Consider the following 144,179-nt stretch of genomic DNA (forward strand, 5'->3'; position numbering starts at 1 on the left):
CATGTAATGGGAAGAGAAGATTTGTAGCGTTTACGCTCCAGGGAAGGTGTGATCCTGTATATGCAAAATATTCCCATAACTTGAAGAAAGTGGCCCAGAGGGCTTATTTACACGTTTTATTTTTAGCCTCCCCACTAAAAATCTAGATAGGTTTGGAAATAGCGTGCCCAATCAATGTTGCTCACTCCACTTCAAATAAAGAAACACCACGTTAAATGATTTTATTTGGAGCGCTGTGTGGTCTACAAGTTTCCATTATCCTGCGGGAAGTACAACATAGGACCGACTAAGCGTCGTCCGAATGAAAGATTACGTGAACACAGCTACAACGCGAGAAACAACTTCAAGCGGGAGGGTTTCTAGCAGCGCACTACAAAGGTTGTGTATGCTCTCCTAATCTCTATACTGTTACCGACCATTCTCGGAAACAGCTGACACATGAAATGAAAAAAAATCCGAAGCAACAGTGGTTTAACGAACTTGTGTGTGAGTTCACCACCACTTGTTTTGACGGACAAGGACATGGCGTATCTTGGAACGAGATCATGCACAAAATGAGTTGTTTTTTTTTGCGCATATGTAAGGTGGTTGCGAATATCGGGAAATAAGCAGTACGTTATTAACAATTGTGTCGTCTTTTCTTCCTAAATGTACCGCGCCAATACAAGCAAACCCGATTTCGAAAAACAATTTGCGCGCTTGTTTCCTCCGACAGACCAATCCTCTGTACGAATCGAGACGAAATCTGGGCTGTGGACTACATTACGCACCTTTGAGCTCGTCTATTGGTTTTTGTCCCACAGAGTTTGCTAAAATTAACTGGAAGGGACTCTGGCTCTGCTATCGTTCAGCGATCATGGAAATGATGGTAGCACATAGACTTCCCCATTTATCGTGCTTTTGGTCCTTCAACGTAGTTTAAGTTTTGCTTATTGCTGTAATTTCCTGTTGTTTGGAGTAAAAGAACAAACTGTTTCGAATTTCGAGATTTGATTAATAAAGGGGAGCATAAAACATTATGCTGGTGAACATTTGTTGATTGTCGATTCGTGACAAAGCAACTTCAGGCCTCGCGAAGCCAATTCGAGCCAAAAGAACGAATATTTAGACAAACCCGTGTACTACCCATCGTTTACATGCTCACTAAAGCGCCGCGGATTGCAGCTGCAATCGACATTAGTGCGAGAGTTCTCTCTAGTTGCTTTATAGAAAAGTCTATATATTGTTACTTTTAGTAACTTTTCAGAAAGGCCGCGTTGGCGAATAGGGCTCCAGACCCACACTTCCTCGCCTGGTTGATAAGTGGCGTATCGGTGTCGCAGGATAACGTTGTGCATCGTAACTGTGCTGCCGGGTGACTCGCACGCGCGCTAGCTGCCGCGTCTTTTCAGCTCGTTGGGTAAAGACTTGAGCATCCGTGTCTGTATCGTAGCAGTCGTGCAGCGACATGGCAGCAAGAATGGTCGTCACTTCACGACCGTAAAAGAGACTAAATGGTGTGCTTTGGGTATTTTGTTGCTGCGCCGTATTATAGGCAAACGTCACGTATGATAGAATGTTGTCGGAATTTTTATGGTCCACGTTGATGTACTTATTCGGCATATTGGCAATCGTCTTGTTGAAGTGTTCTGTTAAGCCATTGTTTTGTGGGTGGTAGGAGGTTGTTTTTCGACGCGCTCTTCCACTGAGCTCAAGCACTGACTCAAGGAGCGTGGCCGTTAATGCGGTATATCTGTCCGTTATTATAGTCTTAGGAGCACCGAGCCTCAGAACGATATTTTCAATAAAAAATCGTGCCACCTCTAGAGCGGTTCCACTTGATAAAACCTTTGTTTCTGCGTAGCGTGTAAAATAGTCAGCAGCGACAATTACCCACTTGTTTCCAGTATGCGAATTCAGAAATAGCCCAAGAAGGTCCGTGGCGATTTGTGCAAAAGGCAGGTGGACGCTTGAACTGGTTGCAACAATCCAGCTGGTTTTAAAGGTGGCAATTTTCGTCGTCGACAATCGAGGCACGTGTGGGCATAATGCTTTACCGTGCCTGGAAGCTTCGGCAAGTAGTGCTTCTGATTCTGGCCAATGCGCGCATGTATCCGAGGTGACCGGAGGTCGGCTCATCGTGACAGGCGCTCAGGGTCTCATCACGAGTGTATGTCGGGACGACAAGTAACAGGGCACTTCTGCTGGAGGTAAAGTTCTTCTCATGGACACCACTGCGCAAGCAGAATGATGGCAGGCTGCTCGCAAATATCTTAGGAACGCTTGAAGACTGGCCGTTAAGAAAATCATTAGGAAGAAGCAACTCGCTGTCTTCCTTCTGCTAAGACGAAATGGTGACCGTGTTGACCACTCCTAAAAACGCCATGGCATCGTCTTCTAGGAAATTGTCTTGCTTTATAGGTGACCTGGATAAGCAATCAGCATCGGAGTGTTGCCGTCCCGACTTATAGACGACAGTCATATCGAATTCTTGAAGGCGTAAGCTCCAGTGCGCTAGCTGACCAGATGGGTCCTTCAAGTTGGTCAGCCAGCATAGGGAGTGGTGGTCGCTGACTACGTGGAAGGGACTGCCGTAGAGGTATGAAGAAAACTTCATAACTGCCCATACTGCAGCAAGAAATTCCTTTCCCGTTGTGGAATAATGGGACTCGGCGCGGGAAAGCGTCCTACCTGCATATGCGATCACTCGCTCGGCTGAGTCTTGCCACTGGACAAGTACAGCGCCTAAACCTACTTTGCTGGCATCAGTGTGGATCAGGCTAGGAGCATCCTCGTCAAAGTGAGCAAGCACAGGTGGCGTCTGCAAGCACTGCCGGAGATCGTCAAATGCTGCTTCTTCCTCTTTGCCCCACAAAAACGGAACATCGTCTTTCGTTATGCGTGTTAAAAGCGATGCTTTGTGTGACCAATTGGTGATAAATCGGCGGTAGTAGGTGCAGAGGCCAAGAAAACGTCTCACGGCCTTACACGTTGGCACCGGAAATTTTTGAATGGTATCAATCTTGTCGTGGTCTGGACAAACACCTTCATGGCTCACCACATGTCCTAAGAATCGGAGTTCCTTGAAACCAAACTGACATTTCTCAGGTTTTCGCGTTGGGCCGTTGGACCGCATTGCTCGAAATACTAATAGCAGCCGTTTTAGATGTTCCTGAAATGTTGCTGAAGAAACAATGACGTCGTCGAGGTATACCAGACACGTTAGCCATTTACGGCTTATAGGACGGTATCCATCACTCTCTCAAATGTTGCCGGAGCTGAGCACAATCCGAAGGGCAAGACTTTGAACTGTAAAGCCCGTCAGGTGTAACAAAAGGAGTCTTTTCTCTGTATCGCTCATCGACCTCGATTTGCGAATATCCGCTTTTTCAGGTCCATCGACGAGATGAAGCGTGCATGCCTCAGCCTGTCAAGCTAATCGTCAATATGTGGTAATGGGTATACGTCTTCCTTTGTCATGCAGTTCAGCTTGTGGTAGTCCTCTCGGTAATCTGTGAGGCACTTAAAAGATTTTCTTTCGACTGCGCATACATGACACTCACACAGGATGTAATTAATGGTTTCTGGCATGTTACACAAGTTGCATTTAGGATTTCGCTCTTGTTCAATCATGCAAAACTATCGTCGCGTGTATGCGACGCCCAGCTGCAGTCTCTGTAGTAGCGTTTCTTGTTCTCTTCTTAGTCGAAACGGAAGGCGAAAAACATGACAAGAGTAAAGCCTGTGAATGCGCTTGCGGTGATAATCCAGATCATTCCATAGTCCTTGCATAGATGTCTTGATACCTTTAGACCAAGGCGTCGATGTCATATCGGGAAAAGTGAATACATATAACTTCGCTACTAGTGTGCGCCATTTTCGCTTCTGCATCAGCTTCTTCATTCCCAGCTATGCCACAATGACTGGTAATCCATTGCAACGCAATGGTGCGCCCTTATCGAAATGCCTCATTCAACATATTCATTATGTCACACACCTGAGAACTGTATGCAGTGCCTTGTTTCATGTAGTTTCTCATTAGCTGAAGTGCTGGCTTGGAGTCTCAAAATAATGTCCACTTCGCTGCAATCTGTTGTAAATTGTAGCACGTAGCTTGTCGGATGCCGGTCAGCTAGGTGGCAGTAGATGATGTCCGGTGTGCTATTCGGAAGCCTTGAATGATTCCCTTCAGCCACAGTGAAAGCTGCTGCTGAGGAGGTCTGCGTGATAGAGCCATCTGCAAAAATGTGTACTATATATCCGTACTCAAGTCAATATACGACAAAGTGTAATTAATGCTCACCACACACCCTTTTAACACCCTTTTGCCTTAGAGTGTATGTTGTCTATCCTGGAATGTTCTCGGACCAGGAACTCTCGATATATCTCCAACTTTGGCCCAAAGTTCTCTGCTTACTGGGTTATATTAGTGACCTTGAACTCAAGCTGTAATTTCTTAAGGATCCACCAATCACTGCCCAAGTCACCTCAATTAAAGAAGCCGTGTGCAGTGTATACATACAGTTAGAAATAGTGAAGACAAAGCGGGAAGTCCTAACACATGTTCTTCAAAGCATGAAAGCTGAACTTTTGCTGTGTACGCAAAATGCATCCTTTTTTAACCTTTTACATCCATTGGTATTGCATTGAATAATACCTTGGTAATACCTTGAATCATACCTTGAGGTATCGAATAATATTTTGACTTAGCTACAAGACGACGAAGCTCTGCGAAATCCCTTTGGAAATCAAGAAAATGCCTTCGGTGCTGGTACAACTTCGCTCCAGTTTATACACGCCACGCCTCTTCCTCCATCGCATCAAGCTGCTTTGAGAGATGAACTTCACGTTTACGAAGACATCTTTTGTGTCTGAGGTGGACTTCGTGTTAATTCTGAATGAACGACATCACATTGCCCTCCACAAAACCTTCATTCACAGAACACCGCATCGACGCTCCACAGCGGAAGCGGAAATTGTCAGGCAAGTGAACTTACTTCTGAATCAATTGGTAGTGCGTCACTCTTGTTCACTATGCGCAGCTCTTGCCAATTTTGTAGACAAATAAGTTGAAGGTCGTACTCATTCATTAATTGATTTTTGATAGCTTATTTCTGGCTCTGTGTCCTACTACTATCCCATTCCGCCTAAAGCCGATGTGCTCCACAACCTGGAAATAACGATACATTTTCCAACATTTGGCATTACCTCCATCTAATGGTATGTCTCAATAAATCAATCGGAGATTCCAAAAGTGCTCTTATTACAGCGAGTGGTCATTATGATTGGCTTATTAGGCAATTCGCTTCGAAAAATGCTTCTGCTGCGTTTGAAATAGCTGTACAAGTAGTGATTGAAAAACATGACACGAAAACGTTGTTAAAGATTCTCATGTCAATTTGTCTTCTCTGGCACATATCTGGGCACCAACAGTACCTCCAAGCTCTATTTCAAGTTCTAAAAATGGAGAACATAAAACTGAAATAATATAAGCCACTTTTTCCAACACTGGATATCTGAGTCACAGTGGAATATAGAAGTGGTATTGCGACTCCCAATACCAAAACATCCGGAGGATTGGAAGCAATTTCTTTGGCACTACCAACGTTTACCGCCACTTAGAAGTATGGCAGCTTGGGCTAGTTGGTACAGCATGACGATAGTTATAGCGCGAGAACAAAACGACGACACAGAGACAACGTGTCTTTCGTGTCCTTCTTGTGTGAGTGTCGTCGTTTAGTTCTCGTGCTATAAATATTGCCATCGTTTACCACCAGTTCATACGGTGTTTTAGTGACATAGACAACGAGGTTCTGGCATTCCTAATGCGAGCAAGGTTTTGAGAAAATTGAATATTATCTGACCAATGAGCCATTTTTACCGATAATATCTTGCAAGAATTCAGACATTTTATTCTGCCCCGCCGCGGTGGTCTAGTGGCTAAGGTACTCGGCTGCTGACCCGCAGGTCGCGGGTTCAAATCCCGGCTGCGGCGGCTGCATTTCCGATGGAGGCGGAAATGTTGTAGGCCCGTGTGCTCAGATTTGGGTGCACGTTAAAGAACCCCAGGTGGTCAAAATTTCCGGAGTCCTCCACTACGGCGTCTATCATAATCAAATAGTGGTTTTGGGACGTTAAACCCCACATATCAATCAATCATTTCATTCTGACTCACCTAACGTAGGCACCGCTGCAGACCGTGATGGTAAACAAGACCCTGTCACTTATCAATCGCAAAAGCTATTTACTTAGGAATTGAATGATTCCATCACAGAACTTCAAAGCCTCGCTGTAGCCGACGCTGCTAAGAAGTAGCACTGCTCTCTCTGTGGAGGACCACTCACTGTTTGTCACCGATCCTGCTGCCTTACAATGGCAAATAAAAAAACCCAAAATTCCCTGGAACATTTTTTTTCGATGGCCTTTGGAGTTGTCTATCTATGACGTCAACACTAGTCATCAAAAAGCAGCAAAAACGTTGAAGCGGGTGTATTTTTACGGAGCCCTTGTGATTCAACTTATTTCGTTACCATAACGTCAAGGGTGCTAGGATGACCAGCCCTCGCTGCAAGCGCACATATGAAAACAGGGTAACTATTGTCGCACCTAAATGAATCCTGAAATGTATCTTCTTCAGAAGTGCACTGGGCCTTCTGTAGGAAGCATATTGACATGGCAGTTCGGACATGTCGGAGTAAATACTACTCTGACGACGTTGTCCCTTTACTACTAGTAGCCAGAAACTATCACAGAGGGTCCTTCCTAGATCCGTCCCTGTGATATATGTAAGCGCTGCGACAGTCCTAAAACAAACATATTCGGATCACGATAGTCACTACCACGGGCTGAACAGCCCATCGATCCATTTGGAATTGTTACTGTAGGTGTATTTAAAAATAACACAAACTCTCCAGCGACTTCTAGTTCGTATTTTCCAATGATAAAACTGAAAAAAAATACTGACCTGACGTTTCACGACTGATTCGGTCAATTTCTACGGTGTCACTGTCGGGCAGGCTCCGAAGCCAGCACATTTTTTTAGTGGTGTCCCCTTTTGCATCGCAATTCTTGCCGCCGTTCCGGTTACAGTGGCGTGTTCGGCACCTTTTCTGTAGACCGTGCACTCGTCAAGGTTTCAGTAGAGCCTAGATGTTTACGGGTGGGGCTTGAATATGCCAATACTCGAAGAACCGTCTTTTATGAAGCTACCTTCCGTGTCGATGAACAAGGCAGCGTCAAATTTTGTGCGATGGCTCATATTTGCGATCTGTTACACGAATACAGCAAAAAGATGAACCATTGCCTACAACTTTTATACTTTATATACTTTTGAGCCTTTTCCATTTAGGTGCTTCCTCAGTACTTTCAAATTGTTCGTCTTCATTTCTGAAATGTTCTTGGTGATCTAACAATTGCAGCTTGCTTAAGTATTCATGGTCGATTCTTTTTCTGATTCCACCCAGTACAGTTGTTTATGCACTCTGTGAATATTTTGAGATCAATATTGGCGAGATCGTACCTTAATGTCCCGACCCTTTCTTGCGGAGCAGAAAGACAGTGGTGGACTCTTTGTAGATGCCGGGTGAAATATTTATGTAAGTTGGAAGTACCTTTTAGCCACAAAGCACATTCAATAGGGCTGTCATATTCATGGAGGTCACTTTCATACTTCATGGAAGCTCTGCAGGGAGGTTTCTTGTAGTAATTGCATTCCTGAATTGCCCAATTCACAACGCGGCTGTAATTTATTGCAGAACACCTCTTCTTGAAGTCGCGCCCTCTGGGTTTGTCTGAATCTGTCGTTCCTTTTAATGTTTGAAAACATATAGAAAGTATATTGTGTCATATTGAAGTGAACGAATGTGCATGTGAATAATTATCCAAGATGTTCACATCACCTATTTTGCCTACGTATCACTGGGTGTTGACATTTCTTACATCAATGGAACTTTTGAATACTTCACACGCTTTCAAATGTTGCGGTTTCCATCTCTATTCTTCTCCATATTTTAGTAAATAAACTAGTACTTCACCGTCTGCAAATGCTGTGCAGCGGGGCATATCACGAGTGACTTTTCCATTTTTTGTAGGTAGTGAATATAGAACTTAAATGTCTTACACGATCTTGCTCTGTTGTGAGAATGGATAACGGGATACTGTCCATTTGAAAACACAATCACCCTACTACTTCTATATTTCGTTTATATTGTTTCTAGCGGCACTCTACTCATCACCCAAAGGGTGCATTGTGCTTCTTTATAATATGAGTTTCCTACGCAGTTTTTTTCTGATCACTGTCTTTCTCTAATATCAGGCTAGTCAGCTCATGTACTATCTTAGACCTTAAACTGACGACTACGATATGTTCTTTAGGATTTTTTGGCTTGAGGGAGCTTGCGTTCGCTTACTTCCTACTATGATTTATCTTCAATTTCATTTGCGATTTTATATGCAAGTATAGATGTGCTTTCATTGATTTCCTAAATGTCTTTTTTTCTTGTGCTGCAACACTGCATGACTTTCAGTGGCGAAATAGTGGTACATGTTCAACGAATTGTGGCAATCGGTTCCACGAGAAACAGTCGACGAGCAGCAGTCAATGCTACTGGCTCATTGATTGAGCATTCTTGTGCTAATTGGGTAGTAGGGCATGTAACGAGGGCTTCCCAGGCACCTCGTCTACACTGGTGCCTTTAAGGTAGCTTGTGGTTCGACGTAACGGGAGCGTTCAAAGTAGAGCAGCGATGTTAATTTTATCACAGTGAATCACACGCTATTGAGTATTGCTTTGCACATCTGAAGTAGGGAACAACCACGTAAAATGCAGCAATTCACTGAGCTTAGCAAATACAGTATTTAACCAATTCTTTTAAAACCACCTTTTCTGCACCCTCACGATTTCTAACGCTGCCTCGGTCACCATGCCTGTGACGGTCATTTCTCTAAAGCAGTGTAAGCACTAGCGTGGCTCTGTGATTAAATACTTGTGCCCGCGTTCGAACCGACATTAAGACACGATTTGTCTTTTTCGCACCAATAAGTAGCTTCCTCTCTACGCAGCATTTTCGACACCGGAACCAAATTATCAACTACGTGAACTTGTTAATCCGTCCTCGTTGTGATTTCTGTCAAGCACCTGCTGATGTAAACCGTATACCACAGGTCGTGCAAAGTGGGTGTATCCCCCAGGCAACCGATTGAAAGGGTTGGTTCTATGACGTGAGAGACAACACACGGGATTCATGTCAGGACCTTAGTGTCACATTTGTCATACACAAATGTCCTTTTGTGCCATTCTAGTATATAATTAGGTAACCATGACACCACAGGAGCAGGCGCCTAGACAGACAGACAGACAGACAGACAGACAGACAGACAGATAGACAGACAGACAGGCAGACAGACAGACAGACACAGAATTAATCTAAGTGCTTTTAGTTAACTTAAAAACTCTTCATATTTAAACTGTTACCCATTTGAATGTGTCCGCGTCATTTTGTGGCACCAGTGATCCTTGACACTCAAGCTAGTGCAATTATAGGTTTTGAATAATTACACCTATGCATATTGCTTTATTTGGTCACGTTTTTGGTCGATTGAAGCTGCCTGCAATGTCAGGCTGCCACTTGCGAGCCCTCCTCTTGTCTACCAAGGACACTAGTACCCATATTACACAGACGAGAAAGCTGAGACTTCCAAGAACCCAGAACATCTCGTTGTACGATCCAAGGTTGTCTCTGAAGAACCCTGAAAATATATGAAAAGTTAGATGACTCGGTAAAAAGTAACCTATTTGTCGTACTCACGCTAACATTTCCTGCACGCTATAAAACAAAGCGTATGTGTCATTGCATAGGGGGCGAAATTAGAAGCTTTAGAGTGGCATACGAAAAGCTTTAGTTTATCGCTACTCACCTCTGCTCATGCGCCGTCGCTACCCTTTCAGGCACCGACGGTGAGATGACAGACTTAGCTTCTGGTGCCTAAATGAACGCCATGTCCCTATACTTCATTCCTATTATGCGTATTATTACATAACATATTATTGACAGTTCTCCATGGAATCAATGATGTTGCCCCTAATTTACACGTCTGCACAAAAACTTATATTTCTTGGAATTGAAGTGAAAGACTGTATTGTAGTGTCATCCTGTGGAGTATCACGATACTCTTTGAAACACCAGTTTATGAAAAATACTCAACCCTTGCACACTAAACCTTGTCCAGCTTGAGTGAAGTAACCAAATGCTCAGTCAGCCTCTAATTAATTATCTTTTCTCGTCTCATTATGGGTAATTTTGGAAATAAATTTTTTTTCTGCTCGCAACGCTTGGCTGCAACTCAACAAAGCCCTTCATTATTCCAACATTCATACTTGTTTAGTTAAATTTATTTGGTTTTATTTTTTACAACCCCCCAATATTCGGAACAGGTACTAAGTGTATTGTCCATTATACTATATACCCAAATTTGCATAGTATAAATGTGCCAGAACCACAAGAATGCTTCGTTCTAGCTGTACAGAGCCAATGTAAAAGTGCACTTTGTCGAAAGAATCTTAGAATGTCATGATAGGGAATGGAAACCCTCTTTGCGGCCACATCTGAACACAGCACCTGTAATTTCGCTTATCAGAAAGTAAGGCGAAATTCGGCTGGTACTCAAGAGATACGTTTGCCTTGAGGTCATGCCAGATATCGTAGAATGCAAGAAGAAAGAAGATCGAACAGGCCATTCAGCTTCACTCGAAACAATTTTTCTTGAATGCTGCAACCTAAGTTAAGATTATGATTACGCATCACTTTGACTGCTCTGAAATGAAATGTGCGAATTTCAATTTTTTTCTAAACAGCAGTTGGCCTGTCCGTATATAGTGAAAACGTACAATGGCCTACTCATACATATTGTGCGGCAATGATGTCTGTTAGTGTTCGTATCACCATAATGAAAAAGAAGACTTTAAATACGTCACAAGTTATTAGGCTGTTTCGTGCAGTCTACTCTCGTCGTTGGTTTGCTACTTAAAATCACCGTTCGACAAAGGGGTACCAGAGCTGTTGGTATGCGTGTAACTCTATAAGCTAGCACTACACTTGTGTACATTGCACTATGTTGCCTCTTCTACACAGTAAAACGACATGATCTGCACAACAGATATCGCGTTATAAATAAATTTAAGATAAACTACAGACACCTTAGTAAAAGGAGATTTTCGTATGCCTGCGTTGCAATGTGGTGAAGTGCTTGAACTGTTCAGCCGGCCTCATCAGAAGAAGGTTGTTCAGTCCGGCACTATAACTACATCAGTCGGTGCTAGTTGGCGCACCTCAGTGAGTCTGTCATATATACATGTGTGAGAATGAGAATTTATTAGAAGGCAGAGAGGTCGGCCTGAGCTAGTTCGCTCTAGCCTACTGCTCTACACAGGGGATAAGGGAAAGGGGAAGGAAAGAGGGATGAAAGATGATGATGGGGACAAGAAGAGGTGGTGCGTATGTACAGTAGCCACTTAGCATAGTACCCTATAGTCTAGTTTCTAGTCCAGTGGGTTTTACAAAGTCTAGAACAGCCTTTGTAGCAGTTTTTGACACTGTTTGGTCGTTCATTGCTGACAATATATGGCTTTCACTTAATGGTGTTCGTCCAATGCTTGCCAACGTTGCAGTTAGCATTTTTCTTTGCGCCACGTATAAGGCACAGTCACAAAATATGTGAGTTATCGTTTCGCGTACTTGGCAGCGTTCACAATTTGGACTGTCCGCACGGCCGAATAGGTGGATGTAGTGGCGAGTGAAGGCGACGCCCAGGCGAATTCGGTGCAGTATATTAGCATGTCTTCGGCCTATGTTATCTGGAAGACGAAAAGTCATACCGGGGTCTGTTTCCCGCAGGCGCTTGTTCCGGTGATCTGGTAGCGACCAGTAAGTGGCAGCGCATTCGCGCATGACTGATCTCAACAATGTGTTGACGTCACCTCGCGAGTAGGGTACTTTGACGTACATAGGAGCGTTGTATATTCCCGCTCTTGCTTCGCTATCGGCTGTTTCGTTGCCAACCAGGCCACAGTGTCCAGGAATCCATTGGAGTGTAATCAAGTGACCACTCCTCTGTGTTAGGTGAAATGCTTGGACGATTCCTAACGTTAACTTGTGAAATTGGCCTCTTCTTGAGCAAGAATGGATAGCTTGAAGCGCTGATTTTGAATCAGACAGAATCGTCCATTTACGCGGTGCTTCGTCGTTCACAAATTTTATGGCTTCTTGTATAGCAACAAGTTCTGCAGCTGTAGAAGATGACCTATGATCTAGTTGGTACTGTCGGGAAATACCGAGTTGAGGGATCACGAAGGCTGTAGCTGAGGCGGATGAAGTTACGGATCCATCGATGTAAGTGTGCACAGAGTCACTGTATCGGTCATCTAAATGTGCCAAGGTGAGTTGCTTGAGGGCAATATAAGAAATATGCGACTTATACGAAATTCCACGTATGTGAAGGCACACCAGTGGTTTAGTCAATGTCCATGGAGGCACTGCAGGGATTACGGCAGGTGCATAGCCTGACGGGATCATGGTCAGATATACAGTCTAATGGTATACAGAGCGATATCAATGAATGGATGGATAAATGGATGTATTCGACTGTGTCCTTTAGATCGGGTGGCGGCTCAAGCCCCTTAGGCTTAAAGTACTATCACTAAGTGTTGAAGGATTCAGTTTTACTTGCGCCTTCATTGTAGCCACCAATTATTTGGCCTCCTTCCTGTTATTTCTACCCGTTTAAAGCGTAACTATGTGACACTATGATGAATGGAAGACGTGGCCTGGCTCATACGTCATGTCTATTCCACTGTCACTTCTTCCTCTGCCTTCCTACGTTACAGAATTCCCTCTCCCCTGAGAGAATACGCGAGCTACACACATTAACGCGTCAACAAGTGGAGTGTCAGAATAATAAAAAAAATCTCAGAAAATTGAGTAGCTTCATGTAACACAGTGGTTCCATGCACTTGAAATAATACATTCACAGGCAGGGAAGTCTGGTTATGTCTAGGAGACCTCAGGTGGGCGAGGTTGGCTGTTGCGTTCTGGAGAGCATAACCATGCGTTCGACGTGAAAAATGATCACGACACAGCCCGGATAGTAGTGAGGAACGAACAAAGTTGGGAGTTCTTGTAGCGTCGGAAGGTAGGGTGTCTCATGCGTTGGATCAGTCAAGGCTGCGACTGATGCTTTGCACCTAGAATACGTGCTTCTTGACAGATCGTGACGGCGTGATGCCTGAGTTTTGGCGGTGTTCAAGCCGTGCTTCCGCGTATTTCTCGGCGTTTTCTGTGGTGTCACAGTTGGTGTAAAAGCAGGCGCAGGGAGCGTCTCTGCCGACTTTCCTTTGTGCGAGAAAGTCTGGGGTCTTGGAATGGTCTTTCAGTTGGAGATCTTATTTTTCGATGTTCTTTAATCGGCAAGTGTGCTTCCGTTATATTTCGCGTTTGTTAATGCCTTTGTTGAAGTCTCTCTTGTTGTCGCTGGTGTTTGTGGGCTTGGCTTTGCTTTCGTTGCTGATATTGCTCAGGAGATGGCTGTAAAAGAGCCCCTTCCAGAATTGGGCGTTCATTTCTTTCGCAAGTTCACGTGTCCTATAGACAGCTAGTGCATTGTGAGTCGGTTTCTTGCTTATCGGGCGTAGTTGGTGGTGCGTCATTATAGCTAGGATGCTCTTCAGAGACTTCAGTGACGTGGTTCATTACGGACGCTTTTAAAAGACAACTGCGTACGAGGTTTGATCTATGATGTACTTCTGAATTGGTTCGATTCTTGAATTGGTGAGCAGTGCATGAGGGTACCACAGGTGACGTGGCATGGCAAGGTTTGAACTGCAGATTTTGGCAAGTCTGCGGTGCCGTAGAAATGAGAGTAAGCTCTTTATAGGCTCTTGCAACACTTTTCCTAATGAATGCTTCCGGCACACGGATGTGCTTTAGAGTTGATCCTTCCAAGCCTCCTGTGTTGGTTGGACTCTCAGGTGGCTGGGAACTCAAAGGAGACACCATCAAAGCTTGACTTGGTCGGATTTCGCTTGGAACTGTTTCTCTGTGTCCGCCACTTTGGAAATGAGCTGTTTTAATGCATGAATATGAACGGTAGGCTCTGGGTTTGGCTGAGGATCTTCGGAGTTCCGCAGCTCTATCCCTACCGTAGTGGGTGTGTGAGAGACGAACGAGCCAAGTGATGGAAAACCAGGAGGTGGGCCAAGTTTTGGAGATGGGGAGTAAACTGCTCCAATGCCTGAAGACTGATTTTCACTCTTCAAGTCCTCATGGCGTTGTTTCGTATTTTCCCCGTGCGTCAGCTGGTCTACCGTAAACAAGGTGTCCTTACACACGAATAGTGACAGTTAGGATTTTTTGAAGAGCTGCGTGGCAGAAAACCAGGTGGTGGACCATGTATATGAGGATAAGCATGCAGAAGAGCAGTAGGGTGAGCAACGTCTCGAGTGATATGTTGAAGCGCCGATTTTAAAAATGCTCACTTTCGTACAGAAGAGAAACCTGGTGGGAAGCTTTGTATTTTAAGTACAGAGAGTGAACTGCAGCGGCTGAGTGTGATTGTCTCCAGATGATTGGTAATATGGAAGCCTTTGTCATAGTCGTTAAAACGGTTGATCCTCTCTTCTTTCATTTTTTGCTACGCTTCGCCGTTCTCGAAGATGTGGGTGAGTTAAAATTTAAATGCCTCACCGGTGACGTAGTCGCTGAAGTAAGTGACCATTTGCCGTTGCGACCATGGTGCAACCTTAACGTGGAGCTCGCACAGGTCGAAGCAGCTCTGTACAAATCAATCGTCTTCTGCTCCGGTGTACTTGGGAATGGGAAGGTCAGTCGATGGTTCTGTCAGAATGCCGGTCACTGCGCGCACCTTAGGTGACCTATTCTGTGGTTGATATTCAGTTGAGGCGTGTTGCCGGTCCCTTCGTGAATGATGTGAGGCTGATGAGCGGCGGCCAGGTCTTCATCTCTTCGACTTGTATCACGCTATGATGAATTGGAGGTGAGGCCTAGATCATACGCCATGTTTATAATGACGACGATGATGATAATGCCTCAAATATGACTCTTGCCCACTTAGAGGGATTGGCTAAGAATTGAGAATATGAAATTTAAGGCATTTCAATTCATACGTAACCGTACAAAAAAGAGGATAAAGTACACTTAAATACAGAAAGAATGCAATAATTCCTGTTTGCCATTTCTACCAGAGAGAATAATATATATCCTGAATGGCAATTGCAGTAATTTCTAACACGTTCAAAATTTATGTTTAGAATTTGCCTATTACTATAATAACAAATATACAAATAGGAATTTTTAGGCACATTCATTTTGTTTCATGAAGGTAATTTTAAATGGCATCAAAGACATTTCTGTGGCTGTAGCCCAAAATTCCACTGTCACTTCTTCCTCTGTTTCTACTATTAGTATTCTTCGTGACATCTTCCCACATGATATCTATCTATCTATCTATCTATCTATCTATCTATCCGCCCACGACTTTTAACTCTCCGGGTCATTTCGAAAATGGTATCAATACGAAAACTTGTATGGTACAGCATAACTGTATGACGAGCATATGTGGCTATTCACAACATAAACATGATGATATTTATGTCATACAAGTCATGATTTAAATTTGATGGTCGTGCTGCTAATGCGGTGATTTTGTTCACATGACCTATTGTAAAATTGGTAGGGTATCAAATGACTGCATGACAAAATTTGGTATCACGGGACGTGAATGGGTGACGAAGGTGTACGGCTGCAGATGCAAACATGATAATCATGCGATGCGTGTCATGTAAGAACATGACTCTATGCTACGTTCATAATTCACTCGCGGTCGTTTCGCTAGCTTCGCATACGCGAAATTTGCTAACAGTTGACGCGAACGAACTAGGAAGGTAAATGACACGTCCAAGCATGATAATCCTAATAGTCTCGTCCTTTAAAACGTGACTACAGGCTACGCTTATGGTGCGCTCGTTGCCGTTCCGCTAGCTCCACATTTATCAAATTTGGTATCACTTGACGTCAATAGGAGACGAAGGTAAATGACACGTTCAAACATGACAATTATGATATGGAAGTCATGTACGGTATGATTTACGTTCGCCTTTTGAGGTGCTGATTTCAATGACATATCAAGCTTCCTCTCTTGCTTTTCGCATGTCATCGATTCACACTGTACGTGGGATATGCCAATGTTTTTAGTGACGCCTCTTAGTTCCGGCTCATGAATATGCATCTCCAGAATGATGATCTCACAAGTAGGTGCGGAGGCATGCAACCGGAAGTCTACTAGCGTACTGATGACACGTGACGTAGATGTCAATAAAGACTCGTAGGAGAGTAGGGGAAACAGTGTGGGGATAGTGCTGCGTGCTGTGCATTTCGCCGTCACGTAATTTTGCGCTGCTCTACCATGATGTTCATGCACCAACTAAACTACCTAATAAGCCCTAGTGTTGCCGCATAAGAAAGGGGCACGGAAAAAGTGAATGGAATATGGCGTCTGCTTCGTAGCAGTGCTAGTAGGTTGGATGAAGTGAAAACAACATCATGTGAAGTAGTGGCTGTCGGGTGCTCGGCAGCGGTAGCGGCATAGTCATGGAAGGCGAGTTGACCGCAACAGCCCCTGTGTATGAAAGCTGCATCTCGTTGTGTAGACAGCCCATAGATGCACACTGCTTAGCTTCTGTGGTAAGCTGCCCCTATATTATCGTGGAGGTCTCGTGAGTTTATTTTCTTTGTTGCGAGCTGTTTGACCCACTGCTTTCAGGATGCAATTGATAGCTTTATTGAAAATGTGTAATAGCACTGACTTATAATGCGGCTTTCCAACCAGAGGCTATTTGCACCTGAACGGTTTCTTGACTGATTAAGGTATCGGCCCAGTTTTCAATAGGTAGAACATGACGCGTAGGTAGAACATGACAAAGATATGCCAGTAATCCGTGAAGTTGATAATATACTAACAGGAATACGTGGTGCAGAATGCAAATATGGTCTTAATGGGTGTATTGTTGCTGTAGATTGTCCGGATGCGTACCTACGCGCCTAATCACGAGTGCATGAACCTCGGGAGAACGTGCAGTAATCGCCACTGGTGTCATTTGGTCGCCAGCGGTGTGTGGTCAAGGGCACTGTTCTAGCGCATTCGTAGCCGTAGTAAAGTTCTTGACATTATAAACATTGCACTAAACAGCGCTAATGAAACTTTAGGCATGCGCCCCCATTCTACGTGTACTTATGCTAACGGGTGTGCTACGACAATATAAGATACAGTTGTATTAGCTCCAGCAATCGGCATTATCTTAAGTAAATTGCTGTAAGGTTTCTATTTAGTTACTTAATCTAGCGAATGGATCGATAGACCACTATATTCTGCTCGAAGACACAACCCTTTATAAACAGTTGCTGGCACTGAATACATAAGAAATCTCACACGTTCTCTTGTGAGTAACGCACAGCACATCTGCTCCCCAAAAGAAATAAAAATTATGCTCACCTACGAAAGGGGCCTTCCCTAAAAGTGCTGGACCGCAGAATGCACCGAGAACCGTATAGCCCACGGCAAGTTTTTCTAGTCCCAAATACTGGGCCATCAGAACACTTTGCATGGTGATGGCACACCCCAAAAATAAAGCAACACCGAGACAAGCCGCCAACAGTGTCCAGTGCGACTCACAGAAAGGCAGTGACAGAGCACATAAACAGAGGAGAAAATAATCCAATGCCATTAACGTTGACCGCTCCAAGAAGCCGCGATCTGTCAGAATGGGCAGTATAACCCGGCCAACGAGGTCGGTGATGGAGGTGTACGTGATGAAAGACACAGCGTCCTCCAGAGATACTCCTTTGTCCATTGCAAAGTCTACTACCGTGGAGAAGAAGATATCGTAGTTGTAACAGAACACTAGCCACGTGATCACAAGAACGTATATCATGGCGCACTGCAGCACTGAGCGAATGTTTCGCAGCACGGCCTCAATGGCAGACACTTTAGTCCCGTCGTCCGCCTTCACAGTGGAAAGTGAGAGACGCTGTGTTCTCTCTACGCCTTTTCTGCTGTTGATTCTTTGTAGTCGCACCCAAGGCGGCTCCCTGAAGGCAATACTCACAGCAACCATGTTCATGAGGACGGCCCCAAACAGGAGAAGGCTACCTCGGAACCCGTATGTGTTTCCAAAGAAGAGAAGCAAATGCGGAAAGATGAATGCAGAGGCGGTGGAGCCGGCAAACATGATGCCGTTGGCGGCACCGCGGTATCGCTCGAAGTACATGCTGATGAGGACTTGCAGCATGGTTATCACGATGCCGAGACCCAGACCTGCACATAGTATGGACGACACTATGTGAGGAAATCTCTGAGGCACACTTCAATAAAGAAATTAGACATCAGCGGGCAGACTCCACGTAGTTTTCTTTCTGTGTACAACCAGCAGGTGCCATTGACGGGTAGTTCTGTTATTTTTACATTTTAGCAAGTACTGAATGCTTCACAGACCTTAGTTTTGTTTATAATATGTGATTAATTGAATACCACGTCCAATATATGGTATACCACTTGGTCTTCACTTTTGTAACTTTCACATAGCCTCTTTTGATGTTTTTTACGTACACACTTGCAAAGCTATAAACAACACGCAACTGATATTTTTGACTACAACGCACTTCAGCAATGATGCGTATTGTAAGACGAAAATTTTGGGCTGTCTCGTGAGAGACTACCTGTTTTCTAATTTTGCATTGCCTTTTTTCACCTTGCACTGACTTCTGTTTTTCTTAGTCATGTATCTTAACATCTTAACTCTTTCTATGATAAATTTTGCTTGAAAGACAGCGCAAATACATGCTTTTTGTTGTACACACACTTTCAAAAGTTTACAGTACATTGACTTCACTGAAAACGCGAATAGTTGCTTTGTTAGCGCACATTGTTTTCAAGCTAACAGGCAGCTGTATAGGTTGCATGCTGTAACGTTCATTTGTAGGCGATATTCTAAGACAAAGCTGGAATATATCTTTCTGAGAACTTCCGCATTTCTCAAACTTATGGGGGCATGGGTACCTGTTCTTTTCTTCACACAGTTCACACCTCAAAGTGTTTTACCAAGCAGCAATGAGTGCCACTTGTCTCAGTTATTTAAGGCTGACAAATCCCTACTGATGATCTAGTCAATAATTGTAAACGTTGTTCAACTACACGTAGTTTGCGGTGGTTTCTTTTTCGAGTTATATGAACTTACGGCGCCGGTACATTTTCTATTATTTTCTATTTAATTTTCCTCCATGAACTCGCCCACAACGGTATTCACTACGTACACATACATCGATGCCCACGCCTAACTTAGACTTACAATTTGATAAGTTCAACTCATAAAGCATAGTCACACTACATATCGTGCATCTATAATTCACGGGACTTGTCTAGCAACGCGTCAGTATTAAAATGACACCAATAGCTCATTCTCAGATATTTTCTACTTTTCTTGGTATTGCGGTTTTACACTCACACATTTTCCTGCTCTTCCTTAACGAGTGGGGCTCGAACCCGGTTCACTGCATGCCAGTTCAGTATTCTTCCATTGAGGTACACTGGTGCTTGGGACATTTTCTGCAAGGTTTCTTAAGGCAGCCTTGATGTCGCGAAAGGAATCGTGTTAATACGAGTAATTCAGCATTTTAGAACAGCGAAAGAACAACGAGGCGTCACATATTGTGATTAGAGTAATGAGTTGGTCGTACAATGAGTCATCGCAAATGGTTGTTTTTCTTCAGCTTATAACCATTGCGCAGACTCACTTCAGGCATAGCCCCGCCATGGTGGTCTTGTGGCTAAGGTACTCGGCTGCTGACCCGCAGGTCGCGGGTTCAAATCCTGGCTGCGGCTGCTGCATTTCCGACGGAGGCAGAAATGTTGAGGGCCCAGGTGCTCAGATTTGGGTGCACGTTAAAGAACCCCAGGTGGTCGAAATTTCCAGAGCCCTCCACTACGGCGTCTCTCATAATCAAATGGTGGTTTTGGAACGTTAAACCCCCCATATCAATCAACCAGTTCAGGCATGATACTTCGTTGTCAGCTACTGCATGATCAATTAGCACCAAATTTCTTGCAAGTGTTTAGCGAATACAACGCTTCTCAGACTATAGACGAAAAATGGCATAGTGAATGCTAGTCTACTACTCCGAATATATTATTACTATTGCCATAGTGGGTAGGTACCCAGCAATTGTGCTTGCAGCAGTTACCGCATAAGTGTTTAGAACAGGCTCTGTAAAGCCGCTCTTCTAGCTTTCGCTGTGACTGTGATGTGCCTTCTGTGCAGGCCTGACGTTTATTACCTTTTTAAGTAACTAGTACAAGCAGAGTTGCAAAGTAACCACTATACCATTAATCATCATAACATTTGCGAAGTATAGAGAGGCATTTCATATGCCATCCTCAGTCATTCTTCGGAAAAGCTTGGTACCCACCCCACACATTCATATCATTTTGCGCATTTTTTTATCCTTTTGGTGACGATGCCTAAGAATTATGCGTGAAGCTTTTGTAATGGGTTGGGGCATTTTAAGAGCCTTTTTGTTATGCAAGTCGCAGTGTGTGACGCCTGTTTTTTTTTTGGTTCTTAAACGCTTCATTATTCATATTAACATGATTTCTTTGACGGCTTCAAGCCTGCCTAAGGCCAGTTTGCTACGTACTATCCTGAACTGGCCTTTCGCAGTTCAATGAAAGAAAAGCTGGTGTGGCTCAGTGGTAAAATACTGATCTTGCACAAAGCGAACCTTGGTTAGAATCCAACTGAGTCCTTGGCGCTTTCATTTACTTGTTTTTTGTTCTTACTTTGCAAGATAGTGCTTACAGACAGCAGCGGTCACGGACAACTACGGCGCCGCATGCGGCCTTGTGGTGATCTATGGCAGCTTTTTCTGTAAAAAGCATAAAAGCAGAGCACAAGCTGAGATGTGCTATACTGGTTTAAACAAATACCGTGCATTGCCCCTAGCGTAATCGTGAGCCATGTGATATTCGGGGCGAAGGCTGATGCTATGATGCCGGTCGCTGCAAGAACACATCCTCCGACCAGTACGGGAACAGTGGTGAAGAGTTCACTGAGAGGTCCAGAGAGTAGGCCTGCAAAAAACAAAGGAAGAATTGCTTGCGTAAAGAATTTTTATTGATTTAATACGGGTATTGTGCATACTCATACATAACTCGCATTGTTCTAATTTTATATATTTGCACTTTTTCAAGTTTTCTAGGAAGCCCACGTATTTGTGTAGCTTGAGCATACAGAGAACTTGCAGTCCACTAAGCTATGCTTGCAATCCTATAGTTACAAATGAATGCGCAGGCTGATAAATAATGCTTAGCATCCATGATTGCGCTAGTAATGCACATGAATTTCTCCTAATGACATACAATAACGCATACAAAGCGGTTGCGAGATCACAAGCACGGTCAACGAAAAGAAAAATTACCGCCATTTTCACCAACGGACTAGTGATGATCGGGCGAAGCTGCAATGTTTATTGGCAAAACAGTGAAACGTTCACCCACATACCATATAAAAACTCGACACGTTATAGGGGTGATTGTATATTCACTTATATACACAATGTTTATTATATTCATATCAATGCAATTCTATAAACTTACATACACCCGAGATTTCAACAAATATTTATTGATTAATTTACGTACAAAAAATAAATAAATGGTTACTAAGCCGTGGGACACATTCTCCTTTCAAGATTAGGAACTTGTGATTGGTGTATTATGTGGTGAGATAATATTGCATAAAGGGTTGTAGCGTTAACACGTGACTGCTCGTTGCAGATTGATATGATCTTGATGAGGATGTTGTCAAGCCACTAGCAGCTGTGGCCCAACAAGGAATTGAGGAAGTCTCACTAGAAGCGCACCTCGGTACCACCAAGCGCTGGTAACAACCCGCTTTCGGCGTTTTACCACTGTTTCCCGCGTCCGCTCCGAATCGAGGTTCTCTTGCTGCCGCTTGCGTGCCGCCAACAGCTTGCAGGCTCCCACTTCGGGATTCACTTGTTGGTGATCCCGCTCAAATTCGGTTGGCTAGGGCCCTCACTGCCGTCGTCACCTTCGGGTCAATGCTGCAGTGCTAGCTAGCGACTGTGGACGGCACTAGTGTCTTTGGTCTTGCGAGCTCTCACTGCAGGACTTGGCGGTAAGTCTACATTGTAGCCGCGTTGCGAGCTCTCCAAAGTGTTCAAGATGAGTAGGTGCGTGGAAATCCGCACTCACTGACCTCTTGGCAATGAGAAAGCAAGCGTGCCAAAAGCACTCGCTTCGACAACTAGTAGGCACGACGCAGTGAGGAACTTGTCCCGAGCCAGCGACGCTTCGCCCCTCAAAAGAGAAAGAAAGGTGAATATCTTGATGCGTCCACCAGAAACCGTCGTAATGCCATATTTGTCAAGTGTTGTACTATTAGTAAGCATTAATTATGAAGGTTCGGGTTAAATAACGCTCACTTATGCAGCAACATGCTCTAACCTGCACTCATGTTTGCTTTTATAACTGAGAACTACCTCTTTTTTTATTATCGTGATAATGAACTTTCACTTATTTCTTCACATACATGCACAGATGCATTCACTTGCTGTTGCAATGCTATCGCTTCCTTCAACGCCAGTAACCAGAGCCACGGGTACACAGTTTTTCTTTTTCCCTCTCTAAGATGCCAGCGCCACTCCAGAGAGTATTGCCACGACATAACCTACACCCTGTGATGGTCAATTTACTTTTCTTGGGTACCTCCTGCTTTTAAACAAATGGCCGCTATTGCGATCTGCCTTCTTTTGATAAAGAGAAAAAACTGCCGGCCTATCTGCGTGTTCGGCTGGCAAAAGTCGTCGAAAGACGACAGCCTTCTGTCTGGAGAGAGAGAATATAAGGTTTATTTGATGTTCAGCGCCAGGAAATGCGCGAGTAGGCACTGAGTGAGATATGAACTTCCTCTAGCGGTCATTGCAAGAAATGAAGTTTCTCCGCAACGCAAAGCCACTGATAGGTGGCAGTACTACGTGCATTTAGCGAAGCGTAGTAAACACCCGTTTTTTTTTCGATCATATCATCGCATTGACAACCCCGCCCAATAAGCAGTGTAGTATTTAGAATTAGGTGTGTACGCATTTTAGGAATAAAATAACACACTACCTAATTACCCCATACTTATGTTGCGCCAAATAATAATGCTACTTGTTTTTCTATTGATAATGTTAGCACGTATGAAAGCGGAAACTAGATAAGATGGCTGGTCATTGAGAAGCAGAGTTTTTTAAAAGTACCAAGAGGGGACATTCCCGCTGCAATCGTTTAGCGACCACGGGAATGATGAGTAGTACACGTATTCACCTAGTCTTCATATTCGTGGGCGTCGAATTGCACTTGTGGCAACGTTTTTGCTGTGCTTTGGTTTTCTAATGAAGGAAAGAACGAATCCTTTTGTACTTCATGAACCAATTTGAAATGGCAGGCCAAAATGGTTAAGGTAATCGATTGTAATTGCTTAACTATGGCTGATTTTTGTTTCGTAACATTGCAGCTTTAAGCTACGTGAAGCCAACCTGAGCCAAAAGTGCTAAAATTAGACAAATCCGTGTACTGCCCATTATTCCCATGCTCCTTGAAGCAACGCGCGTTGCATCTCGTATAGACATTAGCGCCAGAGTAACCTCTTGTGTATTGATAGGAAACTATGATGAGGACGGGTTTAAACATTCGTCATTCTAATGAATTGGTGGCAGACAGAAAAGCAGAAAACTAGATATAGACTAAAATTTCTGCTTCTTAGTATCCGAAGAAAAACTATCATCTTTATATTGGCCTTAAAAATACAGATTTGAAGTACTGACTGAGAACGTTTTGTTCTCTTGGTCACGCAAGCAGTTTACGCGTATCTAGGATTCTTAGAGCAACGGATCTTTACCAGGCTCAAGGTGGTAAAAGAATAAGATGTAAGCGTGAGAAGAGGAAACCTCTACCACTCGGCGCGTGCTTAGAAAGCTCTTTAATGTTGTTTTTCATTCGTTGAGCTACGTGGCGCATGGGCGCGATTTCACGAGTAATGCGAGTTTTTTTTTTGTACACGAGTGCGGCTTTTTTACGTGTGACGTTTTTCCAATTTCCAAGCAATTCGGGTACATCACCCATCACTACGAGCAGGTATAATGACGCCAATATCAGAAAAATCTTTTCATAAAGTGAGCGTAGCTTTTCAGCTGATTTCAGCAGGCTGTGAACGTTTGGCTGTTTACATCTGTATGCCAAGCCACCAACAGTTTTTTTCGCATATATTTCTACGGCCATGTACAATTCACAACCATTACATGCAGTCCTAGCTTGTTGCAACAATGAGTTCTTTCTTACCGGTGACTTTAACTGCAACCTTATTTCATGGGAATTCAAAAGAACATTTTGCGGTACTTTTTTCTGGGATAGGATCATTCATAAAAATTTTAGCGGTCTAAATTTCAGGCAGCCTACATTTGTTCGCGGTCGCAGTCACGGTGAGTATTAGATCTTATTTTTGCACCTCAAGTGTTTCAGTGAAGTCTAGGAGAGAACTTGACTTCGCGTGTTATAGTCGCCCTTGGTCGGCGTACTCAAAATTACATCTCCTATAAGATCACAAGAAAGAAAAAAAGCATTGGCTGATTGAAAAACCTGTATAGTCTGTTTGCAATTTAATAATGAAGCGGTGTCCAGTGGCCGAAATGAGGACATCGGTCGGAATGTTCGTTCAGCTTAAGAAAGCTTTTAAAACACATGGTGATTTTTTATTGCTTCGGCGTTAGTCAAAAGTGCCCCACCCAGCTAACGGTGAAATATTGAGTGCACACGCGACAACAGAAGAAAGAAAGCAGCATGAAAAAACCTATACATGATACGAGTCCACAATATTGTAAGGACTATCAATTCATTGCAGCTACGTTCAAACGTACAGTTTCGCGCACGAAAGAGCAATTTCACAAAAAAAGCACATTGAGATTACTTGTGCAAATCAAATAACAACCGTTCTCTATTAAATTTCCTTTGTACTAGAAACAGGAGTCCAATGCCAGAAAATATATCTTTAGTGGTTCTCTCCGCACAAGAACTACATTAATCGTTCTAACATCAATTGGCTCGATGACTACTTAACAAGTTCACAACTCGACTTCCGAATTCTGTGTCTACACCCTCTTTTTCAGACTACACACATATATCGACGTTCGTATAGGATCAGGCCAGGGAAACATTTTCAAATGCAGCACTAGGTCCCGACAGAATAACAAATACATTGCTACATATACTGTACAAAGAATATCCGAATGATCTTTTAGGCCTTGTGAATTATTTCTTTAGGAAGTTATACTGTTGCTTAGGAGGCAGGAGGCAGGCAATAATTTTGACAACATAAGATCGATTGCTTTAACACCCGTTGTACTAAAACTTATCCAAAAAGTTCGTCGTGGCCACATAATGAAATTCATTATTAACAAAAAGAGCTGACCTCTTTCAACTTGGTCTTGTATTCTGGTATTCATAGTGGCACGCGAATATCGACCTAAAAAGATGAATCCGTATTTTGTGGCACAAAAAGTAGTACGCAGCTTTGTTGGAAGACCAATATATTGTTTTCGAGATGGCTTATTTTCTTGCAAGCTTAAGATCTCTGCGGTGAACATCAGGGCTCAGTATTTTCCTCCGTATTCTTTACCGCCCTGATGAGTACTATTCCTGTTCAGCGAAACTGAAAACGTTTTATTCAGGAACATTGCTTTCTTTGTTATGGCCAACGCCATTTATAGCTTATATTGTCTCTCATGCATACTCAACGGGACTGGCTGAACCGTATGCAGTTGAACTTCAATACTAGTCAACCTGCTATTCCATTCTCCGTACAAAATCGTGAGCACAAATCTATTACTTATAGGCTCTGCGATATTCCTCAAGTCGAATCAATATGATATCTTGAAGTTATTTCTATGAACATATGAATTGGCGCCCTGACATTGAAGACGTTGCGTCTATAGTAGTGCGCACCATGGGCGTTCAGCGCAGATTTAACAAACGCTCATCTGGGGAGCTATTCTTGCGGTATCCAATTTGTGGCCATGCCTAATTCAGCCTCCGTTGATTGGCTGAAACTGGCTAACTGCACGCCACCTGCTTCCGGTCTTTATTCCGCAACGTCAATTTGACACCAAGCAGCGTACGCAACTCTGAACACAAATGGGAAAGGTGAAATGCGTTTTGCCACAACAAATGCTACCCCCGAGAGCCGCCTTTCGACGCACATTCCTCAGGCTATGAGTGAACTGTAATCAAGTTAGCCCTTAGAGAGCCAGTGAACAGGCTTCGGTTTATTTGCACCACCCAAACAAGCTCGCGCATCTTTTATACGATTGACCGAATTCCTTGCATATTCGTCGTATCGTACACTTAGGACAGGTAATACGTGATTGAAGTAGCCAGAAAAATAAGAATTTGATGGAGCACATTCGGAAAGCACTCTGAAATCATGACTGGTAGTTTGACACAATCCCTCAAAAAGAAGGTATATAACAGCTGTATCTTGCCGGTACTTAGCTAAGGGGCAAAAACCTGGAGGTTACATGGCGGGTTCAGCTTGAATTGAGGACGACGCAGTGAGCGATAGAAAAAAATGGTATGTAGACAAGAAGAGAGCCGAGTGGATCGGGGAACCAAGCGGGGTTAAGGATACTATAGTTGAAATCAAGAAGAAGAAATTCACATGGGCCCGGCACGTAGCGTATAGGCAGGATAAGAGCAGGTCAGTGAGGATTACTTACTGGTTCCCAGAGAAGTCAAGCGGGTTAGTGGCATACAGAAATTTAGGTGGGCCGATGAGATTAGGAAAATTGCGGGTATAAAGTGGCAGCAGCAAACACAGGACCGAGTTTAGTGGTGGAATATGGGAGAGGTATTTGGCCTGCAGTGTATCTAGTCAGGCTGATGAGGATGAAGGTGATGATAATCAGCATATAGGTAAAATTATTATCTAGTGGGCCAAAGCATAAAGTAATACTGTTATTATGAGAAACATTTACCTTTTACGCGGCTAATTCCCTCCAGTGGGTGTGTACGTCGTGCGAAGGACAAGAGGAAGATGGAGAGCACCGTAAATCCCTTAGATTTGGCAGCTCAAGTGTGAGCCCAAATATTTTTGTCAAATCCAGTCACCTTCTGTTTCTTAAACAGAGTTCTGCTTTTAACCCTCTCCTTTACAAGGAATCTCGCCTGAACCATTGCAATGTTTTGACTTCGTTCACAGTGCTCAGAAGCTGTTGAGTAATGTTATACCTCAACAGAGCTGTGAGTACGTCGTGTTAACTTAACTGGAACGTGGCGCCTCTGTTTTTGTGTACTGTAAACGTGAATCGAAAGCACTTCTCAATATCTACCGGGAGTTCAGTGGAAATAAGGAACTAATTAAGGTGGCCCGGAAACTTTGTTGCAAGTAACCATGCAGTCGCTTTGTGAAAGGAGCTCATTGCATCATGAGTCATCCACCGCAAGAAGTTTTTGAACCTGTGCAGTATGAGTGGACTTAAACAAAATTTTCCCAAGCTGTAATTACTTTCCTTGTGGTCTCGTCAGCACAAAATCATTATAAGTTAAGCTCCGGGAATCGAAGTACGCAGTGACCGTGAACACTTTTTTTTTGCCCCGAACGTGTTGTTGCGTTTGGGGGGCCACCCTTTTGCCACGGCCTTCAAACCGGAATAAAGGCAGCCACCTCATTTTGTGAAGGTAAGGAGCAGCGCCAAGACCCCCTGCTGTTTCCACGCGCTGAGCGCTGCATGGCCGAAATCACTCTACAGAGCAACGCTGTCCTTCGGGTCCGTGTAGAGATGTGACACGTGGCATCTTTGTGCCCTGGTAAAAGCCACAATGCCGAGTTTCCGCCAATTACGGACGTCGAAGCATCACGTTGTGCGTCTCTGATTGAGGAGCCGCCGAAGCTTTAACTGTACCCGATGTCCAGGCAAGGCCTCTCGGAGGCACCTAGACCGCGACTACCGTTCAACAAAGCATGGGTGGTAGGCCCGAGCGGCGAAATGACAGACTCGTTTCACCCCGCTCGCTGGAAGCAATACTCACCGGATGAGGCAGCATCTCCGGGACCATACACGTGTTCGGTATGTTTATTTTTGTATGTGTAAGATGGGGGCGGTGCCGGCATAATGACACTCGTGTGTACTGCGGGACATACTATTGGACGGTGCCGTATGAACCTGTTCCCCGATCTATGAATCTGGGGAGATGAGACTGTTTTTAATCAGCTCTCACGGGCTGCTTAGTGTGGTTCACGGAGCTTGTTCAAGAGACAGCCTTTTTCAATGTAGAGCTCCCAATATAGAGCTTTGGGCCTGAGAGCCCACGCCATGTAAATATTGTAAATAAACCCTCTCTACGAAGTTCAACCTCCTGCTGCCTCGACATCTTGAACCCGGATCTCTGGTGCCGCAAACTCCGGTCGCAACACTGTAGATTTTCCGTGCGGTTTCAGAGTGGCTTTTCACTTGCGGCTTCCCAGGGCAGCCGCAGTAACTACCAAGTACGCCATGATCAAATAAGCGAATGGCGCAATACTTGGGCCGGTGACGCATTGATTCTAGAGTATAAAGCGGCATTACTGGTAAAAAAAAAGAGAAAGCGATTCTGAGCAGACGGCAATTTTGATGTAAATTCCAGGGCGCGTGGCTTGGATACTTGGCTCGAGTTTTCTCGGGAGTCATGGCTACCGATCGGGATCACCTTCTGACCATGCTCAAAAAGTGTTGCACAGTCCATCTAAGCTTACAGAGTCCACAGGTTGCGGGAACATCTCATGTTCGTGGTGGCGGTCGCATTTTCGATGCACGCGAAAATGCTTGAGACCTTCGTAAGCTTGTGTCCCACTTAAGAGAAATGTGGTAGCACGCGGTCTCGCGATGCGGCCATGATGTGGTCAGCATGGCATTCGTGCCCCTACAGCAGCTCGTGCGCGCGCAGACGCTTCAGAGGTGCAGCATTGAACGGCTGAACTACCTCGTCAGCTATACATCGTCAAGCGCTGGCGAATTTTATCGCTGCTGCGAGAACTGGGTCGATATAATTCATTGCGTCACTGTGCGCCTCGCTTACGTCCAAAATAGGTGAAGTTGGAAGCTTCACACAGGCGCACTTTGTCGCCGGCGAGTGAGTGCTGCTTCAAATAATGAAATACCATCGACAAGAAGAATGTTCAGGTTGATAAGGTAACCTACAGAATTTCTGAACTCGTTCTAGTTTATCTTATTGTGTTGTTCCCTCACAGCTGCACGGCAGTCGCTGTTGAGCGCTTTGTTTTTAAATGCGAAGCATTTCTTAGCAAACTTCGGCGACTTTGAGTGTATCTATCTATCTATCTATCTATCTATCTATCTATCTATCTATCTAGCCGCTTACGTTTGGGTGCTCTCGTGGTCCCTCCTTTAGCATGATTTGAACCAAAATTAGCCTGGGAGAGTAAGACGGTTTGAAGACTATGACGTGCTGGACAAGAACCGAATAATGTCGCAATCCCGTCACGTACGTCATCGTACACCTCCTGCCAGACACTGGCACATACCCACGGGCGGGTATGTGCCACTGGTATGCGGGTATGTGTCACAGGTGATTTACACTTAGTATCCATCCAGGAACGATGAGTACACACACAGGCAATTTGAACGCGTGGGCCTTAAGAAATACCCGACATCGGTAGCTTCGACCCGGCGAATAGAAAGAATAAAGGCCAGGGTCGTAGCTGGAATCGAACCCAAGCATTCCGCGTGGCAATCAAGCATTTTACCACTGATCTACGCCAGGTCTTGTAATTGCTTTTCAAATAGACGCTTTTCTCTGTAAAACGTCAATAGTGGTTGCAGTGCTGCCTACCCTATTTTATAAACATTACATACGTACTCCTTTGATACAGCCATGCGCTGAAGTTGATTTATGTAGCCGTGTCCAGCGCCAGCATCCTCACGAGCATCAGCGCTTCATATCAGCTTTTAGTGTTGCTAATACGCGTGTCGCAGTGGGCATCGTTGCGCAAGTGCAAACAACTGGTTGTATAAACATCTGCAAGTCTGCAACATATGTCTGTGCGTGCAAAGTTTGTACATATATTTAGCGTCATTTCATAACGTGTCCCTCAATAAATGAATTGCAGTACGGTCACCTTGTCTCTGTATGCGAAGCATGCTTCGCATAATGTCGATTTCTAGGCACGTGGGATCTGCCGAATTTATTCTTTGGCGTGAATCAAATACGACGCGCAGAATGTGCTTATGATGATCTTCCCCGTTGCAGCGTAGATGTGGTGCACATACAAAGAAGAAATCTTCGTGAATGCACTCAGTTTCACGGGGTTTAGAAAGAGCAAACAACGTATGCTGTCGAGTACTGTAACCTTATTATCGCCAATGAAGGCGAATAATTGGCATCCCACAACGTTTAGTACAGAGTATCGGCGTAGTTCCCACAGCACAAAAGCAATCAGAAGGCCGGCGGAGAATGTGGTCAACCCGCACTGTCGTTGCATACGATGTGGTTCAATGCCACGCTCCTCGAGCGTATGTGCATGTGTGAAGTACTCCCGAAGCGCGACTGCAGCGCTGGCCCCATCGCAATGCCGCGCGCTCCGAGATTTCGCATAATTGCCAAAACAGACAATGCTTAAAGTTAAGTACACGTTAAAGAGGTTGTCAAAATGATTGACTGGGCGAGTTGGTGATTCAAGATTGTTTGTAAGAAGAGCGTGATACGTAAACGTGGAAAGGGCAGACTGAGAAAAGACCTGTCCGCGTGTACGTATGACACGGTTATTTCAAACAATCACGTTAAAGAACCCCAGGTGGTCTAAATCGCCGCAGCCCTCCACCACACTTCTCTGATAATGATATGATTGTTCTGAGAAGTCCCACTCCAACAACATTTATTGACATTATTACTAATGATATATTATTATTATTATTATTATTATTATTATTATTATTATTATTATTATTATTATTATTATTATTATTTGTCAAGGTTAAATGTCGTCTATGTGTTTCTTTTTGAAGCCATACAGGAACTGCATTGCCGGAGTTGCCGGCCCATCATATTTCCCAGGGCTGCAATTTAGGCTGAGAATAATTTACTGCCACAGGGTTGTTAACTTGCTGCGATACTGAAGAGAACCTTCGTAAACGTGATAAAATGTTTCGAATACAGATGGCGAATTTTCTATGGTGTGATGCACGCGAATCGAGCGTTTGTCTGACCCCTACAAGCAAATAAAATTATCCTTGGTCATAGCCGCTCATTGCCACGTTCTGCAGTTCTGCGAGTGCTGTCATTTATTGTGTTAATCTGTACAGCGCAACACGACACGCACGAGATCCTGCATCTAACACTATGAAGATGCGAGTATATATATATATATATATATATATATATATATATATATATATATATATATATATATATATATATATATATATAATGAGATATAACAGACAGTAATGCCAAGGACAAGAAGACAAGAAGAGAGCAGAGTGGATTAGGAAACAAACGGGGGTTAAGGATATGATAACTGAAATCAAGAAGAAGAAATGGACATGGGCAGGGCATGTAGCGCGTAGGCAGGATAACCGCTGGTCATTAAGGGTAACTGACTGGATTCCCAGAGAAGGGAAGCGGGTTAGGGGGAGACAGAAGGTTAGGTGGGCAGATGAGATTAAGAAGTTTGCGGGTATAAATTGGCAGCAGCAAGCACAGGACCGGGTTAACTGGCGGGACATGGGAGAGGCCTCTGTCCTGCAGTGGGCGTAGTCAGGCTGATGAGGATGATGATGATAATGATGATGATGAATGCCAAGGAATGTACAGGGGAAGTTATTAGAACCAATTAAATGTAAATAAGAAAGAAAAGTGAGTGAAAAATAACTAGCCGTGAGCAGGAATCGAACCTACGACCTTCGAATAACGCGTTCGATGCTATAACCACTGAGCTATCACAGTGGCCTTCCCCCCATCCACTTTTTGGGGTTTATAGTGAATTACTGTCTGTTAGATCTCATTAATATTGTGTCAAAACACGGAACAACGAGGCCTTAGGAATACAATTCTTTCCCTTATTCATTAACGAGGGTCTCGTACTGGCAGACTTGGTGTCATTAGGTTGTATATGAGGGACTATTAATCAGCTGCCCGCTCGTAATAGGTTCACGTGCTACGTGACACCAGACATGTGCATAAAAGAGTATTTCACACTCGTCGTTTGGCTTATAAATGGCGCTCACCGACACTACTACTTTTAATTCACCTATAAACCCAAAAAAAGTGGATCGAGGGAAGACCGCTGTGATAGCTCAGTGGTTAGAGCATCGAACGCGTTATTCGAAGGTCGTAGGTTCGAGTCCTGCTCACGGCTGGTTATCTTTTCACCCGCTTTTCTTACTTCTTATTTACACTCCATTGGTTCTAATAACTTCTCCTGTACATTCCTTGGCATTACTGTCTGTTAGATCTCATTAATATTGTGTCAAAACACGGAAAAACGAGCCCTTAGGTATACACTTCTTTCCCTTATTCACAAACGAGGGTCTCGTACTGGCAGACTTGGTGTCATTAGGTTGTATACGAGGGACTATTAATCAGCTGCCCGCTCGTAATGAGTTCACGTGCTACGTGACACCAGACATGCGGATAAAAGAGTGCTTCACACTCGTCGCTTGGCTTACAGATGGCGCTGACTGACACTCCTACTTCTAAATTCACATATAAACCCAAAAAAGTGGACAGAGGGAAGGCCGCTGTGATAGCTCAGTGGTTAGAGCACCGAACCCGTTATTCGAGGGTCGTAGGTTTGATTCCTGCTCACGGCACTTTTTTTCTTCACCCACTTTTCTTTCTTCCTATTTAAATTCCATTGGTGCTAATAACTTCTCCTTTACATTCCTTGGCATTACAGACTGTTAGATCTCAATATTATTGTGTCAAAACACTGAAAAACGAGCCCGTAGGTATACACTTCTTTTCCCTATATATATATATATATATATATATATATATATATATATATATATATATATGTGTGTGTGTGTGTGTGTGTGTGTGTGTGTGTGTAGTGTGTGTGTGTATTACAGGCAGTAATGCCAAGCATAGTATAGTAGTAGTTATGAGACAAAAACGTGGTAGATCCCACGTACAGTGCGAAGCACGAATGAGGACTGTTGATATGTCACTTTAAAATAATCACAACGTTATGAGGTGGAAGTAAATGATGCTGTACATGACTAATGTGTCATGAATGTCATGTTTGGATGTATCGCTTACTTTCGTCATATATTCGCGTCATGTGATACCAAACTTAGTATATGAGGGTGCGAGTAAATCGGCCACGAGCGCACCATGAGCGTGATATATTTTTTTGTTCTTACATAACTGGCATGCCGTGACTATCATGTTTGCACCAGTCATATACCTTCGTCATCCATTCACGTCCCGTAATACAAATTCGATATATGCATAGCTAGCGAAACGACTGCGAGCGCACCATGAACGTCATGCATTTCGTATTTTCACGTTAGGGTTTCGCACTAGTCTTTGCTCTGCAGTCATGCCATACCATACGAGTTTTGCACCGCAAGAGCAGCAAGACCATGAAATGTAAATGCTGACATTATTGACATAGGCGTCCAGATTTTCGTGTTACGACTAGTCACTTATGCTCGTCACACAGTCATGTTATGCCATACCCGTTTTTGTTATGGATATTCTTATCGAAACGGCCAGGGGAGCGAAAAATCGTAGATAGATAGATAGATAGATAGATAGATAGATAGAAAGATATATATATATATAGATAGATAGATAGATAGATAGATAGATAGATAGATAGATAGATAGATAGATAGATAGATAGATAGATAGATAGATAGATAGATAGATGTACTCAATTTTGCCACAGTTCTCCAAGAAATGCTTTGCATTTAAAACAATGCTATTTTTGTGCTTCATTGCAGATGTGGCCTGTTTATACACATACTAAGAACCTACTGACAACTTATGTCTGCACTGTCTCATAATAAAGTGTGAGGATGACAAAGACTTTGCAACACAAAAACTTGGTTTCACGAGTTGTTGGTTCTTAAGATGTGTAGGCAAACTGGTGTAAGAGGAAGCTGTACGGCATGCTAGCGAAGCGTTGGATAAACGTTCAATCTGGGAAGGTCAGGTCTGGCAAAAATAGAGGAGGCGACGGAAGCATCAGGTAACGAAAATTGCTTGAACACGTGGTATCGCTGCAACCAACTTATCAACTACAGTAGTAAAATTCAAGGTGAAATCCTACGACACCCTGTGTTCAAAACATTTTATCAGAGTCAGGTGAGAAAGAGGTTTGACAGCTCAATGTAAACTTATTAGGCATGTCAGATCAAGTTTCACTTGTTTTAGTAAATAGGTACTTTTATTCACCAATAGTTCTTTTTGGCTACGTATTTTTTGAGCTCAATTTCTGCAGCTGCATAAATAAACTATGATCCACATTCTTGCCTTGGGATGACGTACTTATGTCTTAATATGCAAGATGACTTGTTCTGTCGCATGTAACGGTAACATTTGAGGCATTTATTCTAAGCGCTAACTTATACAACGGGTTCTTCTACCAACTTCCGTTTCTGTTTTGTGTTGTGCAACGCTTTATCATATAGATGTTTCGTAAAGTTAGTCAACTTGTGCGCACAGATGGCGTGCGTATGTACCCGTATTTGTGAAGTATGTGCCTTCAATGATAGTTATTGAGTCTACTAAAACATCAAACTGGAAGTGATATAAATGACAGTGAGATAGAACTGTTTTGCAGCTAACCTCCGCAATCAATCAGAGAGCCGATGAGGCTTACAGGCCAGGAGGCGAGACCCCTTTCCACGTTCATCTGCTCCATGATTCCCACCATGAGAAAGCCGGAGCAACGGCTGGACGATGACTCCATCGTCGTCATGACGAAGGCCAACACTGCTACCCACCAGCATTTGTCGACGCCTGTCGTGTCACACTGGGCTTTCTGCGTGGCTTGTACCTCGGGAGAGCGATGATCATAACCACCCAAGGAAGCTCTTCCAGACACGGGCAAGACACTTGGGATGGACGATGTACGACTGTGTGACTCCGGCTCGAACCTAATTAGAAATATGACTGCGTGTATTTGATAGGAAGCTTTTTTGCACGAGTGAGATCATAAAATGAAGACAAATAAATAATCGTGAGACTACTTTTAGTTAAAATTCTTTCATAAAGCAAATAGATATTATAGCCAATGAACCACAGCAAGCATCGAGTTTACTTTTTAAGAGTAGTAATGATCGCATGAATGGATGTAGAAGTAGACAAAAACACACGGCAGCAGTATTTTAAATCATTGCTTCACAAATAAATGCTTCGTGAGTAAGATGACAAGCAAATGACATGTACATACCTTTGTAGTGTAAGGTGATGAGTTTACAATAAAATTCTGCACATTCCGTTTCTAGAATAATAGGTAGGAGTGTAGAAAGAACTTTTGCTATAAATGACGCAACCCACCAGCATTTGTCGATGCCTGTCGTGTCGCACTTGGCCTTCTGCGTGGCTTGTAACTCGGGAGAGCGATGATCATAGCCACCCAAGGAAGCTCTTCCGGACACGGGCAAGCAGCTTGGGATGGACGATGTACGACTGTGCGACTCCGGCTTGAACTTGTTAGAAAGATGACTGCGTGTATTTGATAGGAAGCTTTTTTGCACTAGTGAGATCATGAAATGAAGACAAAAAAATAATGGTGAGTCTACTCTTCGTTAAAAATATAATCATAAAGCAAATAAACAATATAGCCAATGAACCACAGCAAGCATCGTGTTTACTTGTTAAGCGTAGTAATGATCGCATGAATGGATGTAGAAGTAGACAAAAACAAACAGAAGCAGTATTTTAAATCACTGCTTCACAAATAAATGCTTCGTGAGTAAGATGACAAGCAAATAGCATGTACATACCTTTGTAGTGTAAGGTGATGAGTTTACAATAAAATTCTGCACATTCCGTTTCTAGAATAATAGGTAGGAGTGCAGTAAGAACGTTTGCTATAGATGACGCTACCCACCAGCATTTGTCGATGCCTGTCGTGTCGCACTTGGCTTTCTGCGTGGCTTGTAACTCGGAAGAGCGATGATCATAGCCACCCAAGGAAGCTCTTCCAGACACGGGCAAGCAGCTTGGGATAGACGATGTACGACTGTGCGACTCCGGCTTGAACCTGGTTAGAAAGATGACTGCGTGTATTTGATAGGAAGCTTTTTTGCACTAGTGAGATCATGAAATGAAGACATAAAAATAACCGTGAGTCAACTATTTGTTAAAACTATAATCATAAAGCAAAAAAACAATATAGCCAATGAACCACAGCAAGCATCGAGTTTACTTGTTAAGCGTTGTAATGATCGCATGAATGGATGTAGAAGTAGACAAAAACACAAGGCGGCAGTATTTTAAATCATTGCATCGCAAATAAATGCTTCGTGAGTAAGATGACAAGCGAAGGGCATGTACGTACTTTGTAGTGTAAGGTGTTGAGTTTACAATAAAACTTTGCACATTCAGTTTCTAGAATAATAGGTAGGATTGTAGTAAGAACTTTTGCTATAAATGACGCATTTTCGGCATTTACTGACCTGCTCTTCTTTTATGCGTAAACTTGGGCTCTTTGGAATGTCAGTTTGAATGACAAATAAGATATCTAAGTTTACCTTGTACCTCAGTCGATCGTAACCAGGTTGTATTCAAACAACACAGCGTATCTTGTACGATTTTGTGCTTTGCGTATGCGTTTGGACATGAGTCAGAAGTAAACGTTGCGCGTAGCAGTGCTCCTAATAGAAGATTATCCAGCGGGTAGACATAGAGAGAGACGCGCTGAGTTGTAATCCAACCTCGCATATGACACAGTCATGTGTCATATACAGCTTAATAATAGATAGGTTGACTGACTTTATTTTTAGTTCATTTTTCACCTATTTTTGGTGCTTATAAGTCTAATTTATCGGTTGTGCGAATTGCCTTGTTCACTTTCCGTTCTTTCGACATGCACGTCAAATTGAGGTACTATTTCATTCGCATAAAAAATTGCTCAGATACCTGCCTTGCTGTTGACAACTCAGTTATAGAGAATGAAATTCAACACCAAATGTTTTTAAGGAAGTTAACATCTTATATCACTGCAGGCTCCTTCTTCAGGGAGTTCATGTGTCTATTACAGTAGCACTCTCTCATTGTCAATCTTCGTGCCTTGTCGTCAAATAGAACTGCTTTAATAAGGCAGGTATATTGTCGTCACCAACGCTAGTAAGCTTAGATGGTTAGAACATATTCATAATGTGGTTGCTGAAACTAACAAATCCATAAGTCTCATAAGATGGCCACTATCATGATTATACGCTGAGACCCATCAGCTGACAAATAAGACATTTAAGGTTATCGGCAATATAGAATCCCCATCCAGCCTATTGTAACTTTTTGAGGTGCTTCATGCGGAGCAAAACCGTGAGGCTTGGTTTATTACCTGCCAGTACAACAGTCAGCTGAGTATTGTAAATATAAAATCGTCTTTGGAAAATAAACTATTACTGATTCAACGAAAAGTATTTAACATATGCATCTTTGAAAAGCTGTATTATAAGGGTCCGCACTTACCTCACACGCCTCTTCTTTTGCCAAACCACCCTTCAGGTGGCAGACACACTCAGTGTTCTAAAATTGACGGCTCTACAAAATCCTCCAATAGCTCTGTCTTGCCAGTAGCCATTGCGAAATACTCCCTGCCCTCTCTCTCCATTATTCTTAGTAGCGTTCTCTGCTGACATCGCTTTTGGTAGCAATGTGTTGGTAAAAAAATCTCGCTATACTTTCACTGCCATTTGTTTCTCGTTTAGCTGGCTAATTCATTTTTGTGCTAACTCATGCCAGGAGGGCAAATTATTCCTTTTAAGTTAGCCTATGCAACATAAAAGGATCCAAAAGATGGCACAAAACAGTATATTTTTCTCAGCGCAGATTTGCACCAGTTATTAAAGAATACTGAAACAAAAAGTTAAGAATGGTGACTCAAGTCTATCAAGTACAAGGAAATCAGCCACAATGTCAAGGCACGTCTCTATAACGCCGTGGTTTTTGTTTCTTTTTCAGTTGTGATGCACATCTGTGCTGTGCACTGCTGCCTCTTTTAGATGTAAAGTGCGAAATCATCATTGTTTTGTGCTGCTGTGTCACTTCGGTCCTTTTTTTGCTTCGTATAGAATTTCAAAGAACCAATACACGGGTCGCATGAGAGTGTTTTCAGAAGCGCTATAACCACTGGAACAGTATATCTTTTGTTTTATTTTTTCTTCGTGTGGTTTGAACAGCTCGGTCAGTGTAGCTTACGTAGGTGCTACCTATACTCTAAAGCATATGCAAATTACATAAATTTACTAAACCGATATTGCTTGATATTGGTCCTTGGTTCGCTAGTTTAAAGACGTTTTATGTAAAAGTACTCATTGGCTTTTATGTACTAATACTGCCACCAAGAGCTCTTGATGACTGGTGAATATGCACCGAAGAATAACGCTGCAACGTTTTAACAATGTTTGACGTTAAAACTCTGCAGAGCAAGACCCGCAGTCATTAACCTCTTCAGGGTTGCTCGTGTGCGAAAAGTGGTACACACTTTTTGTTGATGTCACTGGAGAAACTCCCCCGAAAATTGTTTTCATCTGATTCAAAGAAGAGTACTACATATGAGAAGAGAAATAATTCTGAGTATTTACTTGGAAATGGTGAAAATACCACTGGATGCATGTCGTCTAGCCGTGCCATCTTCCATTGTTTGGAACAGCCGTCCTTGTTTTGTGTATTCTGTTTGTGTGTCCTGCAAGTTTACAGAAAGTACACGAAGCAGAAAGGCCAACATAACTTACAAAGTTATTACTAAAAGAGAAAGCGTGATTGATCCCGCAAGTTTAGCTGCATGTGACATGCTAAAGGAATCAAACAAGAACATGATATTGCGCCTGAGAGAGGACAGAAAGTGCAAAGACCATTTGTTATATTTTATTCAGTATGCAGAATAACACATGCGTATGATGACTGGTGTAGGCAAAACATAACGGTAGCGTTATTTCATCTATATACCTTCTGTAGAGCTGCTGTTGAGTGCACTCCTTTTGAAGAACTTCAACGTTGGCTGACGCTTAGCGGTCACCATAAAAGTCCCCATTGATCGAAGGATCTGCCAACTCGCAACTTTTTAGAGTCCTTCGCGTATCAGAAAACGAATGTCAAGGGAAGTAACATAATGTGACAATAAATGTATCTAATCAGCAATATAACAAAGTATTTCAACTTAAGTAACAATTTCGGTCAGACTAATAATTTCTCTCTGATACGTCATATCAAACGCTTTACTATAACCTATGAATATGGCATCAACCTGACAAAAATTATTCAGAGCCAACACCTCTTCGTTAGTAAATCTATTTTACTAAGTAGTGGTAGCAAATTCAGAGTGGATGATAGTTACGTATGACATTCACATCATCGCAACCTAAAGTAGACTTATTTTGGTCGATACTTACCTGTGTACTCTAACGTGAGCTCTGACCTTACGCACGCCATAAGCTACTCTGTAAACACCAGAGTAGCCTGTAAGGTTATGATGTGCACACAGGTACCACTTGTACGAAAGGACGTCACTCCTCTTCCTTACGCTTCGTTAAAACCCTGTAAGTTCAGGCTAAACTGTCACTGACCCGCTGCTTAGCATCAAATCAATTCTCGCAAGGTGTGAAATTTTCCGAAATTTTCTTGATTCATCTTGGTTCTTTGACCGAAATATACTTTACGCTACCACAGTTGCTGGAAGCAAAAGAGGGAACAGTGTACACCAATTTGTATACTGTCCAGAGAAGTATAAACCCATATTTGATTGAAAGCATATCTGGAATCAAACAAGTACTCTTTGCATGTGCCACACTGCTATTTAGTATTAGCGGGGATTAGAAAAGAGGTGCGAAAATTCTACGTACACTTTTATATACACAGAAAACAAAGTTTGAAACCTTGTCCCACAGCACGAATATTTGACAGGATGAGTTTTATCAGGAGTCACTGAGAGGAACTTCGGTACTAAAGCGGCGTGGACGTTATATATAGGCACTGCATAGATAAAGATGGCCTGCATTAACACACAGAAAAGGCAGTGAGACAGAAAGATATTTATAATTGTCCAGTCCTCGGCACAGTTACAGTGCCGCGATGTTTTGACGTGCATTTATTATTATTATTGCTTTAGACCACTTTATTGCTGCAAGTTCACCGCAACTTTCATTCATGCCTCTCCCGACGATGTTAAATCAGTGTATGAGGTGTGACTCTCTCTGAAATATCAGAAACTCTGAAAGACAATATTTTTAAATGATTTTTCATGTACCTTACTAACCGATCAATGGTTTCAAAGGTGACATGTCTAACAGCTTCCACATACACAACTAAGAGCTCCTAAAGGCAGATTCTCATAGCAACTTGATATTCAATTTAAACGCAATTTTTTTTCTGTCGACACTAAGCGCAGCGCCTTCGATGTGAGACACCTCTTTGAAAATCTTTTGTGCCCGCACCACCTCCCAGGAGCACCGGGAGGCCGTCTCACACTCCAGAAAGCTTAGGAGAAAGATGTCAACCATCAGTCCCATTACAGCCCAAGCCACCAAGTAGTGACGGTCAGAAAAAGTTTTCGCGAAACGCGAGACCTTTCTTCAGCCACCCACCATCTAAACTAAAGGGAACACCATAAAAGCACACTGAAGGCGATGCTTCTAAAAAACAAACACTCACGACGCCACTCGAATAGCGCAATGACTCTTGGAAATTTCTCCACCCTGTTCTCCCTCCTCTGTCTCTTCCTTCTTTTTTTCACCTTCTCCTCGCTGTTTCGCCGTTCTTTCTAGTTCATTTTTCTCGCCCAAAATATCATAGTTTTGAAGCGAACAACATGTATGCTCATACCTGATGGTCAGACTTTGGCCGAAACCGTCGAAAGAAACGTTCCGTTCACTCTAAGTCGAAATTAGACAAAGTTGGACAAACTGCAGTCATTAAACTAACGAACGAACCGTTCGTCGAACAGAGACTAAATGCAGTGACAGTGCATGTCTCGCGCAAACGCCCGGCATTGAAAGGACCAACGCGAAGGGTAATGGCTCCGCGATCGCCTTCTCAGGCCCCAGAAACTCTCAAGTTCTCGCGATGGCCGTAGAAGGCGAAAAAATCGACTACGGCGAGTTTCGTGATGTGCGCGTATAGTGGAACTACTAAGTCCTCTTTAAGCGGTAGGATAAGATAGTGTGTATTTCCCTGTTAGGGGCGCTCAATGCGGCTAAAATATTTATTCCAGAATGTATGAGAACACCACTACCAGATTAATTACCACGTCGTTTTCCATAAAAATTGAGGAGAATATTTTTGTATTACATTTACTATTATTAGAAGAGCGGTGACTGTTTAAGCTTCAAGTATTGAGATTATCTTGATTCTTGAAAAGCAGCAGCCCATCGGCATCGATTGCGTTTATGTCAGTAAATTTGTTCTAATTGTGACCACGGTTGGGCGCGACTGTTTTTATCAATCGGAATTATGAAGCTCCATTTTATTTCAGCCTCGATATAATATTACGAGCTTGTGTGTCAGGTTTACGAGCCACTACAACGAAGCGAACGTGTCTACAGCCTTTTGAACCTTGGCAGCTGATGTGCTTCACTGACGTCCGGCTGCGCAGCTTCCAGCATGAAAATTCAACGCTGGCAAATCGCCCAAAGACTACCTACGAAAACGGAATAATCACGCACAGTGTAGGCGTGCTCGCTGGTGAGTGAAAATGCGCTGATTTACTCCTAAACATGGCCCCTTTCTCTTGCATGCGCTACAGTTTCTAACAATTCGTAATGTTTTCAACTTGTACAGCTGATGAGATGCACACCTCGTGAATGTTTGAGACTGTTTGCCAGGTTGCCACATTCGCTCTATCTATCTTTACTGCTAACCCTTGTAACACAGATCACATCATTACAGCATTAGTTTCACCTATTCCTGCTCTAAATGAGTCTGCTGCAGTGCATGCTCATTAACTTAATGCGTGGTAGAGTCAAGTGAACTTTTTGTACATACACGCATTCGTACGTTTCTCGTACGTTTACAATCCAGCATATACATTTGCACGAACCGTATAGCTTATACAGTTGGGCAAACAGCTAGCTTTTTTCCTCTGAAGAACGTCATTAAAACAAATTTATTAAAATGTCACACACAAGATAAATTCACAAAAATACCGATCAGATATGTCCACGTTACTTTTATTATACGCAATACGTGTCTTCATACACATTTTTTTTAGTCATGCATCGAAAGTCAATTGACACTTCTGTTGAGTAACAGCGACTGTTGTTTACCCTTACAACCCAAAGGGAGCCTCCAAGAAACTGCTCATATCAGTGTACACTTAGCTGCTTCTTCGTTGAACCTACCTCAAGTCAGCGGAGAATGTGTCATCTCTGAAAGAAAGCTTATGGGCCAAAATCCTCGCAAGGTATGGTTGAAAACACTTTATTTATTCAACCTATTTTGTTCAGTCATTTCTGTCTTACACTCCTTATGACTCTGTCTTTTTTTTCGTCTTTTCAGAAAACTGCACATATGAGAGACCATTGATTTCCAAGCTACCCACGTCCAGTCGTAAGAAGTTCAATAGTTGCCATAGTGACAACCCTATTCGCCACCAATATACCAGGCGGACAAACGAAAGCTTTATACTGAAACGCAGTGATAGTCTATGTTCAAGCTGTACGAATTAGGCTGCACAGATTGTTGTTGCCTGCTTTATAAATTACTGAGTTTATAGGAAATGCGCAGGATTCAAACTTCTTGGACAGTACATAGGATAGGGTGGACATAACGTGCTTCACTTTATGAGTCAAACTTTGCATAGAATGTCCCATACATCTGGGTAAAAAGTAGGCTTGTAGTAGTGTATATTAAGCAGAACTTCTTTTTCAGATTGAGTATGCATTACTGTGAATGTAAGGACAGCTGCATTAAAACGGTAGGTACAGCTACAGTAGTGCTGAACAAAGTTACTGATTCCACGTGCGTGTTGGGAGTGACACTCTCAAAGTTCTAAAAGAAGAAACTGCGCAAGAACTCATCCCTTCATTAGGCGAGACATGTATTGAAGAGTCGGCGACCATGGAGTCGAACCGTGAGAGTGAAATAACTTGAAGAATGAGGATGGGTGGATCACATTCGGCAAGAATTCTCAAATCATGAATGATAGTACATCACTAACCCTCAAGAGGAAGGTATATAACAGCTGCCTTTTACAAGTACTTACACACAGAGCAGAAACCTGGGGGCTTACAAGCAGGGTTCACATTAAATTGAGGACGACACAGCGACCAATAAAAAGGAAAATGGTAGGTTTAACTTTAAGAGACAAGAAGAAAGCATTGTGAGTCAGGAAACAAACCGGGGTTAAGGGTATCATAAATCAAATCAAGAAGAAGAAACGGACATGAGCCGGGCAAGTAGCACAGGCAGGGTAAGCGCTGGTCATTAGGGATAACTGGCTGAATTCGCAGAGAAGTCAAATGAACGAAGGCAAATTTCAAAGATAGGTGGGCCGATGAGATTAAAAAGTTCGCATGTATAACGTGGTGGCAGAAAGCGCAAGACGAAGTTGATTGGTGGATTATGGAAGAGGGCATCGCCTCGCAGTGGGTGTAATCAGGCTGATGATGGTGATACGCCATAAACAAGCACCGACATGCGCGCAAGCAGTAAGCCTAATGTTGAAACATATGTCAACATTTAGGTTCGAAAACATGTTTGTTCACATGACACTGTTACGTGATGAAATCGAAATAAAAATTAATCAGTAATTTGGATTCGCTTGCATTTCTTTCACTTCGACTCCATGACCATCATTCGTAGCTTGTCTAGGAGCTCTAGTTCAGAATCAGAAATCTCATCTGCTCAGAAATGCTGCTGTTCGGTTGTTTTCCACCTCTCCTAACTGAAGTTTAGTTTGATTTTTCCAAGTGTTGTGATCCTTCTGAACAGACTTCTGCGAGCAGCAACGAAAACAAGGGGCTTCCAGCTTTAATTCGTTGTTGTAGATACCAATGTGTTCATATTATCGGAGATTTGTACGTCAGCTGTAACTGTGTACCAGATTTTATGAAATTAAAACCTAATAATGCCCTTTCCGACTTGAAAAATGATATCCATCGTTTTCTAACTGGAGTAGGCTAATTACTTGAATTTTTTTCGGTTTTTGTGAAAGGGTTTGGAGGCACCACTGTGTTGTTTTTGCAATTGCATGCACTATTGGGCGTAATCACCTGTGCAACACTGTGCGAAAATAAATCGTTTCTTTCTTATTAGTAGCAGTCCCAAAACGCTCGTCCACTTGACGTTCTTTGGTGTTTAAGTTGGTCAGTAAGCATTTTTGGAACCGAGCTTGAACAAGCTTTGTGATGTCTGGGCATATCAGCTACAATTGTGCAAATTGTAGTGAGGCCGACAAGGGGAACTTTGTCTTACGAAACACTATCTGTTATTCGTCGACCTTTTGCAATATCCAGCCCACATGAACAATTCGGTTCGTCTGGATGCTTAGCGTGGCACTTTACTCTTTGTCGTACACGTTCGTTCAGCCATATCAGTAGTCGCAACTCAATGTTCTGACACATGTTTTAGTCGTCCCAGTGGGTCCATAAACAATACACAACTCCCCGTGAATTCGAAAAGCTAGGGATTATTTTGCATGCAAAAGTGTATATAGTGTGCATCTCACAGCAGGTGGGAACAACAATATTCACAAACAGTGTTGTCTGCATTCGCCGACAACGGGACGACTACTGAGCCAGAACAATCACTTCTGAACTTTTGTTGAGAAGTAGCTGACTGTGCTGTGCATATAACTCTTCAGTCTGACGTGAAAATATCGAAATATTAAGAAATGGCCCTTACTTTATGAATGACCATCGTAGAAAATTTCATTATACAGATTTACCTGAAATGATTCCTCAATGCTGTTTTTTCAACATGATTGCTGCTGTGGCTTCCAGCACGTCTCAGCTGTCTAGTGTTACTAGTGTTCCATATGTTCTTAATGTATACGTATATGTCTTGAGTAGTGTATTGTGAGTGCTGTCCACTGGTGCATAATTTCTTTTTTTTACAAATGAGTGTTTTTTTTGGAAAATAAAAACAAGCATCTATTATCTAGTGGGTCAGCTTATCAACACTGGGCGAGAAAGGGCAAGAGTAGCTCATTCTCTGAGTTTGTCATTCGTGAAACTTTCACAATAATGTTTGAATGTTTGACTCAGGCTTTCATTATTCGCCAACTGTTACACAAACAAAGTTTCTGTCACTGCAATAATTTTACCTCTTTTGAAACGTAAACTAGGTTTCTTTTTTAACATGATCCTGTAAATGATGTTTTGCCAGAATTGACGTGCTTAGCACTACTATAAGTTGACCAAGTTAATCGTAAAAAAATTGAATGCGTAGGCAAGACCACAGAAATTATGCACAATATCGAGAACAATGTTATATGCAGTGATTTCTAGCAGGACCGCGTCGGGTCATTTCATTGTATTCAACGTGATGGGCCACTCGCCAGTGTGGTGTCAAATAACAAATTACGGCTCAGGCTGATCGTACTGACACTGCACATCTTGAAGGCATCTGTGGTGAGAAAGACAACGGGCAGCCCGGTAGCATGTAGTGTGCAAGCGGTGTCCAGTGCAAATATTGTTGTCAGAATGAACAAGACAAGAGGGAAAGTTGCACAGTTTAAGTGGGTGATTTTATCAAACAGATAGTTATTACTTTGTTTTGTATGTATGGTTTATCTCTGTAAAAAACAGTGTTTCTTGTTTACATGTATACTGCTACACTCACGATTGTCAATAAACAACGTAAGCTTACTTGCTTGGCGTGTTTTTTTTTGCAAGTTGGGGCCTTTTGATCATCTGGTGACATAGCGAAAATATTTAAAGTAAAGTTAGGCTGCGCAGAGCACGAATACCACCCCGCAACAGCAACAAACGAACTCCCAAAACCTGCGGGCATGCACCGCTACCACCTGTACCCGCCACCAGAGCACCCGCAATATTGCCCCAACGCAATTGATATGATAGTCTTAGCAGCACGATCTATAGGTTGGATAAGTTAGTTCACAACGCCACCGCTACCCTTATTTTTGTTTCATTGTCAAAGGTACAGTTTCCTTTCTCTAAATGGTGGTACATAGGTGTTCTGTGGCCTTCTGTCAATGTTGCACTGCAATTCTCGGCGCGGTAGGCCATCATGAAAACAAGTTATATTGGTTACACGCCACAGTGAAAACAAAGCATTATGAATCGAATAGAAGATTTTATGTGAGGCAAGTAAAACACGTCAGTGTGCACAGCAAGTGCCCTCGCGTTTCCACCATACCTGGACGGGTGGGCCGAAACCAAGTGAATGTCTCCGCAAACACAGGCAATGCGGATAACTCGCTTCAATGTGCTGAACTGCGAATAACACTGACAACGCTAATAAAAGTAAGCTCTTCATCAGTGGTCATGTACCCCCGCACTCACTGGCCACATTTTCAAAACGATATATAAAAAGTACGCTTCTCGCGTCATCGGTTTCAAGCTGGCTACCTATGTGAGTGCCTCGCCGGCACACGCGAAGGAAACGTCGCATGAAGGTTAAGGTTAACGATGCTGTAGGTGACCGGTGGATCTAGCCCTGCATAATTCGCCGGCCATTACCTCGCCCGGTTTTCTCTTTGCTAATTGTTGCTAATGTCCTTTGTTTTTTAACTAAGCATGAGTAGGCTCTTAAAATAAATATCCTGCATAGTGCGACGTAAGCCTGCATACGACGGCGGCCTCTGTGCTATTCCGCGTGCAGTATTGTGCCGGTGCTCATCTCGCTGCACTAAACCCCAAACATAATTATCCCTTATCACCAGTCACATATCAGGTCTGTTGCATTCAAGAACTTCAAGAGAAGTCGCGACACCTGTTTCCTGAAGATCGAGTGACCACGCGAAAACACAATATCAGTCACGCTCTCACATGGCGAGCCTATGCGTTGCAGTGCCCCAAACAAACATTGCCTTTCCTTCTTAAGCTCACGACACTTAAGCAAATAGTGTTCTATATCACCGTTTTCCTTGCACTTCGGGCACAAGGGCGTCGCGGAGAGTCTTATCTTGTAGATCCATGCTGGTGCACGTGCTGATCCCGTTCGGATGCGATGGACAAGCAGGCTTCTTCCCTTGATAGCCCTTTTGTCACACATGGCTGGTGAGGCGTCAGCCATAACGAGTGAAAATACTTATTGACAGTTTTTCATAAAATACGCTGATTGTCTTTGGGACCCTTCTTTGTTGATGCAAGCTCCATAGCACTCCGGGCAAGTGTGACAGCTACCTCATTACCCGCCATACCCACATGGGATGGAATCCATTAAAACTTAATGGTTATACCAACGCCATGCAGGTCTTGAATGATTCGCAGTGATCTTTTAATGCATAGATCCAAATCCAATTCAAGTTTAGGCCACTGCAAAGCGAACTTACTGTTCGAAAAAAGCACGACTTGTTGCTGCCTACAAAACTTCAGTTTCTTCAGGGCTGCCTGAATTGCCAGGCTTTCACATGCTTTCGATGAAACAACGCACTTGAGTCGCGCTGCCCAGGATGCCTTTAGAGACGGGATCATAAACACTGCAGCGCTTGCTCCGCGCACTATGTCGACTGATCTATCAGTGAAAACATTCAAATGGTCGGCGTACTTTTCTTCAATATATTCAACTACAAAAGAACGTACTTGTGCTATGGGTGTGGAATGCTTGCTGTGCATTCGTGGACTCGTCACCTGACTGTCGACATCTTCTTGTGACGAAGGTGGGTCCTGTCGAAGTTGTCCTTGTTTAGGAAAAACAATAAGATGGTGAAGGTAGTTGAGGACCATGAGAGCTCACGAATCCGTGTGTCGCCGAAGGCGACTGAGTACTGCTCGTCCTGGGCTTTATTCGCCAAGTCGGCAAAGCAGTGCCAGCAGTCGTTGAGAGGCGAGAAGACATAATGGCGGAAGACGAGCTTCATGAAGCACCTGTATGCTCGCTGCAAAGTTTGGCACTTCAAAAGTGACTCTGAGGACTTCACGATGAAGCTTTTCCAGCCGCTCGTAAAATGACTCACTCGGAGAGATCAGAGGCAATTGGAAAACACACAATTGACAATTACTGTCACGTCTAAGGTTTGAAAGAAGTCTAAGGGTTGGAAGTTTTTGTGGACCGATAACCGTACTATTAACGCCAGAAAGTCGGAAGATACCCGTGTTTATCGCATATCGAGTCTGAAAGATCTATCAGTATTCAAGTAGGGAAATAATTACGTTCCGTGCTTGAAATAATAACTTCTTAATCATCATGGATAACCCTGTCTTTACTCTCAATTAGGCGAAAACTCTGCTTAAGAAAAAAGCAACCCACATTACCCCTATTGCATTTAAACATACGAAGTGTTCGTAAGCATCATGACGATCTCATCGCATTTTTTTGTGTTCTGGATTATGCCTGTTTTTTGTATGCCTATGTTAAACGTGGTTAACATCCCATGACGAACATTTATACGGTCTTTCTGGTTACACGCCTGAATATTCTCACCGCGAAGGTTATCGTAGTAGTGGTTCAGCCATTTTAGTAAAATCATCATTATCATATAAACGCCTTCGTCATCTTGTTTTTCATCACTGTCTGTGAATCAGTATGGTTAGAAGTTGACAGTAGTAGCCTGCAGCTTCCTTCTAAACGTAACAACAGAATTGCGTGCATCTGTCGTTCACGCTCATATTCATACATTGAGTTTTGTAAATAATTTGAGCAGTTATTGAACAAACTAGTTGATGAAAACAAAGATATGGTTATATGTGGTGATTTTAACATCAACATCATCGACCCTAACAACCAATCATGTTCCGAATATTTACGCACTCACCTTAACTGCCGTCTCTCATCCCTAATTTTTGTTCCAACTAGATGTCAGATAGGTGACCCCAATACTTCAATTGACCATCTGCTTTCTAGCTTTCCTGCAGATATTAGCGCCGCTGGAATAGGCGAATATGCCACAACAGACCATTACTCTACTCTTTTTTGCATAGGTCACTCATCACGCTTTCGGTCAGAAATATATGTAAGAACCATATCGACTGGACTAATGTGTTTGAAGAACAATGCGGCGTTAAAGCTTTTGAATGTTTTTTTGAAAAACTATCAGAATGCTCAATTTGGCACAAGTAAAACTTGGATCGCCAAGAAAGCCTTGGATCAGTGAATCTTTATTGTAATATATTAAAAGGAGAGATAATCTTCGTAAGAAGCTTAAAGCCCAGCCCTTTATTAATGCTTTGCAGTCGCGCTTTAATACGTAATCAATCATTCTAATGGCCATTTTAAAAGATGCCAAGCGATTGTACTAAGAAAATAGAATAAAAAGAAACGGAAGCGACACTAGACGTGAAACTTTATTTGGGTGGCTCCCCCAGCTTGATCTTCCCACCCTTCGACGATTGTTTACTCGGGGTGACAGCGCTGACATTGTCTTGTCTACTGCCCGTCACCAATTCATCCTGGAGTCCAGTGTGACTCCAAGGACTCTCATATACTTAAGTTGCTTAATTATTGCATCAAGAAATAATACTTTCATCCTTGTTTCTCGTCTTCGCATACCTGGAATTAGCATGAATTGAGACTTTTCAGCGAATTTTGTTAGTCCAATAGATTCAAGATAGGTTTGTGCGGAGAGTATAACTCTTTGGCCAATCATTTCTAATCGCTTGTGCTGATATCCAGACAGCCGGATGCATATGTCGTCGGCACAAATGGATATTTGTACTACGTTGCTCACAGTCTTGAGAGCATTAGGTGAACCAGCCATGGCCGCATTGAACATCATGTTAGACAGGACACTGCCCTGTGGCACTCCTCTGGTGATTTTTTTAGAGCTACTGAGCCCTGTCCCTAACTTCGCCTGCATGAAGCGATCACTAAGAAACGCCTGAACAAAGCGTGAAAAGTGCCCTGTTATTCCCATTGACGCAAGATCACAAACCAACGTACCTCTAAACACGTAGTCGTACGCTTTTTAAACGTCCAGGAATATTGACAGAATTGAAAAGCTCGTAGGTGTTCTATGTCACCAACCAAGTCCAAGATGTTGTCCTGTGCACTCAACCATTGCCGAAACACAGCCATACAAGCTGGAAGGGCCTTGTGATTCTCCATTCACCATGTCAGCTGAACACAAGCCAGCTTCTCCATCAGCTTCGCTGCTCACGAAGTTAGTGATACTGGTCTGTATGATTCCAGTTCTCTTCCGTCTTTACCTGGCTTCAGTACTGGCATGACCCAGGCCATTTTCTATGCTTGAAGAATGTTTCCCGACTCCCAAACATAGTTCAAATGCATCAGAAGCCTTCTGTTTACTTCTGCAGGTAGATTTGAGATTATTTGGTTTGTAATTCTGTCAGGTTCAGAAGCACAGCGTCAACGGAGACGTAAGCTCCCGTAGCAGGAAAGGTGCGTCCATGCGAGGTATAGAATGAGGCAGAAGTGGGTAAGGTGGTTCACTTCCTCCTCCACTTACATGCACGTCAGCAAACTCTTTGGCTAGAGACGGCATTGATGTATTCTTGAATAACGCGAGGGCAATAAATGGTCTCCAAGGCTCGGGCGTGATTCCGACACTATTTACTACTCGTCATATCCTTCAAAGTGGAGTAAACATACTTAAACTCTCATAAAATGTTGCCCATTGTTTCCTCTGAAATTTGTTGCTGTGTCGCCGTATTACTACAATAAGTCTGTTGAACTGAGTTTTGCTAGCAGGTTCACCACCTCTTCGCATAAGCCTTTTCTCTACCCTTCTTCTAGCTGCACACAAATTACGGAGATTTAAGTTCGGGGCTGGGAAATGCACAGGTAGCTTAAATATAGTGGTTGCTACCGCTTTTTTCGCCAGCATATTGTGAAACATAACCCCTGATTGGTGATCTAGATGCTCTCCGGAGCAATACCAATCGGCTGCTTTGCAGGAATAAGCTACCATCAATTGGTAGCCAGCAACATTAATATATATGGGGAAATTATCACTGCCCATTCTGTCCGGAGCTGTGCAACACGTGTGCTGAACGTCACTTGTATGCAACGTCAAATCAATAATACTTGTACAAGCTGGGGGCCCAAAAGGATGTTACACTACCATCATTCGCAATGCATAAGTCTAGCTGATGAATAGCATTTTCCAGACAACGTCCACGTGCATCCGAACTCTCGTTCCCCAATGAACTCTGATCCCCCAATGCGCATCACATGGAATTGTTTCCATGTGATGCGCATTAAAATCACCAAAAATCGTGTGTGGAGTTGGGCAACCATGACACACATCTCCAAAACCTTTTCGATGGAAATTTTCTTGTGAGGTGACGCATGCACCAATGCAATGCTGACTTTGCGGTTTCCTATCTGTACCCAGATCGCACAAACTTCTGTAACATCTGTGCACAAGTCCGCCACATTGAGTGCTACGTGTGGTGTATCTGTTCGTATATACACAGCAGCGCTTCCAATAGGAAAAGTCATCATGGCGGGGTTCTTATGAGTGACGGATCCAGTAATTGATCTTTGTTCGTTAATCTGACTACCGAAAGAGGCAAGATCGGAATTTGATATCCTCTCAAAAACAGGTGTAGTTCATTAATGCGAACAACAATACCGGCACAATTCCACTGCATTATGAATGGCACTTTTCGGCAATTTAACGTCTACTGAGGCTTGGCCTTTGGAATGCTACTGCTGGTTGTTCCCGAAAAAACCAAGCTGCACTGATTCTAGAGCCAGCACGACCTGCAGCATGGTCTTCGAGTACCTGAGGTTATTGTCGCTACGTGAGAACTTAGAGCGGCAAACAGAACACGAACAACCTCCGCAGTGTCGCAGAGAGAGAGAGAGAGCTCTTAATTGAAAAGCAGAGACTTTTGCCGGCGTGTGCATGTCACTGACTTGCTACTCTGCGTAAGGAAGGTAATTAGGGACTGAAAGGCAAGAAGAGAGAGAGAAAAGGTATTGAGAAATAAAATGAAAAGAAGAAAAAGTAAATATACAGACATTTTTTTTTCTCTCGGGCGGAGACGTGTGCTGACAGCACGACTTTAGTTTTCAAGGTGCCCCTACAGTTTGTCTAGCTGACCAAATTTTCAAAATACGTGAATGAAAGTTTCATCGCTTGGCTCTGTTGCATGAAGCTGTGGAAAGGGCCCAGGACACAACGAACTGATAAAGTTTTTTGGGTTAACAGATGCATGCAGTGCTCATAGAGCGCACGCTCAACGGCATACGCTCAGCACTTAAACAACATAGGTTTTACAGTTTATATGGAGGCACAGTTATTGCAGTATGGACTGTCTACTTGACCGAAGTGATACCGCGACTTGTTTCCATAAGCACTGTTCAGCCGGAGATGGTGGTAGAGAGTTTCCAGGTGTCGAAGAATTCAGGATGGGAGTCTAGTCCTTAGATGTGGGTCGATAGAGTGGAGGAAAGCATAATGATGTGTCGGGAGGTTCCATAGCCTCTTGTTTTCTCCGGAAGCAAGCCGCTTAGCTAGCTGCGAAGCATCTGATTTAGTGAAATAGGTTCACCTGTAATTTTGCTTTTGAAGTCCTTTGCAGGCCGCATTGCGATATACTGGCTTTATCATTGGCCAGTATATCGCAATGAGCAGCTACCCATTGAAATGCGATAGCCTGAACCGTGATAATAGCCAAGTGGTGTAAGGATGCTATATCAAAATAAATCAGGTGAAAATTTGTTTTCTTTAAGAGGCTGAATAATATTTGTAGAGCTCCCTTAGAGTCGGTGAAGATCACCCATCGGTTCGGCGTTTGACGAATGATCTAGAGGACTGCCTTTTTTTTATTTCTATGAAGTTCTGCTGTCATTCATGATGTCCTGAGATGTAGCCAATAGGATAGACTTTGTCCTGTAGAGGGAACATAGGGGCCCTTTGACGAGATCTCCTGAGTAGTTGAGACGTCATATAAATATGAGAATGCTGAGTTTAATGCTGGGCTAAGTAGACGAGAGTAGTCTACAGCAGTGCGGTCTGTGCAATACGTCTTTTTGCTTCGTCAATTCCTGGGACGCACTGTTTAATATCAAGAGGTGAAAGCATCCACGGAGGAAATCTTGGAGGCATCAGCTTCTTCGGCTGTCTAAGTGTCGCGGATATTTTACTCATGTTTCTTCGTCTTCTGCTTGAATTCTTGTTTCAGTACTCTGGCATAGGTAACTTGCATAGAAAAGTTATGAGTAGGCTCAGTTGGCATGGTTCCTTGGTTTGCTTGACTCGCATTGCCCGGTGTTTTCAAGAAGCAATCTTCTGATTGCACCTCACGTACAATTTTTGGACTAGTTGTTATTCTGTCTTTCATCAGTGGAAAATCCTCAGGTGATTGAGCAACTGACCGGGCAGTAGTTAGTTTAGTTGATTTAGGCTCCATAAGAAAGGCTTTTCGTTTATGCGGCGCACTCACTCGAAATGGGCACCCACTATAACTGGCCAGATGGTCCCTATCGCAGTTCGCGCATTTAGAGTCTGCTTTGCAAATTTTAAAGTCATGTGGACCTCCACAGCGCTTGTATCGAAGCTCTCCTTTGCATAATTGCCACGCGACCAAAAACGTTGTCATTTAAAGCCCCTCGGTGGTGGCTCTGTGTATTCAGCGGTTTCATGTCGAGTGCAGCCAAGGTTAATAGTCAGAGGTCACTCGGTGTTTGGAGTAAACGCAAGTACCACCGCGTCCGTGGGTCTAACTTTCCACTAATTCGTAGAAAACTCTTCTCTTCTAACAATTCTCCTGACGTGAAATATGCCTTGGGGTTTCATGTATCCGAGAAAATCCGCTTCTGTGTATCATTTCGAAATACCTTGGATCAAGCAGGGGTTTCGCAGGTAAGCATTAGGAAGACGAGCACTAACTGCTACACCACGCAGCTTGCCACACCTGAAAAGCGCTTTCACTTGCTACTCAGCTACTGATAGCAGTAGCGAACTTTGAGCAGTGAAATAACTCCTAACTGGCTCAGCGTCAATGACTGATTTCTCCGCAGAATGCAAAGCAATAGGGTTCACCTGTCTTAAGTCTTTTTCGCTCTCTGCAGGTCATATAATCACCGGAATACCCACAGCTTGGCTTTTGCGGTGGCTTACCATATTGAAGTTGTCGTCTTCTATGTGCGACCAATCGACTACCTTCTCGTCGGGTCCCACTATTGTGAATGCATCGTCAAGAGTTATAGGTTCATTGGCGTCGCCGAAGTTACGTTCGCCAGCTCCTTGGTCTGGTCGTTTTGATGGCGTATGGGATGAATCAGACATCTGTCCTGGTCACTAGCATAGCCGGCCATGGTTGAAGTCCCGGAATCGCACCCTTCTTCCAGTCAACTCTTCTTTCCCGTCGCCAATTCTCGGAGAGGGCCCGGTAAGGGCTAAATTTTCTTGATGCCGCAGACGTCTTCAGGAGAATGACGGGAAATAACACAAAACAAAGAAAAATAGAAGATCGAGGCTAGGTTTTGCTGCACTTTCAACATTGTCGTCTTCCTCTCTCGCATACAATTTCTTTCACAGAAAATATTTTCTCCTGCACTACAGCTCAGATAAACTTACATCATTTTTTCTATGCAACAATTGTTGTCAAACATCAAGTGTGAACGCGATCGCAGATACGATGAATCATGTGGCCGGCGGTACACAGCGAACTACTTACCGGAACGATGGAAGAACCGTGCCTGCGAACGGTCTCGTCGCTGTAGTTAGACCGATATCTTCATCACTCCGTAAGATACCGCGAACATTGGGCACCTATACCTATTGTTCATTTGTGACTATAAAATAACGATGACGAAAATTCCACGTGAGACGCGTGTTGCGATCTCCCGTGGCCGTTTAGCCGTACTCCTCGAAGGCCTAGCGACGCCATCGGCAAGCCGACCCGGTATGACATCGGTGGGGCACCTGGCTGCTTCACCGGCTTTCCTGCAAGAACGAAGCTGGTATGTTTGTGTTTGCAAGCTCGTGCACCAGCACTGTGAGCGCTCGTTCAGGCGACATGATCGAATGCCAGTTGATAATTTGTACTAGAGGGATGTTGAAGATTAGATGGATCTATATTGAAAGATTGGTGCGCTGTTAGTGCTGAAAATTAGCCCATGTAAATTTTCATGTTACGGTGTCAATGCTTATTGTGTTTAAGCCAAATAAAATTCGCCCACAGGCACTACATGGTAGGTCAAAATACTGTACTATATATATAAATATATATATGAGATCTAACAGACAATAATGCCAAGGAATGTATAAGGAAAGTATTGGAACAAATCGAATGTAAATAAGAAGAAAGAAAGGTGAGCGAAGAAATAACCAGCCGTGAGCAGGAATCGAACCTACGACCTTTGAATAACGCGTTAGATGCTCTAACCACTGAGCTATCACAGCGGCCTTTCCTCCAGCCACTTTTTTGGGTTTATATGTAAGTTTAGAAGTGGGAGTGTCAGTCAGCGCGATCTGTAGGCCAAGCGGCGAGTGTGAGACACCCTTTTATGCGCCTGTGTGGCGTCACGTAGCACGTGAACTTATTACGAGCGGGCAGCTGACCAATCGTTCCTCATGATGATGATGATGATGTTTGATGTTTTATGGCGCAAGGGCCATTTCACGGCCAAAGAGCGCCAGTTCATCTTACTAAAAATATGGACAATGATTGTGATAAGCGGCTGTATAATGGACATAAAATTCCTCGCAGTAAGGCGGGTAAAAACATACAAGTAATAAAATCATGACCATGCCGTGAAAGGTGTGTGTGGTGTGAATAGATGACAAAAGTTGGTGATAATAAAAGACGATGGTGGATATGTATGACATTAGCACAAGTGCCTCACTCGTTCATACCCTTGCGTCCAAGGGCCGTGAGGCATGTGCTTTCTTGTGTAGCCACCGCAGCAAAAACCTCTCTGGAGAGGTCATGCTACGGTATGCCCGGGTATATGACATGAAAGCTATGAATTTCTTTTAAAAACGCTAACAATGATTTATGACTAAAAAGCGGTTCCCTACCGACAAAAATTGCAGGGTGTAAAGGTATATGTTGTCGATAGGGTAATGGAAAGTGTTGTTTTCTTACAGTGTCCAATTGTTTGCACTGAATTAAAATGTGAAGGACTGTCAATGCTTCACCACATCTGTCACACAATGGTGGATCGCCACCGAACAAAAGGTGTGTGTGTGTCGTGTATGTGTGTCCTATCCTGAGTCTCGTTAGTATTACCTCTGTATGACGCGATTTCGATACAGGCAGCCAATGACCAAGTTGTGGCTTAATAACGTGTAGTTTGTTTTGTGTGTGTGTATCCCACTTGCTCTGCCAGTAGTCCCGGAGGTTTCGTTTGAGAGACGGCTTAAGATCAAGGGCAGGGATTGATATGGATGTAAAGGCGGTGCTCTCATGGACGGATGCAGCGAGCTGATCCGCCCTCACGTTGCCTTGAATTTCACGGTGCCCTGGCACCCAGCACACTACAACATGTTGTTTGAGTGTGTAGAGTGTGCACAAAATGGAGTAAAGTGAGACAAGGACCGGGTTTTTTTGTTTTTTAAGACTGTGCAGAGCCGTTACCACACTGAGAGAGTCTGTACAAATTACTGCTTTTTGTATTTGTAATTGTTTGATGTGTTTAGCTGCCACAAGTATCGCGTAAGCTTCCGCTGTGAAGATACTTGTGCGAGGATGTAGAGGGCCAGCATCCGAAAATGAAGGGCCGACAGCAGCGTAGGACACAGAGGAGTTAGTCTTGGAGGCATCTGTGAAGAACTCAGGACGTGTGTATTTGTGTTGAAGTTCCAAAAGGTATGTTCGGATATGGGCAATAGGTGCATGTTTTGTAACTTATAGAAAAGACACATCGCAGTCTATAGTCTGCCATTGCCACGGTGGCGGGTATGCTACAGGAGCCATTAAACTGTGTTCTAGTGAGACTCCAGTTTCCTCAGCTAGACTCTTCAGGCGAACTGAGAAGGGCTGCCTCATCGAAGGCTTGTTTTGAAACAGAGTTGAGCTCGACAAATCATTAAATGTAGAGTATGAGGGGTGCTCCTTGTCTGCTTTCACCTCAAGGAAATAAACAAAGGACATGTAAGTTCTCTGCAGATGAAGCGACCAATCATTTGACTCAGCATAAAGGCTTTCTACGGGGCTGGTGCGAAAAGCACCCGTAGAAAGGCGGATGCCTAAATGGTGCACGGGGTCCAGCATTTTCAAGGCACTTTGAGTAGCAGACTGATAGGCAACGGCCCCATAATCTAAGCGGGTGCGAATGAGGCTTCTATAGAGGTTCCTGCGGCATTGCCTATCAATACCCCACCTAGTACGTGACAACACTTTTAAAATATTCATGGCTTTTAAACATTTTTTTAGATACTTAATGTGCGCCACGAAGGTCAACTTGTTGTCCAAGATTATTCCTAAGAATTTATGCTCTGTATTAACAGACAGACGTTGACCGTTCAGTTCAATGTCGGGTTCTGAGTGCATGCCTCTCTTTCTGGAGAACAGGACACACGTGCTTTTTTGTGGGTTCAGTCGGAATCCGTTTTCCTCTGCCCATTTGGAGAGCTTGTTTAAACCTAACTTAACCTGCCGCTCACACATTGCCAGATTGCAAGACCTAAAGCCAAGCTGGACGTCTTCGACATATGTACAATAAAACATATTGCGAGGGATGGTCAAGCGCAAGGAATTCATTTTTATGAGAAAAAGTGTGCAGCTAAGTACACCACCTTTTGGCACGCCTGTTTCCTGGACAAATGTTTGGGAAAGAACCGTGCCAACTCGGACACGGAATGTCCGGTTTGACAGGTAACTTTTGATTATGTGAAACATTCTTCCGCGCACGCCAAGGTGGGATAGGTCTCTTAGAATTCCAAAACGCCATGTTGTATCATAAGCCTTTTCGATATCGAGGAATACAGAGAGAAAATATTGTTTATGGACGAAGGCGTCTCTGATCTGTGCCTCGATACGAACAAGGTGGTCTGTCGTAGATCTACTCTCTCGAAACCCGCACTGAAATGGGTCGAGCAAATTGTTTGTTTCAAGAAAGTGTACAAGTCGGCCGTTTATCATTTTTTCGAAGACTTTGCACAAGCAGCTTGTAAGTGCAATCGGCCTGTAACTCGAAGCTAAAGAAGGGTCCTTGCCCTCTTTCAAAATGGGAATAACAATCGCCTCTTTCCAGGAGGTAGGAATAGTGCCAGAAGACCAAATAGCATTGTACTAGCAAAGTAAGGTTTTTCGGGTTTCGTTTGGTAGGTTTTTTAACATTTCATACATCACACGGTCTGAACCTGGGGCGGAAGTACTGCAGGAGTTTAGAGATGTTTGGAGCTCAGCTAGACTGAAAGCTTGGTTATATGCCTCGTATCTAGTAAATTTGTGTTCGAGTTTCTGCTTTTCTATTCTTGTTCTGTATTTTTGGAAAGTGTCAGTATAGTGGCACGAGCTGGATACCTGTTCGAAGTGTGCACCGAGGAAGTTTGCCTGATCTTCCAAGGTATCACCCTGAGTGTTTACGAGGGGAAGTGTGTGTACTTGTTTTCCTGCTATCCTACTGACCATGTTCCAGACTTTAGCCTCCTGTGTGTATGAATTAACCTCTGATAAAACCTTCTGCCAGCTTTCTCTTCTGGCCTGCCGACGCGTTCTCCTGCCTTGAGACTTTATTTTCTTGAAGGTTTCAATATTTTCGGCTGTCGGTGAGTTCCGAAGCAGCCTCCAAGCTCTGTTTTGCTGTTTGCGCGCGTTTCGGCATTCAGAGTTCCACCAAGGCACACGTCGTTTTCCAGGGTGTACATTTGTTTGTGGGATGCATTTTGTTGCAGCATCAATCAAAAAAGCTGTGAAGTAGTCGACAGCAACATCAATGCTTAAAGTACATATGTCACTCCAATCTATACGAGCGATGGTATGAAACCGTTCCCAGTCGGCTCTGTTTATGAGCCATTTGGGAACACGGGGTGTACACTCAGTTGCTGTAGTTGTGCTCAAAACTACGGGAAAGTGGTCACTTCCGTACAGATTACTGACGACTTTCCACTGGAGTAGAGGCACAAGAGATGGAGACACTATGCTTAGGTCTATGGAGGAGTAGGTGTTGCGTGCGAGATTATAATAGGTTGGTTCTTTTCTATTTAGGAGACATGCGTTCGACGTGAGAAGGAATTGTTCAATCAGTGGACCTCGCGCGTCGCAACGGGAGTCTCCCCATAGCCTGCTATGCGCATTGAAGTCTCCAAGGAGAACATAAGGCTCCGGGAGTTCATCAATTAAAGAGTGTAAATCACGTTTTTGCAGCTGATAGCTAGGAGGGATGCAAATAGTGCAGATTGTGATTAGTTTATCAAAAAGAACCGCTCGAACAGCCACTGCCTCAAGGGATGTTTGGAGTTGTAAGTGTGTGCATGCAATTCCTTGATTCACTATGATGGCAACCCCTCCGGATGATGTCATGGCATCATCACGGTCCTTTCGAAAAATAACGTATTTGCGAAGAAAAGTTGTGTGTTTTGAATTAAGGTGTGTTTCTTGTACACACAGCACTTTTGGTGAGTGTTCGTGTAGGAGTTCTTGGATGTCGTCAAGGTTTCTGAGAAGGCCCCTGACGTTCCATTGTATAATTTGAGTGTTCATGGTGAATGTAAAATAATGCTGTGTGTACGAAAAGCGAGTGGCTGTTTATACGGGGAGTTTGAGTTCACTTAACCGGGCCGTCACCAGGCCCTGTTATTTGCTTTTTTGTTTTCTTGGCGCGCTCCAAGGAGCCACGCCGCTCTTTCGGCACCAAGGGTGCCGACGTATCCATTGCCTCCTCGGAGGCACTGGATGCCCACGCGTGCGGGCTGTTAATTTGGATTTTGGGCCTCGTCTGGTGAGGGGAGGCCTTGAGACCCGAAGACTCTGGAGTCTCCGGTCTCTGTTTGGGAGTAGGCGGTGTAGCCTGGGCTACAGCCGCCTTAGGGGCAGGTGCCGCAGCCGACGACTCGCTCTGCGCAGGCCGAAGGGGTGGCGAGGGCCGGTGCGGCGTTGCCCCCTGACGCGCCGCATCAGCATATGTTGCGCCGTAAAATGGCGACACTCTTCGTCTTGCTTCCTTAAATGTAATGTTCTCCTTCACCTTCAATGTAATTATTTCTTTTTCTTTTTTCCAGTATGTACAGGAGCGTGAATATGCGGCATGGTTTCCTTCACAGTTTACACAGTGTGGCGGTTGTTTGCAGTTCTCAGACACGTGGCCTAGGACTCCACATTGTGCGCAAGTCTGGCGACCACGACAGGTTTTAGAGCCATGGCCATACCTCTGGCATTGGAAGCAACGACGGGGGTTTGGTATGTACGGCCTGATAGATGTCTTCGTGTACCCTGTTTGAATAGATTCCGGAAGTTTACTGGATGCAAACGTGAGTATTAAGTGTTTCGTCGGTGTTTCCTTATTGTCTCTTCTGATGATGATTCTCTGTACATTAGTGACATTTTGGCTCTTCCACCCCTCCAAAAGTTCAGTCTCAGACAAGTCAATTAAGTCCATGTCAGATACCACTCCGCGAGTTGTGTTCATTGACCTATGTGGTGTTATAGTTATTGGTATGCCACTGAAATCTGAAAGACGGTCTAGCTTTTCAAATTGTTCTTTGTCGCGGATTTCGAGGAGAAGGTCTCCACTAGCCATTTCGGTTACCTTGTATCCTGTGCCAAGAGTTTCGGTGAGACACCTAGAAACTAGGAAAGGAGAGACGGTCCTGGCTTGCTTTTCAGTTTTTTCACAATGGATAACATGAAAGTGAGGATATGTTTCTTTTGGCTGGTTGAAAAAATTTATAGCATCGGTGCGTACCCGCTTTAAGCCGGTACGATCAGACATTAGGGGTAATGCTCCATGCATGCCTTTCTTATGTTTGTTCAGCAGCGTTGGCGGCCACCTACCACGGAGCCCAACGAGGGTACGCTACTAGTTTACAGATGCTGAAAACTGCAGACGCCAGCCGTACAACGCCACTATAACCCAATGCGCCTAGACCTAGGTAGGCTATTTGCACAGGGTTAACCCTTGCCGCCAGGAAAATTGGAAGTAAACAGAAGAGAGAAGTAGACAGGAAAGCTAAAAAAGTAAGAAAGACGAAGATGTAGGGAGAGAGAGATAGGAAAAGGCGACTGCCGATTTCCCCTGGGTGGGTCAGCCCAGGGGTGCCGTCTACGTGAAGCCGGGGTCAAAGAGGTGTGTTGCCTCTGCCGGGGGGCCTTAAAGGTCCAATCACCCAGCGTCGGCTCAACCCCCGGGATCCCCTTTTCCCCGGACACGGCAAAGCCACGCACGGCTAGGCGTGGGAGGGAGTAGAAACTCCCCCGTTAGCTCGGGTCCGTGGTGTCGCTACACACCAAACGCCTACTTGCGCAGGCGCCCCTGCGGGGGACCAATCGTCCCTCGTGTACATCCTAATGACACCACGTCTGCCAGTACGAGACCTTCGTTAATGAATAAGGAAAATAGGTGTATACCTAAGGGCTCGTTTTTACCTGTTTCGACACAATAATAATGAGATCTAACAGACAATAATGCAAAGGAATGTATAGGAGAAGTTATTGGAACAAATGGAATATAAATAAGAAGAAAGAAAACTGGGTAAAAAAATAACCAGCCGTGAGCAGAAATCGAACTGACGACCTTCGAATAACGCGTTCGATGCTCTAACCACTGAGCTATCACAGCGGCTTGCTCTGTAACAGAAGAGAGCAGACTGTGGCTGCTGTGGTCGATGTCAATGCGTCAGTTTCCGTATAACAATTTAAATAATCCACGCCCACTATAATATATCAGTGGCCGGCTGTCGTCTTAGGAAAAACTACATGCTAGTTGATGACGACATTTTCCAAAGTGGATGTCGGTGGTAAGAAAGACTGCAAATTACTAGCCGGAGCAGTGGTGAATTGCTTGTGGCGCTGACATTTAGCTCAGCTATCGACGTACTGTTTTGTGGTCTTCTAGAGCTTCAGCCAGTGAAACTTCTTATGCAGTCGATGTAGCGTACGTGTGAAACCGAGATTACTGGATGTTATGTCATCGTGCACAGAACGAAGGACGACCTGGTGCAGGCTTTTCAGCACCACTAGAAGCAACGGGAGGGTGTCAGGTGAGTTTCTCTTGTACAAAAAGCCAGTTGAAATTGCGAAACGCTTGTCAACGGAGTTATGTGCAGCTTTGAGCAAGGGTTTCAGGATAGAGCCGCGTTGTTGCTTACGTTTCAAGCTGCTGGTATCTGGGAAGTCGGACGAGACAGAAACTAAGTGGTCTTAAATGTCATCGTCGTCAGCATTGGTGTGTACTGAAGGAAGGCGGGATAAGCAATCGGCATTCGTGTGACATCGTCCGCTTTTATAGGCCACAGAAAAACTGTGCTCTCGGAAGCGCAACGCACAACGAGACAGCCGGCCAGACGGGTCGCGAAGTCCCAAGAGCCAGCACAGTGAGCAATGATCGTTCACTTGTGAGGTTGTGCGCAGTACTATCGTGTGAGGCGCCATGGTTGTGCATCGATGAAAACAACAAAAAGACAGGACGGATGACAAAAACAGTGATCGGAAGCCAAGCCGGACTGACAGAGAGAGAAGTGAAAAAGCAAGGCAATTTTTGCAGAAAGTGACTGGGAGGAAGTCACAGGCTGAGGCACTCATCGGGTCTTGGTTTACAAGAAGACCGCTGCCTGCAGCCCGCCCGTAGGTCGTTCGCCTCAACTGGTGTACCGGTACCCGGCGCTGGTCTCTTGTGCTGGTACCCGGGCGCATTCAAAACCTGGGCATACCGTTGGCCCTGAGCCGAGTTTTCCCCTCGACAGAGATTCCGCTGGATTGCAACCACGTCTGGCCTGTTTCTGCTGTCGGCGTGAGCCTCCCCGCTGCGACTGTCGACAAAGCAGCCTTGACCCGCATATGATGAAACTTTGCTAGCCTTGTTTAGTGTAGCCGGGAACTGCGTTCACTGACTTGAGGGCAGTGCTCGTCATTGTCGTCTTTTTGCATTGCTTCATTACCGCTAGCTCTTACGTCATCTGTCGCGTCATAAACATCTTTTCATCCTCGTGCGAATGCCTTCGTCAATGTCGGCAAGAAGTATTCAAGTTGGCGTAATTAATCGAACCTGCCAGCACAAATGGCGTTCGCGACAGCAGGGCGAAGCCGTTTGCACTGAGATGAAATCTGTGTGGAGATGGTGAGCGAGCAAGAGGTGGTAAAAGTAGCAGAATGCATGGGGCTTGAAGGAGTCGAGTTAAAGACGTGGGTAGATGCACGGTTAGAGCACGCTCGTGAGGAATCGCTATAGTTACGTGAGGAACGTGCCGCTGAAAGACAAGCAGTGAAAGAAGGCCTAGAGGTCAAAGAGATAACTCTTCAGTTTCTTATTTGATTAGCTGAAGCTGAAGGTAGTCAAGAACAAGTAACACGTGACCGAGAACCAGAGAGCAGTCAAAACCACCCCTGCTTGATCAATCCGCACAATCTGATTTCAGTGTTGGACGAGAGGGAGGACGATCTGAATGCATATCTTTTGAGGTTTGAACGCGTAGCTCTTGGTGAAGAATGGCCGGAGGAGAAGTGAGCTACAGCAGTAAGCCTATGTCTCAGCGGGGAAGCCTTAAAAATCTTCGGTCGTCTGTGCCAGAAGAGTCGATGAATTACCAGAGCACGAAATTGACCTAGCTCCAGAGACTGATTTTGTTTCACAGCCGAAGGCTATCGTGAAAGCTTTCGAGAAAGCAAGCCGAAAGGCGGCGAAATTTGTAAGCAGTAGGTGACAGGATTACAGAGCTTCTTTGGTCGATGGCTAGAAATGCCGAAAGTGGACAAAGACATTGAATCCGCGCGCACCCTCATGGTGGCCGAGCTATTTCTAAATAACTGTCACAGCCGCTTGGCTCTGTTCCTACGATAGGAGAAATGCAAGACAGGTCAAGGGATTTCAAAAGTGGCTGATAACTTTATGAAGGCCCAAGGACAAAGAAACTTGTCGGTATTTCGTCCCTGGCCAGGAAACAATAACTCCAGGGAGCACGAGGGGGGTTGTTCCACCATTCCACAAATTCGGTGGTTCCTCTGTGATTGCCTTTGACACAGAGTTTCTGAATTCCGGATGAAACCGAAACGAGTCTTCTGTGGGTATTGTCGGAAGTAAGATCACGATGCAAAAGCATGTCCACACACTTATCGGTCAAAGAACTCGACATTTTGCATTGTGTCATCAGACCAGAAGTCGGACCCACCTGAATCTGCAGGTTACTTACCCGTAGACGAAGGGCATGAACACGTTGCCACTATGTTCAGAACACGCTCCACCACGGTTACCTGGAATTTGTCGCTATTACAGGGGAAGGTGTTGGGCCACGCTGTTTGTGTCTTGATGGACACACTGTAAGGAACACCCTAATGGTGCGCCGTCCCTTGTTCCACAAAATGTGTTGACTGGTACCTCCGCCACTTTGGCTGATGGTAGTTGCATTGAGGTACTGGAAGCAGAAGTACGAATTCTGTCATCCCATTTCTCAGGAAAAGCGATAGCAAAATTAACGACATCACCTCTATACGGTGTGATTGTTGGATATGTACCGGGCGCCCGTGACTCTAAGGACCCTGACTTGACCTGGAACGAGTCAGCGAGCAAGAAGCCCGTGGCTGAGGAGACACTGACATCTGAAAAGAGCGCCAAAGAAGAAGGCGGGACGAGCTGAAAGTCGGTGTGTCAGGCAGAGGATTTCGTGGCAACCAGACGACTATTAAATTTGGCAGCTTAGACGTAACGCAGGAGTCCTTTCGCCGAAAACAAGAGGAAGACCGGTCACTGCATTGTTGTAGGGTGGAAGTTCGACGGTGAACCTTATAAATTCACCGGCTTGGTCCTGCAGCTCCAGTGGGCAAGGTGGCAGCGCGTCTGCAACTATGCGCTACAAGCATTTTCTGTTTCTTATACAGGTTAGTTATTTACCTGGAGATAAATCATTTAAAAGTAATGTTTTTCTCGTGCTGCTACCTTGCCCACATTGTCTAGAGCGTATTGTTGTGATTTGTCTGCACTTACTGGATTTATTATCCCTCTGTGGTGACGTTGAGTCGAATCCTGGACCCAAGGGATTTAGTGAGTCTGTGTGTGGCAAAGAATCATCATCAGAAAACTTAAGTGATCGCAGCCTACTTCTCGAGGTACTCGCGGGCCAAAAAGAAATGATGAAGCGAATGAACAAATTTGACAGTTCACAGAAAGACATAACAAACACATTAGCTCAATTTAAAGATCGACTAGAATCTTCGGAATGCGGTTTAGAAAATCTATCAGTATGCCAAACCAAGGTTGCTTCTGTTGAGTTGCACGTAAGCACGATTAAAAGCGCCATTACTTCCATAGTAGAAAAAGTGGATGACCTTGAAAATCGAAGTTGGAGGAACAACATTATCATTCATGGTGTCTCTGAACCTCAAGATGAAACACTTCCATCGCTTACTTCATGCATAACAGATGACTTTTTTAAGGGCAAGTTAGACTTAACAGTAACCGGAATCGAAAAATGCCATCGGCTTGGCTCAAAGCGGCCTTATAAAACAAGACCTGTAATCGTCAAATTAATAGATTATCGCAAAAAAACTGGAAATTTTGAGGAACTGTGTGAAACCTAAAGGCTCGGGCTTATATGTAACTGAGGACTTTTCACAAAAGGTGCGTCAGGCCAGGAAGAATTTATACGACAGCACAGTTGTAAACAGGGAACGAAATGAACGTGTTAAACTACTCTTCGATAAGGTGTCTGTGAATGGAAAGCTGTTCGTTTGGGACGAGGCCAAGAATGATATGGTTGCCCTTCCCAGGTACGTGCCGAAGTGACAGGAAATCCCGCGTTCATTGAAGCTGTAAATGTGAAATGCCGTAGCATTCTGAACAAAGAGCTCGATCTTGAACACCTGATAGCACTTCATGACCCCGACGTAGTCGCACTCACAGAAACATGGCTTCATGGCGGTGTCTATGACAACGAAATTGCGCCTTCGGGGTTCAACGTGTACAGAAGGGTTCGTGGTTCCAGAGGGGGCGGAGTTGCGTTGCTGGTTAAAAATATTTGTAGGATAGCACGCATGCCTGATGCCCCTGGCACTGAGGCTTTATTTTGTAAGCTTATCAATAGAAAAGAAAGCCTTGTTATTGGAGTTGTGTATAGGCCCCTGCCTCAATTCCTGAGGTTTTAGAACAATTACAGCTGTATATTTCGTCTAAAACAAATGAAACTACCAAGCTTATTTTATGTGGAGACTTCAACCTTCCAGCCATCAACTGGTCTTCGTTTACCGCAGGAAGTTCTGATCCCATTAACGATGAAGCACTTATTGACATTGCCTTCCGTTTTGATTTACCGCAACTAGTTAGTGATTGCACTCGTGTGCAAGATAACAGTAAATCTATTCTTGATCTTGTCTTTGTGAATGGTAATATTTCCGGAAAAATTGACTGCGAAGTGGTTACAGGTATTTCAGATCACATGGCAGTCTTGGTTGAGCTTCAATCGCTGAAGTACAAAAATGATGTCAAACACACACGTGTGCCAGTATTTCATTCTTCCGACGATGCATCCATCATAGACAGACTGGAGATAGCCTACGACGAACTTTGCGAAAGTGTTAATCTGGGTTTGAGTGATGTTAACGCTCTCTAGTTAAAGTATAAGAACACTGCGCATGCGTGCATACAGCTTTTTGTTCCTTTCAAGAAAAAGAAGGTACTTATGTCGAAACCCTGGATTACACGAGTTATAATTCACATTAAGAGAAAAATTAATCGTCTTCGGAAATCACTAAAAAAGCACACGAGTATCACAACACGTTCTCTGATCCGCGATCTGTCTCGACAACTAAAAGATAAGATGAAGATCGAACAACGCAGTTTTTACGATATAAAGTTAACTAAAATGATGAAGGAATCACCGTCTCATTTCTGGCATTTTATAAGGCCAAAGTGATCCATTGAAGACACGTTTGTTATAAATAACGTTTGCACATCAGATGAAACAGGAATAGCCAATGCAATTAACGAACACTTCGCATCTGTTTTCACTTGTGATGACAAAACCACCCCCACTTTTAGCAAGTTTAAAGACCTGCCTCCCATTGAAAATCTGGAAGTCACAGAAGCTGGTGTATTTGAATTATTACTAAATTTGAATGTAAGAAAGTCTTGTGGCCCAGATGACTTACCAAATGCCTTTTGAAAGAGATATGCTGAATGGTCCTCAAAATTTTTGACAATTATTTTTAGTGAATCGTTATCCAGAGGTGTCCTGCCTGAGGATTGAAAATTCTCTAAAATTAAGCCTTTATTCAAACATGGAGATAAACAGTTGGTTTGTAATTATCGCCCAATAGCTTTGACTTGCATGCTGCGAGTTATTGGAACACATAATACATAAACACATTTCCTCCTTTTTGGAGTCGCACTCAGTACTTTCACCAGCTCAGCATGATTTTAGGCGTGGGTTTTCCACAGTAACACAATTGGTTGAAGTTGTCCATGACTTCGCACTAGCCATAAATAACCAGTCACAGATAGATGCTTTTTTTTAGACTTCGCGAAGGCCTTCGACAAAATCTCTCATTCCAGACTACTTATGAAACTTTGGGCAGTATTAAAAAACCCACAGCTTTGTCAATGGATACAAGCATACCTGGGATCTCGAAAACAGTATGTTGTTTTTAATGAACATTTCTCAAGAAAGCTGCCTGTAGATTCGGGTGTCCCCCAGGGATCAGTCTTAGGACCGTTATTGTTTCTTCTTTTTGTAAATGACATGGTGGATGATTGTGGCGTTAAAATAAGACTATATGCCGACGATTGTGTTTTGTATAGTGAGGTAAATTCCACTTCAGATCAAAATGCACTGAATTTTGAATTAGATAAAGCGATGCGTGGGTGCAGGACGTGGCAGATGGCTGTGAATTACGACAAATGCGCTGTAATGACCATAAGTAACAAGAAAAATCCTCTTTTATATACGTATACAGTTGATCGTAAATCATTAAATCGTGTCAATGAGTTCAAATATATAGGTCTTAATATAACTGATAACATTCACTGGGATAGTCATATCACAGCTATTTCTAATAAGGCATTGTTTAAACTTCATTTTTAAGGAGGTCTCTCAAGAGGGCATCTACCATCTATAAGCTCGCCACTTTCAAAGCATTAATCCTGCCAGTATTAGAATATGCAAATATTATTTGGGACTTGTTTACGCAGACGAACACACGTAAGTTGGATAGAGTTCAGAGTAAGGCTGTACGATTTATTTTTAACAGTTGCGGTGCATCATCTATTACAGAGTTTTTTCGCCAAGCAGACTTAAAAAGCATTGCAGTTAGAAATAGAATCGCTCGCCTTAAGTTCATCTTTAAAATTGTCAAGGGTAAGTTACAGAGCCGAACGTGTGACTACATTTCTTTTTCCAGCGGTTATTCTACAAGGCTACGACATCCATACTCATTAGTGCCATTTAAATGCAGGAACAATGTTTTTAAATATTCTTTTTTTCCCCGAACTGTAACAGAATGCAATGAACTCGATAAAGACGTAGTAACGGTATTTGACTGTGATACATTTCAGGCTCTCCTTCAATTGTAACCCTGATGTGTTTTGTATTACGAAAGGCTTGTCTGCATGTAAATTTTGACATTTCGCGTTGATATTGTCAGTTGAATTTTGTATCGTCTGAATTTGTTGTATTTGTTAAGAAACCTTGTTGTATGTTTTGTACCACCCCGCTAGAGCCCCTATCATTGGGGTTAGCAGTATTGGAAATAAATAAATAAATAAATAAATATATATTCGCCAGGAGCTTTGGACATGGAAGACCTAAAGAAGGATGTCAAAACTACATATGGTTATGTGTTCGATCTGACAGAGCGGCTCGAAAAAACCTTAAAGTTGGCGCAAGAGAACCTCTCCCGAGTGCAAATCTCGCTGAAGTATTATGACCGAACTTCGAAAGCACGACAACCTGAAGTTGGTGACCGGGCACTGATACTACTTCCAAACAGTGGAAATGAGTTTCTCATGCACTGAAATGGGTCATTTATTGTTACTTCAAAAGAAAAGTGACCACAACTATTCGTTGGACCTCGGGCACCCCAGAAAGTTGTTTCACATGAATATGGTCAAATGGTACGAAGAACGTGAACGAAAAGTAGTCGGTCAGGCTTCATCTTTCATTGTAGTAAAAGAAAGTGAATTAGATTCACCTCTCCCTAGTTTTAAAGTAAATAAGGGAAAAAGTACTGATTCGGTCACCCTCGGAAGAGTTTGGACGAAGTGCAACGTGCTGAATTCGGTAACCTTTTATACAAATTCCGAAACCTATTTTCCAAAGTTCCTGGGAAACGCATCTTCCAGAGTGTTGAGTAGACCCTAATACTTCAGAGCCAATCAGCACGACTCACTATCGGCTGCCGTTCGCAGTAAAGAAGATAGTTGAAAAGTAGGTACAAGATATGTTGAAGCTGGGCGTTAATGAGTGATCACACTCGCCGCATAACTCATCCTTGATCCTCGTGAAGAAACCAGACAGCAGCTTTCGCACGTGCAGTGACTTTCTACGCATCAATGATGTTTTGGTGTCTAATGCTCAGCCCATTCTTAGAACGGACACTCTGTTTGCTGAAGTCGGCACCAAGTTAATTTTTTATAGGTTGAATCTTACAAAATCTTATTGGCAAGTGCCTTTAGAAGAGAGTTCCCGTCCGAAAACGACCTTTTCAGCGCTATCGGGGCGCTACCATAATCTGTATATGCCTTTTCGGATTGAGGCTGCATCCGCGATATTTACACGACTAAAGAGGACGTTACTACACAGTATTCCAAACAAAGTACATAACGTACAATGTTCTATTTGCCACAGTTACGTGGGCGGTGCATCTAGCTGCATTGAGACAGTTGTTTCTAAGATAACGAAATGCAGGCCTAAAGATCAAGCCTCAAAAATGTGAGATTTGTATCGCTTCAATCAATTTTCTCGGTCATCGACTCAGTGTTGGAAAGATCTGTCCAGTAGAAAACACAATAGCAAAGATTGCTATAGCTCCAAGAGTGGAAACGAAAAAGCATCTTCGTTCTTTCGTTGGCCTGGCGAGATTTTACCCAGACATTACCCAGGTCTGGGTAATGTCTGGGTAATACCCAGGCCAGGTATTACCCAGACATTACCCAGATATTACCCAGGTCATTTCTGTCACTTGACATAAATGACCCGAACGAAGGAAAAGAACAAGTTCGCCTGGAATGCAGAAAGAGAAGAGGCATTCGAAGCCTTAAAGCAAGCTCTGGCATATGGTCTAGGGGTTAAGGCACTTGACATACGAAAGCCCTTCGTATTGCTAAAAGATGACTCTGATAAGTGCATAGCGCGGTGCTTATGCAGAAACATGGGAATCTTCTTCACCCCATATATTATGCCAGTCGCAAGCTTATGCCCTGAGAAGTGCTCTGCCACTGAAATAGGGTGTTTGGCATTACTTTGGGCGATCGCAAAGTTCATTTTCTTTTAGAGAACTTCTTTTATTGTTCAGACTGACCACCAGCCGTAACAATACCTCTCGAATGGAAAACATTTGAACACTAAGATTTTACGTTGGAGTCTTGCTTTGCAAAAATACACCTTTCGGGTGCAGCACATGAAAGCTTCAGACAATGCCGGTGCTGATTTTAAGAGCAGGCTGAAGATGTAGGAGCTCGCGAAATGACATGTTATCAAGCATAATATGCCTCCAGACTACCACGAAGAGAGTGTTGTTTTGCTCTATTAGGTTTTGTACGGGTGTCTATTTTAACACTTGTCTCCCGCGCACTTTGGAAAGTTTAAAAAAACTTTTAAAAATCAGGACTTTTGACATGTTGTGCGCGGTACTCTTCTTTGGGGCGCGGTGGTTATGCATCGATTAAAACAACAAAAACACAGACCAGAGGATAAAAGCAGTGGTCGGAAGCCAAGGCGGACAGGCAGAGAGAGAAGTGAAGAAAGAAAACGGTTGTTGGAGAACGTGACTGGGAGGCGGTCGCAGGCCGAGGCGGTCGTCAGGTTTGGGTTCTCAAGCAAACCGCTACCTGCAGTCCAACCGTGGGTCTTTCGGTTCGACTGGTTTTCCGGTAGCCAGCACTAGTTCCTTGTGCTGGGGTCCGGCCGTTTTCAAGACCTGGGCCTACCATTAGCCATGAGACGAATTCTTTCCACGACAGCGATTTTGCTGGATTTCAACCAAGCCTAGCTTGTCCCTGCTGTCGGCGTAAGACTCCACGCAGTGACTTGTCGATCGAGTAGCCTTGACCCGCATATGGTGAAACCTGGTCAGCCTTATTTAGTGTAGTGGGGAACTGTGTTATGACTCGAGAACAGTGCTCGTCATTGTCGTATATTTTAATTGCTTTATTACCACTAACTCCTACCTCTTCTCTGGCGTCATAAACATTCTTTCATCGTCATCATCATCATCAGCCTGACTACGTTCACTGCAGCACAAAGGCCTCTCCCATGTTCCGCCAGTTAACCTGGTCCTGTGCTTGCGGCTGCCAATTTATATGCGCAAAATTCTTAATCTCATCGGCCCACCTAACCTTCTGTCTCCCCCTAACCCACTTCCCTTCTCTGGGAATCCAGTTAGTTACCCTTAACGACCAGTGGTTATGCTGTCTACGCGCTACAAGCCCGGCCCATGTACATTTCCTCTTCTTTACTTCAACTATAATATTCTTAACCCCCGTTTGTCCCCTAAGCCACTCTGCTCTCTTCTTGTCTCTTAAGGTTACACCTACCATTTTTCTTTTGTTGCTCGCTGCGTCGTCCTCAATTTAAGCTAAATCCTGTTTGTAAGTCTCCAGGTTTCTGCTCCGTAGCTTAGTACCAGTAAGATACAGCTGTTATATACCTTCCTCTTGAGGAATAGTGGCAATCTACCTGTCATAATTAGAAAGTGCTTGCCGAATTTGAGAGTACTTGTATTCGGCAAGCACTCTCAAACATTCTTTCATCCTTGTGCAAATGCTTTCGTCACTCTCGGCAACAAGCATTTGTCTTCACACACTATTGTGAACTCGAGGCCATGTAGATATGTTCGGCACTTCTGAATGGCGAACACGACCGCTAAGCACTCGAGCTCATGATTGTCTAGTTCTTGCCCCGCCGCGGTGGTCTAGTGGCTAAGGTACTCGGCTGCTGACCCGCAGGTCGCGGGTTCGATTGCCGGCTGCGGCGGCTGCATTTCCGATGGAGGCGGAAATGTTGTAGGCCCGTGTACTAAGATTTGGGTGCACGTTAAAGAACCCCAGGTGGTCAAAATTTCCGGAGCCCTCCACTACGGCGTCTCTCATAATCAAATGGAGGTTTTGGGACGTTAAACCCCACAAATCAATCAATCATGATTGTCTAGTTCTTCTCTGCTTTAGTCAGTGTCTGACTGGCTTATGCTGCGACATGATGGCGGCTGTTGCAGTGTTGTACAAGCACGGCACCAACAAAAAATCCACTGGCATCAGTATGAAGTTCAGTGAAAGCGTCAGGATCAAAATGCTTCAGGACGGGTCCTGAAGTGATGAAAACTTCAGCTGTTGAAATGCCGCCACACATTTATTATCACACAAGTACGGTGTCTTTATGAAGAAGAGACGGCAGAGGTGAGGCAAGTGGTGCAGAGGTCTTAATAAATTGGCCTAAATAGGGGTACAAACCCAGAAAACTTCGCATGTCTTTCACTGTTCGTGGTTGCTCAGAGTGGCGAACTACTGCGGTCTTCTGTGGGTCTGGTCGTACGCCTTCTCTGTCCACAAGAAAGCCTAACATGAGGTCTTGACGTTCTCCAAAAAGGCCCTTGTTTAGTTTAAAACAAAGCCAGCTTCGCGTAAGCATTCAAACACAAGTGACAAATGGCGGTTGTGCATGCAAGTTCCCGTTTTAGTCTACGGAGTACTGTATGTATAAATCTTTTAAATGTCGCTGGAGCATTGCAGAAACCAAAGGGCATAACGCTAAACTCAAAAAGGCCGTCAGATGTTCCAAAGACCATGTTATCTTTCTCTGAGAGATGCACAGGAATTTCCTAATACCCAGAACGCAAGTCAACAGCTGAAAAATGGGAAACAGAATGCAGGAAGTAAACGGTGCCATTTATATGTGGCGAAGAGCAAACGTCTTTTTGTAATGGCACTTAGGCGGCGATAATCTGCAAAGAATCTCTATGAATTATTCTTCTTGCTGACTGGAATGCGAGGAGCTGCCCATGGACTACAAGATTCTTGCATGACGCCCTTCTTTAGCATGTCTTCAACTTGCTCGGCGATGACTTTCTCTTCAGAAAGCGATACGCGATAGGGCTTCTGGCGTATTGGTGGTGCTGGGCCTATATATATGTGGTGTTGCATTCTTGAAGACGGTGACCTAACGGTATCCGTCTCGTCTTGGACAAAGGGAAAGACTAAGGCGTAGCCTGCGAGGACCTCCTGCAGCAGAGTACGTTCAGTTGAAGAACGTTACTTGTTGATTATGAGCTCAATGCTGGTGGAATAGCCGGGGTAAGAGTAAGCGTGGGTTTTTTTTACAACTGCCGACAGTTCAAGTGACTGTATCGTAAGAGTATTTTGCTCTTGAAAGCTTGTCGATTCAAGCTTTGCAAGCAGAGATATGGGCTGGGGGGAAACAATCACAGTCCACAAATTGGCAAAACCATCGACGGCGAGCATGAGATAACGAAGCACGATAACGTTTTTCCTAAATGCGTTACTAAAGTTTAGCTCGGATAAACCATAGCAAGAACCCACACCGGAACGTGAAGAGTTTGCACGCATAAACATTACGGTATTCGGGGCGAAACAGACGTCTTGAGCCAAAAAAACGCGTCCGAGCTGTCATCAGTGGTATTTTTTGTCAATGGAGAGGGCAACACGGTACGAAAACAAATCACGCCGCTAACCCAATCACGTGCAAGCACCGTTAGTTCAGCTTTTTACTTATGATATCTTACAAAAATTAAAACAGAACAAACACCAACCGGGCTTAATGTTTCTCCCCCTACACCACGAAACGTAGCACTCCGATTTGAAGCAAACATTACTTTCCTCCCAATGCGTTTTTTTTAAAAAACAGCGTACTATAGAAACCGCAACACTAGTATCAACTAAAGCAAGAGTATTAACATTGCCTACAAAAACACTCACTTTGTTCTCAACCATTACATCACAAGGGGTTATAGCGGAAGATCTTGCTGCATCGCCCCCACCGGTCACACCATTTGGTTTACCAGTGATGGTGGCGTCCACAAGCGGTGACGCGGGGACAGGATTCGCTGTTGGCGCGTGGGTTGGGGTAACGCTGTGGTCGGAGCAAGGCGAGTAAGCACGTGCTGCATGTTGCCGTTAGAAAGGGCTCGGAAATGATCGAGACTCGCCAGCAGGCACATAGGGCGTTTAGCAAGTTCTTCTTAACCACTAGTCTTATAACCAAAGCGATGTCGTCCTGCAATGGAAGGTTGACACTTGTAATCATGGGCACATTGTCAAGACGTCCGAATTCGAGGCAGCATTCTCCTCCTCTTTAGCGTTTGAAATGTTGGGCAGTGGTTCTTTAGGTTGGAAGGTGTGTGTAGGTCTTCCTTAGTCCGTACTGCTCCCTATAACGGGTAAAAAAGCACCACTGTCTTTTACTTACCAGCTTGGTTCTTCGCCACTTAGGCAAGTCGATAGCTATAAATACTTAGGTGTTACAATAACAACTACTTTATCGTGGAATAAACATATAAATATTATTTCCTTCTCTGCATTCAGAAAACTTTGCTTTCTAAAACACAAGCTTCATAATACCCCAAGCAATGTTATATTATTGGCCTATTATTATTTAATAAGACCTAAATTAGAATACGCGAGTGCAGTATGGGACCCATACACTCAAACTAACATCAAGTGCCTGGAAAGGTTAGAAAGGAAAGCCGTCCGGTTCATTTTTCAGAAGTTCGCGCGAGTCGACTCTCCTTCTGAAATAATGAATGCCAAGGGCATTCCCCTTCTTAGCACACGTCGAAAACAGATAAGAATTGACCTTCTTTCTCTTCTTCTGAACCAAAACTTGTGATTGACCCATCGCCGTACCTGAGATTGTTATCAACCAGACCCACAAGGCATCATCACGCCGAATCTCTAACACCCTATTTATGCAGGACAGACGCCTATAGGTTCTCATATTTTCCACGCACGGTCTCCGATTGGAAAGGAACAACTCGGGCACCCTCAGAGAATCTATTTCTTCTTCGCTCCAAAAAGTATTGTTCTGAAAATTCAGGTTTTCGATCTTTAAAACAGTCTTTCCTTTTCTTTTCGTTTTCTTTTTGTTTTGAATGTGCTGTACTTATTGTATAGTTATGTTTTCATTACTTTCTTGGCTTGAACGGTGAAAATAATTGTTTATTGTTTTGTGTTTATTAAGTATTTATTTTTACTTTTATCGCACAACATATGAAATATGAATTTGTGGTGTTTTTTCCTCTTTTGTCCGGTACACACGTTATAATGAAATAGTTTGCTATGTCGCTCCTTGTGTTCACTATGAGTGTATGAAACACTCACACCAAGAAAATCTTTAAGCCACTTATTGTTTCGACTCTGTCCCCTTGTAACTGCCCACCTACTTGAACCTAAGGGTCTGCAGTATGTAATAAATAAATAAAAAAATAAAAAAACTAGTATGCGTCTTTTGCAATTCTTTTGAGGAGATGACCTACTTTATCGTCGACATGGTCACACTCATGATTCCGCAAAGCTTCAAAACAACTTAGATATAGGTAGTGCATGTTTCGCCAGGTAACTGAGCTCTGCGTGAAAGCGTTTTCTACGCCTGTTTGATCTTAACAGTCGAGTCATCAGATACCTCGTCAGCTTGTCCACAAATATGTCTCATGTGGTCAATGCACTCTCGTGGTTGTCGAAACAAAGAGACACGAAGCCAACAAGAAAAAAAAACAGCCCGTTCTCGAGCTGCTTAGCAGTTTTGCAGTGGTTGCTGCGAATCACTCTTTGGCAGTGCTTGTACCAATCATCGACATCGTCATCCGGACTACCCGAGAAGGTCCGTGCTTGACGTTCCGGCGTTCCGAAGCCACCTTGTCCTGTCGGATGTGCGTATTGCTGATCAGTGGCGAGGTTCTTATGGCCTGCTCCTGCGTCCTCCATGTCTTGTAGTTGCAGTGGCAGGGCTGCCAAGCGTCTGCTCCGTCGCAAAATTGGTAGAGCTGGGTCGGCCAGAACGGTGTACTTGGCACTTTACACCAAACTGTTACGAGTGAATGTGTTTATTACAGATGAGGTGAAATAACGTTGGGAAAGACCGGCACACTTCTCAGACAGGCCTATTCCGGTGCACCCAACCACGCAGTCGAAGCGACGGCTCCCCCACACTACTTCCGCGTCCCGTACGTTCACGCATCTTCCTTTATATATATATATATATATATATATATATATATATATATATATATATATATATATCATAAATTATGACAGGTAGATTGCCACTGTCCCTCAAGAGGAAGGTATATAACAGCTGTATCTTGCCGGTACTTAGCTACGGAGCAGAAACCTGGAGACTCACAAAGAGGGTTCAACTTAAATTGAGGACGACGCAGCGAGCAATGAAAAGAAAAATGGTAGGTGTAACCTTAAGAGACAAGAAGAGAGCAGAGTGGATTAGGGGACAAACGGGAGTTAAGGATATCATAGCTGCAATAAAGAAGAGGAAATGGACATGGGCCGGGCATGTAGCACGTAGACAGGATAACCGCTGGTCATTAAGGGTCACCAACTGGATTCCCAGAGAAGGGAAGCGGGGTAGGGGGAGACAGAAGGTTAGGTGGGCAGATGAGATTAAGAAGTTTGCGGCTATAAATTGGCAACAGCAAGCACAGGACCGGGTTAACTGGCGGAACATGGGAGAGGCCTTTGTCCTGCAGTGGACATAGACAGGCTGATGATGATTATGATGATATATATATATATATATATATATATATATATATATATATATATATATATATATAGAGAGAGAGAGAGAGAGAGAGAGAGAGAGGTTGACAAAAAGAGGTTGACAAACGTGCGAAAACAAAAATTTTACTAACGTTTTGGCAGGTGGGCCTGCCTTCGTCCTGCAATGACTATATTTTCCTGCTATGGATATCCGGAAAACAACGTAAAAAAGCACCACCTGGAAGTGCTGACGAAGGCAGGCCCAGCTGCCGAAACGTTAGTAAAACTTGTGTTTTCGCATGTTTGTCGCCCTCTTTGTCTACCGCATTTTCCACCGGATCCATTGAATTGAACTTCACCCCATCATATATATATATATATATATATATATATATATATATATATATATATATATATATATATATATATATATATATATATATATATATATATATATATATATATATATGTGTGTGTGTGTGTGTGTGTGTGTGTGTGTGTGTGTGTGTGGGTGGGTGGGTGGGTGGGTGGGTGTGTGACGTAAACGGTATGCAGGGATGGAGGGAGGGTAAAATCAGAATAGAATAAACACATGTCGTGTGAGCTAGGTCACGTCTTCCTCATCTAGCGCCACTCAAATCGGCATGATGAAGACCTGGCCGCCGCTCATGAGAGCCTCCCATCATTCACGAAGCCATAGGCAAGACACGTCAACTGCATATCGACCACAGAAGAAGTGATGTGAGATGTATGCAGTTACCAGCATCATAATAGAACCACCGATTAATTTTTCAATATCCAAGTGCACTGGAGCAGCGGACGATGGATCTGTACAAGACTGGTTCGACCTGTTCGAGCTCCACGCGGCCGCTGCATCGTGGTCAGAAGAAGAGATGGTCATCAACTTTACCGAGTACTTCTCCAGTGAGGCTTTCATATTCCACCTTACCCACATATTTGATAACAACGCATCATGAAAAAATTCAATGAGGAAAGGATCGTCCGATTTAACGAATACAGTTACAACTACGACAGAGACTCTCTTATAATCCACCACCTGCAGACAATCATATTCAGTCGTCAACTGCACAAGCACTTTTGAAGAATTTGAACGGCCAGCATAAATTGACCGCTGCCACAAATAAAAGTGACACTGAGCTTAATAACAGAAAACCTTGCTTATTTCGAGGAAAAACGAGACCTTCAAGTGCGCTTCTCTTGTGCTCGAAAGCCAAAATTTTCAGTCATCGCTTCAGCATAAGACACAAGGCGTTACTCAGCCACCCTACGCCCCCAATTCTTCTGTTCGCATACGCGGCCCACCGATTGTTTTTGAGGGGTACTGTATATTTAGGAGGTCGTTAATTTTCCCGCACACCTTGCGAGAATACTACGTCCGAGTAAGACAAGCTGATGCATCAGGAGAATACCCAACCACGTCACGGTGAGCTCAAGAGGTGTCTTTCATCACAGGACCTAATTCCAAAAGTCCCGCAGACTTGCCGTAATCCGCAATGAGGACCTAATCATGTTGCGACCACTTCCGTATCAATATTCAATGATTGTAGATACAAGAATTCAAACATTACTTCATTATCGGACTTATTAGACCTCGCATGCTGTTGGATGTCAGACGTGTCCGTGTTGAACGAGGTCACAGAAACTTCTGAAGAGTTTTCTAGCAATCGTGGCTTACTTCAAGCAATCCCTACAGAGCAAGACAAGCCCAATATACACCATGTACCTACTGAACACATCAACTAGAGGAGATATTGAGGGTTATGTTCCAAAAGCTTCTCTCCTTACGCAATTTCCTGAGAAACATACACAAGGTAAGCACAGGCGAATCGACCAGCTTTCGCCATTACAACCGATCATTCGTGAAGCACGACAAACAACTAAAACTTCCTCGGAAACACATTCACCGCTGAAAGAACGGCTTAACAAAGCGAGCCCATTGAAACAAAGGTGATCAGAAGACGGATGGCATCTTCGCATAACGGTCCATCGCCAGAAATGCATTCAGCACAAGAGGCAAGAGCTGCGCTTACAATTACAGCACCAGCACCTCAGCAAACACTAAAAAAGACAAGTCACCACTTCCTCCCCACAAAGATTAAGGCACCATCTAATCAGCATGCGACAACGAGAAAGTGTGCACGAAAGATAGCGACGCCTACGAAGACCAAGCCACCGAACCTGCAAGGCCTTCAACATCGTCCATTCCTCACAAACATGCAAGCGCTTTAATTAGAAGTTAGAACGCTCAGAACACGCTGTTCCGAACGCAACAGCCAGCCTCCTCCACCAGAGTTCTTGTTCATTATGACACCACCGGACTGCTACCCACTCGTTCAAATTGTTTGTGTGTAGACCAGTTTACAGAACTGCCTTGTCCTTTAAAACTACCGCGTGTTTTAACAATTTTCGCCTATAAGACTCCACTTCTAAACAACTAAAATAACGGCAATATACTGCGACACACACACACACACACACACACACACACACACACACACACACACACACACATATATATATATATATAATTGTATCAGGACTGCAGAAGCTCCACTGCTCGGCAACAGGAAAATTGAAATGAGGCCCTACAAGAACGCCAGGGACCACCCGTACCACAACCTAAATTTGAGAAGAAAACGGGAACTCGAAATTACAGTGTAATCCTAATCAAAACAGCCTTACTCTCGAATATGACGCTGACACTCCCGCGCTACTTGATAGCCAAGAGCAGCCAAAAACTTATGTGAAAAAATGTCCTCGATCTGTCCAACACAACGGTCACACCCACTCAGCTACAACTTTTGCCGAGAGGCTTAACCTTTTGTCCATCATCCGGTAGATTCAATGAATTTGAACTGTGCTAAGACCTCGATACCTTTTCGCGTAATCTCCGCCTCCGTGAATACTTTCATGATTGCAAGGACTGTACGGACGAGAATAGATTGATTGGCGGTGGCAAATGATGGTGTCCAGGTGAGCAGAGGGCCAAACACCTTGATATGCATATATCAGCAGTTCAAAAAGATATCATCAGAGCGTATGAAAAAAATCAGCCATCTCGAAACAACATATCAAAGTCAGAACGAAGGGCACTCGATGAACTACGAAAAAACGCTGAAATTACCATCAAACCGGCTGATAAAGGGAGCTGCATAGTAATTCTAAACACGTCGGACTACTTAAAGGAAGGGGAACGACAACTATCAGACACAAAATTCTACAAAGAACTTCCAACAGACCCAACTCCCGAATTTGAAAGGGAGATAAAAGGAACCCTAAAAATATCCGCCGGGACGAGGAAATTACCGGCAAAATGTTAAAAGCGATGTTACCGGCCCATTCTGTTTCCGGTCGATTCTATTTGCTCCCCAGAATTCACAAGACAGGCAATCCAGGACGTCCGATAGTATCCAGTAACAGGACATCAACAGAAAGTATATCAGAATTCATCAATTCCTTAATAAAAAACATCCCCTCAAATTTTCCTTATTACCTAAAGGACACAAACCACTTCATCTGCGAAACTTCAAGTTTCAACATCCCAGGCGGTAGTTTTCTGGTGACCATAGACGTCTGCTCACTGTACACCAACATACCCCACCATGACGGAATAGCGGCTATTGTCTCTGAATATGTAAAATCTGACTCATCAACTGGTGTAAGTGGCAAGATACTGTTTACGCTTCTTGAACTTGTACTAAATTATAACCATTTTGAGTTAAATGGCAAGCATTTCCTTCAGGTAAGTAGCACTGCAATGGGCACGAAAATGGCCCCAAACTTCGCGAGCACCTTTATGGCCTCACTTGAAATCCCATTAATGGAGGGACGCACCTTGAAACCTTTTTACTACACTGGATACTAAGACGATATTTTTATGTTATAGAACCACGATGAGGGAAGTTTTTTCCGCTTCATAGAGGATTTTAACACGTGCCAACCGTCAGATCAGTTCACGCACAAAATTTCCAAAACTAGCATTAACTTCTTGGACGTCACTGTCACGGTGAAAAATGATTGCTTGTCAACAAACGTTTACAAAAAGCCTACAGATCGTCAAATGTACCTACATTTCAACAGCTGCCACCCAAAGCATTATAAAATGGGTATTTCTTATTCTCAGGCCAACCGGTACCGAAGAATATGCACCGATATGCGGGAAGTAGACAAACACGAAGAACACCGAAAGCATTCCCTATTGAAACAAAATTATCCGGAAGACATTATTGACGATGCCATATTACGTGCTCGCAACGTGAACCGGAATGATATAATTAAGGGACCAAACTTAGTATCTAAAACGACTTCCCAAACAAACCTTGTAATAACTCACTCCTCATCAGCGCCACAAATCGACAACATACTTTCCCGCAATGTCAACATAATCAGGCAAAGCAAACGACTAACTTTCATTTTCGCGAAGCCGCCTCACGTGGTGTACCGCAGGGATAAAAACCTGAAGGACATTCTTGTAAGAGCAAAAACAACCCCCCCCCCCAAAATTCAATCAAGGTGCCATCTCTGCGGAAAAGCTCGATGCAAGGTATGCCCACAAATGGTCACAACACGTGAATCCAAAGCGAACTTCTCGGATTTCAAATTCTGAATAACTGAAAGCCCTAATTGTGACTCCAGTAACGTAATATACATGCTACATTGCAGCATCTGTGGACAAGAATATATCGGCCAAACAGATACGCCATTTCGGCTGCGGTTCAATATTCACCGGTACCACGCCACTTCACTGCCGAAGCTACCTTTACCTAGACATCTACGCCTGCCAAACCACAGCTTTGAAAATATCAGCGTAACTCTTTTGCAGTCCGGTTTCTCAAACAGACGCGAGCGCGAACAGCGTGAGGCATATTTTATTTTCAAATTTAGAACTTTAGTAGCCGGCATCAACGAGGACCCCGGAAGACTCTCCTGCCTCCGAGAAGTAAGCCAGGAGGAAATTGGTGACAAAGATTGATAGCTGTAGACCATGCTTGTTTTTTTCTGACTGACTCGTACGTGTGCACGGTCTTTTTTCTTTTTTCCATGTGCACATACAGAATGTTTATTCTCGCCTACCACTTGATGGCCATTGAAGGGAAACGGACGAAGATGAAAGGCAAAGAGCCTACCAACCCATTAAGGGGAAACCCTTTCCTTACGCACGCCGTTGCGGACCCTTCCCGCCACCACGGCGACAATCTTGGGTGGCCCGACACACGTCCAGAACTGGCCAGCTCGGGATAAGAACCAGATGTGGACGTACACCGACAATTGGTTTCGTGCTCAGTGTTCACAGTGGTATTTTCTTTCTCTTTTTTCTTTTTTTTCATTTTTCTTTTCTCCATTCTTCTGTTTTTTTCTTCTTTCTTTTTTTTTGTTTTCTCTCAATCTCGCAAGCATTTTTCATGGCGAGAGGGACGTGGCAGCAACGAAGTTTGGAAGTTCATGTTAGTATAACTCATCCCATAATGAAGGGAGGACCACTCCCGAAACTGTTGGGAAATAAATATATTTATCCTTGTTGACAACGCTCCCGTTGTGCCATATCCCTTACCTTCACGCTTCACGAGGACTAACTGGCCCATTGGAATATTACTCTCACTATATATATATATATATATATATATATATAACTATATGTATATATATATATATATATATATATATGTATATATATATATTTATATATATCCTCATTTATTGTACTTTATCGTTCTGACTTGTACATAACCATCATCATCGCGGTTGGGCTCCGTCGTTGCGATTTTGAGCCGAGGCAGTCATCGCTGAATAAACGCTCCTGCTGGTTCTGCCTGGTGAAGTCTTCCCGCGTGTTTCATAGTGATGGAGGTGCTGGGTACAGATCCCGACGTCCTCCTACGTTCGTGTCCCACCTATAGCTACGATCCGGTCACCGATTGCACCTGGCCACACCCCCCTTCACCCCAGTTATGTAGCTAACATAACCAACACCTAGCCCTAACCCTTTCGCATAAAGCCTGTGGTCGCCCTCACTTCGTCCGTTTTTACCAGTCCTCAGCGCGAACCAGGCATGTTCGGAGGTCCTGCCGTGACAACGTCGAGAACTGGCTCAAGCTTTAGAAAAGTGTGAGTTCAGCCAATTGGTGGACCGAAACGTAGAAATTGAGTTAGCTCTACCTCCCATTCTATATGACTGGCGTAGCCAAAACTTCGTATTCCAACCATGAAACTGACTTCGTTGATTGGTTGACCTTTGCCACTAAGCTGCGACAACTCTTCGAAAGCTCGTCAGGTGTTTCCAAAGCCACAAAACAGAAACTGGCCACACGAGTTGAACAACCACATGAGACATACACTTCGTATATCGAGGATGTTTTGGCCATCTGTCACCGCGCAAAAAGCGATATGACGGAAGCCTAGCGTGTTCACCACATCCTTAAAGAAATCAGCATGATTGCATTCGACGCCTTGGCTATTTACAATCCCACTACGGCTGAAAACATAATTTCGACATGCCAACGCCTTGATCAGCTGCAGTCACTCCGCATTAAACAAGGCAATGGTGCTCGCCTTGTGCCTCCGTCTGATTTGAAAGCACTGATCCGCGTGATCGTCCGCGAAGAACTTCAAGACCTGGAACAGCAGCGGTATATTGCCGTCTCAACTCCATCCACACCGTTCGACCTGCGGAATCTTGTAAAGCAGAAGTTGCCGGCCATGACCACAGTGACAGCTCCAGTTGCTTCACCAGCACGCCCGCTGCCCGCATACGCTGATGTGGCCTCCATGACGACACCAGCAGCATCGATTGATCAACCACTGATGCCCACCTATGCGAACATTGCTGCAATTCTGCCTGCTGCGGTAATATCTCGGCCCGCTGATCTTACTTGTAGTCATTTGGCTTCTGTCCGAGATGGAGTACCTGCTCCACCCTCTTATCCTCAGTGGCGTTCGTACCGTCCTGTTTTTCTACTATGGTATCCGAGACCACATATCTCGTTACTGCCGTAAGCGCCAGCAAGATGAACGACGACACCATGCTGAGTTCGAGTGGGACCGCTACCGACGAACCCATTATTACTGTCCAGACTCCTAGCCATTTTCGCAGGAACCTGTCTACGTCTCCCACAGCGTCCCTGCGTCAACATCAGGACTACCGCTACTTCAGACGACGCTCTCCACCAACCTACAGACGCTCAGCATCGCTGCATCAGCCCCTCTCACGTACTGTTGAACGACACTTGGAACGACACTTGAAACGACACTTGGATTGCAGTTTTTGAAGGTAAAACTGCGTCATATCAGTCATCACAAGTACCTCTTGGTTCCCCGGCCAACATGTTGTCACTTACTATTGAAGGTGTTCCTGTGCAAGCGCTTGTTGAGACCGGTGCCACTACTTCTGTTCTACGTATTGACTTGTGCTCGCGGCTCCGTAAAGTCAGAACCCTTTATGTAAGACTTGTGTTACGTGGCGCAAAGAACGTACTCATCCGACCTGACCGAAAGGCATGGCTTGTGTTTTTATCGACGGCTTACGTCACCACATAAAAATAATGGTGCTACGCACGCGCGTTCAAAAACTTAGCCTAGGCTGGTACTTCCTACATCCCGCCTCCACTGTACTATCGTGTAAAGAACACGTCGTTCACATTGTGAATATATTCGATGCATCTCGGTCAGATCCGCCTTCATTCGTGTTTAATTTGGCTGTCGCTAAAGACTGTGCTCTGCGTCCTGGTTTTGAACACGTAGAAGCTGTTGCATCTAGCCAAGTAGCCGATGATGACGCCTTACACTCTAAGGCAAAATTACCCGAAAAAGGAGCAACGAAGCCCAATAGGCACGCGCGATGAGCGGATAGACCATTGAGGAGCAACCACAGAGGGAAGCGTGCCGCGTGCAAACCACTTAGTCTCAAAACACGCTCCAAAGAGATGAACCGCTCGAGAGTTGCAGGCAGTGCGAAAAGCGTTGCCAAGGTTACTATCTGTCCTCCTCCTCTCCAGGCTCCTTCTTACCCTGTATTTCGCTGGCGACGGTTCACGTTGCGTCGCGCTCGGTGTGCTCGACCACGGCCGTCTGGATTCGACGATCTAGGAATTACGACGTGGTGCTAGTGTGTACGCTTGGGTGATCGTGCGCTGCTGCTTTTATGTTTCGCCACGCCCATAAAGTGTGGAGCAGGTCTCGACACGTCACCACGCCATGCTGTATATCTCTGGCTTCACGACAGTCATGACCAGCACACGACAGCAACAGTTGGGAAGCCCAACATGGCGGCGGGAAGACAGCAGGCCTATCCGATACATTACTTCAGTCTGACTCAGGGCAGAAATCAGTGCTGAAGTCTTCAGCAGTAGGTGATCATTCTATATTCTACTCTACTTGTCGCGCGTGCGATACGGATCAAGCTTGCCGGCAACGGGCTCGGTGGTGTTGTATATCGCTCACACAAAATGCAACGCGAAGGTCAGCTTGGGTGTCTGCAGCTCGCCTGTGCTTTGCGACCACCTGGAAATTGGCCGACGTTGCCGTTGGCCTCCCGTGCGCTCGCACATCGAGTGCTCACCTGTCTTCGCCGCCACAATGATCTCCGGGCTCAAGATATTTGGCTGATACTTTGTCACTGTGTTGGGAGTCGTCGAAAACAGGTTGCGGGTTCTCGTAACGAGCTTTGTTGTGTAGTATGTAGCGCGCTGCAAGTGCACCAGCACGGGCTGGCGGGGCTTTTACTAGCGTCGGAACGTAGGTAAAATTGATTGCCATTTCAGTTGGCTTTCCCGTCAGTCTGCCGCAAGCAGCTCGGCACCGTCCGTTGGCCGCGGCAACGGACTCGCGTTTGCGCTCTGCACTCGCTCAAGTCTGTGGAAAAGGGCCGTATTTCCATCGAATTCTTCGGCGCTAGGTCCATACCAGCTCGGCGCTGTTCGTGGCGGCGCCAAAGCGTGCGCTCGCTCTCCTGTTCGAAATTCGCTGGCAGCAGACACTCCGCGTGCAGCGCCGTCTTTGGTCTCGTGTTCGCTTGCTCGAGCTGAACGACGTCGCTCGCTTAGAACGCGCCGACTTGGCGGCACGGTGGTGGCTGCGGCCGCCGCTCCTAAGCTGTTGTGCTACGGGGATCGAAATGAGTCTGTGACGATGTGTGACATCACCGTGAAATTATCAGCATGTAATATCTCACGTGGGTTTTTACTTCACTCCACACGTATTTCTGATATGCATTCCTGTTCATCCTCTGTCACGTGTGACTCATTATTTTACATACTTATTGTGCAGCCGTGGGCTGCGCAATAAGCTTCAGCACAAAACTGTGCTGAATGCTCTGTGCGCTGGCGTCTACGATGCCTCTAATCCATCTCTTTTGTAAGAGCAGCTTCAGTAGGATTGTGCGAGATGTGAAGGTAAAGTTATTTGTGTGACATAGTTTACACAGATGTTTTATACTAACTTGCACGTACTTTCATATGCAGGCATTTTCATCTTCTGTCACGTGTGTCTAACTATTTTTACAATCTTATTGTACCTACAGCCGTGGGAACATAACAGGCATGCTCTGGCATCATCTGCAATGCTTGTCATCGCTTTCACCGGAGGAGCTCCACAAGGAGTGAACAAGATGTGACAATGAGTCTGGACTCGTACACTTCACCGTGAATTCATTTAAAAGAATGGATAAACTTCATGTGTATGTAGAAAAATAAAAGATTGCGATGTCTCACTTTTGTCTTTTGCGTTTGCCACGACTGCGAAAGTAGTTACACATACGTGGCTAACTACTTTTTTGCGTGTTCTTTTCTGCGCCATTTTTTGCCCACTGCGCCGAAAAACAGGGGAGAAATGTATTAGGCCTGGCGCAAATTAAATTAAAAAACTTTGTTTGAACTGCGGATAAAACGTTCATCCCATTGGAGCATTTGAGTGGTGCAACCGTTCGTTCGGTGAGGTGCAACTGTAAAGACTAACGGTTGCCCGGTAAAGTGTAAATGTGGGGATTATTATTTGCCCTATAAGTTGCAAATGTGAGGACTAAATGTTAGTTCTTTGAGGTCAATTGTAAGACTAGCGGTTACTCACTAAGGAGTAAATGTGAGGACTTAATGTTAGTGCCTTGAGCCTGTCTGTGGGCACTAACTGTTAGACCCGGTGCCATTAGTCCTTAAAGAGAATAATGGTTGTGGCAGCCCCATTAGTCTCCAAAAGGATGAACTACACACCCTTTCACCACCATTTTGCCTTAGAGTGTAGTTGCGCCTGGTCATCGTTGCACTTCTCATGGCATTCCTGTCACCTCCTGTCTGCTCCGTTTGTTCCATGACCACGCGCATCTGATTATTTCCAATACAACTGCAGAACCGTGATGTTACCCAAAAGGATGACTGGAAGGACGATAGATACCTCTTTAGGGACCTCATCACAGTACTTTGGCCATCTTTATCGTCACTGCCCACGTAAGGTGCGAGTTCTTCCTCTCTCCCTGCAATCATCGGTTCTGATCTAACATCTACCCAGTAAGCAGCGTTATTGGCTCTCTGAGCTAAGCATAAGGCCTGTTTTGATAGCTGTGCTATGCCACTTAGTCGAACTCCCGTGGCTGTAAATTGAAACCAATGGATCTACTGTTATACGCCGTCAGCCTATTCGTGTCTCGCAACAGGTAAGAAAACTCATTGAAGAGCAAGTTGATGTGCTATCACGCAAGATAATACGGCCATCTTCCACTTACTTGGCTTCTACGGTCGTCTTAGTGAAAAAAAGATGACTCCGTTCGTTTCTGCGGTAATTATCATGCGATAAGAATCATCGCGCGCAAGAATATATATCTTATACTTCGAATAGATTACGCTTTGGACACGCTAAGAGGAGATAATTATGCTTCCGGCCTTGGCCCAAGATCGGGGTATTGGCTAATCCCTATGAATGAGACTGACAAAGATAAAACCGCCTTGGCTACGCCAGATGGCCTCTACAAATTTAACGTATTGCTATTCGGCCTGTGCAACGCCCCAGCGAGTTTTGAGTGCATGAGATATACTGTTCTTCATGAGACCGCCTTTGTTATTTAGATAATATTGTTGTGTTTTCATCTGCTTTTACCCAACACCTTCAACAAATAAACGAAGTACTTAAGTGCCTTCTAGGCACTGGTCTTCGGATAAATACCAAAAAGTGTGCGTTTGCGAGTAAAAGTATAAAATCCTCGATCACGTCATTTCCAAAGAAGGATTCCAGCCAGATACTGACAAAATAGCCGCTGTATTGCAGTTTCCTCAGCCTTCCACCCAAAAGGCGTTGTGCAGTTGTCTAGGCCTGGCTTCCTACTGTCGTCGTTTTTACGCAACTTCGCGACAATAGCAGCTTCCATAAATAAGCTATTAGTCAATAGTGCTGCTTTCGCTTGCCCTGACGAGTTCGAGTTCGCATTTGAAGTCCTTAAATATTGCCTGACTTCCAGACTAGTGCTTCGCCACTGTGCCGAAAGAGCGCCTACTACTCTTCACACTGACGCAAGCGCGCAAGGTATCGAAGCTGTTCTTTTGCAACATGATGCCGCCTCTAAAGAGCAGATTGTAGCATACGCCAGTCGGACTCTATCGACAGTGAAGATGAACTTCACAATCACGAAGCAAGAGTGTCTGGCTATTGTCTGGTCGATACAGCAATTCTGCTCGTACTTCTACGGTCAGTACTTCACTATCGTCACAGACCATCTAGCACTGTGTTGGCTGTCTTTAATACAGAATATATCAGGGCATCTAGGGCGCAGGGTGCTGCGCTTCCAAGAGTATGAATTTACCATCACATATAGGTCTCGCAAATGTCATCAAGATGCCAACGCGCTGTCCCGATACCAAATTTCACTTTCTCTCAACAATACGTCCTCGGCATCACATCCTGGCAGCTCCAACATCTTGCCTGCCTCACGAAACCTCTCGATCACCTCCCTGGACCAATACAACCTTCCTCGCAATCTGAATTCTGTTTTCAGCGGACCGACTCATACTGTCGAACTTTCATTGACTGCATTCAAGGCATCACTAAATCACCCAACAGCCACTTCAGACGCCAGCTTTGACAATTTCGCCTCAACGACGGTGTGCTCGAGCGCTATATTCATCATCCCACGGGTCACAAGTGGATGCCAGTTCTTCCCCGGCAACTTAATCCTCACGTTTATGGAAGAATTTCATGATGACCATGCTGCTGGTCATGTAGGTTTTTGAAAGACCTAAGACCGCATCAAAACCCGCTATTTTTGGCCTGGCTTGTCCACGTCCGTAGCCAAATACAGACAGTTATAGCATACCGGGCTTACTGGGATACCGGGCGAACCGTGATACTGAAATGGAAGTGCGCATGCACAGATACGTACGTTACCCGTAGCGCTTACCGTACGTGCGGTATTTTTCAGATTTAAGGTTACTATGGTAGCGTAAGTGTACGTAGCGTACGTAAACATGGCGGCGCTCTGAGACGCCCGCTTCGAAGTGATTTTGGCGTAATTGTTGAAAGATTCACCTTGTTCGCAGCAAATGACTGTTTGAAATGGCTTCGCTTGCCTTCAGTTAGCTTCGATGACTGAGTATTACCAATAACTTGGCGTAGTTTTTGATATGGCTTCCCATTTCGAACGCCTTTTCGCCGAACAACAAGATCGATGTAAATGAATCGGCAGCATAAATGTTTTCGCATTTGGTGCGTGGTTCATATTTGTTTACGTTTATTATTACTAAAATGAACTTCTAAGAATGCTTCGCGTGGTGGTATTGGCAAACATTCTCGTTTTTTTCCATTTTCACTGTTCCTCAACCTATTAACTATCCAATAGTTGACGCCACTACCCCAGCTGGGGTTCGTAAACCACGTAAACGTTATCCCGCTTAACTATAACACGCTGTCCACAACGCACGTTTACTGCACGATATTACCATTCCCTTAACCTCTGCCATCACGTTAACCATAAACTATAACTGTCTTACGTCGGCTTGTGCGCATCATGTGAGCACCGTAAGCGATCCACGTCCCCGTTCGCCCGCTTCCTACAGTTTTTTTTTTCTCTGTTCAACAACACCGTTTCGATTTGTCGGAATTCACTTTTATGGTTCCTTGCAATTGACGTCTAAAAGTCACCGTTGGATCGTCAGTGCAGTAGATCATTTGACAAGATACACCGAGACTGCGTCTCTTCGGTCCAGTACTGCTACAGAAGTCGCCGACTTCTTGCAGTCCATCGTGCTGTGCTATGAAGCTCCCCGCGTTCTTCTGAGCAATCGGGGCAAAGCCTTTGTTTCGCAATCCCTTCAGGAAGTCCTACGAGCCTGTAGAACGACGCATAAAACAAATTATATGCACCACCCACAGAAGAATGGCCTTACTTAGTGCTTTCCCCGAACGCTAACATCGTCTTTATGTGCCTACGTCCGGATGAAAAGAAAGTTCGACAATACTTTACCGTTTGTCACCTTCGCGTATATTACCGCAGCACAAAAATGTACTGGCCATAGTCATTTCTTTATTGTGTATGGATGATTTGAATGCTCAGTCTTCGACACGGCATTCTTTTTTGCCCCAGATTCGTCCAGTACTTCCTTATTAGAAGAGTTCGCAACTCGAGTCGCACATTGTCGTGAAATTGCTCGGCGCAAGACGGAAGCCACTCAAGAAGAACGAAAACGTCGCTGCGATAGCAAAAATTGTGACGTGACATTTGGTTCCTAAGATGAGGTCTCACAATGGAAACCGACTCGAGCGGGCGTCAGGGCTCTGTGAGAAGTTTCTTCACCGGCAAGTTGGTCCATAAACCGCTCTGCGACAAACTTTCCCAGTGAACTATATTGTGACCCCCTCCAGTCTGTCACTGACCACCGTAGTCGCAGCACGGCAATTGTTCACGTGTCACGCATAATGTCTTTCATTACTCGTTCAGCTGATCTTTGAGTTGCAACCAGGTTGGCCGCTTCGAAAGAGGTGGGAAAGTACTGTAAGCACATTTATCGTACTTCATCGTCCTCCCCTGTACAAAACCCCCATCATCGCGGTTCGGCTCCATGGTTACTGGTCTGAGCCGAGGCAATCGTTGCAGAATAAACGCTCCTGCTGGTCCTGCCTAGTGCAACCTGCTTGCGTCTTCCAATATATATATATATATATATATATATATATATATATATATATATATATATGTGTGTGTGTGTGTGTGTGTGTGTGTCCTCCGGGGGCACCTACAACCTAGCTTAGAACATGAGTTGTGACCTTTTAGATCAACGTAAAAAGAGAGGAGTATTAGGTGCCACACAAACAGCGCTATTTCTCGATGCGAAACATTAACCAGACACATAATGTTGAGTTTTACAGATTTTGTCAAATTTTGAACTTTTCGAATCGTGTGTCCTAAAACAAAGGTCCTGGATGATTACCTCATTAAACGTCGAATTCTTTATACTGTAGATACGTCTCCTCAAACGGAATGTCCAAGTGCGACTACGTAGTTTGCTGACACTAAGTGAGTCTCATTGTTCGCTGGACAATCAAGAGCTCCAGAGTATTAGCCGAAGTTCTTCAAACAGCTGGCACGTCCTCTCACCTCTGTGGTTTCCGTGCAGTCGTCACTGGAAGATGGTGGCATCTCTTGACGGATGAATTTCTTTCCCGCTGCACCATAACTCCATGTGTATGAGCTGTTTCCAATCAAACTTTCTCGCTCACGCTGTGTAGTGGTCTGCGCTTTTGCAGCCTTCATTGCGTTTCATAACGTCCGCAAGTGGTCAGTGATGTGCCTCCGACTGACGTGCCTATCCGGTGCGGTGTGCGTAGAGAGAGGCGCTAAATTTTGTGGCAATCTGGGCCGATGAAGACAGACTCTGCTCGCACTATCGCATTTTCTCTTTTCGCGCAGGTGGTCCTGTCGCATTTTTACGCTGCGTCTGTCAGGAAAACAGGGCAGGGACGGGTTCGCTTTGACAAATGCACTTCGTCAGTTGTATGGATGTTGTATGGATTCTGAATGGAAATGACGTATTTGTTTTTATTCCCGGAGTGCGGTGAAATAAATGTGAAGCATGTCCATAGTGGTGCGTATTTTCATAATTTTGTTAAGGTTCAAAAATATTCAATGCTATAGACCAATCAATATAGCTGAAACAAAACATCCTGCTGCTCTGTTTCACAGTTCTATGTCGCATAATCAGAAGAATTTGGCATAATCTGGTTGAATGAACGCTATTACGTACGTGCGCTCATATAAAAAAATTGGCCCCTTATCTGAATGTTAATCTGCAAATGTCGTCAAAATATTATGCAGCGCTGTGTGTGGTTCTCTTCTTTGTCTTCGTCTTTTTGTGCGCCGCTATTCTTTTAATATGGATAGACACCAACTCGCCCAACTTTCTATTCTGTTACAAAATATTATAGTCTTGCGTGTGGATAGAGTGAAGAAAACATTTATTTGATGTTCTGCGCAAGAAAATTGGTGAATGGTATTCTGAAGGCGCTGCGTTGAAGTCCCTCGATCGTGCAGCGGAGGCGAGCGAGCGCATCAAGTCCCGTCACATGTGAGACGTGAGCGCCATCTGGCAGTTTTCTTGGAAAACGAAGCGCGTGGCTCTGAGACGGGTGTACGCGCCCCTCTCAGAGGTAATAAGGTGTAGAAAGCAAACCGACGGGTAGGTGCCAACACCATCTCGTCTTAGCAAAGCGTTCGAAACACTCGCCATTTCGTGCAGGCGTTGTACGGTCAGCGCAGCGCGATAAGCGCTACGGTCCTTAATATTACTTATATATGCTTTTCTAGTAAAAGACGCACATGCAGAATGTATACGTGTTTGTATGGTGCCCCAGACGTGCGCTAAAATTGCTTTTTAATAGACAATTGCACAAGTATGAACGCTAAACCTTGAGCAATATTGGAGGGCGCTGCAGATGGCGTTGGCCGTTTCAAGTTCCCGGTGCCGTTAAGAGTGGACAAACAGACAAATGTACAGACACGCAGACAGACAGACAGACAGATTAACCGAAATTTGTTGCGTCGAAGGTCCCGAAAAAGATCTTAAAAAACGAAAGAGACCTGTTGCTAACGATGTTTGGGCTAGTAATTCACTACTCCGTTGATTGATTGAATGCCTGATGTTCAAGATTAAGTAGGGCTGGTCCCGTCGTAATGAGCTGGAAGCATTTAACGAACTGCTCACAACGTAATTCAGATTGTTGACAGCTGGTTACACAAATCGCATTGCATGACTCCACGTCGTTATTAGACGCGGAACACCTCTTGCTCGCGGGTATATCACGCTCAATTGTTCGAACTCATACTACGCATGCGCCACTCTCCTCTTTCCCCCTCACCAATATCTGCGCATTACTCTCAAAACTTGTCGTATACCAACTGCTTGCGCTGGCATTGCGCATGCCTGTCCTTTCCCCTCTATCTCCTCTTCTACGCTCCCTCTGCTGCTTCGCAACGCGAAGCAGGCAGCGTCTGCCAACCTACGCTTGCTCCGCCCTCTTCTATCGGCATTCCTCTCCGTGGCGTCTCGAAACGCCGCTGCAAGCAACGTCTGCTAGCGAGTCAGTTGATCGAAAAAAAAAGGCCTGCTTGCGCTGCACATCGGTTGTACCACCACCCCGTATGTGGAGATACTAGATCTTGACCTCCAACGTAGTGCCTGTGGTCAATTTCCCCTGTGCGTAATTGAGCAATAAAACTTTGCACTGTGCGTGTTAACCTAACGATTACACCATGTCCGTGAAAAGTAGCAACGGCAAAAGCACAAAGAACAGAGCGCTGAAAATTCATTGTCATTTTGTCTTTCAAACTCTATTGCTAGAACTATTGTGTTTTTTTAGTGAAGCTCCTTAAGCCGTGGGCTGAGCGTCCCGTCGTAGTCGTATGTAATCTCTCCTTAGTTCTTAAACCGGCCGTAGATGGCGGAACTTGTACATGTAACGAAATACATGTACGCAGAAAAATGCAAACGGTACGATGCTAAAGGACGTTACTTGCATGATAAGTAACGAAAATCAGAATATCCATGGAGTGAATGATGATGAGTGGGGCGAAGCATCCGTCATTTCATCTGTGCATCCGGCCGTCCGCTCGTTCTTGCTTGTGGCCATCCGTGCATCCATTCTTAAGTCCGTGTGTCCATTCATTTATGTATCCGTCATTGAGCCCATCCAGGCGTCCGTCCGTGTGTCCATCCTTGCGTCGGACGCAACGGATGTACGACGGAACCCCGATGTGCGAGCGCGCGAGGCAGAAGCTGCGCGGCCGCGCCGACAAGATCCCGGTGTAGAAGAAGGGAAGGCCGAAGCGCGCCGCGGCAGCGGCGTGCAGACCGAGCTTCGCTCCGCTCTTCATAATTCAACCAGTGAATATGCTGTCATTTTTTGTTTTGTCGTCGCCAGTTTTGATGGTTGACTTGGATTGTTACACCTGGTTGTGCAATGCATCGCGCTGTGGAAGTGGCGTGCACCATCACCTGTTCATGGATTCGCCCCTATCCGCTGCGTCATGTCATCAGGGAAGGACGTTATAAATACTCAGTGGTTTCAAGAGCCTTTCAGTGGCCAAGGCAAAAGCACAAAAAACACAGCACTCAAAATGCCTCATATTTGCGTCTTTCAGGTTAGTTATGACTCTCTCACAGAAATAAACAGCCTTTTTTATTGTATTGTGACACCCACAGCGACTAATGTTTATAGTGAGTGATTGCTTCAATATTTCTAAGCTGTTTTGTGGAGATCTTGAAGGTGATCCTGTTGTGCCTGTTGAAGATTTGTTAGAAAACATTTTATTGGGTCAAATGAATAAAAAAGGTGAATTGTCAGGAGTAAAGAAAATGCTTGACGAAACCGAGAAATCTACCAGGGCCTACATTGCGAGGATGAAGGTGATTGAAAAAAGAGTAAAAGAAACATCAGTGAAGCTGATTCTATATTGACCTTCTATTGCTTGCGTATTGAACATTGAGAAATCAGTAAAGTCTCATAAAGAAAAGCTTGTGGTATTAGAATAGCGAGGCCGAGAGAATTATATCATCGTTTTCGGCATCGAAGAAAACGAGTACCTAACACAACCCGAGTTGTGACATAAAGCCCTAATTGATGTCTTCGAAAAAGAACTTTTGGAGCAAAATGTTGCCTTGTGGCCAGAATACACCACCTTGGTATTGTTCATAGGAATCGTCCCAATCTACTTTATTTTCAAGATTACTTTAAAAAGAAGGCAGTGTTATATAAATATGGAAAACCTAAAGGTACGTGCCTAGTTCTGCAAAATGATTGCTCTCGTGATACCCTAAGAAGGTGCAAGCTACTCTGGAAGAGTTCAGATGCCAAAAAAAAGTCAGGAAAATGGGTGCCATCGATACACGGAAGACTGTGCATTGATAACTGGTACTATATGTGGGATGGTGCGACTAATATGCACTGGGTCTGCAATGATCTTGATAACGTTGCAAAAGTTGCATAGGTTAAGGAAAACATGAGTGCCCCAGTTGTGCATCTCTTCTTTTTTTGCCAAAAGTGTTGTAAATCAGATAGGTAATATTAAAAAGTTGCATTTGTCCTATAGTCCCAACTTAATAATCATAAAAGAAACTTGGTTGCCTGACGGCACTAGGGATGGCGAGATAATTCCTCCAGGATGTAAGATATGTAGGCGCGATCGTTCATCACGTGAAATAGGTGTGGCAACGATTGCCAAAGCAGGTTTTACTGATTTGTCAATTATACTCATACCTACATTAAGTGATGAACATTCTACTATTAGAGTTATGTCTCATATTACCGAGCAAGAAAGTTTGTACGGTTTTTCTTGAAGGGTTTTTCACTTATAGCGGGAACTGTATATCCAGCCCCTCATTCTGGTCTGTTTTTTATTTCGACGTTGCACGACGAATTGCTCTCACTCGATCATAAGAGTGCAAGTATGATGAGTGATTTGAACCTACTTATCATAAACAGGAGTAAGATTATACTCAGTCAGTGCGATCGTGTTGATGCTGTGTTTAGAGCAGCTGGTTAGCCAGTCTGGAGAAGGTTCCCTGCGAGTGCACTCGTGTAAATGCTGCTCTAGACTTGATATTTATCGGTCACCACTTTTCATCAGGAGTTATAGGAGTTGAATGTGGTATTTCAGATCACAGTTTATTTTTTTTTCTCTTGCACTGTTAACTCTGGTAATGATGCAACAGTTAAGAGAGTAGTTTATGATAAGGCCTACATACGTTGCAGTGATTCTGATATTATTCGTTGCCTTAGCAATAGACTTGAAGACCATACACATAACATATATACTACGGTTAAACATATGTGGACCCGCTTTAAACATTCTGTCAGATACTGCATTGAGCATTTTCTACCATCTTGATTTATGCGCACACGGCGAAAAAATCCCTAGATTAGGAGAAAAGTTACGCACTTGAAACGGAAGCTTAAGCACCTCCACAAACAGACACACGTCTCTTGAACAAAGGAAATATAAAAACTGAAAATTGGCAGATCCCACGTAGAGTGTGAATCGATGATTCACACTCTACGAATGAATGAGGAAGGTTGATATGTCACTTTAAAATCACCACAACGTTACGAGGTGGATGTACATTACACTATACACGAACCCTGCGTTATGAGTTCTAAGTTTCCATATGTCGTTTAACTTTGTCATATATGCAAGTCACCTGATTCCAAATTTAGTATACGCGAAGCTAGCAAAACGGCCGCGAGCAATCTATGAATGCGGTATGTTGTCATGTTCTTACATGACATGCGTGTCATGATTATCTTGTTTGCACCATTTGTATACCTTCGTCATCCATTGATGTCACGTCACACCGAATTTCCTAAATGTGGAGCGAGCGAAACGGCCGCGAGTGCATCATGAAGGGCCCAAGATACTCCAACGTAACGTTGACGCTAGGTTAGTAAAAGACGAGCACTCTACAGTCTGATGCCAGGCGCGACCAGCGTCTGTAGGCCCAGCCCGACGGCAACCGGTGCGAAATTCGACACGCTGCATTTCGCGCCGATGCGTTACCCAGACAACGCTGCGTCTACCTATTTTTGTAGCGGAGGGACGCTAGACGCGCTGAAGCGCGCATGCGCCAAAGCAACGCAGCGCGGCGCGTACCTGCGAGTTTATGGCAAGGTCAGCGCCTGGCGTGGCAACGCCGGCGTGACGCGACGAAATGAACTACGGCGAGCACGCGCACCGCGTCACGTTGAAGTGTATTGGCACCTTGACTGTGACATGTAGTCATGTTCCTGCATGACATGCATCTTAAGATTATCATGTCTGCACCAGTCACATATTTTCATCATTCATTGATGTCACATAATACCAAATTTGGCATATGTCAAGCTAGCGAGACGGCCGCGAGCGCATCATGAGTGCGGCATGTAGTCATGTTGTTACATGGCACGCATGTCTTGACTATCATGTCTGGATAGGTCATTTATCTATGTCGTCCGTTCACGTCACATAATAGTAAATTTAGAACATGTGAACCTAGCGAAACGGCCGCGAGCGCAACATGAGCGTAGCATGTAGTCATGTTGTTACATGACACGCATGTCATGTTAATCATGTTCGCACCAGTATCATACTTTCGCCATCCAATGATGTCCCGTAATACCAAATTTGGTATAAATAGAGCTAATGAAAAGGCCACCCGCACATCATGAGCATGGCATGTTGTCCTGTTGTTACATGACACGCATCTCAAGATTATCATGTTTGCACCAGTCACATACCTTCGTAATTCATTCCCGTATCGTATTACCAAACTTAGTGTATGTGACGCTATCGTGACGGCCACGAGTGCATCATAAGCGTGGCATATAGTCATGTTTTGACATGGCAAGCATGTCATAATTTTCGTATTAGGGCCTGTCGCTTATGTTCACCATGCAATCATGTCATTTTTTTACCAGATTTGCAACTTGTCATGTGAATAAAATCACCGCAAAAGCAGCAAGACCACAAAACGTAAATCATGACATTCATGACATAAATATTGTGATTTTTATGTTAAGATTAGTCAAATATGCTCGTCATACAGTCGTGCTATGCCACACCAAGTTTAGTATCGATACCATTATCGAAATGACCAGGAGTGCTAAAAGTCATGAGCGGATAGATAGATAGATAGATAGATAGATAGATAGATAGATAGATAGATAGATAGATACGTCCAAAGTTGGCAAAGTTCAATAAAAAATGTTTCGCATTTTTATTGAAGGAAAGTTGCGGCAACTATGACCCATTACCATAATGTTACACTGCCAAAATCCATTAAATGTGGTGCTGATAAATATTGGATTGATTTGATTGATTGATATGTGGGGTTTAACGTCCCAAAACCACTCTATGATTATGAGAGACGCCGTAGTGGAGGGCTCCGGAAATTTAGACCACCTGGGGTTCTTTAACGTGCACCCAAATCTGAGCACACGGGCCTACAACATTTCCGCCTCCATCGGAAATGCAGCCGCCGCAGCCGGGATTCGAACCCGCGCCCTGCGGGTCAGCAGCCGAGTGCCTTAGCCACTAGACCACCGCGGCGGGGCCTGATAAATATTGGAGACATTTGGGTAAACCTAAAGATAAGACATAAAATGTTTTGTCACGTAACCAGAATGTCCCAGAGCCACAAACCATTCCCGACTGCTTCAACAACTTCGTTTACAGAGTGTTTACTGCTGATTCTGTGTACGCCAAATTCATGTGTGTCACATATGATGCCAGTGTGCCTATTATTACAACGGATGGTGCTTTTTTCCTACTAGTTCAACTGAGCGATAAACAAAGCCCTGGCCCATATGGCCTGCCTGATGGCTTCAGAAACCGTCTTGCAGGCGAGCTACGCTCAGTTTTAGGAAAAAATATCCCAACTTTCTTTGAATTTTGAAGAAGCGTCAAATGATTGGAATAAAGAGCGAGTTGTTCTACTAAATATGACAAGGTATAAATTAATAAATACAAATTACAGGCCCGCGTCTATTACTTCATCCTGTTATAAGCCGTTAGAGCCTAATGTTGCATTATAATTTAGAGCATATCTCAGTGAGAAAAGCATTTTGTCATTTATTCAGGATGTGTTCCCAGCACGCACGTCAACAATAACGCAGTTAGTATTAGGCACACATGAAATATCTGTGGTTTTAGATAAGTATGCGCAAGTTAATATAGTATTTCCTGACTGTTCTAAGAATTTCGACAAAGTGTCACATTAAACTTTTGTATAAACTTGAACTCATTGGTCTGCCAGGTTATCTCATAAGGTGGACGGCTTCATACTTGAGCAACAGACAAGAATTTGTAGATAATAATGGTTTCCATTCTCGGGTGCTTCCTGTTAGCACAGGTGTACTGCAAGATACTGTATTGGGGAGGTTGTTGTTTTTATTTTATATAAATGATCTACCGTAGGGTGTTTCATCACCATTGTCAATAAAGCTGTTAGGAGGTGACTGCACTATTTTTGAAGCATATACTTTTACAACAGACCCAGATTTGCTCCAACAAGCAATTGATGTCATTAGTTCTTGGTGACACTCTTGGGAAATGCAACTAATTGTGCAGAAAGCAGTTTTAATAGAAGTCACTAGAAAAAGTACCCATTAATATTTGAGTACAATTCAGCAGCGTTTCCATTCAAATGGATGACAGTTACAGGTACCTTGGAGTCACTTTTACTGATAAGTTATTTTTCACTTAAAATATTACAGAGATATGCACGCAGGCATTTAGAAAGTTGTGTTTCCTGCGCCCAAGGCTCCGCGACGCTTCTCGTCGGGTTCATTTGCTTGCCGTCAACACTTTTGTGCGATCAAAATCGAAATATATTGACATTCGATTCCAATCAAAATCGGAATCGGTCATACATTTGGGACTCGCATATGTTAAAAGGCTAATCAGCTCGAAATGATTCAACGAAAGGCTGTTGGATTTATTTTTAATAAATGTAAGTGAACATATCCTCCTAGTCCCGGCATGATCAAAAAGAAAACATTTTCTTTACAGTCCAAAAGGCAGTTTAACCGCATAAAGGTCCTACATAACGTATTGACTAGTTCCCTTAATGTATGGGAAGTGCCATACATTGGTCCACTTACACGACGATGACGAATAGGTCACACTGTACCTCATTCTGTGAAACAAATTTTCGCTAAAACTAACTCACTTTAAGATAGCTTCTTTTCTAAAACTATGCAGGCCTCGAACAGGCTTCCAGATTCAGTCATTACGTCGCCAAACTTCGTCAAAGCTCTAGAAGAGTATATTTTTTTAGAATATATGTTTATTTATTGCTGTTGTTTACATCCTCTACATATGAGCCTTACTATATCATATGCACCCATCGTTATATGAACTCAGTTTATGAACCCATATTCTCAATTGAACCATTGCATGTATTTTGTCATCCTTGTGTTTTGTTTCTTTTATATGTACTGCCTCTTCTGCTACGGCTGATTTGGCTTGCGTTATATTGAAATAAATAATCAATATGGGGAATCATGGGCTGATGCGGAGCATCGTGGTAGTTTCCAACACAACGTTCACATAATTCGTGGTAAACAACCAAGTTAACAACGTATTAACACGCAAGGCTCACCGCACAGGTAACATCACAAACTGGTAATTACCGCCGTTAAAAAAACACTGTTGAAACTCGTCGAGATGCTCTCTATGACGTTATGGTCTAATTCTGAAAAATGGTGTAATTTTTCACTCTTATACCACGTTATTTTGCGCACTATAACACAGTTCCTTCGCTATATAACACTTGTATAGGGTTTTTGTAACGCAGCAGTTTCAAGCACTACAGCATTACTCGTAAGTGATTTACTGGTCTGGCACAAAGATGCTGGCATTTTTTTCCTATTTAGTCCTTGTTCCTTATTTTGCGCACTAGGGGCTAAGTTCCCCTGCTGGGGCGGACAACTGCAGCACGCTTGCTGCTATCTCATAAGAGCAATTGCTGTAAAAAAAAGGCTTGTGTGGCACTCGCAGCACACATATAGCGAAAGCTAAAGAAGCGCGCTTTCAAGAGCCTGATTTAAACTCTTGTAGTCCGACTGGTACTTCCTAACTTGAAACGTATTCACCACATCACAAATTATGGTAAGCTTGAGGAGTAGGTTGGTGCGCACTGTGCCGTTATTGATTTATCTGTGTACAAGCGAGGGGCCCGTTCCACACTTCTGAGCCATCATGTACCCTCAACCGATACTCTGCATTACAGCGTTGAGGAATTATGACGTTAAAACCATGTGAGAAAAGCTCTCATTCACACACTCGATACCGTTACGTCGTTCACTTTGCGTGATACCTGGTTGTCATTTCACCGTTTTACCACGTCATATAACAAGGGTTAACATGGTTCCGTGCCAGGAAGAAACGTGCATGGCGTATTTTTGCGAAGGACTTGCACACAGCTAGTGCACTAATATAATTTGCAGCTTTGGAACCTTCGTAATCAGCTGTAGCAAAGTACTCCGCGAGCTCGCTATGTGCAGCATATGCACAGTGAAATGATAGGAGGCTTTCATTCAGACTGTTTACATGTTCGCTTAATAAATCGGCATCCGTTATAGCGATCGTATAGCGTCATAATATGAAAAAAAAGAACTCATTTTTATTGTTTGGTTCTTGTATCAGTTTGCTCTTACATCAAAAAGCACCCCACTGGACCAACAGTATATTATTCAGAAGATAGCCTATAGCTTACGTACACAAGCACCCATGTCCTTTCATTACGGAAGCAGGCCTGCAGGCCACATCAAAGAGCACCAATAAATATCAGGGTTTGGTGCAGGATTTCATTCGGTGTTCACTGTAGCTGAAGCCATCTCCAAATGCTGACAAATGATGGGCGCCTTGTAAAGCTCAATGGATAAAGGTAGTCATTCAGTTTGGCAAGCACAGTGGCTGTTTTTACCGATTAACGGCACAAGTACACCAATCATTATCTACCCGTAATCTGCCCGTGACGCGTACATCTGTCTGCACCTGTCGATTACCTAATATTCACCCGTACTCTGCGCATTTCCGTGAATCACCATTATGATGGGACATGGTTCCATCAATTTCACTATCCGGCAAATTTCAAATAGAAAACCCTGGGAGTGAAGACGAGAAAGTGAGTGTTCCAATTTATTAGCTAAATGAACGATGCTATGTGGAAGCAGGGTTGCCAAGTTGGGCTACTTTCCTACTTGTTTACTTTATTGGGTTGGTCAAAGGAGAAAAAAGGGCTTAGCTACTTGGGTACATTTTAGCTAGTTCTGTGTGGCCTCGATTTGAACTCAGTTATTTCTATCTCTGCACGTCGTAACCACTGGTATTCGTGCATGCGGTGCTAAAACATATCACGAAGGTGTCTTTCCAGCTCCCAAAAGTTAAACTTAATGCTTAGATTGAACAAAAAGAACTACTTTTGAACAAGTATCTGGGACTCGGTATAAAAATGTTGCATGGTGCCTCATTTCGCAGACTATGTATTGCTGAAGTGGACTTCTAACTTTAATTGAAAATGAAGAGAGCTACAAAAAGCACTACGCATCTAGGATGCTCTCCACTCATCGACATTAAAAAAACCACACCATATCCCCAGAGTGAATGATGAAGAGGGGGGGGGGGAAGCTTCGAAGGGTTTTGTCGGCAAACAGTGAATCATAAGCCATTTGTCTGTCTGTCTGTCTTTCTGTCTGTCTGTCTGTCTGTCTGTCTGTCTGTCTGTCTGTCTGTCTGTCTGCCTGTCTGTCTGTCTGTCTGTCTGTCTGTCTGTCCGTCTGTGTGTCTGTCTGTCTGTCTGTCTGTCTGTCAGTCCACCCGTTCAACCACCTATTTGATGTCCATATCTCTGTCCATCCGCCCGTTTTTCCGTGCGTTTATTTACACCCTAAGTACCACCATCTCGCATCTTTTCATCATACATTTATCACATGCAAGCACCGCCATCCAGCGCACATTCCAAGGACTAAAACTAAAGGTGGCTACTACATACAGAAGACGCGCGACCCACACCTTAAAGAGCTTTGTCCCTCAAATCGGTTCTGTGACGAACACTTTATGTCATTTATTTGAAAAACGCCAGGCCTGCATGTAAAGCGCAGCACAGTCGCAGCGAAAGCTAGATGAGCGCCTTTTCGGAGCCTTTTCTGAACACTCATTACGTAAATACTGCAAGCACGCTTTCTTGATACCAACTACGGCTTTACTAATAAATGTTTTTCGGTAATAGGCCGTCATTTTTTATGCTATTTTGCGTTATTCTTTCCAGAAGTGTGGTATCCGCTAAACACTTGCAAAGAATTTTCTGCCAATTGTTGATGCAGTGGCTGACGACGATGAGGAACTATGCCTGAAGTGGGTAGGCGCCACAGTTAATAGCTCAACAAAAATAAGCTTTTGTTATGGGTTGGAGCATTGGACGACCCACTAGTTACTCCATTCACATTGTGTGACGACTGGTTGTTTTTTCACTGTTTGAAAACACTTTAGAGGTCACATTAACGTGATTGTTTTCTCGACATTAAGCCTGCCGAAGGCAAGTTTGCCAACAAGTTCCACGCACCGGTTAGGCTATTCGCAAGTTTTATCCCCTATAGGTGGGGCACAGGGTGGTTCAATATGGCGCCCAAAGAGAGTATCAGAGTTAGGGTCGGAGTCACTGAGCACATATGTGGCCTGCACTGCAGTGTTTTTTTTTTTGCTTTGCGATGTCTCGACCCTTTTTGCAGTCACATATACTGTGCCACTTAGACACTTAAGAAACTCGGATACGACGCCTTGTTTAAGGCGAAAAGGACCTGAATGCCAAACACATCACTTGTTGTGTCGTGAAAGTCTGTAGCCGATATATTTGACACAATTTTGAAGAAAGTGACAACTTTGCCACCAAGGCGAAGCAACGAACGCGATAGCAACAAATCGGAAGGTCATGCGCCGAATGGCAAGAAGATCAGAGCATACCCCGCATTTCTCACGCACAAAGGACACATGAAACGTACTCACAGATACAAATGATTGTGAATAATCGTCTCAATTGTTACTTCGCTGTGTCTGAAAGCACACCCTTTTCACAAACAGAGACAGTGCAACGACTTCCGTGACTTTGTGCGCCCGATAACTAACACAGAAACGTTCTAGTGAAAGCCCACGCCAGCCAAGACGTGCATGCACATGCAATGAGTGCTGCTGCTACGCCACTACTTTCATACTCATTGAAAAAGTTACGCTGGCGGCCGCGGGGCGGCGTGATAGTCTACGGAACTTGTGAATGTGGTAGAACAATGGGCTGGCACCCAGCGGACTCATGTTTGAGGCCCACTGTGTCATTAGTGCAAGGTTTTTTATTTCATTTCGTGTGATGTGGTTTTGGACACCGGTGGTGATGGTGGTGGCGGTGAACAACGGTGGCGCGTGACCTGATTTGTGATCTCATAACAGCTTTCGCTTTAAAATAATGAAAGACTACTACTCCAGAGAATTAATAGCTCTGATTATTAGTCTTGTGACGTACCCTCGCATCATTGATTACAATTTATACTTCATTAATCACAGCAACTGAGCTCGCATTTCTATTGTCACTGGTCCTTTATATCTTCTCAAAAGTCATGCAAGACATTTTAACAATGTCTTAATTTTAGAACAGGCATAAAACGTCCACTTTGTGCCCAAAAGTATTTCTTTAGAAAAAATTATATTGTTTCCAGAAAAAAATATATTTTGAAGGCTTTATGCTGTACGTACTTATGTTTCGCACTTTGAATTGAGAAAAATATATAACAAAGTAGCACGCGTGGCTACGTTTGGCTACTTTCGCTGCCCGTTGCTGAGAATGGCCCCTTTTGTTGCTCGTTTTTTCTTATTGTGGGCAATTTTTTTCTTTTTTCGACCTGGCCACCCTGTGGCGAAGAATGACAATAATTGCATCTCTTCAAGTACTTTGCATATTCTAGTTGCTGGGACAGAACAGTAAATAATAGATAAGTTCTAGCTCTTTTGACTTGTGGAAATGAATTACAACCTCGATCTCGATTCTTTTCTAGCCTGTCTGCGTGCTTCAAGACACCTGACACTTGGTTCTCACTTGTGCTTGACCTCGATGAATACATTGTCGCTCTTTCTATCTTTAGGTGGTTATTGATTTCAGCAAGCTGACTTTTTCGAAGACTTTGTTTACAGCTATAGCGAACAACCACCAAGTGGTTTGAAATATGTATTGTATGAGAACTCAGGATCATCGTTGACTGCCTCATTGTAGCCATCTTAGATTGATGGCCCATGAGCTGAATGGTTGGTACCTTTTGCTCAAGGAATGCTGCTGAACATGATGAACTACTGCAAGGCGGCGTCGGCATCTCGGATCGATGACGTTAACACGGGTCATGCAAAAACCATCCTTTGATGACAACGTGAGCACATGAAGTCCTCATGACGTCACAGAACATTAAATTTTTGTGATGTCACTAAGACATGATGACGACATCAGATAACATGGCTTAAATGCGTCGCGTCCTCACTTGGTCAAAAAACATCCACACATCTTCACGAAGTGAGTGATGACGAATGGAGTGACATAAAGCGTATATATAATTGTGAATTCATCACACCTTCCAGTTGCCTCAGGCAATTCAAGAAGGTTTTAAAAATTGCTAGAGTTGAGCATATGTGTTTAGAGGAAGTGCTTGCATATGCCTCGAAAGGTAATGTGAGTTCAGAAAAAAATGTTTAACGATTTCGAGTACTTCGTATTCAACTCTGGGATAGCACTGATTCGTCCCACTTTAAAAAGCGACGATAGATATTCGAAAACGAACACCGAATTGTAAGGATTTGTGATATTAGCGTTGGTAATATACCGTTTTAGTATGGGTAATTTATTGGGGCATATAAGGCGCGGCATGCGTATTCGTTTTTCAGGTTTTCTAAGGAGCCTCAACAACTAGAATATTTTAGTAGAGATCAGCTAATAAATATTCTTCTTGATAGGTTATCTTCTTGATAGATTATTTTGGCCGGGAACAGCGATCTTTAACGTTGTACTCAACCTACGTTTACGCTAAAGCCCATTATAAAAAAATCGCAGCATATCCACGGAGTGAATGATGCTGAGTAGAGCAAAGCTCCGTCCGTCCGTTTGTGCTTATGTCCATCTGACTCTCTCTCTCTCTGTCCGTCTGTCCGTCCATCTGGCTCTCTGTCTGTCTGTCTGTCTGTCTGTCTGTCTGTCTGTCTGTCTGTCTGTTTGTCTGTCTGTCTTTTCGTCTATCCGTCCGTCCGTACATCTGATGGTGTCTGTCTTTCTGTCCGTCTGTTCACCTGTATGTCTGTGCGTCCGTGTGTTCGTCTGTTTGTCCATCGGCCTGTGTGTGTCTGTCTGTCTATCCGTCCGTCCGTCAACTATACCAAATCATGAACTATACAAAAACCACGAATGTCCTCTAGTGATATTATATCGAGGGACATTTAGACCCAACGCTATTGATGTATTGACCTATTCATAAACTAGAGTTGGCTACACACATACATACTACTACTTCTGCTACTACTAGTCCTGCTACTACTATTACTGCTACTACTACTACAACTACAATCACTACAACTAATACAACAACTATACTACTACAGAGGAGGAAACGACGCCCAGCCTGAGGAACTTGGCCCCTAAATCTTTTTTTGTGTCTGACATACGTTTGCGCCTCTAGGAACGTTGCTATATCGATACCACATGCAACGGAATGCAAGCTTGGTTATAGGAAGCTCTGCCCTTGAAGTTGACCAATCAACGAGGCACGGGAAAGCAAAGTGAGATGCAAAAGCGATGCCTTTGATCACAGAGGTTCTGCAAAGCTTTCGCAGGGATGCGGGCGATGATTAACACTTTCATAGCCAAAATACTTAAATTCAATACAAACAACTGCTTTCAACATTTTGGGAGGCGCATTGTTATGTTTTTCTTTCCAAAAATTGAAAAAACTTTGTTTACACTTTTCACTAAAGAGCACATAAGAGTGCCAATTGGTTCATTAAAACTAATATACATGAATAATTTCATAGCTTATGCTAGACTAAATACTTGAAATGTTGTAGGGTTCAACAGCATAATGCCCAATGGCGAAAATTCACATTTCTTCCAAGGAAATAGAAGGAAATTCGGGCATCCTTAAGCGTCGCCTTGAAGCATTGAACTCGATAGCGATATCCTGTTTGTAGTGCGTACGTCTACCACTTAGTGCATACTTTTCGCTATATGCTGTGGTTCGAGGAGTTCAAAATATGAATTACTGCAATGCAAACCATAAACTCCAAAGTGAATAAATGCTCTGTCTCGGCCCAGTCAAAGATGAACCTGCCTCGGCAAAATGCGAAAAGGGCACGACCACTTCTGAAATTACTTGGTTCGCTAGTGCTTTCACCTCACATTGTATACCATGTTGGAGGCGCGTTTAGGCATATAACGTTTCAATAAGGCAATAGAGTCAAAGAGCTCGTTTAACAGGAATTCTGACGTCAGTTTCGTCGTCATTGGTTGTGAACGAAAGTTTATCTAGTGCGTGAACTAAAAATCAAGATTCATACAACAAAAATAAAAAAATAGTTTTTTTATGATTGCGAATTGAACCCGAGTCATTTGCATGGCAGCTGAGCGTTTTACGACAGGTCTGGTCCAAATATATTTCTACAGTCAAAATAACATTATCTGCTTCTCAATGTAGTGAAATCAACTTTCATGTGTTACAAACAGAGGCATTGCTGTATACATGATTCTAAGCAGAACATGAAACATCGCAGTGATAATGCGTGGTTACAAGTGTGCATTGCATCAAGCGAAAGATCATCTGATTGTCATAACGACTTCATTATTTCATAACGACTTCATAACGACTTCATTATTAAAAAGCTAGTCACCCACTACAAAACCCACACACGTTACTTTCATTAGCAAAGTGTTTGAAGTAAGCAGGGACAGAATATCGCCGTCGCGTTCAACTTCTAAAGGCGAAGCTTAAGGATGCCATAATGTCTTCGCCAGATGTTTGCTGACTGACATACAAAACCTATGACCGGAATCACTGGGCCTGAAAGCGTGAATATTTCGAACAACAAAAAAGGGTGGCTTTGGCATTCGAGATATATATCTTAATAGAATGCACAAGATACCTGTTAGTCATAATATTAATGAAGGACAGTTGACGGTTTTTTGCACAACTGAAGATTACTGAAAAAAGGAAGGAGGTCCAAAAGTGAACTGGCTGTACCGAGAACCTCCCACAAGGAATCAGTAAAAAAGTATAGATAACGCAGCTTAACAATTCTACAAACTAAACGCTGTAACAGAAGAAGCATCATGTTAACATGTTTTGAATATAAAAACAGCTAAAAATCGGTGCTGGTGCATTGATTATGCTGATTGCAAACAAAGTTGGAAATGAAAGAAATAGTCTTAATATGACATGGTAATGAGCTCCGGAGTTGCAGAGCTGAGACATTAGTAGTAAACTTATTGTAAACATTTCTGAGTTTTGCTAACAAGCAGTTGCTGCTGGAAGTGAAACCGGTAGACAAAGAGTGAGATTGCTGGCTTCTAGTAATTATGGGGAACGAAATTTTTTCGTTGAGGAACAGAACCTTTCTGTTGATATCTATACGCTTTCTATGTCTGTATCAAAAGAAGCGCTACCATCTCAATTCAGAATCCGACCTGGCGTTAGAGAACAAAAATCTGGCGCGACATAACGCGGTGGCAGCTGTTGGCGAAGCGACCTTCGTATTCTTTGTAGATTGAACGCAGCCACTACATTGGGTACGCGGCTTGTTCAAATGTGTGAGACCTCTTTTCGTTCATGTCAAGGGAGCGCATGTGTGACCGTGGGTGACAGCGCCTCGTTAATTAGCGCTGTTCGCGACTGCACTCGCAGCAGTAAGAGAGTGATTTGAACTCTTTTCGCGCGAGTAAAAGCCGGTCCCTTGTTTCATTGCCTTTTCAGTGGAGCTGCAAACTCTCTACTGTGCAGAGTACGAACAATCTATCGGCTGAGTTCTGGTACTAAGCTTGAACGAGAGTGAACAAGATTCCTCGCCAGCGTAAGATTTTTTTTCCGTAAAAGAGTAAATATACACTCACTGCTGGCATGAAACAACTGATTGATATTGATTGATATATAAGGTTTAACGTCCCAAAAACACCACATAATTATGAGAGACGCCGTAGTAAAGGGCTCCAGAAGTTTCGACCACCTGGGGTTCTTTAACGTGCACCCAAATCAGAGCACATGGGCTTACATTTCCGCCTCAATCGAAAACGCGACCGCGGCCGGGATTCGATCCCACGACCTGCGGGTCAACAGCCGAGTACCTTAGCCACTAGACCACTACGGCGGAGTATCAGTAACAAAGAAAATGAGAGCTCGGACTACTCAAGTTATATTGCCATGTTGTGTTTTTAACGTGCGCTGGTATCACACAGGTGGTACACGGCCTTCTAGCATTTCGACTCTACTAAAATGCGACCGCAGCAGCAGGTATCAAACCTGCGACCTTCGGGTCAGCATTCGAGCGCAACATCATCTAGACCGCAATCACGGACTATTTCTTTTTCTAAGCTCGGAATCATTAAAGAAAGTTGGTTGCTGCTGGCATCAGCCGCGTGCCATACCCGATTGGAAGCAGTTGGTTTGTGTGTTATGAAAACACAAGCTTTTGTTGGAAAGGAAGAACACGTCTGCATTGAGTGCACCAAGCGTGATAATGAGCCGATATAGCGTGATGATATGTGGGGTTTAACGTCCCAAAACCACTATATGATTATGAGAGACGCCGTAGTGGAGGGCTCCGGAAATTTAGACCACCTGGGGTTCTTTAACGTGTACCCAAATCTGAGCGCACGGGCCTACAACATTTCCGCCTCCATCGGAAATGCAGCCGCCGCAGCCGGGATTCGAACCCGCGCCCTGCGGGTCAGCAGCCGAGTACCTTAGCCACTAGACCACCGCGGCGGGGCCTGATATAGCGTGTTCTTTCTTTAGTGCTTTTTTAGTGAGGTCAGCTTGTTCCGGCCTAGTGGAGTGCGAGAGCGGAATTCGGATCTTTCTCGGATCCGAATCCAGCTCGGATTTGGAAGCTTTTTCTTCGAGGTTCATTCTTTTTGTACAAAGGAGTTTCAGTCTGCATCAATCCAGAGGCATAGACCCTGTCGTAAACTAATCTGCGGCAATGCGGTAAATACCGCCGCTGGCACATAAGAAAGATGGCACATAAGATGTTTTCACTGAAGTTATTCTATTCGCGTGACACCTTAATGCAATATCTGTGGCGTCTACAGTCAGGGGGTTACTCTAACGAAACAGTTGTATCTCTGCGCTGCGTCGACAACCTTCTGGCCCTACAATGCATTCCTTTGGCCAACGATAGAATGCCAAAACCCCTTCACGCTACCTTGCGGAGACAGTTGCGTGGATTGGGAACTCTACCTGAGTATCATAGTTTGCAATTCTTATTACACACCCTTGTAGGAAACAGTAATTTAAACGTGTACTCTGCATGGCTGTCTCACGTAGCTGAACTCTGGCGCGACTAATACATTCCCTGTGCTCTTCCAGTACTATTTTCACATGCATCCATTAAGGCCACGTTGGCTGCCCTCCGGCTTCACCTCTTCCCCTTTTATATCATGAGCATCTATAGCACGACAAAGGCGGCCACGTCTTTTTTGCACCCTTCAGTGGTGATCGTCGGCAGAAATCACACGCGTTCACTCGGACGCCACACGCGTGGGGCAATTTTATTGCCCTTAGATTTTACTGGGAACCTCCAGGCTACGCTGACGGTGATGGCTGCGGAAAAAAATCCACCAAAGTGTGCATATGGGCGAAAGAAATAAACAATCTGCTAATAACAGTTAGGACCACTTGATTCGGTATTTTGTGGCACCGTAGACAGACTTATTATTGTAAATATCTTACAACTATGGCACAAGTACACATCGCTCTGAAATTACAACGTACGTGACCTCGAATCACATCGGTTTCTTATCACGAGTCAAAACTATTTCAGCGCCCCATATAGGAAGCTTTATCTACCCAGTGTCATCTAATAATGCGATACAGCGTCCTGCCCTTGCTCAGGCGTTTTCAACTTGGCCTTATTTTTATTGCAATTTACTGCTACATCAACTCGGCAGCACCAGCTGGGTTTGTGTTTTCCGTACGTCGATTCTTTCAGCCTGATGATTAACATACTTTTAACGCAAAAGTGGCTTGCCAAACCTACTTTATAATTACTGCAGCCTAAAGAGGTAAATTTTGCCCACAAGTGCTACTACTACTATTTGGACTAGGTATATTTCACTCGGAGTCGAGATCACTAAGCACTTACCTGTGCAAATATTATACCTCTTTCCGAGTTGCACTCTCTCGTACAGTCCTGCATATACGCTATTCAATAGACGTGCGTGCATACCAGCTGGGCGTGTAATTCGTTCACTCTTTGCATCGTTTGCGACAGTAAAAATAAATGTTGATAAGCGGAATTCGGATGAGGCGCGGCACTTCCTAAGAATGTGAAGGCGAAGACTAGCTAGACCTTCTGTTCACCTGTTGTTGAACTTTCTGCTCATGCGTCGACCTTTACGACGCACTATCACTACACGGACAGGCGTTTGTACTCGTTTAGCTCTTTAGAACAGAAGATGTGCATAAGCAACACAATATGTTCTTGTCACTTCAAAGGTTATAAGATAACGCCTGCGAGTGTGACTATGGAAAGGCCGCTTATATTTGCTGGGGATGCTGTGTGCCCTTATGGCCTTTATGCTGTTAATGAACTTGACTATTACATAGTTTCGGAAAGGAATGTAGCAGATATTAGAAGTGGACATTGAACTGGATATAGAAATAGTGCCAATAATCAATCAGCTAAACACTTCATAACACGTGCTTTGAGTACATCGCAATGAACTAAATAAAAAGCGGTTGCTTTCGACGCTTTTATTTACTCCATCGTAGGCGAGCACCGTTTTGGCACATTTCTGGCTTATCCAAATATCCACATTACCTGATCTTTTAACGACCGTTTAGTTCACAAATGTCAGACTGTTAATGAGAATTTCTCTCGATGAATAAAGTAAAGTTAAAAAACATTTAAAATACAGCCTCAGTGACGACTGCCATAAATTTTGTCAAGACATTTCTAGTTATTTGAGCATGAACATCAACAATACACAATTAGGGCGTCAATGAAAAAAATAAGCGCAACTGCAGAAGGTCCAAGTACGCTTCCGCGATCGCAGGGCTAGAAAAGGCTCAGCATGCCCGGATTTTTTTTGTCAGTTCGATGAAAATTATCGTAAATGGGAAGACTCGGAGGGGAACAGCGCAAAAAACGGGGCGGAGAAAGAGTGAGTGCACGACATATACACTTTTGCACCTAGATAAACCATTTTTCAAACGAAACTGATACATCTTGGTTGATACGAAATCAAAGAATAAGAAGTGCCTTCAAATTGTAAGAGTGCTCCTGCAAACAAATTTCAAGAATGTAAATGATAAAATAGCATATTCAAGTGATAAAATCGTATTTCCATAACTAATTGCAATGAATCATTACCTGAAAGACTGTCACACTAAACACCGAAAATAAGATAGAACAAGCATGCGTATCAAATTCACGTTGCGTAACAGGCCACGGTGCCAATCAGGGCTCTGGAGCAACTTTCGGTGCAATAAAAAATAAGTTCAAGTTCAGTCTTTCCGCCGTTCAGTCGTAGACTGAAGTTTGATACTTAGTTCTAATCGTTCATGTCCATCGCAGAGTCTTGTGCTCGATATCAACAACACATATATGTAAAATACGCTGATCTGTTCGCAAATGATACTTGTCTGTCCTTTTTTTCATGTTCTGATATTTGTGCTTTAATGTTGACACGACGTTATCATGCTACTTGTTCTTGTTGTTCTCCTAGTGTTTAGTTATATTTCTGCGTATTCTACCATACCCACTCCTGTCATAGCACAAGTAGCGCGACAGTTTGTGTAAATAAACAAATCAACGAACCCTTCTCTACGAACACGCCCAGTGCATCAAATGTGCACAAATTTGTGAAATGCCATATTACGTCAAAAAAGCCGCTCTGAGACAAATCGAATTTATTCGTTGCCCGCTATTTAAAAAAGCGCGAATTGCCTTGACGTATTTTATAGAGGTGTAAATTGTTTGTTCCTAATCTTGTGACCTGATTAGCTTGACACGATGCATAAGCTCAAAAATCCAACAGAAGCTGCAAATTTGTAACAAATGAGTATAAAAGACAAAAACTTAGTAAACTGAGTAATTATTTGCACATGTACAAAATTTCTTGCCGAACTTCAATCCCAGCTTCAGTATTTCCAAAGTTCAGAAAAAAAGCGAGAAAGTGTATGTGAACTGTTCTGAAAGAGCACAACTCAATGTTTACAACTATGAGCACTCACGCCATATTCGTCGAGCGGCCGGCGGTGCAACGTTAGAATACGTGTACACTCCATTTCAGCGAACTGCTTCAGCATGCATCCGCATGAAGCTAAGCGATTTCTGCCAGAACGGATGTGCTTAAGTTTTCGCTCTTCTCGTTGACATGGACGGTTATGGAGTCGAATCAAATAGCGCAAGCACATCGCCGGTGACTGTGACATAGTTTTTTGCTTTGTTTTTATTTTTGTGCTTCCTCCTCACTAATCAGTTTTGCTGAAAGAAGTACTCTTGTTATTTGCAGCAATTTTTACTCCCCCCCCCATGCTCGGATTTCATAACGGCAAGCGGGGCCAGATCTTGAAAAAACACAATTCTATGCCTGCAGTTTTCTAAAGAGCACTAACTTATTAGCTAAAAAAGTAAACAAATAATTTAATAAACAATCCTGACAGTTTACCTGGTTCCTGCCCAGGCCATTTTGAACGGTCGAAATTCTATTCTGTAGGCAAGCATTAACACCATGTCAATTATTCGTGCAACACAGGGGTATCCTATCATTAAGTTCTTCTAATGTTACCTAAATGAGTAACCACAATGAAAGAACCTGAACACTTATAATGCTAAAGCTCAGGGCTGCGAGAAAAACGGTAAAAAAGTAGGGAAAAGCGGAGACTTGCTATACGGAAAAAAAAATTAGCGATGCGTTGTCGGCGGACAGCAATGAATGCACCGACCTCTGAGGAATGTATTTGATAAGGTCTAAGGTTATTAAGCACACTGAGCCTTCGAGTGGAAAGTTCTAGAAGAGACAATAAAAACATAACAACGACAAGACAAAAGACTTTCTCGAGGTATACATTCAGGCTTCGCAGCTGCTCTTTACTTTTGTAATTTTCACGGCTGTTCCTTCAATAACAATAAAAAGAACTATATCCCCAATAGGGCCATGCGTTTGTACGAATCAGTCCCATGGTTGCCTGTAAGACGCGGTGAAATAGGGATCAGCATTCCAAAGTAATTTCTCGCTTTACGGCTTTTCAAGAACAGTTTATTCAAACTTCCTATAAACATGCTTTCGAGGATACCTACTGCAAGTCCGCGTTCCATATATTGTTGTGCACGGCTAGCGTTCAGAATATTTACAACATCTTGAACAACGCAAAGCCTACATATATATAGTTAGGGATCTCGTTCGTGCCTAATAAAAGGTTGCACCTGTAACGTTATCAATGAAATAATAAGAACGCCCTAATCGCGTAATTTTTCGAGTCTAAACAACCGTCACTTAAAGCTCTCACAGTATCAGACTGTAATTATTCCGAAGTTCACTTAAAGTCATTCGGCAAGCCCTATTAACGGTATTGGCTAGTATTTTGTGCCAACGGTCATACAAATCCGGCCAAAAGTTGTTCGGGGCACATACCATGAAGACGTATTCCCTACTTCTTAGTTGTCGAGCAACTGCTGGCTTCTGTGTCTCAGCGTCTTGCTCGGACGGGCAGTCACACTTCTTGTGTCGTCTTCCCGCTGCGCAGCACAGCTCCTAGACTGACAGTGCTTGCGTCAGGGTGAAGCTTAGCAGGAGCTGCTCCGACACTTATCTGGCTTGAGTAGCGGGACTCGTTTTCATACGTCGGTCGCTCCACGCATGTTCAGCTTCACCTCTCGCAGAGGAAATTAACGGCGACTAAATGCGTTCAATTCCAACGCTAACTCACCCACAAAACTCACATGCCCAGCAAGTGCTTGACAGCCTTGACAGCGCTTGACTTTGCGACAGTGGTAACTTTTTGTATTCAGGCGAACGACAGCCTCATTGATGACGTGCCCCGAAATTGCATACTTACATAGGCGCAAGCAAGAAGGGTGTAAGGCAGGGGGATACAATGTCACCACGGCCATTTACCGCGTGTCTACAGGGAATTTCAGCTGCCTAGAATGGGAACAGTTAGACATAAGAGTCAATAGAGATTACCTCAGTAACCTGCGCTTTGCCGATAACACTGCATTGCTGAGTAACTCATGGGACGAATTGCAACTCACGATTACGCAATTAGACAAAAAGAGCAGAAAAGTAGGTCTTAAAATGAACCTGCAGAAAGCGAAGTAATATACAGCAACCTCTGAAGGAAACAGCGTTTTGAGATAAGTAATAGTGCACTTGAAGTTGTAAAAGACTATGTGTACTTAAGACAGGTAATAACCGCGGAGGTGAACCACGAGGCTGAAGTAACTAGAGGAATAAGAATTGGGTGGAGCACACTTGGCAAGCACTCTGAAATCATGACAGGCAGGTTGCCACTATCTTTTAAAAGGAAGGTATATAACAGCTGCATCTTGCCGGTACTTGGCTATAGAGCAGAAACCTGGAAACTAGCAAGATGGTTTAGCTTAAATTAAAGACGACGCAGCGAGCAATAGAACAAGATGGTAGGTGTAACCTGAAGAGACAAGAAAAGAGCAGAGTGAATTAGGGAACAAACCGGGGTTAAGGATATCATAGTTGAAATCAAGAAGAGGAAATGGACATGGGCCGGGCATGTAGCCGTAGACAGGACAACCGCTGGTCATTAAGAGTAACTGATTGGATTCCTAGAGAAGGCAAGCGGGTTAGGGGGAGACAGAAGGTTAGTTGGGCAGATGAGATTAAGAATTTCGCGGGTATAAATTAGCAGCAGCAAGCACAGGACCGAGTTGGCTGGCGAAACGTGGGAGAAGCCTTTGTCCCGCAGTGGACGTAGTCAGGATGATGATGATGATGATGTTGATTATTATTATTATTATTTTTATTATTATTTATTATTTTCATGTTATTATTATTATTATATATTATATTATTATTATTATTATTATTATTATTATTATTATTATTATTATTATTATTATTATTATTATTATTATTATTATTATTATTATTATTATTATTATTATTATTATTATTATTATTATTATTATTATAGGCGCAAGCTTGCGCAGCGTTTATTGAGTATAACCAATTCAAGCAGCTCAAGCTGTTCCCAGTGCTAGGTAACTTTCTTTATGCTTTACCAAGTTGCCGCATTCTCATAATGACGCACACGCAATGTGCACTGCTCCTTGACTTGTAGCGATACATTATCATAAAAATCTAAAGTAATTTGCATATGACACTTCATTTTGTCGAAATGATTCTTCGTTCGTCCCTGCTTATACGTTCTTACCGAGTAAACATATAAATGTACAAGCCAGCCCTACATGATAATGGCAACAAGCGACATACACGACAAACATGTAATGCAGTGGATGCAATACCCCGAAAGGTTATTCTGAAAGAAGTGTCAAGAATACAACGTGCCACACAAATCTTTTCTCACCTGTCTAGCTTCTCTGCCATTGTATTTTTTTATTTTGTTTTCCTTACATATATTATGTATTTGTCGTCGCACGATTCTTGAACAGCAGATCATACACTAGGCCTGCACCATTAGTGTTAAAAGAACAGTGTTTTATATTTTTGAAAATCTAGGTCATGGCCTGAATGAATTTGCTTGACGCTTCTTGTAGGAGCTGCGACATACGCATTTTATGGTAGCTTATACGGTATGAACGTTTGATCATTCTGAAAACGAAAGGAGGTTCGTGCTGCTCAACAAATTTGTTAGACGGGCATAATAATAACCAATTCCAAAAATATCAAGTTCCATAGCCCCGCAGTAATGCTGATGTTTGATGTTTTGTAGAGCAAGGACCATTTCATGCCCAAAGAGCGGCAGTTTATCTTACTAGAGATATGGACAATGATTGTGATAAGCGGCTGTATAAGGGCCGTAAAGTTCCTCGTACTAGGGCGAGTAAAAACATAGAAGTAATAAAATCATGACCGTGCCGTGAAAGGTGTATGGTGTGAATGGATGACAAAACTTTGTCGTAATAAAAACGATGGTGGCCATGTATGGCATTAGCACAAGTGCCTCACTCGTTCACACCCTTGCGTCCAAGGGCCGTGAGGCAATTGCTTTACTGAGTGCAGCCACCGCACGGAGGCCTCTTTGGAGAGGTCGTGCTACGGAATGCACGGGTATATGCTATGAAAGACACGAATTTCTTTTGAAAACGCGAACAATGATTGATGACTAAAAAGTGGTTACCTACAGACGAACATTGCAGGATGGAGTGGTATCTGTTGCCGGTAGGTTAACGGAAAGTGTTGTCTTCTCAGCGCTTCTAGTGCTTTATACTGGATTGAAATGTGTAGTACATTGAGTACTTCACATTTTCACTGAGAGTACCAACTGGCCCGATACAATTGTTTATTGAGTACTTCTCCACATATCTATCACACAAATGTGGATCGCCCTCAGACAAAAGAAATGAATGTGTTGTAGGTGTATGTCCTGTTCTTAACCTTGTAAGGATTACTTCTGTGTGGCGTGACTTTGATACTGGCGGCCAATGACCAAGTTGAGGCTTGATGACAAGCAATTTATTATCTGTGTGTGTGTCGCATGTGCTCAGTCAATAACCCCTGAGCTTTCGCTTTAGAACAGCTTTTGAGTTGAGTGCAGGAATCGGTATCGAAGTGTTGATAGCGGTTTTGTTGGCGGATCCAGCTAGCTGGTCCACCAGAACATTGCCAGGACACCAGAACACTTCGCGGTGTCCTGGCACCCAGTAGACTACGGCATGCTGCTTGAATGAGTAGACTGTGCATAAAAGCGAATAAAGCGAGACAAAGACAGGAATTTTGTGCTTTTTAGGTGTTTTCCGAGCTTTTACTACGCTTAGGGAATCTGTATAAATTATTGCCTTGTGTAATTTTATTTATTTATTATGTTTAACAGCCAATAGTATCGCACAAGCTTCGCCAATAAAAATGCCTGTATCAGGTTGCAGAACGCCGGCTTCCGAAAAGAATGGGCCGATGGCTGCGTTCGAGACAGAAGTGTTAGAATTTGAAGCATCCGTAAAGAACTCAAGACGTGTGTATTTATGATACAGTTCAAGGAAGTACGTCTGAATATGTGCGATTGGTGCATGCTTCGTAACCTCCAGGAAAGACACGTCACAATCTATCGCCTGCCACTGCCACGGTGGCAGGCATACTACGGGAGCCATCAAACGGTGTTCAAGTGGCACACCAGCTTCCTTCGCTAGGCCCCTCACACGGAGTGAGTAGGGCTGTCTCTTTGAAGGCCGTTTCTCAAACACAGCAAGGCCTGTCATGTCATTAATTGTGGAATGTGATAAGTGCTCCTTGTCTGCATTTACAATAGGATAATATATAAAATGACATGTATTATCTTTGTAGGTGGAGCGACCATTCGTTCGATTCCCCATACAGGCTTTCCATGGGACTAGTGCGAAAAGTACCCGTAGAGAGACGGATGCCTAGATGATGTACAGGGTCAAGCATTTTAAGGGCAGTAGGTGTCGCAGACTGATATGATATTGCCTCATAGTCTAGGTGTGTACGTATGAGGCTCTTTATACAAATTCATTAAAAACTTTTTGCACTTTACCACGTAGTACGTGACAACACATTTAGAACGTTCATAGCCTTTATGCACTTGTTTTCTGAATATTCGATGTGTGGTACGTAGGTTAGCTTGGTGTCAAAGATTAGGCCCCGAAGAAATTGTGTTCGGTATTAACGGAAAGACGTTGCCCATGCAGTTGAATATCAGGGTTTGGTATGAATGCCTCTTTACCTGGAGAACAAGAGACACGTGCTTTTCTGTGCATTCAGATGAAACCCGTTTTCTTCAGCCCAATTGAAGACTTTGCTCAAACCAAGCTGAACTTGGCACTCACACATGGCCAGATTGCAAGATCTAAAGCCAAGCTGGACGTCATCGACATATGTACAGTAAAACATATTGCGAGCAATGGGCAAGTGTAAAGAATTCATTTTAATGAGAAAAAGTGTGCAACTAAGTACACCACCTTGCGGCACACCTGTTTCTTGGACAAATGTTCGGGAAAGAACACTGCCTACTCGAACTAGGAAGGTCCAGTTTGACAGGGAGCTTTCGATTATAGTAAACATTCGGCCACGCACGCCAAGGTGGAAAAGGACTCTTAGTATTCCAAAGCGCCATGTTATATCATATGCCTTTTTGATATCAAGGAACACAAAGAAGAATAATTGCTCATGAACAAAAGCGTTTCTAATCTGTGCCTCGATACGAACAAGGAAGTCGGTGGTGGATCTATTCTCTCGAAACCCGCACTGAAATGGGCCAAGCAAATTGTTCTTTTCGAGGAAATGTACAAGTCGGCAGTTTATAATTTTTCGACGAAGTTTGCATAGGCAGCTTGTAAGAGCAATAGGCCTGTAACTCGAAACTAAAGAAGGGTCCTTGCCCTGTTTCAAAATGGGAATAACAATAGCCTCTTTCCAGGAAATAGGGATAGTGCAGAGAACCAGATAGCATTGTATAAAAAAGTAAGCTTTTTTTCAGTTTCGATTGGTAGCTTTTTTTGACATTTCGTAAACAAGACACTCAAAACCTGGAGTGGAATCACTGCAGGAGTTCAGTGATGTTTGGAGCTCAGCTAAGCTGAAAGCTTGGTTGTACGCTTCGTATCTAGTACATTTTTGTTCGAGTTTCTGCTTTTCTATTTTTGTTCTGTATTTTTGAAAAGCGTCAGTATAGTGTGAAGAGCTCGACACCCGCTCGAAGTGTGCACCGAGGAAGTTCGCCTGATCTTCCAAGGTGTCATTCTGCGTGTTTACGAGTGGGAGTGTGCGTGCTTGCCTTCCTGCTGCCCTAGCAACCATGTTCCAGACTTTAGCCTCCTGTGTGTATGAATTGATCCCTGATATAAACTTTTTCCAACCTTCTCTTCTGGCCTGCCGATGCGTTCACCTGGCCTGAGACTTCATTTTCTTAAAGATTTGAAGATTTTCGGCTGTCGGTGAGTTCCGAAGTAACCTCCATGTTCTGTTTTGCTGTTTGCGCGCGTTTCGGCATTCAGAGTTCCACTATGGCACACGCCGTTTTTCATTGTGTCGACTTGTTTATAGAATACATTTTCTTGCAGCCTAAATCAAAAACGCTGTGAAGTAGTTGACAGCTTCATCAATGGTCAAAGTACATATGTCACTCCAACCTATACGAGCGATGGTATAAAACTGTTCCCAGTCGGCTCTGTTTATGAGGCATTTGGGAACACGTGGTGGACACTCAGTTGCTGTGGTTGTGCTCAAAACTACGGGGAAGTGTTCACTTCCGTACGGATTACTAATGACTTTCCACTCGAGTAGAGGTGCAAGAGATAGAGATACTATGCTTAGGTCTATGGAGGAGTAAGTATCATTTGCGAGATTAAAATGGGTTAATTCTTTTCAATTTATGAGACACGCACTCGACGAGAGAAGGAACTGTTCTATCAGTCAACCTCGCCCATCGGAATGAGAGTCACCCCATAGCCTGTTATGCGCAATAAAGTTTCCGAGGAGAACACAAGCCTCTGGAAGTTCATCAAATATATAGTATAAATCACGTTTTTGCAGCTGATAGCTAAGAGGAATGTAAATTGTGCAAATTGTGATCAGTTTATCAAAAAACCACTCAAATAGCCACTGCCTCAAAGGATGTTTGGAGTTGTAGGTGGATGAATGCAATCCCTTGATTCACTATAATGGCAACACCTCCGGATGATGTCGTGGCATCGTCACGGTCCTTATAGAAAATAACGTATTCACGAAGAAAGTTGGTGTGCTTTGAATTAAGGTGTGTTTCTTGTTCACACAGCACTTTTGGTGAGTGTTCGTGTAAAAGTTCTTGGATGTCGTCAAGGTTTCTGAGCAGGCCCATGACGTTCTATTGAATAGTTTGAGTGTTCATGGTTATTGTTAAATAGTGCTGTGTGTACGAAAAGCGAATGGCTGTTTAGACAGGGAGTTTGAGTTCACGTAACGGGGTGTCACAAGGACCTGTTATCTGCTTTTTTTGTTTTCATGGCGCGCTCCAAGGAGCCACACAGCTCTTTCGGCACCAAGGGTACCGACGTATCCATTGCCTCCTTGGAGGCACTGGATGCCCGCATGTGCGAGCTTGTAGTTCGAATTTCGGGTATCGCCTGGTGAGATGACGCCTTGAGACCTGAGGACTCTGGAGCCTCCGGTCTCTGTTTTGGAGTAGGTGGTGTAGCGTGGACTACAGCCGCCTTGGGGGCTGGTGCCACAACCGCCAGCTCACTATGCGCGGGCCGAAGGAGTGACAAGGGCTGGTGCCGTGGTGCCCCTTGACGCGCCACATCAGCGTATGTAGGTCCATAAAATGGTGCGACTCTTCACCGTGCTTCCTTAAATGAAATGTTCTCCTTCACCTTCATTGTAAATGTCTCTTTTTCTTTTTTCCAGTATGGGCAGGAGTGTGAATATGCGGCATGGTTTCCTTCACAGTTTACACAGTGTGGCGGTTGTTTGCAGTTCTCAGATACGTGGCCTAGGACTCCACACTATGCACAAGTCTGGTGACCACAGCAGCTTTTGAAGCCATGGCCATACCTCTGGCATTGGAAGCAACGACGAGGGTTGGGTATGTACGGACTGATAGATGTCTTCGTGTACCCTGTTTGAATAGATTCTGATAGTTTACTGGATGCAAACGTGAGTATTAAGTGTTTCGTCGGTGTTTCCTTATTATCTTTCCTGATCATAATTCTCTGTACATTAGTGACATTAAGCTCTTCCACCCCTCCAAAAGTTCAGTTTTGGTCAGGTCAAGTAAGTCTGCGTCAGATACCACTCCACGAGTTATGTTCACAGATCTGTGTGGTGTTAAGGGGATCGGTACGTCATCAAGCGTTGAGAGGCTGTCTAGCTTTACAAATTGTTCTTTGTCCCGATTTTCGAGGAGGAGGTCTCCGCTAGCCATTTTGGTTACTTTGTATCTAGCCCTGAGAGTTTCAGTAGAACACCTGGAAACTACGAAAGAAGATACAGTCCTGGCTTGCTTTGCAGTTTTTTCACAGTGAATGACGTGGAAGTGTTGAAATGCTTCTATTGCCTGGTTGAAAAAATTTATGTCATCAGTCGGTCGGTCGGTCGGTTGGTTGGTCGGTCGGTCGGTCGGTCGGTCGGTCGGTCGGTCGGTCGGTCGGTCGGTCGGTCGGTCGGTCGGTCGGTCGGTCGGGTTTGACGTCCCAAAACCACACTATGATTATGAGACACGCCGTAGTAGGGGGCTGTGGAAATTTCTACCACCTGGGGTTCTTAAACGTGCACCCAAATGTGAACACACCACCTTGCAACATTTCCGTCTCCATCGGAAATGCAGCCGCCACAGCCCGGATTCGATCTCGTGAACGGTTATGTCATTGGTGCGTACTCGCTTTAAGCCGGTACGATCAGACAGTAGGGGGAACGCTCCATGCATGCCGGTCTTATTTTTGTTCAGCAGCGTTGGTGGCCACCCACCACGGAGCCCAACAAGGGGATGTTGCAAGTTTACAGGTGCTGAAAGCTTGCGGACGTCAACCGTACAACACTGCCATAACCCAATGCGCGTAGGCCAAGGTAGGCGATTTGCACAGAGTTAACCCTTGCCGCCAGGAAAATTGGAAGTAAACAGAAGAGATAAGTAGACAGGACAGTCTAAAAGTGAGAGATAAAGACGAAGTTGTAGGGGAGAGAGATAGGAAAAGGCGACTGCCGATTTCCCCTGGGTGGGTCAGCCCAGAAGTGCCGTCTACGTGAAGCCGGGGCCAAAGGGGTGTGTTGCCTCTCCAGGGGGGGCCTTAAAGGTCCGATCACCCAGCGTCAGCTCAACCCCCAAGATCCCCTTTTTCCCGGACACGGCAAAGCCACATACGGCTAGTCGCGGGAGGGAGTCGAATCCCCCCCCCCGTTATCTCGGATCCGTGGTGTCGCTACACACTAAGCGCCTGCTTGCACAGACGCCCCTGCGGGGCATAGCCCCTCAAGCTGATAGGCAAGCATTCTCTCAAAGGAGCTCCAGGTGGCGCGTTGATATGCGGCACGCTTTATGTTTGAAATTGTTACCTGGATGTCCAAGTTGCAGCTTCTCAAAGGCATAACGGTCAGCGGATATTTCAAAGCTATGGGATGTGTGTGAACTTAGGTGTCGACTTTATCGGGTTTTCCTGCGCAAAATGTGCAGAAAATGCACCGAAGCACAGCTACCGTGGATAGGCTCAGCCGTAAAATGCTGTCAAAATACTCGTGACTACTGCTTAGGAAGTAAAGTGTGACCTCCCTTTCTATTATTTGTATGATTTGCAAAACATGCTCACCTATCCACTAGATACACTAGCGTAGAATAAAAAAGTTGTATACGCACCTTAATAATTGGTATAACACGACAGCCAAGCGTGCTGCAGAAGCACCTAAATGTTTATTGTGTATCAATATACCAGAGCTTACCTAATATTGCCCAATGGCACCAAATGACGTGCATGCACCAACGTTGACGTGTATAGTGCCACATTTTCATCCAAACCACCTATTTTCACGATCATGTAGACACCTTTGTGGTAGCTGAAGCAGTTAGAATACGCCTGGACAGAACATGTGGTGCACACCGCTCAATAATGACGTTACCATGAACGTAACAAACAACGGTGCTCGATATACACTCTTTTGAAGGGCTGTCGTTTGAGGAGAGAAATTTCGAAGTGTACGCTGCCTAGCATTATGGTATCTAGCTAAGTTGACGCGCATGGATTTACCCTACAGCATTTCAAAAATGCGACTGGCAGAGTTCAATGCATTGGCTGCAAACACGCGAAGGTGTTCATCTTCCCTCTAGTGTTTCTCTAGCTACACTAAAACACCCACTTGCACAATATTCACCTCTTGATGTCCTCGCCTTTCTGCAGCCCTTATCACAGTTGTTCGCTTAGTTGTTGCAGCTGAACTGGAAAGCAGTAGGCGGTGGAGAACCGTTGTTTCATTTGAAACCTGCCATATAGGCGGGCGAGGAGGCATCACGCACACAAGCAAAAGCCAATTCGCAGAACGACGTCGTCAACAAATAGAATCACAGCCCGCACCGCATTTCGCCGACCATAGGGTGACCTACAACATTGTAACAAAAACCTCCGCGGCGCTGGCACTACTCAAGTGCTCACAGTTACTTGATTTATTTGATATGTGGGGTTGAACGTCCCAAAACCACCGCATGATTCTGAGACACGCCTTATAGTGAGGGGCTTGCGAAATTTTGACCACCTTTGTTCTTTAATGTGCACCTCAATATGAGCACACGGGCGTACGACAATTTTTCCACCATCGAAAATGCATCCGCTGCAGCCGGGGTTCAATCCTGCGACTTGCGGGTCAGTAGCCGAGTACCTTAGCCACTAGACCACCGTGGTGGGGCCAGATGCTCACACTTGGTGCCATGGCCGGAGTGGAAAGACACGTGGGCGTCTCTTCTTAGAACCTCCGCTATCACTTCAAACACAAATGGAGCCTTTCGCCCGGGGTCTCTGCGGTTATCTACAGTGAAGTGAAGTTATTTCATTCGCACGATGAGGGCGTAATCCGAGGAAGCGGTGTGGTGTTTGCGGCTAACGCAGTGTGGTAGCAAGGTCAAGCATGCGAGAATAGCAGAGCTATCTTGGATATCAGTGAATGCAATAGTGGAGGTCGACTGTCATGCTAAAGTCACCAATTGGCGGAGCGTTACAGCAAGTTTGACAGTATCGGTGCGTAGAAGTTTCGTACATATCTTCAGCGTCATTTCGTATCGTTTTACTGAATAAAAAACTATGACACAGACACATTTCCCCCAAATGCTTCACGTAACATTGATTTCCAAGGTACGTTGGAACTGCTGAATTTTTTATATTCACAAAACAGGAACCCATTTGAGAACCTGAGGGGCACCGCTTCAGAACAATGACCTGGCCAGATTTTCTGCAGTCAGAGAATACTGCCTCCTATCGACGCAGTTACACCACAGGTCAAATTCTCGTCTACCATTATTGAAACAAGATGAAAAAATGTACGCGATACAAAAAAGACACACGTAGACCTGACAAGAAAAATTGTCACCCCTTGAGGGCTAATACACAGCAAGGTTATTCCTGCTTGATTTCTTATTCAAAAGTACTCGTGTATGAGCAACAAAGTTAAGAAATAAAAATGCGGTAACTCGCAAACTTACTGTATCGCGCCGCTTCCACGGCGTGTTCGGTAACACTTAGAAGGCAAGGTGCGTGGAGATACGATCTCTGAGGTGCTAAGGACGACAGAGAATAGATGGGTTGCTCTTCCAGCCAGAGGTGTTCGCACTTTGCTTCAACGACGCACACCTCTTCTGGAATGCAAGCTGCATCTGCAGAAAGCACTTCATCGCGCGAGACACTGCTAAATCGAGGACCCTGGCTGTCAGTTCAAGAGATCAAGCCTATTACGACAGAAAAAAAACATCTAAAACGTTCGTGGCACTTCGCAGGTTCAAAATATATAGGCACATATGCGTCGATGACGCTGGGGGGAAATCAAACAATACGCAAAAAGAAGAAACGTAGAGATGGCACTGATGCAAGGCTGAAGTATCGAAAATGTTTTTCTTTTCTGTTTGTGTTTGACGTTTAGTAGCAGCGCTTGAAGCACGGCTAGCAAAAAATTGATCAAGAAAGAATGGGGGGGGGGGGGGGGGTACTGAACTGAAGGCTAAAATTGTGTTGAACGAAACTGGAAGCGAGAAAACGTAGGCAACGATGTTTACTGTTTATTCGTAATTTGATGTTTTTTGCTCATCAAATCGTCACGGATGTTTAACCTGGCTGAATGTATGCGCAAAGAACTTTTTTGTGAAAACAGTACGTCACATCTCCTAAATTAAGGTACTGCATTACGGAAGGCCAAGTTGTAGAGTAACTATGTTTTCGGCTGGTTCATATTTTAATGCAGCGGTGCTACTCGGCTTATTGTACGGCTGCGCTGTCATCATGAGAAAGGCCTGGCTTCAGCAGACGATATATGTCATCAATGTGAGACCAGCGCACAAATGCGTCATCGTGATTTTGTATATTGCATGGGATTTTGCGTCATAGACGGTTTACCAGATTACAGTAAAGCTAGCTGTGCCTCCTCCGTAGCCGCAGTCTCTGTTTATAGCATTTTCGGAGGCTCGTCCGGACCCACGCAGACAAATGGACTCATGAGACTGCGCACACGTACATATATATACCTTTGTATATATCTTTGTATACATCACGTACGTATATAGCTTTGTATATATCTTTAGCGCCACTTTGTAACGCTTCGCTATATAAAAATTTACGCTCGACACATCTTCTGGCCACACGCTTCGCATACCATCGATTACTACGACACGTGGGATCTGCCAAGTTTCAAAAAATGGGGCAGTTTACGTACCCGGGCTTTTGTATTCTGGCGTACGCTATCGTATGCTGCCGTATGCAGTTGTTGCCTCGCATAACAAAGGCAAAACAACGTATCAGCTAGCTATCTTGTTATATTTCTTGTTTACTTTCTCTTGTAGCTCAAACCCACTGTCGGGGAGTTGCCAAGAATAAAGTGTCGTTGCGTGGTCTTGCCTTTATGCATTTGCTGAGAGTCGACAGGGTCTTTCAACAGAGGCTGACGCTATGCAGTGAGTGATAAAAACAGGTCGTTACTTTCCCATAACTTTCTTGCCTTTTGCCACTCCGTAGAAATAACTTTCTCCTTACTTTTTCATCAGCTACTATACGTTATTAGGCTAGCCCTAGATGTAATTACTTGTACGACTCGCGACGGAGGACCACTGTCTACTATACTGTAAATATTTACCAGAGTATTATTTTCCACTGTAAAATGCCAACGAAATAGGAGACAGCCCTAAAGACAGTGTTAGTGTATTGTTTAGCAATTTGAAATTTTTCGCGTTTACTTTTCACGCACTGCCACCGCCCGAGACGTATACGCTCAACGCAACAATCACATACAAATAGCCGATTAGTTCGCAAGACAGGAGCACGCAACACGTCATTCAACGGGAAACGTCAAAGTTGTTGCGCGACCACTCGAAATCAGCAAAATTCCCACGTTGCGGACACTTTGAAAGCTTGAAGCCAACAATGCTAGAATTGAAAGAGACAAGAAGTTAGGAAGAATAAACGCGTCAGAATGAGGTTCATTGAGAGCACAAAGCTTGGTTAAACACTCAAGGTCAAAAGTTCGAAGCCACGACGGGTCATTTTTCGAACAAATATGAATTATAAAACAGAAAATTGTGGACCATCTCCCAGAATGGAACCCTGATTGAATGCGAAGCAGTAGTGGTGCGCACGGCATTAACCTGGTTGAAACGAGCCTCGGAGAACGTTCTGAAACAACGATTTGAAGCGAAATTTGTGCAGCGCTTACTCAAGTAAACTTTTGTTTGACACACTAAAGGTTGGTTGGGTTTCCTGTAAATTTCATCAATGATAAACGAGCAGAAAGAGTGCTTCCACTCGACGTGTGGTTGAAGCGTTGCGCGTGGTAAAGAAAGTGAAGGAAGAAAGAAGTGTGTTGTGAGTGGGCAGAGGCGCCAGTTGCGGTAGGTAAGAGAGAGAGAAAGAGTGACATTAACGCGCAGCTGTGATATGACTTACTTGGCACTGCTTTAACACCTGCGGTGAGAGGGGTTTGTACGGATGTACAGCACACCATTACACAAGGCAGTGAAAGAGCTGCTTCGAACCTAATAAAAGAAGGCCCGGCTATATATGAATAATGTGAAGTTGCACGATAATAAGTGGTCAGGTGGTTTTATACAGTCCTAAAAACGTGCAAAAATACCCCTACTTAGAGATAGCGCAGCACCCTGGCGTGCGATGACAGAATTTTGTTTGAACGCCGATGCATGACCTTTACCAATAGTATATTTACTTAAAACGCATGTATAAGCAATTGTTTAAAAATATAGGTTTGGGTTGCGACGCACTGCGACCACCAGCTGGTAATGTACTCCCTCACCAGAGCATTATTGACCACTCAGGTACAGTACTTGGCCACTACCCTCCATACCCACGCAGCAAGTAACCCTTGGCGCTGAGTCTCGAGTGGCTGCAAAGCAACTGTCCCAGGTGGCCTTCAGGCCTGCGATGCAGCGGTGGGTTCTAAGAATCTGTGGGTACTGGCAGGCCATCATTGAAATGTGAACCTAGCTATGTTCAATGCTAGAACACTATCTAGTGAGGCTAGTCTAGCTGTGCAATTCGACGAATGAGATGGTGAGCAATGGGATGTAATGAATCTCAGCGATGTCAGGAGGGCCCGTAAAGTTTGTACAGTGCTAGAGAACAGACACGTCATTTGCTGCTCTGAAATAAATGACAGAAAAGAACTAGAACTGTGTTTTTTATACACAAGTATATTGGGGGCAACGTAGATAACTATAACATTAGTGAGAGAGTGGCAAGTGTCATAAATAAATTAAACAAAAGGTACAAGATGACGGTGGTACAACCTTACGCGCCAACATCGAGCCGTGATGATCATTTGGTTGAACGCTTCTTTTAAGACGTAGAGTGAACCATTATCAAAGTGACAGTATACGATTCCTATGGAAAACTTTAATGCAAAAGTAGGCAAGAAACGGGCCACAGACCACGCAGTGCGCAATGTGGCATCGGCTTCATAAATGCCAGAGAGGAGGTAATATAGGGTTTGCAGCACGTTATAATTTACGGATCTTGAATACCTTTTACAGAAAACACGCTAACCGTAAAAGGACATGGTGAAGTCCTAAAGGCGCAACTAAAACTGAAATAGGCTTCATTATGGGTGTACACCAAGGCTTTTTACAGGATTTAGAAGTAGTTGACGAAATCTGATGCAGTCACCATAGAATGTCAAGAGCTCGTATTCACTTAGATGTAAAATCAAGCAAGGGCGAAAACTGATGCACCAGAAGCCATTTAATTACCTAGCGGTGTAATCGAAAGTATAGGAATTCAGAGTCTTGCTCAAGAATGGGTTCGAGACACTAATGGAGGTAACTGACGTTAACTTTGACTCAAAAGAAAGATGATCTTACTAGTACCTTAGTCCTTTGATACTTTTCTAGGTCATGAAACTCCCCGTCACTCAATGGGAGAGCTTTGCACGCCGCCCTCACTTTCCGCGCCGTGGTGCTGGCGTAGATAGAGAGCGTTGAAGCCGGCTCGGCCGGGTGCTACGCTGGCCGCCATGAGTGGAGTGCTGGTTCGGAGTGGTGGTGGTCAAGCGCATTGCCCTCATTTTTTTTGCTTATGGAGGTTTCATCGTATTGGCAGTGATGCGCAACGTCTGCTTCGTGTCGGTCTGTCGCTCTGGATAGAAGTGCACCGTCGAAAAAGTTTGCCTGTTCTGTTTTCAAGCCAACGCAAAACAGCGTGACAGGTGGACACGTGCGTTTCCGAGAAAGAAGATTGACAGATTTTCGTTTGACACAAAGAACGCTCGCGTATGTGAAAGATATGTCGAAGCCAGTGACATCGTACGCGCGGGCGTGTGCACAGTATGCGGAGTCATCGTTTTGCTGCCCCGAAAACCACCGAGACTGGTGGAAAACGCTGTATACCAAGGATTTTCGAAGGTTTGCCTTCTTACCTCTCGAAACCAAAGCAGCGTTCACGTGCAATGAAGTGCGGACCACTAAAAAGGCGGACGTCGTTTATCCTGCCCGGCCAAAGGAGGGAAGAAACCAGGGGAATAAGTTTTCTCAGTGAATTTTGTGAATTTTTTGTGTCATTCACTCTATTTCTCAACTTTCAACCATTGTTTATGAAATGCAGATTTGAATAAACTGTGTGCTTTCGGACATGGCAGTTTGGAATTTACGAAGAGTGCCAGTAATTACAGCAAAAAATACCTACATGTTTGCCTACATTTGCTTGCAAGGCGTAGCGTAGTTACCAAATTCACAATGATACCCACTGCTAGGTAAGTGGGACACTGATTTGTTTCTGTTAGGCAGAAATGCCTCCCGCATAGAAAGTTGAAGTTGGATTGAAAGAGATATCTAAGTGCATGAAGAGAATCTATACATTGGCTGCTTCGTGATAGCCAATAAAATATAGTGACAATCATTTCGAAAATGAACCTTACGTGCAGCCAGAGCATGGCTGCTTGCAAACAATGTTACACCTACCATTTTTTTTACATTTCTCGCTGCGTCATCCTCAATTTAAGCAGAACCCTCTTAGTAGGTCTCCAAGTGTCTGCTCCGTAGCTAAGTACCGGCAAGATACAGCTGTTATATACCTTCTTATAAAAAAACTCATCTGAAAAATGCCCAGCTCCAACTGAATCTCAAGAAAAGTCACTTTGCTGCTCGAAAACAAACCATTCTCGGTCACGTCGTATCAAAGGACGGCGTTCTTCTTGACCAGGCTAAACTACTCGCTGTCGCTGAATTCCCCAAACAAACTACAATAAAACAGTTACGCAGCTTCGTAGGATTATGCTTCTATTTTCGTTGGTTTCTGCTAAACTTTGTCTCCATAATTGCTCCTTTGACCCAACTTTTAAGCAGTGCCAACAATATATCGTCATAGTCTTCCCAGTGTGATCCCGCATTTACCACTCCGCCATTTCATCGCACCACCGCCTATATTGCGCCACTATGATCCAACGGCGGCAACCGAGATCTACACAGATGCCAGTGGTGTCGGTATCGGTGCAGTTCTTGCTCAACGCAAGCCTGGAACCCCTGAACATGTCGTCACCTACGCCAGCAGAACGCTTACCAAGGCTGAAGTAAACTACAGTGTTACCGAAAAAGAGTGCTGGGTCATACTTTGGGCGCTTTTCAAGTTTCACCCGTACTTATATGGCTGCATGTTTCCGTTAATTACAGACCATCACGCCTTATGTTGGTTGTCGTCGCTGTTGGATTTCTCGGGTCGCCTTTCTCATTGGGCTCTGCGACTTCAAGAGTATGACATCCGCGTCATGTACCGTACCGGCCGAAACCACGGTTTCGCGCATATCATCGGAGCAAAGTGGTTGTATCTTTGCGTAGCCTGCGCCCGAGCGGTGGTCCGACTGTTGTATGGACGTTTTCAGGGTTTTTAATGACTGTCGCTTGTGAGATGAATTATTAAATGGTCCTCGGTGGGTTCCTCATCAAACCTGCGAAGAGCTCCTGTGTAACCTCTCGCAGGAGGAAACAAACTTTTTTCTCCACAGGCATGTCCAGGTCAGTGTGACTGAAGAGGTAAGTTATTTCTTTTGTGAAAATGGTAACATATTCTTTTGGTTGCTGCACCCGGTTCTCCAGCGAAGCAGCGGCTATTTCTTTGCGAGCGACGATCGCGAACGTTTGCAAGAATGTGCCGCAGAAGACATCATACGTTTGAAGCGCAGACTCAATTTTTGAGCCAGGTCCTTGCGGTGTCTTCAAGGTAAAAGTACATGCGACGGAGCTTCTCTTCGGTGTCCTAGGGGTTGAGGACGGCCGTGCGGTCGTATGTCTCCAGCCAGGTCTCTGGGTCTTCAAACGATGAATCACGGAAAGTGGGTGGCTCCCTTGGCAGATGCATGATGATCGCAGGCTGTGACGCAGCGGTTGTCGTTGTCACCACAGTCGAGGTCATGGCCTTGGTCTTCCGCGCATGGTCTTGTAGAGGCCCGTATTCTGGTGGTAGACCTTGCTGCCGGTGGCTCGTTCGCTGCTCTTGGCAGGTGTCGGTGTTTTCTCCGCGAGGCGGGCTCGGGTGTCGGCTTGAAGAGGCGTCCAGTACATGAACGAAGCAGCATATCCACCAGTTGTCACGGGGTCGCGACGTGGACGAATAGATCACACTGTGGGTTGAATAATAAACTGTTTATTTGGACCGAACTTGTGGTCACGTAATGGGTTATTCAGATTACAGCAAGACATTGGCACTAATAGCGGCGGGCAGAGCATCGGCCATCAATCAACTGACAAGTGGCCAAGCAAGTCGGCATTTATGCACTTGATATCGAACATTTTAGCGGTATCTCATGCGGCGACGTAGGTTTCAGAATAATCTGAAATGTTTACAAAATGGGTGTAATCTTCCGAAAATGATCTACTGCAGTCCTGAAGCTCCTAGAACACTGTAGGCGTGGTTCGCGCTGACAATTGAGTACATCGTAATGGGGTAATAAGAAAACTTGAGGAAGGAATGCGGCAATATTATTCCTGGCCGCACGCACACCAAGTGACTATTGTGAAGGACTGCATTCAGGGGTGAAGAATTGCGCTTTGCTTCGTTGATACATTTCGGAATTTAAATGCGGACGCGTTGCCGCTATTCTGTTTTTAAATGGACGATGCATTTTTCGCTGCGATTGGTGCCGCTGTGCTTGATTGTAATGTAACCTTCCATATACCGGCCACGAATTTGGCCAAATAAACAGTTTCATCTAGGACATACTCTGTGCTTCCTTTGCTCACGTCATGACCCCGTGACATCTGCTGGAGGTGGTTCCTGTTCTTGTACCATACGCCTAAATCCAGCCGTGCGCCGAGTCTCCGTTATCAAGACATCGACAGCTTCAGTGATAGTCGAGCCAACCGCAGACTAAAATTCCTACCTTCCACCCATACAGACCCCTACCAGACAAGCCAAGAGCCATGGCGACCACAAGAAGCGTATTGGTGGATGCAATGTCCCCAGCAGCGATAGTGATGCAGCAACATAGGTAGCCTGCAAAATTTCGTAGTTAATCGTGTGAAGCCCCTGAGTGTTGGCTTAAGGCGTTTGAAATGTTCCAAACGTTTAACAGCGGGCAGCCTGAGGACAAGCTATGGCAAGAGTACTTCTGCATAGAAGAAGCAGCTAGGACGTGGCTCGAGATTTAGAAGTCCTCGTGACTTTTTTCGAAGCACATTCTAGCAGACCTTTATGAGCGTCGTCTGATAAAGAAGACTCTAGAAATGCGAACCTGGCAGCACAATCACCGAATGATGCAACACAGCCCAGCTAATCTTACTGTTGACTTTTATCACCTGGACGAAACGATGCGACCGATTGTGCAAGAAGAACTGCGCAAGCTGTACTTTCATCGCAACCGAAATTTGACTCGATTTCCGACATTGTTCGAGGAGAAATGTCAAGAAAATGCAGCAGTTGACCTGCTCCGCTGAATCGTCTCCGTCACAGCCGCGAGTTATAAGTTTCGTCGCTGCAGCCTGACGCTATGCTCTACCTCAGCGTCCCTGTCACTAGGCTTCAGCACCAAATTTCGGTCACCAGACACTGGGCCAGACACGACCACCACCACCGATGCCATACCGCCCACATGCTGGCCAACGCTACACTTGAGGAAAACCGACGTATGGCGTAACCCTTATAACCACTCACGCTGCTACCACCACGAAGAAGCCAGTCACACCTACCGGACGATCAGCCTCACGAAAAGGGGCTACGCGGTCTCACTGTCGACGTGTCGTGTCTCTAGTGAGGTGAACGATCACACGGTTTTGCCAGCGGCCTCACTGCAAGGCTGGGACAACCAAGTGACCATACCAATCACCGTTAGCAGTCCACTATATGCCACTGCAGCATCACCAGTACACCACCTCTACTCGAGTCCGTTCCCCGAGCCAATATGTGAAAAGCAAAGGGCAGCAAGCGATCGAGGTGCGGTTGGTGTACCAAGAACTGCCGAAGGCCCTCAGCCACCACTGATGGCTCCGCAGCAACGATTTGAAAAGCACCCACCGCGAGACGTGAAACACACAGGGTCATGGAGTCGAAACTTTGCTGCCTGAGGAAGACCTGATGACGCAACGTGGAAGCAGTTGAATAAACCAACACAGTCGTAATAGGTAGCCACGACCCGACCGCAACACCACACAGTGAACCTATAGTAGCCTCGACCTTCTAACCAATGGCAACAGCGTTAGAGCTCTCATCGACACCAAAGCCGACTCTGCTGTCATCATTGGGCCAACCGCCAGGTTGTTGAATTCAAGACCACATGGGGTGGCCCAAAAATCCGGACAGTTGGAGGTCACCTGCTAACCTCTTCGTGAATGTTCACAGCGAGAGTCACTATTTACAACGCATTTACCCTGCGAGCTTGGTATTTATGGAGCAATGCTAGAGTGATTTCATGCATGGTAGAACTTTCTAAGCTTCATGGCACAATTGTAAACCTGATACCGGGTCGTTAACACTATGTACAGAAAAAGCACAACTGCCACACAAGCCAGCCAGAAAGCGCAACTTGAATGTGCTGGAGGGCCAAGTCACCATTCTCCCTCGCTTCAGCGTCATCATTTCCGTCGGCTCTAAAGCGTCTGAAGATCTCGAAGGTGCCGTCGAAGGCGAGCAGCACCTACTTTTCAACCGCGAGATTCGTGTTGCAACAAGAATAGAAAAGCCGCGTGAATGAAAAGCAAGGGTGATGCTCACGTACTTAAGAAACCAGTAGAAGCGTGTGAAGAAAGACCATTCATATTGCTACGTGCCAGTGCATGGAGTTGAAAAAGACAAAGCAGATAGACTGTCGCGAGCTAATCTGTGTGGCTGGCGCTGCTCGCCTAACCAGGTGTAAATACAACGGTGACTACCCCCTCCTAGTCGGTCTCCTTATCGTAACATATTTGGGGGAGTTGTGCGATCCCCGTCCTCGCCACGGAACTCCGAAGCGGACGTTCCTTCGCGGCTTACAAAATGACCGCTCCAGACTCGGCTACAGTCTCTCCGGTCACCCGCCCTTCTTCCCGGACTGTCAACCAAGCGCCCGCAACAACTTTTGTGACGCTTCCCGCACTCCAAGACCCCGGCGTGTCCTCTGCCAGCGAGGGTTCCGAGGTCGACCAGTGGCTACGCCTCTACGAACGCGTCAGCGCCACTTACAGGTGAGATCCCACTTTGTTGCTCGCAAACGTCATCTTTTATCTCGACGGAACCCCTCGTGTTTGGTTTGACAACCACGCGCATGACACAACAAGCTGGGGCAGCTTCAAGAAAAAGATCCCTGAGCTTTTTGGCAACATCTCTTGCCATCGTGAAGCTACAAAAAATGAGTTGTCGACTCATTCTCAATCTTCCACGGCGCCCTACATTAGTTACATTCAGGCTGTCCTGTCACTATACCACGATGCAGACGAAAACATGTCCAAACCTGAAAAAGTTACGCATATTTTAAAACGTATCGCCGATGGTTCATTCAACTTGTTGGTATTCAACAATGTGTCATCTGTTGATGCGATCATTCGAGAATGCCGCCGGTTCTAACAAGCTGAAAGCAGACGCATCTCCCATCAGTTCCGGCGCCTCCCGCACACCACTGCGATGTCCTCGTGTCTCGACACATATCATCCACCAGACACCTGTGACAACTTGACGCAAATCGTTAGGCAAGAACTTGAAGCGGTCGCTCCAGCTAAGGTGGCACCAACGTCCTCCGACCCCTCTCCGCCAATCACGTTGCCTCTCATTCAAGCAGTCGTCCAGCAGGAAATCGCCAGCTTGGGAATTCAGTCTATATCACCGCCTCCCCGCACCGACTTCCAGCCCCAATACACGCCTGCACGTTCCTTCCCAACCGGCTCTCCCTCAACGTTTCTTAATCCGTCCGCATGGCGAACACACGATGACAAGCCGATCTGCTTCTCATGTCACAGAATCAGGCACATTTCTCGCCATTGCAAAAGTCGCTGGTGTCCTCCTGCACAACCGTCCTCTCGTTCCTTCTAAGCACGTCCTGCCTATCGCCATGAGACCAGCAACGACCATTTTGCCGAGGAACGTGATTCTGAACACCGCTACTCCCGCTCTACATCCCCCCAACGTCACTAGTCTTGTTCTCCACAGCCCCACCGACCATCTTCCCCCGCCTTCCCACGAGGTTCCCCAACGGAAAACTATGTTGCAGCCCCCAAAGGTGGCGCTGCATCACTCGAACAGACCTAAAGTACTCTTTTGACAATACCGACAAAACGAAACCACATACCCGTACAAGTAGATGGCGTACATGTCACTGCTCTTGTCGACACCGGCGCTCAACTTTCCGTGATGACAAGTGATTTTCGCCGCAAGCTCAAGAAGGTTCTCACACCTGCGACCACTCAGTTCGTCCATGTTGCGGATGGTGGAATTGCATCTATCGTTGGAATTTGCTCCGCTCATGTGAGCATAGCGGAACGCACACAGTTGTTCTCTTCACCGTCTTTGATAAATGCCCCCACGACGTAATCTTAGGCCTCGACTTCCTGTCCGCGCATTCTGCTCTCATAGACTGTTCGACTAGTATGCTCCGTCTACACTTGCCCGCAACAGAACCTCTTGCACAACGGCCGAGTCGCCTCTGCGCAACGGGACACGCGCGCCTCCCTCCACAGACACTGACCTACATAGAGCTCGTCTCAATACCACCAGTCTCGACGGTGACTATGTTCTGACCCCTATCACTGATGTCCTCATAAACCGTGGCATTTAATTACCGCACACCATTCTATCCGTCACAGCAAATTCTACGTGCCTCCCATTTGTCAACTTAGCTTGACACCTCAAGTTCTGCCACAAGAAATCTTTTTGGGGTTACTCTGCACCTTAGAAGAGAATGCGATAGATGTTTTCACGATGGCCGCTCCTTCTGACCCCCACGCTCAACATCAATCAGCCACTTGCTCCGACAGCGCTATTACGTCGATGATCGCTTCCAATTTAATGCCGCAGCAGACTGATCAGCTTCACCGGCTTCTGCTGTCCTACATCGACGTTATTGACTTCAGCGGCCGTTCGTTGGGGAAAGCTAGCGGTATGAGCCACCGCATAAACACTGGTAATGAGTATCCTATTCATAGGCGTCCATATCGGGTGTTGGCGACCGAGCGTCACATTATTCAAAGTGAGGTCGACAATATGCTCGCCAAGGACATCATTGAGCCATCCTGCAGTCCTTGGGCTTCTCCTGTAGTGCTAGTTCACAAGAAAGATGGTGCACGGTGTTTCTGCGTAGATTATTAACACAAAAACAAAAAAACCAAAAAAGACGTCTGCCCTCTGCCACGAATAGATGATGCGCTTGATTGTCTCTATGGGTCCCACTATTTTTCCTCCATAGACTTTCGTTCCGGCTACTGGCAGATAGAGGTAGATGAAATGGACCGTGAAAAGGCGACATTAATCACCCCCGATGGTCTATATCAGTTCAAGGTCATGCCCTTCGGCCTTTGTAATGCTCCAGCCAGCTTCGAACGAATGATGGACTCCCTGCTCAGAGGATTCAATTGGTTCACCTGTTTGTGCTACTTGGACGACGTCATCGTCTTTTCACCAACATTTGAAACACATATAGAGCGCCTCTCAGCCATCCTGGGAATCTTCCATCGGGCTGGCTTGCAGCTCAACTCGTCCAAATGTCACTTTGGACGCCATCAAATCACAGTGCTTGGCCATTTAGTAGACACCAACGGTGTACAACCAGACCCCGCAAAAATCAGCGCCGTCAAAAACGTTTCAGTACCACGATCTGCGAAGGATGTACGCGGCTTTACCGGACTATGCTCCTATTTCCAATGCTTTGTGAAAAATTTTGCGCACATAGTGAGGCCGTTTACGCAGCTCCTCAAGAAAAAAGTCCCGTTTTCGTGGGGCTCCGAAGAGGCTTCTGCGTTCTTGACTCACGTCGCTCTTCTCACTACCCCTCCGATACTGGCACACTTAAACCCTGCTGCCCCTACGGAAATCCGTACCGATGCAAGTGGACATGGCATTGGTGCAGTGCTGGCTCAGAAACAATATGGCCATGATTGCGTTATTGTATATGCCCACCGCCTCCTATCTGCCCCTGAACGGAACTATCCGATCACAGAGCGTGAGTGGCTCTTGTATGGGCGGTGGTGAAATTTTGAGCTTATTTATATGGACACCCGTTTTCGGTAGTTACCGACCACCACGCACTCTGCGGGCTCAACTCTCTGAAAGATCTATCAGGCCACCTTGGTCGCTCGGCTTTGCACCTACAAGAGTTTTTCTATTCGGTGGTCAACAAATCTGACTGCCTACTTCATGATGCCGATTGCCTCTCCCGGTACCCTGTCGACAATCCTGAGGACACTGACGAGCCCACGGATAACTCTATCTTGTCACTGTCCAACTTTCTTAATATTGGGGAAGAACAGAAGCTTGATCCAGAGCTGCTTGACATTATCAGTCGTATTGAATCCTCGCCAAATGATGCTTCCACCCACTACTTTGTCATTCAAAAGGGTGTGCTATACCGTCACAATTTCCGACCAGACGGGCTCAACCTTCTCATTCTTGTGCCTAAGCATTTGCGCCGCTGTGTTCTCACCGAACTTCACGACGCTCCCACGGCTGGACACCTCGGCGTATCCCGCACGTACGAGCGCGTCCGGCGTCGTTTCTTCTGGCCGGGCCTTGCTCACTCGGTACGCCGATACGTCGCCACGTGTGACCTATGCCAACGTCGCTGCTACCCGCTGGCCATCTTCAACCAATTGACATGCCCGCGGAACCGTTTTACCGTGTTGGGCTAGACCTGCTTGGTCATTTTCCCACATCAACATTGGGAAACAAATGGATAGCCGTTATTACAGACTACGCTACACGCTACATTATTACGCAAGCTCTACCGACCAGCTGTGTGACCGACGTCACTGACTTCTTGTTACGAGACGTTATATTGATTCACGGTGCTACGAGACAGCTTCTCACAGACAGTGGCCGTACATTTCTATCCCAAGTCATCGCCGACATTCTGCGTTCTTGTTCCACGCAACACACACTCAGAACCGCTTACCACCCTCCGACAAACGGCCTCACGTAACAATTTAACCACATTTTAACAAATATGTTCGCTATATACGTGTCGCCCGACCACCGAGACTGGGGCCTTGCCTTACCCTACGCAACTTTCGCATATAATTCATCCCGTCACGATACAGCGGGCTTTTCGCCGTTCTATCTATTGTACGGAAGAGAGCCGACTTTACCACTGGACACGCGATTGCGCGAGCCGATCATGCCCGTCATCTCACTCGCGCTCGGCTGATGGCGTCGCAAACAAACCAATGTCGTTGGTACGATGGGGAACATAGAGACGTACATTTCATTCCCGGTACCCTCGTTTTACTCTGGTCCCCTCCTCGTCGGCTCTGCCTATCAAAAAAACTTCTGTCTCATTACACGGGACCCTACCGTTTATTGCGTCAAGTAACACCTGTCACCTACGAGATCAGAAGACAAAGCAGATAGACTGGCGCGAGCTAATCTGTGTGGCTGGCGCTGCTCGCCTAACCGGCTGTAAATACACCGGTGACTACCCTCCGAGTCGATCTCCTTCTCGTAACAATATTGACGAAATTGTAGAAGCCACCTATGCTTTCGCCCTCACTGACTCTACTGAATCTATTCCGACAAATCAGGCTCCTTATCCAGCTTTTGGCGTCAATCCGAGACGCCGAAAGCATACACAACAGCAGCTTAAAAGCCTCCTGCCGCAATACAAAGACTGATTTTTGTCATCGTCCAAAATTTAGCCGGACCCCAGTAGCGAAACATGGCGTAATAACCGAAGAAATGACCAAACCCTTCCGTCAGAGGCTCTACGCAGCTCTGACGAGCTTTCGCTAAGCACGACGAGCTCTACGCAGCTAGGACAAACTTTCGCTAAGCTAGCCAGATCGCCTTAGAAGAGAGACCATACCGCGATAGCTTTGCGCAGCTGTCCACAAGCGCTAAAGAGGTTCGCTTTCACTTTTCCACCTTCGCATGCGAGGGTATATATATTAGTGGAAACTTGATATATAGTATGCCAGAACAAAAAACATACAGAGGGAGCTTTTCATGATAAAAAAGTAAAAATGAAAACAAAAACATGAAAACACTTCTCTCATGTGTCTGCTCTTTTCCGAGTCTTGTTTTATTGTTGAACTTCTGAGAACCACGCTTTTTCGCGATGTAGCTGACCTGAAAGTTTCGAAGTCGGTCAACTATTTGCCGAACACTTCTGACCCATGACGAGTATCCTCTACCTTCGCTCGTTTGGCGCTGCTTTTTATCGGTAATTTTAGCAATACTACGACATATTCTTGGCTTTCTTTCTGGGCACGAGAAAGTAAAACCTCCACTCAAAAACTTAAGGTGCCGTTTCAGCGAGTTACAAAATATTTGACTAGTGAGGGATGTTTCTAAATTTACACTTAGTGTAGTGTCGCACCTGCCGACAGTTCCGCTACTCTTATAATATTCTAGAGGCAGTTGCTTCCCCCTTATTGTCTGTCTCCCCTTTATGTAGCCCTCGCTTATTCTTGCTACTGTTCTTGGTCAGACGAAGCATTGAAAGGTCAAAGTTTTTCTTACACAGAACTGATTCAAAGCTCGAGGCAGTCTCCGCTCTTCTGTTCGAATAAATTACCGTCTGCTCAAACGTGCTTCATCAATGTCTGTCTTCCTTTCTCGAGCAGTAGTTCTGTATGACACTGTTGTGTCAAAAAATGTGCAAAATCTATTCTCAAGCTGCACGATGACTGATTTTAGGCACGTTCTTAGCTACGACTGCATATCGTCTGTTTTTTGTTTGTTTTTTCAATTCTACCACTTCATTTCTTTCGTTGTCTGCAGTGATTCTGATCTAGCATATACATTTTAAAATACTGGCTTTAAACGTTCTATTTTCTTGATTTTGTCTTGGCGAACCCCGCCAGTGAACAAATTTCCTAACTGCATCCAGTAGCACAGTGGAATCAGCGAGAAGCAGATGTAGCAGATGACAATCGAATCAGCGAGAAGCAGATGTAGAGACGACAATCGAGCGCGGGCACCGTGGGCGCGCGCGCTCTCCTCTCGTGGCGGAAAACGAATAGTTCTGTGCGTTGCCGCAAGGATCACTGCACCTCGTTCGCCGATTCTGTATGACAATGTTGTGTGAAAAAATATGTAAAGCCTATCCTCAAGCTGCACAAAGAGAGGTTTAAAACTACAGCACAAGGTGCTAGGTTGGAAGGGGACGAAGCTATTGAATATATATGAACAAGGGTGACAGAAAAATTTCAACAAAGAAGTGCTTTATGCACCACGATAGACAAGGATGAATCAAGGGGCGCAATGGCTTCATTTTCACAACGAGAGTGGGAAAGGGCTGAGAAAAGGGTTCCTAGTAGTACATCAACAGGCCCAGATGGCATTCCAATTATGCTGATAAAGATATTAGGTCCAAAATCAAAGCAGGCTTTGAGAGAGGAAGTGAGCAAACTAATAAACGATGGTGACGTTCCCGATGGATGGAAGCTTAGCAGTACGAGCATGATCTATAAGGGATTAGGGGACAAAGCTGACATAAACAACTGCTGTCCTATAACAGTGACATCAGTGGTCCACAGGCTGGTGATGCAGATTATAAAGGAAAGACTGCAGGCATGGATAGAGGATGAGGAGGTGCTGGGGGAACTGAAGAATGGGTTTCGGGAACACGGGAGGTTGGAAGACAATCTGTTTTTACTGACGCAATGCATCGAAATAGCAGAAAAGGAACGCAGGCCCCTATGGCTAGCATTTATTGATATCAATGGAGTGTACGATAGCGTGGTTTAGGATGAATTGTGGGGAATACTGGACACACTAGGCGTGCAACATATAGTCAATATTATTTTATGGGATATCTATAAAGGTAACAAGGTAGTTATAAAGTGGGAAAAACAGGTATACAAGCCTGCAGAAGGAAAGCGGGGGCTTAGGCAATGGTGTCCCCTGTCACCCTTATTATTATTCATGATGTACCTACAAGGAATAGAGGCCAAATTAGAGAGAAGTGGACAGGGTTTCAACCTTTCTTTCGTCAAATAAGGAAACCTTATTGAACAGGCACTACCAGCATTGATGTACGCAGATCCTATAGTGCTAATGGCCGACAACAAGGAAGGTTTGCCGAGATTAGTGGACATCTGCTGTAATGAGGGAGATAGGTAAGATTTCAGGTTCAGTAAGGAAAATCAGCAGTCATGATTTTTAATGACTATGAAGGTAGTAAGCTAAGAATACAAGAGGTCACACTAGAGATAACAGATAAATACGAATATCTGGGCGTATGGATAAGCAATGGGGCCGAGTACCTAAGGGAACACGAAATATACGTGACAAATAAAGGTAACAAGAATGCAGTGGTAATGAAAAACAGGGCACTGTGGAATTACAATAGGTATGATGTTGTCAGAGGAATATGTAAAAGGGTGATGGTTGCTGGTCAGACGTTCCGCATTGTGGTCTTGTACATGAGATCAGAAGTTCAAGCAAGATTTAGAAATAAGCCACGTGGAATAGGTAGGCTTGCCTTAGAAGCTCACGGGAATGCACCAAATCAGGGAGTACAAGGTGATATGGGATAGACATCGTTTGAGGGCAGGGAAGCTAGCAGCAAAATAAAATTTGAGAAGGGATTGAGAGAAATGGGGGAGGAGCGTAGGGCCAGGAAGGTATTGAGCTACTTGTACAAGAAAAATGTCGATACACAATGAAGGAAGCGAACCAGAAAATTGAGTGGTAATACTTAGAAAACCGCAGGTGGCCAAACCAAAAAGAACTATTGGTCAAGAAGAAAGTGAAGGAAACGGAGACTGACATGTGGAGAATCGTCAAGACTAAGAAGGCCACACTAGAGGTATATCGAACTCTCAAACGTGAAATCGCCAAGGAAAGAATCTATAATAATACTCGAGGTAGTTCTCTACTGTTTGAGGCCAGGACGCGAGTATTACGAACCAAGACATTTCGGGCCAAATACGAAGGCGTAGACACGGTATGCAGTGCGGGTGGAGAGGAACAAGAAACTGCCGGAAACTTGATAATGTTCTGTAAAGGGCTTCGCCCTATAGTTCAGGATGATGGCGCAGAGTTTTTGAAAGCAGTTGGGTTTAGGGACAGAGAGGGCGAAATTGACTTTAAGGAGGTAGAATTAACTAGAAGGAGGTTATCTGACTGGTGGCTAAAGTCAAAGCACAAGTGAAAATTAAACCCTTCACTGCAAAGTACGAATCCTAAACCTCACTTTTTAAAAGGAAAAAAGGTAAATCTAGTTTTTGGTTCAATAAGTATTACGGCTTGGTGGTGCTAGCCACCGCCAGATCTAAAGGGTACAGCCATATCCATCCATCCATCCATCCATCCATCCATCCATCCATCCATCCATCTATTCATCCATCCATCCATCCATCCATCCATCCATCCATCCATCCATCCATCCATCCATCCATCCATCCATCCATCCAACCTCCACTCTCAGGGTGACATTATCGCGGAGCACGCTCGCGCTGGCGCCGACCCAGAGTTTCCCGTCCTGTCTTCCTTCCTCAGTGGGGCTGGGGTATGCGGTAGCCCCTGCAACGGCGGGGGCTGGTGTAGTTGCTGCCGCTTTAGTACTTCAGCGTCAGTAAGAGGCGCGGTGACGGGA

The 144,179-nt window shown here is 44.4% G+C and overlaps 1 protein-coding gene and 1 long non-coding RNA gene across 2 annotated transcripts; both read right to left on the bottom strand.

The window, feature by feature from the left end:
* Window positions 1-9,559: 9,559 nt before the first annotated feature.
* On the bottom strand, window positions 9,560-35,252 carry LOC142803000 (monocarboxylate transporter 12-like). Its single transcript, XM_075888095.1, has 4 exons — window positions 34,948-35,252; window positions 21,025-21,168; window positions 17,539-18,360; window positions 9,560-9,726 (listed from the first exon to the last, which is right to left on the bottom strand). Exons 1-4 carry the CDS (start codon window positions 35,078-35,080, stop codon window positions 9,560-9,562), a joined length of 1,266 nt encoding a protein of 421 aa, XP_075744210.1. The 5' UTR covers window positions 35,081-35,252.
* A 969-nt stretch (window positions 35,253-36,221) lies between these two features.
* On the bottom strand, window positions 36,222-115,374 carry LOC142803394 (uncharacterized). Its single transcript, XR_012894089.1, has 3 exons — window positions 115,275-115,374; window positions 38,919-39,019; window positions 36,222-36,370 (listed from the first exon to the last, which is right to left on the bottom strand). It is a non-coding gene; the product is annotated as an uncharacterized LOC142803394 (long non-coding RNA).
* Window positions 115,375-144,179: the final 28,805 nt, after the last annotated feature.

The sequence above is a fragment of the Rhipicephalus microplus genome, chromosome 3 (genome assembly GCF_043290135.1).
Source record: "Rhipicephalus microplus isolate Deutch F79 chromosome 3, USDA_Rmic, whole genome shotgun sequence".
Classification (NCBI taxonomy): Eukaryota; Metazoa; Arthropoda; class Arachnida; order Ixodida; family Ixodidae; genus Rhipicephalus; species Rhipicephalus microplus.

Coding starts and splice junctions, on each gene's coding strand:
- LOC142803000 (XM_075888095.1), bottom strand. CDS start 35,080: ATGACGACGATGGAGTCATCGTCCAGCCGTTGCTCCGGCTTTCTCATG. Junction 21,169..34,947: donor CTCTCTGATTGATTGCGGAG/GTTAGCTGCAAA, acceptor TGTTTTTTGCAG/GCCTACTCTCTGGACCTCTC. Junction 9,727..17,538: donor AGGGAAGGCCCCTTTCGTAG/GTGAGCATAATT, acceptor ATATATTTTCAG/GGTTCTTCAGAGACAACCTT.